We start from the raw sequence: 144,179 nt of genomic DNA on the forward strand, positions 1-144,179 counted from the left end.
AAAAACACCAGCATTTTCTGGCTGAATGTCTTTTTCAGAGCATTACATGGTGCCGATCTGACCGCTAGCTCGCCAAACTGCTGTGCTTGGTGTTTCTCTTGTGACGTCATGCACGCATTGCTTGAGATTTGGCCTTCATACTGGAAAGGATACTACCACTGTGGTTCCTGGAGGGTGCTGGCTGCCACTCTGTTGGTGCAGAACCTTCACAATCTCCTGGCAATTGTTTTGGTTTCTAGCAAATTGCCAGGGTTGTTTTCACGTTTGTTTGCAAATAGTTGCTAAGCTAGCTGAGTGGTGATAAAAGTGAAAAGTAGAATACAAGTCAAGTCAAGCCAACATGTTTCAAAAAGCACAACTTTTACTTTGAAGGTAAACAATCCCCATTTCCCATTTGTGTCACACTTCTCAGTTTCACTACACCTCTGCAGTGATCACTAGCCCTTCCCCTATGTGTTTTTCTTTGTCCTGTTTTATTTTGATAGCTGGTTGTCTTCTTTGGCTGTGTTTCATTTGACTTCCCCCTTGCTTGTTGTCTTGATTGTTGTCAACTGTTTCTTGCTACCCAGGTGGTCTCCATCACTCCTTAGTGTGTTTTGACTGTAAAAATAGCACTGTCTTTGTTTTGTCCTTGGTCACAGCAGGTTTCCTCAAGCCAAATGTGAGTGATGGACTTTTGAAGGCGAGTTTCAGTTTCACACAGCCCATATGATGGCAGTTGACTGGTCATGCTACAGGTGAACTACACCAGCAAAGACCTTTGTTGAAACTTCTTACACAGCAATTAAATTGAAGAAGACCCAAACAATTTTTTACATGTTGCTTTTACAGCATTGTAAAATTGTAATATTGTTTTATTAAATTCCTCAGTGGGTGTTATATTAAGCCTTGTGTATCATTATTTGGCTGTTTCTTGTAGAGCTGCAATCAAAATACACAATTTTTCTTAAAGGCTAATAAACTTTTGTTTGGTTTTTTTTATGAGTAGTAGTGGGCTTTATGTGGATTAAATTGAAACTGCTGTATGTGACACATTTGACGAAACAACATGGTATTAAACTACGTGAGTCTGAGTCTTGGTGTGATTCTCATTTCCCAGAGTGGCCCTTAGGCTGTGCGACACAGCAAAAATAAGTAGGAAAAAGACCAGCTAATACTCATCTTGACATCCTAGCAGCAACATTATACAGCTGACACCTTTCACTACAGTCAAAAATCCTGAAAAAAAAATACAGGTGTCAAAATGAAAAGCAAGAGTGTCTGCTGCCGTCACACCCAGGTAAGGTAAGCAGTGTGTCTTACAGAGCAGCAGGCACCAACTATTGTAAAGGCCATTTACAGGAAGGTGTTAAAGTGGACTGGAATGAACACGAATGGTGCTCCAGCACCTTTGGTTAATGAGTAATTAAATCTAATAGAGAGTTTAGTACAAAATACACTGAAGCGGGTTCATTTTATATGGCTCAAATGTCAATAAAATTGTGTTTGCAGTACTTCAGCATCAAGCTAGCACCACAGAAGAGAGCAGAGCACAAAATGAGTAACTTTTTTTTGAGACAATTTCAAATACCTCTGAGTGCAGGCTCTTAGGCTATGTCCACACGTACACAGATTTTTCTATGCGTTCCATCCACACGTAAACGACGTTTTCGGTCACTGAAAACGGAGATTTCTAAAAACGCCTGCCAGGGTGGATATTTTTGAAAACTCAGTTTTTGCATTTACGTGTGGACGAGGTAAACGGAGAAAATGCAGCGTCAAAGGTGTGCGCCTTTTTTGACGTTACACTGCGCCACGTTATTGTTTTGGTGAAATGAATTTCTACAATACTGTTACTGTTATTTTACTCTCTGCAGTGTTTAAATGCTTACATATACACACACAGTTACTCTCCCTCCACACATACAGTGTTGCCAACTCCTCAGTAAGGAAAATCGCTATTGGCTGTCCTAAAAGTCGCTAGAAGTTGCTAAATGACGTCATCACCTAATTTGCATAATTGGTCATGCTAATATAATTGTAACCTATGCTGTTGGAGAGAGAAATAAGTGAGCAAAAAACGTCCTAAATGCATTTAGAATTTATTTAGAACTACGAATTAAATTTATTTTAGCAATTATTGTTTTTTAATGTCACAATTCCAACCCTGCTCCTTTATCCGGGCTTCGACCGGCAAAAGTGACCCAAAATAGGCACTCTGGTGGAGTTACTTTGTGTGTGAGAATTTATAAGTAGTTTTAAACCTTGTGATCCACAAAACAGCATAACAGTAAAAGAAGAACTGACTGCGTTACAGTCAGTGCAGGAGCAGCGGCTTCGCCCATGCGCGATTCATTTGCAGTTTGGACCCATAGGTATGAACATCTCCTGCAGCTGGGGGAGGACTATCCTCCGCCCGTGAGTGCTTTAGCACGGGTGAGGTGCCCACGGCAGCACCGCTGCTTGTTGAGAGTAAGAGCAACACGCTCTTTCACGTCAAAAAGTCGTCATAAATAAGTCTCCAATAACACCAGAAAAAGTCGCCAGATTTGTCGCTAGTCACTTTTTAGAAAAAAAAGTCGCTAAGGGGCCTGAAAACTCGCTAAATATAGCGACAAAATCGCTAAGTTGGCAACACTGCACACATACGACTTGGTTATGCTTCTATGCCCCATCTTTGTTTACTATTTCCCACCGAGGTTTCTAGACTTCTGATTGGCCAACATTTCTACACGGTTAGGAATATATCGCCACCTGTTGCTTTGGCATGTTCCTAGCAGCGTTTTCCTTCATTTCTGCGTTTACGTGTGGACGGTGTTGTGTCTTCACTGCTTATGAAGAAATCGCCTCGGAGTATAGATTCTTTTATTCCGTAAAAATATATAACAACGCATCCACACCACTGTAAACCGCTAAGCTAGCACATGAACACCAGCCGGTGTACCTATCTACTTCCGGTGATTTCAAAATAAGAGTTCGAACATTACATCTCCCTTTAACAAACAAAAACGTTTCCCTGGTAGTGAGACTATAATAAGATGTAAACAATATACTTCTCAGCAGCATATGCTATGCTGCTGTATGTGTATTCTAAACATTTTTTATTTATTTTTCAAACATTTCAACACTTCTTAAGTTTCCAAACATTTCAACACTCTCTTTAGTTTCTGCTGCATAAGTGTCTCTTTTTTCTTTTTTTTGGGGGGGGGGGGTTACAAATCAAGAACCTGCCTTGGCTTGATGGCACGGCCGAATCTGGTCCGAGGGCAGGGTTCAGTCATTGTAGTTGGAGTGTGGTGGGGAGATCTGGTCTCTGGAACAATGTCTTGAGTGGTTTGCGTGTCATCACAAACGCCAGTTTGTGTGGGAGTGCGTGGCGAGGTGTCCTGGGTGCTGACGAGGTGTCGGCGATTGCGTCTCAGGAGTTGACCATCACCTGTTTTGATGTGATAGTTGCGTGGGGTCTCTGCTGGTTTGACAATAGTGGCTGGCTGCCATGTCCCATCTTCTTGTTGGTAGCGTATTAGTGCGTCAGCCCGCGGTGTCGGCAGGGGTCGGGCGGATGTGTCATAATGTCTTTTCTGACGAAGTTGACATTCCTCCCGTCTTTCTTGCACAAGGCTTTGTGGGGTGACCTGAGGGCGGACCTGTGTAGTTGTTGAGGGCAAAATGGAGTGCAATCTACGGCTCATGAGGATTTGGGCTGGGGATTTAAGGCCACCAACAGGCGTGTTCCTGTACTCCAGCAAGCTCAAGTAGGGATCCATCTTGTCCTGTTTTGCTTTTGTCAGAATACGTTTTGCAGTTTGGACAGTCTTTTCAGCTAAACCGTTGCTCTGGGGGTAACGTGGGCTTGATGTAATATGCTGGAATCCCCAGTACTCCGCAAAACGTCTGAACTCTTGTGAGCTGTAACATGGTCCGTTGTCGCTTATGACTTTCTTTGGAATGCCATGTCTGGAGAATGTGGCTTTCATCTTGTGAATCACAGCTGCTGTGGTGATGTTTGGCAGGCGCTCGAGTTCAAAGTATCTGCTTAAGTAGTCACAAATGACAATGTAGTTTTCAGAGTTCCATGAGAACAAATTGGTCCCCACAGTTTGCCATGGGTTCTCTGGGATTTCTTGAGACAGCATGGGCTCTTTTTGGTTCGAGCTGCGATGCGTTTGGCAGATGTCACATTTCATAACTGTCTGTTCAATCTGTTTGCTTATGCCTGGCCAGAACATTATGTCTCGTGCCCTGTGTTTGCTCTTTTCGACTCCAAAATGTCCAGTGTGTATTCGTTGCAGCATGTCTTTTCTCAATGAGTGCGGAATTATTATTCTTTCACCTTTCAGGAGAAGTCCATCTGCCTCAGTGATTTCATCACGATGGTTCCAGTTCTCACTGACAAGTTCTGGGCACTTTTTGCGTGTCTCTGGCCAGCCTGACCGGATGATGCGTTTGAGGGTAGAGAGTTGTTCGTTTTGGGCCGTGGCAGTTTTGATGCATTCCAGTTTCTCTGTGCTCACTGGTGCTGTCCGGATGATTGTGTGCACTTGTGTTTCCATTTCCTCACTTTCGCCACTGTCGTCTATTGACTTTCTTGATAGCGTGTCTGCTACTGGGATCTCTTTTCCAGGCCTGTGGACAAGTGTTATGCTGTACTTCTGAAGAGCAAGCAGCATACGTTGTAGTCGAGGCGGTGCCAAGGCTAGCGGTTTGCGTAGTATACTTTCCAGTGGCTTGTGATCCGACTCGACTGTAATATGACGTCCGTAGATGTAGTCATGAAATCTTTTACAGCCATAGAGGACGGCGTAGAGTTCTTTCTCTATTTGGGCGTAGTTTTGCTCTGTTTTGTTAAGCAGTTTTGAAGCGTATGTGACCGGCCTTCCTTCTTGCATGACTGTTGCACCTAGTCCATTTTTAGATGCTTCTACTTGTAGAGTTACTTCCTTTTGAGGGTTGAAATATGCAAGCACTGGCAGTAAGGGTGTCTTTGATTTGCTGAAAAGCACGCGCGTGTTCTTCTTCCCATTTGAACGGCATGTCTTGGGGCAGCAGCAGTCTGAGTGGTGCGCTCATTTCTGCCAGGTTTGGGGCGAATCTGGCGAGATAATTCACCATGCCAAGGATTGTTTCCAGCTCTGCAGCGTTTTCTGGAGGTTTCATGTTTTTGATAGCTTTTACCTTGAGTGGGTCTGGTTTCAGCCCGTTGGTTGTGAGCTTATGTCCGAAAAAACTCAACTCTGTAACACAGATGCAGCACTTTTCTGGATTGAGTTTTAAACCTCTCTCTCTTGTGCGGTTAAGCATGGCTTTGAGGTTCTTGTCGTGTTCCTCTTTTGTTTTTCCGAACACAATGATGTCGTCAACAATGCCTGCCACTCCTTCCAGGCCTTCATATGTCTCGTCAATCCTCCTCTGGAACTCATCTTGAGCAGACACAATGCCAAAGGGGAGTCTGAGGAAACGGTATCTGCCGAAGATTGTGTTGAAAGTAGTCAAAAAGGATGACTCCTCACTTAGCTTGATGGCCCAATAGCCAGAACGTGCATCGAGGATGCTGAAAAAGTTTGCACCTGTAAGCTTGTGTGTCACATCCTCAAGAATGGGGAGTGGATAGTGTGGTCTCATTATGGCATTATTTAGAGGTCTTGGGTCCAGGCACAGCCGGAGTTTTGGTCTTTTCGGGTTCTCACAGATTACCAGAGCATTGACCCATTTGGTGGGCTCTGTGACTTTTTGGATAATCTTGTCTCTTTCCATATTGTCCAGCTCTGATTTGACCCGATCTCTGAGGGCAAAAGGCACTCTTGGTGGGCACACGACTGTCGCACCAGTCGTGTGCCCACCAAGTTTTTCGAGTGGGTCCGCTGAGGAGTTACTCACTCTGACACCATGTTGTGTCTTCACTGCTTATGAAGAAATCGCCTCGGAGTCGTCATATAGATTCTTTTATTCCGTAAATATATAACAACGCATCCAAACCACTGTAAACTGCTAAGCTAGCACATGAACAAATTTTTTCGAAGGTTCCATATTTCCCTTTTACACTATGCAATATCTTCTCAGGTGTGCAGTAGGACGCTAGCTCATTAATCCAGTGTCTCAGTGTTGGAGAGTTTTCAGATTTCCAATGTAGCAGAATACATTTTTTCACTGCAGTACTCGCAAGTGAAATAAAATATTTCTTGTGATAATTCACATTTATAGAACCTGTGTCACCTAAAATCCATAGTTTTGGGTCCAGTTCGATTTGGATCCCCATTACCCTTGAGATTATTTCAATGGCCCGTCTCCAGAACTCTTCTATCACTGGGCAATTCCACAGCATGTGGAGGAGATCACCATCTGTCACCTTACATCTCAAACATTTGGGGGAGTAATTAGTATCAATTTTATGTAACCTATAAGGGGTATAATATATCCTATGAAATATATTAAATTGCATTTGCCTGTGATTTGTAGAAATTAACATGGTCTGTGCCTGTTCCAATAAATGGTGCCATTCTACCTCGTCATAGACATAGCCCAGGTCTGTCTCCCATTTTCTTTTTAAAGACGCTTTATTATAGTCAGGTAACTTTTCATTGATAATAGTGTATATAGAAGATGCTATTCCTTTTATTGACTTCCATGGTTTGGTGCAAAGATGCGTTTCAAGAGGAGTTTCTTTAGGTATCTCGGGGAATAATCCTTTGGATTTCTCTTTGACCCAATCTCTTATTTGTAGGAATTTGAAGAAATTTTGTCCTGGGAGTTTGAATTTTTCCTTTAGTTGTTGAAAGTCAATAAATGTATCATTATTGTATAAGTCAGCAACAGTTCGAATATTTCTGTCCTTCCATCCCAGCAATATTGGGTCAGCAATATGATAAGAGAGATCAGGGTTGCCCAATAAGGGTGTCCTTCTAAGAAAAGAGATATTTATTTTCAGAAGTGAGTGGTATTCCTGCCAGGCACAGAAGGTGTTTAATATTATCAAATTGTTTGTGAGCTTGGATAGACATTTTTTTGTACCTAAAAATGGAACATCTTTTAATGGTATGGGGTTCACCTCATGTTGTTCTATTGGAACCGATCGAACCTCACTCCTCTCTGCATGTAGCCAGATCCAAATTGATTGGTACTGGGAGGCAAGATAATAGTTCCTAAAGTTTGGTAAATTAAGTCCTCCCCTTGAATATGGGGCCTGTAGTGAGGAGAGTTTGACTCTTGGATTTTTCTTTTGTCATATGAAAGAAGTTATGAGTTTGTTAAGCTCTTTGAAGAAACTTTTAGGAACATTTGTAGGGAGACATTGAAATAAGTAGATAAACTTAGGCAAAATGTTCATTTTAATAACATTAATTCTCCCTATAAGAGATAATGGAAAATCCATCCATCTCTGAATATTAAGTTTGGTTTGCTCCAACAGTTTGATATGATTTAATTTGAATATTTGATCCTCAGATTTACCAATTTGTATACCCAAATACATAAATCCATTATTACACCAATGTAATGGGTCAGTAAGAGCTCTAATACGGCTATCTTGTATATTTAATGACATAATCTCAACTTCGCAACTTTGTACTTTTGTGTTACTCGCAGCAACAACTCCACCTCATTGTTCGTCTCATTTAAAAAACTCTGCTTTTCCTCGACAGTTTGCTGTGACGTTTCAACGAGCCATAAAGTAAATAAACGACAGACAGAAATGAGGCAGGCTGAATCTTCTTGCGCTTCACGCATGCGCAGTACTGAAACGTAAGCGTTTTTGACCGTTTCAATGTGGACGCACAACTCTGATAACGAGTGAAAACGCTAGTGGGGAGCGGGGCGTTTTCAGACTAATCTTTTTTTGTTTTTTCAAATCTATCCAGGCTAGTGTGGACGTAGTCTAAAATGGGTAGTTTGCAGTGTGATGATATGATTTACGATGGTGCAGGACAAACCATGATATCCTCAGTCACTGCTAGTATACTAGTATAGGGCAGGGATAGCTCAGTCGGTAAAGTGGTCGCCCCATGATCGGAAGGTCGGCGGTTCGAATCCACTTAACGGCTACCCTGAGGTACCCCTGAGCAAGGTACCGTCCCTACACACTGCTCCCCGGGCGCCTGCTTAGTGGGCTGCCCACTGCTTCACTGAGTGAATGGGTCAAATGCAGAGAAAAACAAGTAATTTCCCCATGGGGATCAATAAAGTATCCATTATTATTATTATTATACGTCCTGGGTCACATCAATCATGTTTTTCATTAAAGCAGACTCTAACGATCAGCAGTGTAAAAAGGTGTATTGAAAGACGGGCATTTCCAAACAACTGGTGAATGACTGGGGAGGCTGGATATTTCACAGGGTGTGACCCAAAAACTACCAGAGGAGAGAGAGAGTGTATTAGCAACTACGAGGGTGAGTAGAAGAGAATATTGATGCACTAGCTTACTTGCTCAATTCCTAAAAAGGGGTTCTGGAGGGCTACTCAACTGGCAGGTGGAGATCTGGTAACAGGTGAAAGACTGAAGCAGGAGGATATGGCTGGAGGTTCTTGGCAGGTTGTCTTACTAGCAGTTAACAAGGAAGAGCCATAATGTCACCATAATGACAAGGACAAACTGGTAGAGAATAGTTATACCATCCAGCCTTTAAACACTAGACTCTTTATTACTCAGGTTGAAAAAGGTGTGGAAAAGATAGCGCAAGCAGGAAGACTGCTCTCTTGCAGAGCCAGCCCAACAACTCCACCTGCAACTTAAGGGGAACAGGTTGGAGGGAGGATTCAAACCCTACCCTGCAAAGATTATAACAGAAGCAGAAATAGAGGAGAGACACATCACTCAATTCTCAATGGAGAATTTTGTAGCTGCAGTGATAGTGGCAGACGTATAACTTACAGGGGAAAAGCTTTTACAAGCTTATTTGTGCAGAAAATCTGCAATAATTTCACATCATTTTCTGTTCATACATTTTTAATGTCCAGATTACTTTTTAAAAGTTCATTTAAATAACGCTTCAAAGTAAAATACAGAAAATAAAATAAAGAATAATGAAACTTCAGTGTTCAGATGCTTTTAAGCATAGCTGCTGAGTAACAGGATTTGCTTTTATCAGTTTGAATTGAAGCTGACTGTGTTCGTCACTTGCCAAATCCCACCTTTATCATAGCTAGGGCCTGGAAAGGAGCCATGATGGTTTGTGTAATGAGGTTTTTACACTGTAGTTGGCTGGAACACAGCCAATCACCTGTTCACTAAGAGAGCTCACAATAGAAATTATGTGGCTTATTTCTACGTGAGTTATTTCCTCGTGCTGTCCTGCTACACAACTTGAGTTCTCTCACCTGCCAGATTTCACTTTAACCCCTGATTACAGGCATGTGTCCCAAAAGGAAAACCACTTTACTTGCCTTGTCAGAGATCACCAAGTTCGAATTTAAAGACACACACACACACACACACACACACACACACACACACACACACACACACACTATATATATATATATATTTATATTTATTTTTTATTCAGACCCTTTGAAATAAATAGCTGGCCAGTAGCAACATCTTCCTTTAACAGAAAAAAGAAGAAGCTGCAGAGTCAAGATAAGAGCAAGCTATCCCACACTGTTAGCTGTGTCACCATCTAATTTACCAGGCTCTGCTGGAGCATAAAGTAGTCCACAAAAAAACTAATGCAGCAATTAACAGACAATTATGAAACAGAGGTCAATAGTACTTATGTCTCCTGAGTAAACAGTTACGGTTCCAGTAGCAGTTATGCTGGCAAAGCTCTCTTAACAGCTATGCTCAAGCCAGCTGTCCCGATCCTGTTCTTGATGCATTCTTGGTTTTCAGTCCAACTAATCTAGGGGTTTTTCTTGGTTTATCCATGACGTTCTGTGCATATGTTTAAAAAAAGAAAAATATCCAGAATTTCCTTCATTTTTCTTTTTTTGAATGTGGGAGAGCGCCCACAGACTGGCCCCACCACCCCATGCTGAGGGGATAACTGTCACTCCAAGCTGAACCCAGAAGTTGGCAGCCCTAAATTTATCAACAAGCCCCAGAAGGAATAAAGACACGCATATTAATATTTTCCACTTTTTTAAAGAGCGAGACAAACTGTAGAATGAGACATTTTCAGGGACGATACTACACAAGTACTCAAGTACTGTTTTGCTTAAGAAATAATTTTTAAAGTGTATTTCTTGCCTGAACAACACAGATTTAAAACAAGCTGTAGAAACACAATTTGCTTTTGCATGTTCTTAAACCACAACCTTGCTGTAAAAATACTCCCCCTCCCCCGACTCCGTGTGTGTCCACCTCCTTTACGACACAGTGTTTTAAATGATTTGAGTGGACACACCTGCGATCAGCTGCCGTGATTGCGGTCCTGTCGCTGCAGGTGTGGCTTTTATAAAGAGCTGTGTGTTTCCTGCTCTGTAAGCCAGAGACTTCCTTGATTTCCCCGATAAATGCATATCACCTCATGTGACCACACACACACACACACACACACAGTGCATGTGTGCAGAGATTTTATTTAAACTTTACTTCTATGAAAAGTGACGTTTGAATTTGCTTCATGGTGTATTGTGGGCTACCGGATGTTGAGCACTACTGGGAGGAAACCTGCCATCCAACCATAAAAACACTGTAAATTGGAGGAAAGCCCTTTTAACCCCGAGTAACCCCCCCTCCTCGCTCCCATCATGTTGACTTTTTCCAACTTTTCCTCCTGCCCCTGAGGATCAGTTGAATTGTTTAACATCTGAGAGACGTTTTCTCTTTTTCTTAGAGGGACAATAAATGAACTTAAAAGTCAAACAAACGTTAGTACATTGAGGACGGAGTTGGAGATAGAACAAGCACAAGTGCTGGGGGGGGGAATGGAGCTGAGGTGATGTAATTGCTTGTTTAGCAGCAGCAACAGGATGGGACAGTTGAGCTTTTAAATACATGCTTACACCACTTGAGCTGATCAGCTGATTAGAGTTTGTGCCCTTTTATTAAATTGGCATTAAGCGTGACCCCTTAATTATCGAACCATTGATTCTCACAGATCAGACAGCAGCAGTGAAGCTAATTACACACTGTCAGACTAAAAGAACTTTGTGGTTAATACACAACTAGATTTTTTTTTCCCTTAATGTGGATGTTAACATGTTTAATTTGTTCTTAAAAATCAATGAAAACTGACTGCTAGACAGGACACTGTTTCAGCAGTTCAGTGCTTTGGTCCTTTTCTCCTTATCCCTGACATTTACAGACCCCTCGCCAGCAATCGCTAAATTTTTAAACAGCTTCCAGCAGTTTACATTAAGGCTGCATTTGTTAAAGGTTGATACTTCAAACCATCATCAACCCACTCTGGTCACTGTTCACATTAGCTGTAACATCTGCAGAATTTGAGGCTGGATGCTTTTGGAACAAGTGTGTTTGTGCATTCCCTTATAGGAATGTTCCTAAAGCATGGAAGGCACCTACAAAGAAAAAAAACCCCACATGCACAGATTTTTAGTCTTTGACAGAGTAAACACTCCAGACTACACAGTCCACATTTCCACATCTTGGTTTTCTGGAGCCAAAGCTTTGCCCCACATTTATGTTGTTGGGATCTGATAACCTTATCTTTACAAGCCCTAAATGTGCTCTTTAACATGAAGTTTTAAAGCTACCACAGAAGTGATGTTTCATGGCTGTAAATTTAGTTTTAAACAGCCAGAGATTAGATTGCATAGCCTCTACCTTTAACCACAACCCAGTCCACGTCGCACTGGACTCACAAGATGGCTTGTTTGTGTTAAGCCTGGCTAGGTTCTGTGGATTATTGCTGGGCCACCAGGTGCTCTTAAACAACCACCTTACCCAGCTCTGGCAGAGTGGGAGCTGGTCCTGGAATAGACGGAGGGCACACTGGAGATATGTCTCTCATCTGCTCAGTGGACTAGAGTACTCCTAGTGAGTACACAAAGTGACCATTTTTTTTCTTGGCTGATCAATGGCACACAGCAAGCCACATTATTTGTATTATTTCTGTTAAAAATGCACCAACAACACAAAAATGGGGGGAAATTAGTTTAGGTTGGCTTGGCAGGCCACATGATACCAATCAGCTACAGCAGCCATGCTGAGAAAAATGTTTATCCCTTGCAATATTTATGAAGGAGGAAATATCTCTTTGGATCGGCTTTCTATTGGAGCTGGCCTCAAGTGGCCACTAGAGGAACTGCAGATTTTACTTCTGCATTGACTTGGGATGCTTATGGAAAGCTGTGTAGGGCTTTAATTAGGACTCTCAATGTAATTGTGAGAAATAAGATCTTGGCTCAGAATCAGGATTAAAAGTCACAAGGTGTCATTTCCAGTCCTTTATTTAGCCACAAATGGATGTAGACACTCCATTAATTCAAAATTAGCATAAAACCACTGTTTGTGCCTCAAGTTATTCAGCAAGGCACTTAAGACAACATCAAAGTGGTGCAATTTGCCTCACTTGAGAAGTGGAGAAAAGGACTTTAGATTTGCTTCCCTCAGTTTTGGAATCATAAACTGAAAGAAAAGGAAAAAAGTGTCAATTAAGAAGTCCAAAGATTTTTTTTTTTTTTTAATAGCACCACAATTAGCTACCAGTAGTAAATTATATAGAGGCTGATAAAGTTCAAACACGATGAAATAAAATATTATGCAATTAAAAATATAATCAAAAGTCACCTAAAAGGTCTAAATGTTCCTTTTGGGGGGTACTTTTAAGTTGTGTGTTTACCAGAGTAAACATTCTGTTACCTGTTATAGTGTAGTCATTGCTGTCAGATTATACTCCATGGTATCCTGCTCCAGATGACTGGATTAAATACTTCTGCGTCAGTTTCATATTTGTTCTGTATTTTTGTGACCTTTTTAATTGTTATTTAGTCCTCAAGTTCATAAGTGTCAATATTAACACTTCACAAATCCAGTAAAGTGTATAAAGAAGGCTCCTGATTGATGATTTGATAAACTGCTCATGAGTACCGAACCACGAGCGAGCCAACCAAACCGTGTTTCTGCCAGTTCATCATTCTCATGTTTTAATTCAAATTCAGCGCATAACAAGAAATGTAATGCACATGAACTCGCAACCACCTGCTCCAGATTTACTCACACAGCTCCTGTGACTGTTCCAGTTACTCTGTACCACTTTTCACCAATTATACTTGGGCGGGGGGTCGTCTCTGCAGCGACTAGCTGTTTGTGTGCGTGTTGTACGTGTGCCCTGTCTGTGAGATGGCTCCTGGGATCCCATGTAGTGACATTGTTGGGAATTGCGTGTTTCTGCATACAGTAACCGTGTGTGTGTGTGTGTGTGTGTGTGTGTGTGTGTGTGTGTGTGTGTTCCTGAGAGCCAGGTGGCCTCCCGAGGCCCCGGGCTGGGAGAACACCTGCCTGTGGACTGCCTGCAGCCTCTGTTGTCCCATGTGTTTCAGCTTCATGTTGTTGTTGTGTAACAGTTACTGTAACATGCTGCTGAAGATTGCACAGAGGCTTCAGGTGTTTCAAAACACTTGCTGTATACTACATCAACACTGCTACTGTTAATGCTATTTCTTATCCAAACACCTACAGCTTTCATATAGAGTATAGAGTAGCCTACCATGCTTTATTGTTCTCTTTGACTCTAATATAGCTTATAATTTCAAAATATATATTTTTTAAATTTAATAATTTCAAAAAATCAACTTCATTTTTTTTATTCAGTAAGATTTGAAACTAACAACTGACACTTTAATCTCATCAGGACGCTGTTTACTGATGCTGTAGATCAAGGGAGAAGAGAGCTGTTTTTTTATAGATTTCTAACAACTGGATGTTTTTTTCTAGCCAAATGCCTCCTCCTGTCCATTGCAGTTTTGATGCACTTCAACATTTTCTTCAACCAGGGCCGGATCTACAGGGGTGCAAGGGTGGGGCCTCCTGTCCGTGCTTTGCATGCCCCCCCCCATTGCCCTGCGATGAAAAAAATTCTAGATCCACCATCCTAACCTTTGGCAAAGTGCTGTACTGCAGCGGTCCCCAACCCCCGGTCCTCGGACCGGTACCGGTCCGTGAGTTATTTGGTACCGGGCCGCGAGGGTTGAGACTCAGGTGTGAAATGTATGGTTTTCAGGGTTTTTATCGGTTTTCAGCGTTATTTTGTTATCGTTTTTATCGTTTACTCGGTTTTCCTTGGTTTTTTCACGTGTGTTATGAATAAATTTTATTTTTTTCGGTACCGGTACTAGTTTTATTTTGTTGTATTTATCCGCGACACCTTAAAGGCCGGTCCATGAAAATATTGTCGAGCATAAACCGGTCCGTGGCGCAAAAAAGGTTGGGGACCGCTGCTGTACTGTACATTTTTTGGGAGCGACCTGCAAAAACCACCACATCATTTTCTTCTCAAAAAAAAATATAAAAGCAGCCAATGCAGCAGAACATCCTGCTGGCCTTTGTGCAGAACCACATGGCTGTGGCGCACTGATTTAATGCAACGGCTATTTTTTCTAACACACAAAACACAACACAGAGATACATGGCAGACCAAATAGGATTTGGGGGCTTTAATGTAGAGAGGAATAACTAATGATCAATCGCAATTTTCCATACTGTGCTGCACCGCTACAAGAGGCAATTTTGCAATTATTGATTCCTTTTTTTTTCTTTTTCCTTTAATGCATGGGTTCTGCCCTGCAGTCATGTATGTGTCTGAATAATAGATTTAGCCAGTTTCAGTGGCCTTGAGTCAATCACTGTGTTATGCTCTGTGTTTTCATCACTCCCTCTTTCAGAGATCCCATTCATCTCTGAGCAGTCTACAGCGCAATGAATATGTTCTATTCCACTCAGTCTTTATTTTTAGGTTTGAGTAGACTTACAGATGGCCTACATAAAACTGAATAGGGCTTCAATTTAACAGCGGGGCAGAGAATTGGCCGGCGTGCCATTGTGTGGTCTCTATTATGGGAAGACGGGGGAGTTCAGTAATACAGCCTGTCCCCGGCTGTCCACGCACACGACCAACATGATTTTCCATGATGATTTCTGAAATGAGTTTGTCCTCGGGGTTTGCGGCTGTACTGCGGTTGAAGGCCACAGATTCTGAAGAGGGGTTGCGATTGTTTGGCTGCTGATATTAACGTCTCACTCCCCTAAAATGATTCATTTACCGTGGCCCGTCGCCCCATTCCATCTGCTCGAGCCTTCAGCTAAATTGGAGAGGACAGGAATAAAAGTTTTAAAAGGAAGAGTTGAGAATTAAAGTGGAGATATTATAGGGGGGAGCCCTCCCGTGAGATCAAATTAACACGAGTCTCACGAGACATTCTCAAGACCAAGACGAAAGGAAAATTAATCAGGGAAATGAAGGGTCGTGAATTAGAAGGTGTCAAACTCATAACCGTCTCGTCTCTTAAGTATGTTAGATTTTGAAATATTTCAGGCCAGCCTTGCATCACATTTTAACCTCAGTGCCAGTCAATGTGTATCCCTTAAGCCCTTATTTATTTTATTCTAGAGGACATAACCATATCCCAAATATACACATCCATCAGCTGTTTTTTTCCCCCCTCCCCTCCAATGTAATACCCGGATCAGACTATGTAAATGTTTTGCCATATGAGATGGATACTGTTAGATTAAATCATAAATTCTTACCATGAGTCTGTTGAGACACAAGGCAGATGTCACTGATCCACTTAACAGCACCAACAATCAATGTTTACATATGTGTAATCACAGTTTCGTGCCTGAAGTCGGACCTGGAACTCTTTAACGTTGCTTGGCAGGGAGGGGTTGTCCTGTCCTTTTACTTCCCAGTCAGCTGGATGATTGTGCGTGTGTGGAGGCTGATGTTGCACTCACAGATGTGTTGAATTTGGGATAAGGCTGCTGTTTAACTTTGAAAACCTGACAGGCATCAGGACATCCACAGGAAAGGTCCAATAGTCTCAAATAGTCTGCCAGTGTAGGTGGGTTTCCATCCAGATGCGGCCCAAATGTAACAGACCTTTAAGGAAAAGCTAATACATGGCTGTGATGGAATATTAGGAACATATTTTGATTTAAAAAAATATGGCTGATGGCACAAATTCTGAGTACAACACAATAGTTAAGGAGGATAGTAAAAGGATGTATTTTGACCCGAACAATCCTTTGCTTCCCAAGTTAAAAATGTTTCCAGCTGTGCGTCCTCTTAAGGAGCTGACACATTGAGCACTAGTGGTCGCTTCCCTTTACAACACAACTGTAAGTTGCAATAACAGATTCAGACGACCTGTCCAGATGTTTCCCTGCAAGCATTCAAAAATGTTTTGAATGCTGTTTCTAAGAGTAGCTCCAACAAAGTAAAGCTTGTAAATAAGTTCTGTAAGGAAGCTCTGTAATCACTCATTTGCTTTCCTGGGTGTTTGGTTGCTGGTCTACTCTTGACGTCCACTTTCCCATGCTATCTAACTCAATGCTGACATAACTGCTCTAGTTCAATCATTTTCTTGCCTGACACTCCTCTTCTGCCTTTCCCTGTTCACGTGCTTCGTCATCTTTACCTCCACAAGTGTTTAGACTCCACAGTGTCCTTTCTTAATTCCTGTCACCTGTGGGATTCAGTTATGCTATTGTCATGGTTGGCTGTGTGGCAGGAAAGCAGAAGTGGTAGACCCAAAATTGCAGGACTCTTGGAGACGGGAATAAACTGAAAACACAGCTTTATTGCTGGAGGAATGATTCACAAAATAAAACTTACAAAAGCAAAACTCTAAACCGAGGTGCTGGAGGACAGGACATACAAACACAGCAAGTTGAGGGTACGACGCGACACTGACACAGAGAAACACAGGGCTTAAATACACAGATGGCAGTAATCAAGGGATGAGAGACAGGAGGGGAACACACCTGGGAGAAATCACAGCTGACGAGACAGGGTAAACTAAACTGAGCACACTCACATACGACACAGACCTTTACAATAAAACAGGAACCAATTCCTGCAGGCAGCCTCGTGGACGAAAACTGTGGATGCGGCTGCTGCTGCAGGCGTGGATGCGGCTGCTGGTGGAGCAGCTGGTGGCTGGACGGGCTCCTCGGCCCCCCCAGCTGACGAAGCAGGAGGCTGGACCAGTGGGCACAGGGGCCCCTGGAACACACAGGACAAAACCAGCAGGTGTGGGGACCTCTGGCAGGGACAGAACGGAACCAGCAGGCACACCGGCCTCTGGTAGGGACGAAACAGGTTGCGCTGGCTTCTTTATGTCCAGGGGTCCAGAGTTAACTGAATGCTGATATTTAACCTCTGGGGAGGCCCCGAGAGAGTAAAAGTCTCAAATTTAGCCAGGTCTTGAGGAGCAACGAAAGTCTGTGTGGGGCCATCCTCCTCCTGAAAACGAGTGGGTGGAGATGGTGGCTGAATAGACGGTGGAGCTGGCGGCTGAGGTGCAGGCCGTGCTAAAGGCTGAGGCGCTGGCAATACAAGAGAGTGCACTGAGGTCGACTGAGCTGCGAGTGACTGGAGAACAGGAGGAGACTGAGCTGCAGAGGACTGAACTGGGGACCGCTGGGCAGCTAAGTGAGCTTCTGGCTGGGCAGCTAAGCGAACTGAGGGCGGCTGGACTGCTAAGTGATGACTGCTGGGCAGCTGACTGCACTACCTCAGTGGAGTTTTTAAAAGACTCGGGAAATGCTGGCTCTTCAGCCTCTAGTGGTCCAGAGTCTGCTGAGGGAGGACACTCAGACTCTGGGGAGGCCCTGGAGATTGTGTCAATATCTACAACATTACCACTTGAAGTCTTTAAATGAGTGTCAGTAGCCCAAGAAACGAAACATTTGGGCACACACTGAACAGTCTCTTGAGGTGGCAGTTCAGAGAATAAAACAGTCTTAATGTTCTCAGAGCTGAGGTTAATTGTCTCTGGGGTGGAAGCCGCAGCTTTAGCTGATACGGGGTTAACAGGGTCAGATGGAGCAGAAGAAACAGTCCTTTTTATTGTCATTCCCAGAAGGAGTGTGGGAAAAACTGTCGTGGTTACTCACAGCTGCTGATTGCTCTGGGAAGGGGCTGGAGTGCGGCTGTAGCGAGGAATGGTGATGGCGCCGGTGCCGTTTCCTCCTGGAAGTGGGAGTGGAAACTGCAGAGGAGAATAGCGATGGCGGAGAGGCCGACTCCTCATCCTGCGCCCACATGGCCGCAAGGAAAGAGGCTGGCGAGCGACAGTCGGAGCAGACCGGAGTCCGTAGTTCACTCGGTGGCAGCGGCAAGGGGTTGATATCCTGCCGCGGCGATCGCTGTGGTGTCGCAGAAAGCTCCATGTTCGGCTGCTGCTGTGTTGCAGGGAGCTTACGCTGCTTCGCTGCCCGCTCCGTCCGCTGCTGCTGTTGCTGCGGAGGCCTCGGAGTGGAGTACTGCGAACGAGCAAAGGCCGCTAGCTCCCGAGCCTGAAGAACCTCCTGGGCTTCGTGCATCTCGTCAATTAAGCTCATGAATCCCTTGAGTTGGCAGAGATGTGGATTTCCCTCGAGGATTGTTCCGATAGCGTTTAATCTGATCGGCATCGCCTTAGTATCCTTTGTGTGGGAAATCCGCTTCATTAGGGCCATGACGCGGGCGAGATCGCGCTCCCGAGATGAGTCCGCTGGGTCCATGTACTGGTCGCGTCGTTCTGTCATGGTTGGCTGTGTGGCAGGCAAGCAGAAGTGGTAGACCCAAAATTGCAGGACTCTTGGAGACGGGAATAAACTGAAAACGCAGCTTTATTGCTGGAGGAATGATTCACAAAATAAAACTTACAAAAGCAAAACTCTAAACCGAGGTGCTGGAGGACATTACATACAAACACAGCAAGTTGAGGGTACGACGCGACACTGACACAGAGAAACACAGGGCTTAAATACACAGACGGCAGTAATCAAGGGATGAGAGACAGGAGGGGAACACACCTGGGAGAAATCACAGCTGACGAGACAGGGGAAACTAAACTGAGCACACTCACATACGACACAGACCTTTACAATAAAACAGGAAACTCAGACACAGGGAACCAGACAAGACGCTGAACTAAACAGACAGATTCACAACCAGAAGGGGTGACACCATAGACAGACAGAGATACAGACGCAGACTCAGAGACAGACCGAAGATAACACGTAGAACTCAAACAATAATAATCATCATCATAATAAACTGGAAAATGATAATAATAAACTTAAATGCTGGGTCACCGACCCAGGACCATGACAGCTATGATGGAACATCAGGGCGTCTTAATGCCAAATAGCTTAATAGAATTCTCTATTTTCAATCAATTACGTTCAGTTATTCTATTCTTTAATGATCTCTCCTTATTGAACTCTCAGTCGCATCAATTCTGAGATGTGGGTCCTGGGTTTTAATCCACTGGCCAGCTCGGGCCCTTCCTTGTCTGGGCAAGTTCCCTCCCAAAGTCCAAAGATATGCAATCAGGTGTGAATGGGAGTGTAAATAGTTGTGTCTCTGTGTTCGCCCTGCAACAGGCTGGCGACCATTACAGGGTGCACCCCACCTGTGTTACAGCTGGGACAGGCTCCAGCCCCACCGCGACCCTGAACCAGCCAAGGAGACAAAAATGGATGTGGATGGCTTGATGAATATGAATGTGGAAGGAGGAGGAAGGAGAAAAGAGTCATTTTAATCAGCGTGATCCACTCAATCATTTACCTGACTTTCATTTTCATTATTAGATGAAGCTGGAATCCTACCAAATTTTACCTTTGATTTTTAAATCTAATTATTGAACTGTAACATGATGGGGACAAAATGCAGATGATGGAAAGAGGAGATGAAAATATACAGGAAAACAGCCTGAACACAAGTTTGCTGATTAATCTCACAGGTCCACAAGCAAACTTGTGTCCAGGCTGTTTTCATGCATATGTTTAGGTGATTTTTTCAGAGGAAACCATGTTGAGGTTTAGTTTTTAACTGTTCATAGATTACACCTTTCAATTTGGTGTTTGATGTATGTTTTAATGACTAAATGTGTTGACGTTTCAACAAGAAATCCAGTTACTATACAATCAGACTCTCTGCAGCCTTTAAAAACTCATTTTAAACAACATCTTGTCCTGTTTTAGAATCATTTCAGCCTAATTCCCACAGAAATATTCAAATTATCCCTAAGACAGCAGCTGAGATGACACATTCTTCCATCAGTATGACCACATCGTGTGACAGCCTAACAAATGATTGATCATTGATTGGTGTGTTATGCATCTAAAGCTTATAGATTTATTTTTTATTTTAACAGTGATTGCCACCACTACACTAAACGTTTCACTGCAGGGGAACTCGCTGACAGCCTGACAGCTGCTTTACTGTCCACAGAGTTAGTCAGAAAGTTAACACATGTGTAGATTTCACATTAGTGACAGACAGGCTCATGTCAAATATAACAACAAACCAGTATTTTTTTTAAAAAAAACATGAACTACTGCAAATTATTGCACTTTGGCATTTGCTTTGACAGCAACTACATGAATGAATCAATCAGCTGGTTCAGCATTTACATTGATAGCAAAGGGAGTTTCACTGCCTCAAAATCAAATCTACCAGTGAGCAGTGAGGCATCCTCACATCTGACACTGAGCTTAAGTTAGCTCTCTTTCTGGGAAAGAAAACCCAGAGTTTCTCTTATTCCAGGGCTAACAAATTGAAAGTTTTTACTTAATCTGCTTTCTGGAGGACAGTAAAATGTCCCACATTTCCACATAGGATCTCCTGCAACACCAAATGCACACAGCACAAGAGAGCCTGAGTAACAGAGAACAGCCAGAGTTTAATTGTTTTAAAAGGTATCAACAAGTATAAGGAAGGCAAGGCATTGAGCATTGTGGCGCTGGAACAGAAAAGGATAAAACACAAATTATGTAAAGCACTGTCTAAAACATTATGTGAACCACAAATATTAAGGAGCATTGTCCAAATAGTTTTGGACTATCCGGAAAACGAGAGCTCCCACTGCAGCCGCTATTTCAGTCTCCACTTTATCTCCAGTGCTCGAAGACTAAATAAAAACTAGCAGACTCCACTTCCTGAGGCTGATATTGTCTCAAGGTAGCGGGTATCATCACAGCTGAGTTAATGAAAGTGACATTCCTTCCACCTCCTGCTAAGGCATCTGATGTGTGAGGTGCGCTGCAGATAGAGAAGCTGACAGAAAACAGCTTCTAGGCCTTTACTGGTTTAAAGAAATGGGCTTCCCATTCAACCTTCCTCTTCCCATCCTCCCTGACTCTCTCAGGTGGCTTAATCCAGGATTACACACAGATGATCAACTGTGAGCTCATGCTCAGCACTGAAATCTCCCCCCCATTGTGACAGTTTAAAAACTGCTAAAATGCTAAAACAAGGCTGTTAATTACAAAAAAAATGGGGGGGGGGGTGCATTGGAAATACAGTGAGTTGTAAAGAAATCATCCCTCACAATAATTAGCAGCTTAAGTTGATCTATGGAACAGCTGGGCAGATAAAGTGAATCTGTCTGTAGGTAATCCCGTCACTGTGAACATGTTCTTGGATTTATCCTCTGTAATCATACAACAAGAGTTAGAATATAAGCAGAATCCTAGACTGGTTACTCCTGATGGCATGTTTATGTCCTGACACCATATTCATAACGGCTTACTTATAATCGCAGTTCATAAGCACACAGCAGACAGAACAGGAAGTGTGAGTGTCTCACAGATATATTTCACTCAGACCCAAAACAAAGATAACAAGAGTCTGGATATCAGTGGGAAGTCCAGTTCAAGACATTCCCACAATCTGGCGTTTGTCAGTAAGGAAATGCGAAGGCCACAGGAGACAGCCAAAATACTGCAAAGCGATCATGGCTAAAGCAATGCCAGTCTCAGCCTGTCTGTAAAGGTGTGGATCATCGTTTGAATAACAATGAGCAGCAAAAATCTGCAAATCTGAAGAGGTCTGCCAATCAGTGGTTTGATGAGTTGCCAAAACAACAGGAGGGAAGATCTCAAAAAGGTCAAACACGTAATGTCTGAAGTGCAGGTGCACCAGCCAAAAACATTCAAAAGATGTGAAATGTCAGAGTGAATATCTTTGTTAGTTTTTCTGCCATTTTAGACTCACTGGGAAGTGCTTATGACAATCTGTCTCATTAAATGTGCACATTAAAAATATATACCTGCTTGTGGTCATTTGCCTCTGCCCGGTGATGGTTGTGTGTGGCTTTTTATATTAGATGGTTAATTGCAAACTGTCACGCTGTCAAAGGTGAATGCACTATCTTAACAATTTTATATATATATATATATATATATATATATATATATATATATATATATATATATATATATATATATATATATATATATATATATATTTTTTTTTTATAGGCAACTTTCAGATAGTTTTTACCTTGACTAACTGCACACCGCTGCCTCTTCTGCATTTTAAATGTCTCTCAGAACTTCTTATCTTTAGAAATTTAGTCTTGCACTTCCTTAAACTGCTGCTTGTCCATGTGAAGCAGTGTTAAACATTAGGCCTGGGTGCCAGAATCAGCCTGGCAAAGACTCCAATCTGACCCACTGAAAGGCTTTGGTGTAGTATGAATTGCAGTGGAGGAGGTCTGTCAATTGGAAAAGCTGTAAAACCTAGGAAAATAGAGTCCTTCACCTTTTCCAAGGTAATGTAATGGATAGTAGTAGAACAATCTGAAGACAGAAAAATTCTTGTTTTTCACTGCATACTGTAGAAATACCTACTAAAACATTTGTCTAGCCACTGAGCTACCAGAATTTTTATCTGTAGTTTTACACATTTGTCATGTAGAAAAACTGAGACGTACTGTTGAAATTGCACTCGTATTAAGACCTCACAGATTAAATGTGTAGTGAAATGCATTTACACTGATAGCAAAGGGAGTTTCACTGGTATGGCCCACTTAAGGGTAAAGAAGGTTGTACAAGTTTCTGCTCTAAGATTCAATTCAATTATATTTATATAGCACCGAATCACAACAGCAGTTGCCTCAAGGTGCTTTATATCGTAAAGGTAAAACCCTAGAATAATGAAACCCCAACAATCAAACCAACCCCCTTTGAGCAAGCACTTGACAACAGTAGGAAGGAAAAAACCCCTTTTAACAGGAAGAAACCTCTGGCAGAACCAGGTTCAGGGAGGGGCGGCCGCAACCAGTTGGGGGTGAGAAGAGGAAGACAGAGACTAATAATAACTAATAATTAAGATCTGAGTCATCATTGGTGACAACCTCAACCCTAGGCCTAACTTTTACCCAAGTCTAGGAAATACTCAGTCTAGGGTGACTTCAACAAATGCTTTCATGATGAGTTTATTGGTTAAATCTCTAGCTTCAGGCCATACTGAATAAAACACAATGTTTTATAAATTCTGGTCATTATTAGAGTTTGAAGGATTGTCCAGGGTGTGCTCTTGGGCTAACAACCCAATCACAGTCCGAGCCGCCCCTCGCTCTTCACATCTGGTTTCAAAACACCAGGTGAAGGTGAAAACACTTCATAACAGGATTTACGAACAAGTGGCTGACATCACAGAAGCTACAGCCATCTTTTATATGCAATCTATGTTGGTAATCAAGATACTCTGTCCTTTAGGTATATTTACGCATTTCCCATGAAATAAATGTTAAGATTTATTTCAGACACCCTGCCTACATTGTCTCTCCAGGTTATTTAAATTTGGCAAAAACCTTGATCTAGATTATATGAAATGAGCCAGTTAAAGGTTGCAAACTCACCACAGGTACAAAAAGAGGGTAAGAAGGACAGAAATTGAGAAATTAAGTCAGACAGCAGGAGAGGCAGAGCGGAGTGAGGAGCAAAAGAGCGTGTGAGACAGAGTTTTCTTGGCAGAGCTCCCCAAAGCGCTGCACATTCCCTGCAAGATTAATTGAAGCTGTTTCTGTTTTGTGCTTTTTCAGACTGAATTACCTCCAGATTATGGAGAAACAGCTGTTCATCCACTTCCCCCGGACTCGGCCTGTGTGATTATGCACCGAGCGACAACCAAGACAAACATCCAGTGCTTGCTCGCGCTACCGCGACGAAGCTTTCACGCCTTTTTGATGTTCTTTCTGTTTCACAAGCTGTCACTCATTTCCATAATGATTAATAAAACAAATCAGACACGATAATTACAACGACAAAGAAATATTTATTAAATCTTTTTTGTTTTAGTTAGTCATAGCTGCTCCAACACGTGTATTTACAAAGAAATTGCCTTTTTTTGTAGTTTTGTAGAAAAATCTAGTGAAGGACTGAGCAGGAAACAGACATTAGAATAGTTTAGATGAGTACAGGAGAGGATGGGACTTGTATAGGCACAAGGTACAGTTACTACAATGTTTTAAAGAAATGTGCAGTTTGGTGGCACATCCACGTCTACTTGGGGGAGGGGAAAACACAGTTGTGGCTAACAAAAAGCTTCCCACTGCTAGATGGACCAACAGAAGAAAAAAAGCACACATCTGTATTTCAGATACAGAGGATGGGAAACAGATGCTGCAAACAGAAACAGTGGTGTTAGCTTGAAGCTACATTATAACAAAATCAGGTTAGAGCATGTTACCCGCCCTCCTCGCAGCACAGTTTGCTCAAAAACACACGAAACATCAGCATTTGAGTGGGACTGTCTTCTTCTGCCACTAACACATTGAGCTTTTACACTGATTATTGTTGTTACATGTCAGAAACAGCTGGAGGTGTAGATAAGCAAACGGAAATAAAGAACATCCTGGACCTTTAAAGACACTTTGGATGCAACAATTTAAAACAAAAAAACAAAAAAAAAAACAAGAGTGGTTTAAGAAAACAAAAGGAAACACAAATTTTTCGAGCTCTTGGACATCCATTTGTACTCTTGTCAGGCCATTTGAGTCATGATTGTAACCGTACTGCATGTTCAATATGTGCCACATTTGCACAAACATATTTTACAGATAGTGGGTGCAATGATGATTCTTGTTTGTTTTTCTTGCTTCATATAAAAGACATATAAAATGAAAGTTTGCATTTTTTTGTATCAAACATTTTTCTTCCCAAAGAACGTTAATATGTCAGGTAAATCGCCCTTTAAAAGAGGTGTGGGACGAGAAAAAGGGAGTATCTAACACTGTGTGTTATAACACGCTAACTGTTGGATACACAGTATCCACAAAACAAACAGATTGTTTCGAGGGGTTTCTCAACATGGTGTGGCAGGAGGCGATAATTTCAATGATAGTGGACTTTTAATGGTGGCCAGGCTTAAAAAACAGGACTGATGTTCATGGAGAGGCGAGTGGCCAAGCTGTGACCAAGGAGGAAAATGTTATTTAAATCTTACTAAGCTCTTGAAGAAAATGACAGAAAAGAAATCTGTTAACTAATTCAGACGCGCAGCGTACTTGTTGTGCCGCTATATTAATAACCTTTCACCTCAAACTATTAATTTCCTGAATCTCCTGAAAATAATGCTTTTATACTCTATTCTTGTCTGTCTCAAGTTCTTAGCTTAGTTTTTAATAAGACCTAATATGCTTTTTCTTCATTTCTGTCATGCATATAAACTATTACAATGTTGGGTGCTCACGTGAAGCATGGCTAAAGATTCAAATAATGACATAAGTATGTACAAGTAATCCACGTGAGGCCAAAGCTCAGGCTTCAGATTGCTCTAAACACTGTTTCAGATGAGTTTTTCCTCTTTTGGTTCTGTATGATATCATAGAGGGTGGATAACCCTAATATGGTTGTCTTAGCACAGAAGCCGTGCACAGAAGTAATTATAAATTAAATAAGTTATAATTTAAAGGGACACTCCACCAGTTTTAAACATCAGCTTCAGTTTACCAGCCATTCTGAAAGAGTGGTCCTTGTATCTGCCAGGAACAGAGGATCAAATTGAAAACTCAAAGCTATTAATTTTTTTTGGTCTTGTCTTCGGTATTTAAGGGAGCAACTTATAAACTATGCAACAAGTTACACACTGTTGTTTTTCTTCTATGCCACAGGTGTCCTGCACTATAATGGAGTGTTAGGGCCAGATTTAACTACTTACACTACTTATGCTTGTAGACTGAAATCATTACCCCAGTCGCCCAACTTTTTCAACATATTAGTGATACACATATTTATAACAGAACTAAAACAAAAGTCCCAAAAGTATATGTTTGAAAACCTCCAGAGGTATCTCTTTCTGGTTATTTAATAAAAACTTTATGCAAGAAGTATTTTCTTTCTACAAACACCACCTAGCAAGCAAGTGACGTCTTATTACGTGCTCGTGACATGGCATACCTGCCTCAGATGAATCTGATGTTAGCTAACTGCATGCATTCTTTAACTGGCTGTTGTAATTTGAAAAAAATAGTTGCTGCTCAAAAGAAGGTTTGCAAAGAATTTCTGCCAAGTTTTTTAGATGTATATTTTTGGCGCCTTTTGAGGATAACATAGTTGAGTTCCATTATATTCAAGATAAATCTGGGCAGTCTATCTCTAAGCCAGGGCAACTCAAGTGGGGGGGACCAGTGAAACTACATTATATGTGTACAATTATTGAAAAGGTTTTTGTTAATTAATAGAAAATGTCTTTTTTTTTTCTTTTACTGTGGACTGGACAAAAAATGAAAATTTTAAAGTAGTTTGTGGAAAACAGGAACTTTTCTGTCATTTATATTTTGTCTATTTTTGTATGTTATAGTGTGAGTGTGTGTGTGTATGTGGGAGAGGGGGGGGGGGGTCTTTATCAATAGAAAAAGCTGTAAAACATGTAAAAATACACTTAACCTTCCATTTAGTTTCCTTTGCCACGGGCCAGAATGGGCCAGGGGCCCACCCCTGATCTAGATGTATATTTAGCACAGGAGCCAGTCAAATAAAATATTTGCATCTCTTTTATTTGCATCTTTGAACCTAAAAAATATGCTATGTAATTACTATCTTTTCTTACCAAAGCTTCAGTTTCTTTCCCTAACTTGGTTTATTTTAACCCAAAGTGGCCCTAACACTCCCGTGCTTCCAGCAAGCAGGCAGTACAGGTGTTGTTCTTTAGCAGTGACATTAGCAAGGCTGTGTTATTTGGCGCTGAGTGAATGTGACAGTAGGATCTGTTTACCACATGTTCCTGCCACATGAGGAGAAAATAGAAGAGCATTATTGATCTCAGCAGGGGCACTACAGTTCTTCACATCTCGCCCTCTTCGTCTCTTTCCCCCCTTCTCTCAGGTCAGTTTCAGTTTGCCCCAAGAGAACAGGACACCACCTCGTGTTTATTCCATCTCCCCTGGTGGTCGATTTTTTCATTCCAGAAATAACTGGTACGAGGGTGCCCCCGGTGTATTTTCTGTACAGATGCCACTTTACACGACATCAAAGAGGGTAAATGAATCACAGTCCCGACCATCCTACGCACACTTCTTCCACCTGCTTTGCAATTCGCCCACCATCTCACTGAAACTTTTTTCGCCACATAAAATTTCTACTTTATTTTAGGGAAGAGAATTCTCCCTGATTTAGAAACAAAGAAAAAATGGACCTCATGTTAGGCATGGACACATCCCTGAACTTTGTAGGAACTTTGCCTTCTATTTACAATAGTTTGTGTTATGACAGTGATTCACAAAAACAATAGTGTAACAGTAAAACTACATTTGTGACATTCATTTAATGACATTTCAAACACAAATATTCTACGATTTCTACACCCTGATAGCACATCAGACTTTTTTTCCCCTCTTCTTCCCGGACTTTGTTAAAAACAATTAAAAACCATCATCAGCGAGCAGTCCAAACAGATACGTAAAACTGTGTGGTTGTTTTTTTTTTTGTTTAATGGTATCAAATTAACTGTGGGTAATATAAACTAACTTAACGGGTAAGGGTGTTTGTTTTTTATTGCCTTTCTACTGTACTTACAGACTGAACCAGAACAGAAAAAAGCACAAGGACTTCACAATAAATAGGAAAATACATTTCGCCAGGCAAAAGACCGTATCGTTGTCTACGCGCCATTCAAATATTTTACTGTACACCCGTGTTGGCTGCTACAATTGAGTTATGTGAATTATTAAAAAATAAAACAAACACATACATTAATCAACCATTAAAATTGCCTCCTATCCAAACACTAAAAGATGAGTGCTTCTTTAACTTTTTCCTTTTTTTAAATCTCTCATAAAGGGTCCTCCACAGTCTGAGACAATGCATCCCTTTTAACCTGAGAGAGAGGTTAATCCATCAAAGGCCCGCCCCGTACCTCCACGCCTGTACCAACAGTCTCCAACAAATAGCATCTTTCTTTGTTTTCCTTTTTGCCGATGTGCCGCTCCAGGATCTTCTTCCACGTTGAAGTGAGATTTAATCATGTTACATGTTGGAGGTTATGTAATGTAAAAAACAAAACAAAAAACAGAGTTCATCTGTAAACTTCAGAGGGGTCCTGCTGTGCTTCTTTGCCATTCGCGTTAAAAAGTGTACTGATTGTGTAGACATTGTGTCCTGTGTGTTTATATGTTTAAAAGCATGTTTCTGTGCTTGTTTTAAATGCAAAAAAAAAGGTGTAATATCTGCATACTTTAAATGGTAGAGAGACGAATAGGTAAAAGACGCTTTCACCTTGGGGCGCCACGACCATCGGCACTCGCCAGAAAGTCAAAAATCAAACTAGTTGGCATTTTACAAAGTCAAAAAACATCAAAGGCTTCAGCACCGAAGTCCCTTCCTCTCTCTTTGTAATGAGAGATTGTCAGTGATTTGTTTTAATTTTTTTTATTTATTTCATTTTTTCTTTTAAAAGTGCTCCTTGAGGGGAGAGGTTGCAGGGTAGAGCGGCCTGTGCTCCAGTTAGGACAGTCCATCCCTGATTTCTACATCTCGCTGCTATAAAGACAAGATGACAGCCAGGAGTATGAGGGTGGAGCTGAGCAGGAGAACTGAAGTCTGGCACCGTCCAGCGGAGTTCACATCCCTTCTTGCTGGCTCTGGTGACTCGTGACTGACACCATCTAAGAGCAAACAGATGAAAATGCACACTTAACAGGGAAAGCTGAAATTGTGTGATGATTTTGAGTAGAAGGCTCCCTCATGCAAAATTTTGATTGTGTATTTTAACCTCCTAAGACCTGCACTCTTCCACGGCATGCATTTTTCATTTCTCTTTGATATTTGGGCATATTGGGAACCAATGAATGTAAAAACAAAGAATTACCAGATTTTTTTTTTACCTGATTTTTGTTTCTAAGAAAAATGAGAGCCACATATGAGGATATTCGTTTAAAATTTCAATAAAATTTCGTAAGTGGATATCAGGTAGACCTTCCTTGTAGAGCAAAATTGAGTATTTTGGTCTAAATAACCCAAAATGGGATGTCCACATATGTGGACGCCAGGTCCTAGGAGGTTAATACAGTTTCATTTATATATGGCCCAGCCACCTCAAAGCACTTTATATTGTAAGGCAGAGACCCTACAATAGCACATAAAACATCAACAATCAAGCACCTTTAAGCAAGTGCTTGGTGACAGTGGGAAGGAAAAACTCCCTTTTAACAGGAAGAGCCCTCCAGTAGAACCAGACTCAGGGAGGGGGGCCTGCAGCGACTGGTTGGAAGGTGTATTTGACCCACTAATGAATCGTTAGCAGACCAGCCGTGTGTGGTTAAATTGCTGTCCTGCAGAAGTTACGTTTCTATTTATGAAGAATTTTCTGAATTTCTGTTTCATATCTATGAGGTTCTGGTTGGACTGAATATAGTTTTCTGGTTAATACAAATTGCGATTATTGCTAATTTTAATCTCCAACAGATTGCCTGTAACTTGACCCAATTCAACCACAAATTGGTAGCAGATTGAGTCTGTCTTTTACAGTCAATGAGATTGCGAGTTCATTGCTAATGGTGGCAATAATTTTGGCCATGGTCTCCAACCACTGTTTTCCCTTTTGTGACAGAAATATCTTAAAAGGCAACAAATGATTCAGAAAGAGCTTTACAAATGTTTTATATAGAGATGGAGCCCAAGAAAGTCCCACCAGCAACAGAGAAGGAAAGAGTCATGGTTTTCGACTGCCTTTTTTTTTAGCTTAGAGGCCTCCTTGTCATGTCTAACTGCTATCAAAAGTCAACTGATAAATGCCTAAAAGCTGCAGTTTGGTGGGATGCACTAGAAACACGTTGAAGAACAAAGAACTGAGCTTTTCTAAACTAATGAACAAAACAACGAGCCTTGCATGTGACAAAAGTGGATCCCAGGCATAAGACAAGCGGCACTAAAAGATTAAATTAAGCTTAAAGCAAATTTTGACAATATTTAACCTGTATGCAGTGAGTAATGTTGCTATATTTACAAATGCCTTAACTAACTAGCCTGCTAACACACAGCTAACTAAGCTTTTTATTGCCTTATTCGAAATGCTGGGTGCTAAAACAATGTCCTGTCATAGAAGATGGCTAAAAACATCAGATTTTGCTAGTTCCTTGTTATGGGTGCAATTTTTTAGAGTTACGCCTTGCACCTAATACCTTAACTCTATTCAAAGCTCCATCTAAAAAAATCTATCCATTTGCCCTATGTCCAAGTTTTTTTTCTTTCATGTCTATGTCACCTGATACTGCAGCCACCAAAGACTCCAGGAAGTCACGACACCTAGTCAAGACACGACACCTACATTTAACTGAATTAAAAGGAGCCGCCATTTTTTTCTGCTAATCATAGCTAACCTACTTCATCCTCCAGCTTTGTATTTAAGTGACACACTGGGAAATAGCGATGCAAATCCAAGTCTCGGTATATCATGATTACCTGAATGCCAGTCAATCAACTAAATTTTTGTCGATCATTTTATTGACTAACGTCATCCAAACCTCTGACTCGATGGTTAATCTGTCCATCACCACGTGTTCAGAATAATCTTTATCTATCCCACATGATTCCGTCACCATCACACACTGACAAACATCATGAACTGTACAGTATATTCCCACCAACCTCCAGGTTCTAGGGAGTTGTGACTATTATCATCAAAATTGACTCCTTCTTCCACGGTCCCAGAGTTTTTCACACAATTGTCTAAGAGAAACAAAGAGGAGAGAGGAGATGTGTAGATTAGACGAGTTGAACGTCACACGCGCGCAGTCCGATCACACGCTGGCACACATAAAGAATGGAAAACCAGGCAGAGCAGACACAACAATCTGGGACTCACTCTGAGGCCTGACGAAGACTTTGAGTCGAAGGCAGCTCCTTCTTCCTCTGTCGTCAGAGATGGAGGCTGTGGACACATCACATGGAGTTAAGAAACAAAGGCACTTCAAACATGCCAGCTTCAGTTTCAGATATCGAAATACCTTCTTTGATCTAATCTACTGCTGCGTGATCAGGGGAAATGTCATTCTGAATTAAAATGTCAGTTAAAATGTCACTATTATTACCACACTTGAACTTCTTAATTTGACAAAAGATACCTTTATACTTTGCAATAAAACAGCTTTGAGAGCACGAGTATCAGCGCTGCACCCTATCAGGCTTCATTCTAACACGCAACCCAAACACCAGCCACTCAGATGTGCCGGTGCTAAAGAGAGCTTTGCAGTTTACAGACATGTGTCTGGAAGTTGGGGGCAGAGTCAAAACTATTTGAAACAACTGGCAATGTGGGCTATACTTGTTCACGTTTGCGCTGTTGTTGAGTCTTTAACTCGCCACCTGCAGCATAGAAGATAAAAGTCAAAACACAAAGAGCTTTGTAGTGCTGTGAAACCAAGCATGAAAAATAAAAAATCTCCAGCCATTGTTTGTGCTTCTCATCCATGTCTTTGATGGTTTATCTTTGTGCATTCCCCTTTCTGTTTAGCAACCAATCTGCACATGACCTATGTGCAGTTTTGTCGCTGTCGTCTCCCTAGCCTCTATAATGGTTACAATCCCCATAATTATTGTTTCTGTATAACCAATGTGCTACACAGACAGACACCTATATCAGGCCACACATCCAAATTAAGTAATTGCATTTAACAGTAGACAACTCCAGCTTGATTATAGCATGCTTTAAAATGTTTTGGTGGTGTCTTTAGCTAAAGCCTTTGTGGAAACTGGCCAAGTATGACATGCATATTTTTAATAATGATTCTAAAAGGGATCCAACGATGGTAAATGGGCGCTTTTAGAAGCAATCATACCTCTTGTATCCCTCTTGCAAATCCAGCACCAGCATTGCAACGCAAAAACTGCTGGGTCCAAATTTAGACCTACTGACATTAGTGGCAACGGAAAGGACTACCAGGATTGGCAGATGCAGCACACAAAGACATACAACTTAAGCTTGTAATGCTGCACAATAATGGGTTCTCAAAGCTAGAAAGGTTCTGCACCAACAAAGCAACTGCACTGCAGGAAAAGAGTTCTTTGTTACCTGAATCTGTGGAACCAAATCTAACCATCCTATTGCAAAATTATAGGGACTGGAGTTCTTTAAACCACTGAGATGGGTAACGATGGATGTGTGATGTGATGGAAACTGTTTACTTTGCTCTTAGTATCGAACTGTATTTAGCTGACATCGAATGTCTGGTCATAACTGTGATCACCCTTTAAAAAAAACTGGATACTTCTTGTATTGCTGTTTGTGTTTGATATTCAAGGAGTTTGGCTTTAAAAAAAGGACGTTTTACCAGTTTTGAAGCTTTGATATTTTCAGCCTAGTCATATCAGCGAAATACTTTATTTGTAGTCGGACCTTCTGCATTTGCATTCTTCAATAACTCCGAATCACCCAAGTCCCAGATGAAGTTGCTCAAACTGCCTAATTATCTGATAATGAACCCTATTGTAGGGAAAATTATTAACAGGTAACCGTGGTGTTTGCAGTATTCCTGATGTATTACCTAAAAAAGCCAGACCATTTCTATGACATGCTCCACAGCCATGACCAGTGGAGGCACAGAGAGCTCTCTAGACAGCAGAAAGGTAAAAAAAAAATTGCATAGCTACATTACAAGATTGCTTTTCTGTTCCAAATCCACTCGACGTTATCTATTCGCATTCACTTTGCGGCCTCTTAGCTCTCTAAATCTACCTTCATTCATAAACATCAGCGGAGCAGTAGAAACGAACAATCTGACAAGGTCGATTGTTTCTCCATCAGAGGTATTCCACTCTTATCTCCCTTTAAATTCGGTCTGAAGAGCTTTATCTCGGTGTCTGAACTTCCCTCTCATCCTGATGTAAAAGCATTTCTGCTCTATATTTTATGTCAATGTCACCCTCGTATTTCCAAGTCTAATTTGGCCAGGGGCAGTCATTTCTGCAGATGTGTGGCACGCTGTTATGCTCACCTTCGAAATCTCATTTCCTTTGGTTCCTGATTGTGAAAGGCAAAGATTAGAATTTGTGTGTGTGCCTGCGTGTGTTTCTGGGGTTGGGCATGTTTGCTGTGATTGTTTTCCCGAGCTAACAAAACTAATTAGTTTTCAAGTAGTACCGGGGTCCGAGCAGCTAATAGAGCGCTGAGGGTGTCACCAGCTGTGACGAATGGTTTGCACTTTTCTCAATAATATATTTTGCTTTTCTTTTTCTTGCCTTCTTATCTTAGTCCCACAATATTTTTTCCTCTCTTTCTCTAGCTTCGCCTCACATGTCTTGATACAGCGACCTCTGCCATTTCCTGCTGCCTGTCAAGTGTCTGAAACTGCTCTTGATCTGACCGTTCAAACACACACACGCCCTAGATGACTTGATAAGCATGCATGTGCGCATGTATGTATGTTGTGGTTCCTGTATGTACATCTGTGCAAAGAGGTCTCCACAATTTGTCCACGGACACTTGGCTACCCCGTCACGCAGACCCTCCATGTGATAGATTCTAGCCCAGCGGTAAATTCCTGATAAAAGTAAACCATGTCGGTATTTCCAGTTGCAGATGACCTGGGGCGTCATATTTCAAAAAGGCATTTTATCAGATGCTGCGCGGCTGTGAGAGGAGATAAAAATCATCTTTAAACTTTACCATGAGAGAAATATTGGAAGTGAAGCAGCAGAGGGAGGAAATGAATGACAGAAACCTTGCCAATCACGCTGCTTCTGTCTGTGTCCGCGGGTATTGAGTAACTTACCTCACAGCCCAACGGTGGCTGGAACAGAACTTGAGTGAACTGAACTCGACTGGCCAGACTGACTCTTTATGTCGCTCATGCTCCTTATGTCTAGCTTTCCTTGGCTTTTGTTATCTCACTCTAACTTTGCTCAATGGCTATAAAAAGTTTATTTCTGCATACTTGCACGGAACGTCTGGAAGGACACAGACAAAAACAATTGTCCCAACTTTCCATCCGAGACATTCTTTTAATCTTATCGGATTCGAGCTGCAACTAAGATAAGAATCATTTTAGCCTTTAAAATAACTTCTTGATTATTTTTCCATTAAATTATTACTTCTTTTTTTTTACAAAACATTTGAAAAAAGTTGAAATGAAAACCTAAAAGTTATACGTATACTGTACTGCCAATGACTTATTAAAGTACTGAAACACAATTTAAACCCACTTGCAGGAATGTCTTAAAGACATAAAGACCTGGATGGCCGCTAACTTTCTGCTTCTTAATTCAGATAAAACTGAGGTTATTGTACTCGGCCCTGAAAATCTTAGAAATATGGTATCTAATCAGATTCTTACTCTGGATGGCATTACCTTGGCCTCCAGTAACGCTGTGAGGAACCTTGGAGTCATTTTTGACCAGGACATGTCCTTCAACGCACATATTAAACAAATATGTAAGACTGCTTTCTTCCATTTGCGCAACATCTCTAAAATTAGAAATATCCTGTCTCAGAGTGACGCTGAAAAACTAGTTCATGCATTTATTACTTCCAGGCTGGACTACTGTAATTCATTATTATCAAGATGTCCAAAAAACTCACTGAAAAGCCTTCAGCTAATCCAAAATGCTGCAGCAAGAGTCCTGACAGGGACTAGAAAGAGAGAGCATATTTCTCCTGTTTTGGCTTCCCTTCATTGGCTTCCTGTTAAATCCAGAATTGAATTCAAAATCCTGCTCCTCACATACAAGGTCTTAAATAATCAGGCCCCATCTTATCTTAATGACCTTGTAGTACCATATCACCCTATTAGAGCGCTCCGCTCTCGCTCTGCAGGCCTACTTGTTGTTCCTAGAGTATTTAAAAGTAGAATGGGAGGCAGAGCCTTCAGTTTTCAGGCCCCTCTTCTGTGGAACCAGCTTCCAGTTTGGATTCGGGAGACAGACACTATCTCTACTTTTAAGATTAGGCTTAAAACTTTCCTTTTTTCTAAAGCATATAGTTAGGGCTGGACCAGGTGACCCTGAATCCTCCCTTTGTTATGCTGCAATAGATGTAGGCTGCCAGGGGATTCCCATGATGCATTGAGTTTTTCCTTTCCAGTCACCTTTCTCACTCACTATGTATTAATAGACCTCTCTGCATTGAATCATATCTGTTATTAACCTCTGTCTCTCTTCCACAGCATGTCTTTATCCTGTCTTCCTTCTCTCACCCCAACCGGTCGCAGCAGATGGCCGCCCCTCCCTGAGCCTGGTTCTGCCGGAGGTTTCTTCCTGTTAAAAGGGAGTTTTTCCTTCCCACTGTCGCCAAAGTGCTTGCTCATAGGGGGTCATATGATTGTTGGGTTTTTCTCTGTATCTATGAAGCGCCTTGAGGCGACTTTTGTTGTGATTTGGCGCTATATAAATAAAATTGAATTGAATTGAATTGATCTGCAGACACTGCAGTCATCCTGTGACAAACAAGCAGTTTTTATAACTTTCATCAAAAACCTGTAAATTTCAGCCCATCCTCCCACCCATGCCCCTTTTTTTAAAAAGATTCTGTTATGTCAAAGGTAAGTATAAGGTGTTCTCTGGTGATTGTGATGCAACAGGCTTAGGCAATAGTTGGGCCTTAGTGACACAGACCTAGAGACTGCTCAGTGACCCACTCTCAACCTCCAGTCACTAGTGGAAAATATTGGCAAGTGATTACAGGAAGCTCCCACTTGTCGCTATGTAATCAGTTGCAAACAGTGTGTGGCAAAGTAAAAACTGTGCCTTCTTAAACAAACACATTTTAAGAGGCGTGCCTTTTACTGTGAAGCCAAACAGTCTCCGCTTCTGGTTTGTATCACATTTTTTACAGTTTGACTACCACTTACTGAATAGTTGGTTTGTTGGTTTGCGAGTTTTTGCAGCCGAGTTGGCGTCTTCAATGCAAACCACAGGCAACCGTCGCAATCTGCTATTAACCGAAGCAAATCCCAAGAAGATTTTCGGCACCTCTTTGAGACCAATTTGAGAAAGCAGCGGGAAGCAAGCTACAGAAATATCTAACCAACCAAGTGTGGAATACACAATGTTCATGAAACTTAAGCTAAACAACAGAACTGGTCCGTTAGTGAAGCCTTAGCCCAGATTATACTTCATGGACATGGACAGCTGAAGACCCGAGTAATCATTCCTGTTATATCTCCTTGACCTCCGATTGTGTGGTTGTGTGGATGAAAAAACAGTCAGGCATGGGTACTGTCAGATGACAAAATTTACATCACTGGAACCCGAGCAGAACCTAACGGACTCGCAGACGCGGAAAGTATAATTCCTGCTTCAGACAAGCCTACACAGACGCTCACTGAACCTAAAAAATGGGATTTAGTACCTAAACCTACCCGTGAACAAAAGCAAAAAAGGTGAAAAATGCAAAACACAAAGTTTACAAGTGGTTTCCTTACTGACACACTTGTGATTTACTCCACTGTCATCCTTCAACCTTGTGGACTTTGTAGCTTTTAGAGGAGGACTGTTATCTCTCAGCATCCAGTATTGCTGCAGGCTGTGCCTTAATGCACAGCCAAAGAAAACCCTCTGTGACAGCAGAGGTATGTGATAGAACTACAGTAACTGACACCCTGGGTTGAGACAGGCTTGGAAATAATTTCTCATCAATTTAAAATTTGTAAACCTCATTGCTACTCTTTGCTATTAAAACTATTCAGTTGAAAGTGAAAGTTTCCTACTTTCCATGTGAGCACCAGCCAGATCAGTCAGACAATCAGCAGTGGGCATACACAAAAAGGAAGTGGAAGGGAAAAAAAAGAATAGCCTCCGGAGGGATAAACAAAGCTGCTCTTATTTACCTTTGGCAGGTGACCATGGCGTACGCCTCAAAATGCACTCTGTGGTGTCATATATCAGTAGATCCTGTTATGCATTGGTTTTTTTTTGTGTCCTTTAGATAACTTGTTATTCCTTTGATCTCTTTTTTTTCTAATGTACAGTTGCAAAACTGTTTAAGAATCTTTTCTTTTCTTGTATTTCTTACTCCCTGGCATTAGGTCACAATGTTACTGTCTCATCGCATTCTCTCACCCTCCTCCTCTCCTGCCTTGCCACCATCGCTTCACAGATTCCACCACACACATGCAATTACCCGACCGTCTCTGCTCCTTTCTCTTGTGTCTACCACTGAGGTCACAGTCTGGGTTTTCTTTCCTCAAGCAACACAGCCGTGCTTCCCCATGACTGTAACTCCAGCTCTGCCTGCAACTCTAGACCCCAGCTATAGTCAGGTCATCTGACGACGAGACAACGGTAAACCTCCCGGTCACGCGCTTAGACACGCTTTGCACATTCAGTCATGTACTGTGTGGACTGAATCAATGCAATCGCATAGTCCAAACCTGCAGCACATATTCCATATCTCTAAACAGACTGGGATGGCGTGTAAGGCTGGGCTTCAGTGTGACTCTGAGGTAAATTAAACAAATCCTGAAATAAATACTCTGGGAAGAGATGTTGTTCTTGTGGTTTATCTTGGGGAACAAAGCCCTTTGTTTTTGCGTTAGCAGCGAGGAGCTAAAGGAGAACTGTTGGGGTCCTGTGCTGCCGAGGTTCACGTCATTATCAATGTAGATCTGCGCTGGCTGTACGGAGCGGGACTCGGGCGTTTGAAGCAGGAGGGCTTTACAGGGAGACAGTCATCTCTCTCACGCGGGGAGAGCCAGACTCTCAACTGTCTCCTCTGAAAATTGGATTTCTATCCCCTGAGATTAGGATCAGGCTTCCCTTGCTCCACTGTGGCTCTATTAGAAAAACATGCCGCCCTCTGAGGCCAGGAGAAGCTTGCAGCAAAAACCTCGTCATCATACTGGTGACCTTTGACCTTCTAGGACTAGCCATAGTACTGATCTCACACCAGGATGGCTTTCCCCTAAGAGTCTGTCTGTCTGTCTGCCTGAAGGGTTGGTCCACATGCAGCTGCAGGTGTCATCCATTTGACATGCACCCCCCCCCCCTTTGCCAAGCCTAAGGCGAGTGACAATCACTGCAGAGGAGGACAAAGGAGTATCTGTCTTCACTGAGACGAGCAAGCATGAACACTCCTCTCAATATGTCATTTACATGCCCACACAACAGCTTCTCAAACCACATGTATAACACCGGTATTAACTATCAACTATTGTTAGGCTTTGCCGGTGCAGGATAATGTCAACATGCAATATGACACTGATATCAGCAGCTGATAAAACAGTGTTTAATGTAACGCAGCCAGGATTTCGGAATCTGGAGAAGAAAACCCGGATCCATCTGGAAAAATATGGGTTTCTTGTATAAACAGAAATATTTTTTTTTGTCATTGGTATAAATTTCAGGATTTCACGGCTCATTTGAAACTTAACAAACACAAACGATCGCTTAAAAACGTCAAATGTACATGTCTGTAGACATACCAAAAAAAAGATATTTGTTTACCGTGCTTAAAGTTTTGTTGGTGTGCTGGTTAAAGTCAAGCTAATGTTAACCATTACACTGTATAGAAACTTAAATCTCCTTTCTGCTAATATTTTTCTTTTTTTTTTGTGGTAAATACAAACACAAAAATACTTTTGTCCATCAATAGTTGCACAAACATTTAGTTACAGAGAAAAGCACTTTATTAAACAGACTGCACCCTACTTCCCCAGCACTCAACAGGAAATATTACTGGTCTCTAAGCATTTAGATGCTAAAGGGAGAGGTAAGTAACCATGCTTGGTGGAGACCAAAATAAGAGCAACAATTCACATTTACCCACTTGCACACATTCATCCAGTGCTTCCTTTATGCTAAGGTGCCCTGTCTAACATTCACACGCACACTCTGGTTGATGCACTCAAGGCTCAGTATCTCGCCCAAGGATCCTGCAAAACATAGACTGGAAGTGTCAGGGATTAATCCACCGACCTTTCAACCTGTAGGTGACCCGCTCTACCACCTGAGCCACAACTGCTCCAAAAAAAGAGAATGATTATTAGAAAAACATAAAGAGTTAATGGAAAGAGTTAATTCAATTTTCAATTCAATTTTATTTATATAGCGCCAAATCACAACAAAAGTCGCCTCAAGGCGCTTCATAGATACAGAGAAAAACCCAACAATCATATGACCCCTTATGAGCAAGCACTTTGGCGACAGTGGGAAGGAAAAACTCCCTTTTAACAGGAAGAAACCTCCGGCAGAACCAGGCTCAGGGAGGGGCGGAAGGGAGGAAGACAGGATAAAAGACATGCTGTGGAAATAAAAGACATGCTGTGGAAGTTAAAAGCTCACTTTGGAGGCAATGGTATTTTGAAGCTTCCAGCACAGCCAAGGGTCTTCCAGGACAAGGCTTCCCTTTCAGTCACACTGGTTAATATATATGAATACATATAAGTTAAAATGATGAAAAGCTAAATCATTGTCAAGTGATGGCCTGTATTTTTTTCCTTAGCTCTATGCATCGCCAAGCTAAAGCCTGCTCAAATCTGATGGGAATCAAGGTGGACTATTAAACACAACCAGAGAACTTCCAGTACCAAAAATCTTGTCGCTTGCCTAATGCTTCTGTGTACTCACACGCAAATATCTCCTGACATTGATTCTTTCCACATCATCTGAGACTTGCCATTCATCATCACTAAACTTGACAGTCCATCCATCCACCCACCAGATTTCAAATAATGAAATATTTAAAGAGATGGACACAAAATAAACATACAGCTGCAATTCATTATACACGGTCTGAGATTTACATGTTTCCATGTTGCAGAAGTACCTCTGCAACCAGCATTTTCCCTGACTACAGACACATGAGATGTTCTGCCTGTAGGGCATTGGTATTCTCCTGGAGGTGTCTGTCATTTGTCATTTAATCCTGTGGTCAGACCCTGTGTTCTCAGAGGAAAAAGAAAAGAAACAAGTATCTGATTGATGAGTCATGAATCTGAGTCAGCAAGATAAAGTCCATATGGCTTTGTGCAGTTTCGGGCATATGGACTGTCTCTCTGCCTTTCTTCTCTCTCTTTCGATGATCAATCATCATCAATCTGCAGAAAACCTTGGCTTCTGTCAGTTCAGTGCCAACTCAACAAATGCAGCAGAATTAAGCAATCTATAACTTTTCTTATCCACATCTGAGGAACTGCAACAACATCAACAATTCTTTGGCAGCACTATAAATACAACGCAATCTCCCTAAACAATAAAGAGAATGGAGTCAAACAGACTAGCCAATTGACACAGAGATCCAACAGAAACATCCAGTGACGGGTAATATATCACAATACAAAATACTGCAATGAAAATACAGAATGAGATCCGGTAGAACTCGCAGGACGGCAGTCTTGATGATATTAAGATCCCAGATGCTAGCACGGGGAAACATCCATGGAAGGAAAGGAATGTTCAAAGTTAGTACCTTCGAAAATCTCTGGTGTCACCTTTGATCTGGCTGTGTCGTTAAAGTTTCCGAAATATTTTCTTACAATAAAAGTGGAAATTATTGTTTGACGGGTTAAATCAGTGACCTCAGTCTGGAGGCAAGGCTGCCAAGCTGCACTAGCACTGTGGGGGAAGTATGGGAAATAAGCTTTCTACATATTCTCTATTATCTTATTATCTTTGTTGTGATGCCAAAGCAGTCTTTCCACTTACTCTTCCACTCCTTATTAATGTCAGTACCAGTGAGGGTCTTTCCCGACCACAAGTGTCAGCTAAATACCTCAAATCTACCATCGAGCGCTCTGTGTCTCATTTAGTCCATGTCTTCTGGCCCTGCAGGGCACTGACTTCACTTATGAAAACATGACTTCCCAGCTGCTTGTTTTCCCCGAGTCTTCTCACGAGGAGGAGAAAACTGAGCTCAGCCAGTCAGCAACAAACGGCACCTCGAGCGAGACCTCAACAGTAGAGATACTTTGTTCCCTCTGGCTTGTGTTTTGGTTTGGCCCTGGTTCCAAGGACTTGCAAAACAATATTTGAACACTGATGTCTTTTTTGCAAAATTCCAAGATAACTTTCATACTGGTCTACAGATGTGTTTCATACTTGGAGCTTCTTATTGTGGTGACGTGTGCACATAGTATACCTGTACCACTGAGTTAGCAGCAATACCAAAATAATAACTTCTTGGTTTGTAGAAAATTACTGAAATTAAGAGCTTTGAATTTCTATAATGTGGACTAATTTGATGCATAAAAAATGAGAAAAAAAAAGAAATCGGATCAAGCATTTAATTCTAACTGCAATGCTAGCAATATCCAAAAGGCAGATACTCACAGATATAATAATACTCTCTGCCAGGGCGAAACTCAAAGCCTAAGGAGAAGGGCGTAAAGAGCTGGAATTTCTCTGAGAACTTGAGCGGTCCGTTTGGCGACAGAGGCCTGTTGCACTCCCAACGCTTGAAGCCCTTGGAGTTGTGGTCGCATGAGCTGTAGCCGTCGTAGTTCACCATGTAGAGGACGTAGCGCTCTGCTCGATCATCAGCAACTGGGCCGATGTAGTGCGGACAGTAGATGTCAAGGTAGTCATTGATGCAGACGTCGATGTGGTAGTCACCCCGGTAGAATCTGGAAGGAACAGAAGAAACATAACCGCCATGAGTGTTAAAAGACAGACATAGCTGCAGGGTCTGAAAAGCGAAGCCAGTACGGAAGGGCTTTGAAACCTGCATTCTTGTTAATGGGCACCTTGGGGCAATACAGCTGGTGGTGGTGGTGGGGGGAAATAAGGCTTCCTGTCCTATAGAAATCCATGGGAAAAAGACCCTCAGCCTCAACCTCTCAACACTTTCCTGATGAGTTAATGGGCTCAGTCACTCATTTTGGGTCATGAATAAAGTCCATTCTGTACATTTTGGTCATTCTAAGAGCAAGAAAGAAGGACTGTCCACGATATGCACACTGGCTATCGACTTGTGGTTGAAAAGTCATTACTCAGTAAGTATGCGGTTTCACAATCAGATCCAACACTCCCTTGACATGTTTCAAAACACCAAGATGACTATAGTGAAAACATCTCGTTTCTTCATAATAGGATGTTACTAATCAGTTGGTGACATTACTGTAACTGCTGTCTGTGGTTTAATGTGGGAGCCTTTATTCAGGCAGGTAAAGCGTCAGTTTTATTTTTTCACCTGCAACAATATTTATAAACCCCACTGGGATTTTTACCAGGCCCAAACCTTCAAGGTTAAGTCCCTGATTCCATAATAAAGAAAAAAAGCCAACTGTGCAAATGTTATCTGAGGAATATTTTAGTGTCAAATCCTGAACCACATTTGGCATACATGACTGAAAAAAAAGCAAGACTTTTTGGAATATTTGTCTTTATAATCAAGAGTGAGGGCAGGTTTTATGTTGCAGCAATAATGCCACCATACTTGGTTTATTATTGGCTGTAATGATTGTTCTGCACATTTACATGAAGAGATGATTCCCCTGGCAACATCATACAAAGTGTGACTACTGGTCTTGACCTTTCAAATCATGTATTTGCCTAATGAAGATACACTGAGCATGCATGCTCTCTGCAGCTGCCTGGTTTGTGCTGTTCTTCACATTTAACATTCAGATCCCCTGAAGCAGTGCTTTGCTAAAGGGTACACCAGGAGCAGCTGTTTAAGTGTGCAGGAAGTTATTTATTGATTTGTTTGGGGAGTCTCTACCCATCATGTTCACCAATGATGCGTTTCCCTAAAGAGTTGTGAATAAAGCAATACCTGATGACAAGTGGTGAAAAGTTGGGCAACTCAACAAGGCCACAGCTGAAGAAAAAGTGCTCAGGCTGGACCGTCAAAAAGATGCACGCAGGCTCTGGTTTTGTTTACATGATCTCATCATGTCAGCCTTAATCATCCCCAGCATCTTGTGAGATTCAACTGAGTTCGTCCGCAAGGCACCCGCCTGAGCAGAAAGCTCTCCTGACACATGCTAGTCACTCCTAAGCCATATATCAATGTTAGTACTCAGCAGCAATGACTTATGCTGGAGCTGAAATTAAAGTCCCCTAGCATTACAGGACTAATCCCCCTGGTTAGCATGTGCCTTTTGCAGCGCTAAGAGGATCCCTGCGTAGAATACGATTTTCATTAGCTCCAATATGACAGCATGATGTAGGAGCCCCTTGTGGAATCTGTGAGTCTGAGAAAACGAGGCCTGTTCTCAAGCCTCGCCTTGAAACAGCCCCTTGTGTTTACTGTACACCGAGTGGACACAAGAAGTGGGGAAAAAGTATAATAGCGACATATGCCAGGTATTCATTCCTGAGGAGAGCTATTGGAAACATATATTCCCATAGGCGCCGTATAAGGTTGCATTTCTGAGGCTTTTAGCGGAGACAGATTAGGCTTGGACAGCCGGCTGGATGTGTCTCTATAGCTGCTAATGGCCCGCGGTTCAGTATCACTGACATACTGCGGATGTCTTCAATACTCCACCTCTGTTCATTGACACAGCGAGGACCGTCAGGGGAGATGGGGCCAGAGACCGTGCTGGAGCATGCGGCAGGCTGATGATCCGATATGGGTGAACTCACCAGAGCACCGTAGGGGGTTTTCTATCCTGACTTTTCACAGGCCCTCACTGGCCACAGATCACATATTATGCCTGTCTCTGCTCCTCACCGAGGGAATGGGAAAACCAATCAGCTGATCTGCGGCCAGGTGAGACAGACAAGGAGGGTTTTAGATGCAGCTGTTGCTACTGACACGTACATGAGCAGCATAAAGGGACGTGTGTGCTCGCCGTGGCCTGCCGGGGGTATCAGGTTGTCGTTACAGATTGTAAATGTGCTGCAGGATTAGTGGCCAGCCCACTGGGCTTGCAAGGGCCACAAATGAGTGGATGTGTGTGTATGCATGATAGCGGGGTGTGTGGGTGTCTTGTGGCACCGTCGGCCATATTCTAATCTTTTTCTCTCTCTAATTATAGTCTGGTCAAATGTGAAACCAAAGCCTTGTTTTCTCTCCCAGTTTTTTCCCCCCTCGAGCACCAGCTGAGCGCTTTGGCAGTCTCAGCATGGCCTCCCCGCGCCTTAGTTTCAGACTCGCTTGCTGATATTATGACTACCAGGGGTCAGCCGGCTCCACAGTATCATGTCCTCAGCCAGAAGCACAGTGGGATAGACTGCTTTGTCCTGTGTCTTTACAAAGCTGTAAACTATAGCTGTGCCCCTGTAAGTGTCAGAGGCTGTCAATCAAACACGACCCCAGAGTAACAGCTAAGATTAGTCAGGATTAAAAAGAGTTTCTAACTAATTCCTTTGTGAAAGAAAAGAGGAGAAAGTTTGTGAAAGTGACAGTGACCCTACTCGGGCTTGAGTATTTGTTTCCAGATACATCCGGATCATGTCTGAAGAGGGGCCAGAGTTTACTTCAAGCATCAGCAAGCGTGGTAAAATTAGTCTCCAGTGACTGATTTGCTTTCACTTCACTTCTTCAGTGCTTAAGTGCAGGGGAATCAAAACAACAAGTTCACTCGGGATGTTAGATTCCACACTTTTTTAAAGCTTTTTAAACAGCATTTAGAATAAACTGGAGCTACTTTATCCAAGTGAAACTGTTCTTGGATATAAACTGTAAGACTTTATGCAAGAATAAGTTTCTCTTGAAATTTGAAAGTTTAAACACTGCATACATCATCTCCTCTTTATTGGAGTGGAAGCACAACTATTACTTCTGATGGCTGCATCCAGCAGGATAAGGTGCCACGTAACAAAGCTCATATCATCTCAAACCAGTTTGCTGAACACAACAATGAGTTCACTGTCCTCAAATGGCCTCCACAGTCACCAAATCCCCAATAGAGCACCTGTGGGATGTGGTGGAACAGGAGATTCTCATTATGGATGTGCAGCTGACAAATCTGCAGCCACCGTGTGACGCTGTCATGTGAGTTAGGAGCAGAACCTCTGAGGAATCTTTCCAGCACCTTGTTGAAGCTTTGCCATGAAAACTTAAGGCAAAAAGGGGTCCAAGACAGTACTAGCAAGGTGTAACTAATGAAGTGTCCCATGGGTGTATGTAGTCCAGAAAATGTCTTGATTTCTCTTCAATAATCAATCAAGAAATGTTCTTTTTCACTTCAATAATCCAGTTGAACATAAATCTGGCACACGGTGATAAATTTTTACATTTAGATGTTGTAAGAAGCTGCTCACACGGCTCTCTTGCTAAACTTTTTCCTGCAAGAAATTCAGTTGAAATTTCTGCAACAAACCACAGTGTTACAGTGACACAACACTTGGGCTGTAAATCACAGTCCGACAGCACTGTGTGACATTATGTGAGCCAAACAATGTGACAATAAGAAAATGTGCTTCAGTCATCAGGGCAGCTACAACGACAGAGAAGAGCCACCCTCGAGACAATGCTGCACTTTAAATGCTGGGTGTAAAACTATGCTGGAGTTCACATGCCGCTCGCTGGAACGGCTGTCTGAATTCTGCCCAAAGCTTCCAGCCATAAAAGATCAATACAGGCTATTTATTATAGGGTGCTTCTCAAATGATCTGGAAAGTTTGCAATAAATAAACTAGAAAGATATTGCATGGAATAGGGATTAGGGAGGGTGGGGTGTCAAAACATTCCTCAGACACCTGGGTCGGGGAGAGGATTTGTTGCGGCACCTTTATCTCTCTCAGTTTTGGCTTTTATTCACAGCCCATGATCGATCAACAGCTGTTGGTGAAACCATTCACGATTTAATCTTGACATATTTCTTTTTGGCAAAAAATGTACTCTAAGCAGAGAGAGGGTGCCCTCTGAAACAGCGTGCACCCCTGCCTGCCTGTAAATGTAGTTTGAATGACCGGTTTCTTACTCGTGTCTTGGATGCGCTTCTCTCTGCTGCTCGTTTACGGTCAGACTGTGAAACACAGGATTGGATTCTAGCTCCGAGCAGAGCCAAACATGTGCTGCGAAAAGCGGGCTGCATATGGACTGTAGGTGTTTACTGCGAAAGACGATAAAATGCGGGGTGAGAGAAGCGAGAGCGCCAGCAGATGAGCCAGATGTTTGCCAGATGGAGGCTGTACGGACGTTTTTGAGTGGCACAAGTGAAATATTGATAAGACGCAGAGCCATAAATGCACCGGCAGACCCGCGATGTAGTGGAATAAATGAAATTACAGCCCTTGCTGCCTTCGGGGTCTTCTTTTAACCAAAGTCTGTCTCCTGCTGATCTCTGCTCTGATCTCTACTTCATCTAACTTAAGACTAGAAGGACCCCCATTCTGGGCTGGACTGAAGCGTGTGAAAGAAACTTTTCTTTTTCTTTTACCCAGCTAAAAAGCCTCAACTGCTTTCTCAGTCACCAGCAATAGGGTTTCTTCATTTTCATCAAAAAAGATTTATTCATCCGTTTTTCTAAATGGCTTTGTTGTTATAGGCTATTTAGTGAGTCATTAAGCCTTCACAGGGCTGATCGAGGCAATTTCAACAGTTATGTTTTTCCTTTTGCTGTTGCTCTGAGCAGCGGGAGGTGTCGAAGGCTGAACAAGGCTTCGGGGTTTGATAGCAGGAGGCAGAAAGAACGATTAGACCTTAGCAGGAAAAAAAAAATTCTGGTTCAACAGTTCAGTATTAGTTATAAATGTGTCATAATGAGCCATTAACAAAACAAAAGCACCTTAGTCCATTTGTCTTAGGGATTAATGATCCCCGATTGGCTGAATTACTCATGCCCAGTTAGAGGGGTTTAATCAATGAATCAGTAACCGGAGCTCTTAACAAAGCACACATCTATGGATAATCCCTCTTTTCAGTCAGCTCTCCCACTTTGTTTGCTTTCTCTATCCCCATCTGGTGTGTTTGTGTCACTCCGTGGCCTGGCACAGGTAGGGAATGGTCGAGCCAGATTAGAGAGAAACCACAACACAGAGAGAGAGCGAGAGGTGGAGGAAGGGTGTGAAAACAGGAAAGAAAACAAGAAAAGGTGCCTTTGCACTATTCAGATTTTTTCATATCTATTGCATTAAAGGTTTGATTTCTTTCTCTGTGACAAACAACGGTGCTCACGAATCTCTAGAAGAACGTTGTTTGCTTTTGCTTTTCTCCCATATTACAAAGCTTTTTTTTTTTTTTGTTCCAGGAAGCATTGAAGGAAAGTCTTGAGAAACAGCAGGACCGTAAATAAAGCATTACTGTTTTATTTCCCAACATGAGGGTTTTAAATGACGTTTCAGGCCCTCTCTTTGCTGCCAGGAATTATGTTCTGGCAGAGAGTGAGACCTATATGTATTTACTTTTTATTTTATTGCCACGAATAAAAGGAAAGAAAAAAAAAACCCCCGTCTGCACTCAGGAAGCACCGATTGTGAAAATCTGGGTTGGTATTTGTGTTTAAAATAATTTAACCTATGACTGATGCACTTACTGATGTTTTATTTTTGTTTTTATTCTTTTTTATTCTTCTGTTTGTGCAGTGAAATAAAGAAATCTTCAGTTAAAAGTTTTTCAGTTTTTCATCACTCTGACTTCATCCTGGCTAAATGTCCACAATTATCAGCCACTTACATCAGAAAACATCATCCTATGTCTCAAAAGGCCAATATAAGTCAACTAATGGGCTGATATATCAGTGCATCCCTAGTCTGCACACGTCTCCTTTACCTTCCTCAGAACATATCTCTTTGACATAGTTTAATTCTTTTGGGTCTGAAAAGATGTTTTCTTTAAAACTGAAAAAATGACAGTAAAAACTTTGTAAAAGTAAACCTACAAGAACTAAAACCACCCATCAAAAAGTTCACAACCTCGTGAAGATTTCTTAATGTAGCCACAACCTTGACTGCACAGAAGTTACAGCACTGCCCTGTAGGAAATTCAGAGATAACAAAACAAACTGGAAAGTTCTTGGAGAAACAAAACGGGAAACAGGAGTGAGGACGAGGGAGTAGAGGGGGCAAAGACAGGGAGTGGAGGAAGTGAGGTTAAACAAAAGAAAGGAAGCGGGAGCAAAATGAAAGACGGGAAAATAAACCGAAGTAGTTATCAAAGAAAACAGGGTAAAACAGAAGAGTGGAGGAGGAGAAAATCAAATGGAAGACTGATAAACGGTAAGACCTGATCGGGAAAAAGAAAACAGTAGAAGACGAGTGGAAGGAGGAGAACAGGATAAAGCCGCCCTGTTGTTTTCCTAATGAACACGGTGGGTCACACGAGGGGCAGCTTCCCAGGGTTATTCCACAAAAAGAGAAAAGAAGCAATGCTTTGAGCCCACAGAAACACATGAAGCTCCTGTCACACAAACACTTGAAAGATGCAAATGCAACAACCGCAGAGTGCAGCCCTCACGCTGCTTCTTACTTTTCCACAGAGTCTGTAGTTCCCAGTCGCACCCTCAAGGGGGAGCCCTTAATGGGCCCGATAAGGTCCTGATCATATAATGTGATGTCACCAGATGGGGTCTGTCCACCCCGTTGCCCTCAGGGTTGGGAGGTCTTGATCGCCCTCCCTCCACCTGTCCAATCATTCACAGCTTTCCGCCTCTGGAAAGTTAAAGCCACCATTACTTAGGTGGCTAATTATATACACACACATCTGTCCATAGACTCACAAACACACTCACATAGGCACAGACTGCATTTAAACACATAATGTGTCTGCCAGAGGGCTCAGGCCGGCTGGGTGCTGACAGCAGAGAGATGGGAAAAATGGAGCCTGTAAAGTATAGACAGTTCCCCGTTTTCTGCTTCTCTTTTTTCTGCTGGGAACAAAACCAGTGGAGGTGAATAATTGGCCTCTGATTGAAAACACATTGCTGCTTGTGGGAAGGCACCTCAGATAGTTCAGAAAGGGAGAACAGAGGCTGGATGAGATGGGAGCAGCGAGAGCGGACAGTTCGTCGTTGGTTCCTGGCGGTCTTGACTGTGTCAACTGCTAACTCGTCCTTCAACGCAGCTGCAGGAGCTCCGACAGACAGACAAGGATCTACGTAAAGCTTCACGTACTCTAACCAAACTTACCACAAAGCTCCTGTCTCTGAGCACTTCATGTACCAGCGCAAACTTTGAGAACAAACTAATTACTAAAGGTGATGCTGAACTCTCAAAATAGTGTTTCCAAGATGTTTTGCAATGTTTAGTTTGCTAAACACGCACACTTTAAATAAAGCCTTATTTTTCACATCTTTAATTTCTTGGAAAGAACTTTATGTTCAATCTAACATTCCTTGGAAAATGGAAAAGCTGGAACCAAGCATGAGACAGGCTACATTTCACATAATGCGACTAATGCAGCATTTTTCCATTAGAGGCCTTGTTTTCCTGGTAAATGCCCACTTATTACAAACTCAACACTCAACAGCCTGAAATTTGCGTTACCCCGATGACCTCAGTGTGATATAATCAGGGTTATTTTCTCTGACTTTACAAAATTCCTCCAGAAGAACAGAACAGCAACATGAAGCGGGGCCTGAAACGCGCCTTTAATTTAAAGTTGTCTCTTCGCAACAATTTAAAAAGGCTCAAACGCGTCAAAGAGAACTCACTGTAGTCACTGTAGCCAACAATGCAATGTCCTCTTTATTAGATTAGGGAGAAAAAAAATTAAACTTCTGATGTTAAACATAAGACCTAATATTGTGTTTGCTTACTTGACCTAATGAAGCGGGAACCCCAGTGGCCCCTCAGCCCTCCTGCTTCCAGCATCCCTGCCTACATCTCAAGTGCAAATTACCAGAATGTCTCTTAATATCCAAGTAATAATTTATACTAAGATAATTACTCACTATATATATGCTGAATGCAATTCTAGCTCGTGGGCAGATTTCTAATGTGTGCAGCTAATTTGCTGCTCAATATAGAAGTTTAAAAACATAACTTTTTGAGTACTTTTACAGTCTGAGTCCTATATGGGTCTCCTGAAATGAAATATAAAACTCTGATTGATGTTCGTGTGGAGCGATCAGCTGATCGCGAATTATTCCACTTTTAAAACAAGTTGTTGCTGGTCAGACTGCTGCCGAGCGACTCTGAGTGACCCGACCCTTTCAGATGAGTATTTCTGACTGTGCACAAACTGAGTGAGACAAGCGATTCTCCTCCTGTCTTACATGAATGAGGCAGGTTAATTACTGACAGCGCTATTCTGGTGTCAAGGAGGTCAAAGCAGCAATGGAAGCATGGGGTGAGTGTGAGTCAGCACACAGACGCACACACAGCAGGGCTCCATCATTCAGTCAGTGTAAAACCCCAAGGGGCCGACAGAGCGACTCATAAACCCCCTCTGTGCTAAAGATGCTTGTTCAGGTTTCCATGACCGCAGTTTACAGCAACACAGCGCTCCAGCCATGGAATCGCCGCTTTTAACAAACATACCTGAGAGTGTGTGCAAGCAGGCAAACAAGCACTAAACATGAGCGCAGACACACAAGTACTTCTAATGTCACATGACTCCAGGAGGCCCACAGCAGGTTTGGTTAAAATAACCCGGCTAGCATATGTCCCATCAGCACCTGCCCAAGTGGATGGAGGAACAATCTGCGAGGCGCTGCAGATATGGGCACGCGTGTGCACGTGATTCTGGTGGCGAGCACACGGAGTGAGTGTGTGCGCTCGTGCAGGGTTCAGTGGCTGAACATCCCGGGACGCCTCCCGTCAGACGAGACGCTCAGCGTGCTCGGCTGATATCGATCTGACACCTTAGACTCTGAGCTGAGGTCAGGGGTTAGTGACAGCCCATTATTCAGCTTGAGAACCAGTGTTTGGTCAGTGTCTGAGCCCAGGTGACGGCCTGACCTCGCTGTCGTCCATCTTAGAAGCTGCTGAGGGATGGAAGGTGAAGTTTAAAAAGTCTCTTAAAAACGTCAATTCCCCATGAAATGCTTCATGCTTCATTTATTCTGTTTTTTGCTGCTATAGACAGGAGTCCCGCTCTCTCCCCGCCATCTTTGTGTTCTGCAGGCATTTCATTGTCTTCCACTTAATGGGCTGACTTTACTGAATCAATAAAGTTCATTTCTTTCTTTTTTGTCCTGCTTTAAATGATCAACAAATATCCACATTAAACCAGCCCTATTATTTATTTAAACTTTTGATTATATTGGTAATTTGTAATATGTGTTATGAAGTTAACAAAATGAAATTACATAGGAATTAGATTCAATTAAACAAAAAGCTTTTTAAAGTTAGAACTGAATAAAATAAAGCCAAAGTAGTTATTTTAAAGAGGCCACATTATGTTAGAATAGCATGTAGAGATGTTTGATGCCACTGCTGTGTCATTAAGTATTTTTATAATCCTTAAGAAAAAAAAATCCCTCAGTAATGTTTTTTCATGTTTTTTATTTTCTTGCCTCACCAACAGCTACCCTCAGGCCAACAACCAGCAACTGCTGACATACACTCTGAGCTCTGTATGCATAGCTGCGTAACAGGTTTGGCGCTATTACACAACTATGCTTTAATTTAATACTTTGCAAGTTTAATATGTTCAACAAGGAGCCAGACTGCTAAATGAACATTAGGAGGAGACACATCAGCCAAAACGTTTACTCAATTCAGCCTTAGCTGGCTCTTTAGCATTCCTACATATCGTTCTACTCTGAGGTCCACATCATAACCACAAAACAAAAAAAATACAACAAAATTTCAGAAAATGCAACATTATACTTTACAAAAAGACTCATTTTCTTTTTAAAATGAAAGAATTCACATCTATGGCCACCAGTTAAAGTCATTTCCCGTCTCTATAACACTCTTGGAAGAAAAGGCTGAAATCATGATTGTTGTATTTTCTGAAAAACCTTCGTGTTTTATTTTTCTTATTCCATTCTGGACCTTAAGGTTAGTGCAGAAAAAGTGCCAAACACAAATGGAAAACAAACTGCGTGGTCCATTCGTGCACTCGTTCACGAACGTCATGCCTCGTGCGGCTAGATTTTCAAAAACTTAAAGTAGAATTGGAGCATCAGTCAGCACATGAAGCCAGGAGAAAAAACCTTCCTTGCTCCATCTTTCCAGCAGAATGAGGCAAATATTTCTGTCTTTAACATATTTGTCTTAATAATTTCATGTAGCACAAATGTATGGTGAGTCCAAGCACCAGACGTAGTATGCAAAAATACTTAGTATGTATTTATTTAGGCTTGTTAGTTGGATATCAATGCTAATATCCCTGTTTCTACTCTCTTTAATATAAGTAGGACATTAAAAAAGAAAGTTTAGCCATAAAAAGTAACACAAAGGAGTAAAGCAGCGATACAAACAAGCAAAACTAGTGCACGTGCACACACAAACCAGACAGAAAGCCAGATGCGAGCTAGCCTAAGCAGCAGTGATTTCTACAGGAAGGCCCCACCTGAAGCATGTTTAACTAACATGGCCCTGATCCCCACTGCGAGGCCAAGACTCTGACCTCCGACCTCGCTCCCCAGGGGCGATCCTAACCCCCTGTGCAGCCCTATCACTTTACTGCACCCCAGGGAGCCATGGCCCTGCCCCTCCAGGCCGCCCTGGGCCCAAAACACTCTGAACCCACAACCAGGACTGGTTGGTGGTGGTGTCGGAGGGGAGGGACAACGGTGACGAGAGGAGCCCACAACGTCTGGACTCAATCACCCGCCCATGACAAGCCTGCAATGCATTCACACACATGCACACACACCCCACTACGACTGCATGCAAACACACACACCAACACCAGCACTTATCCACCAGTGAGGTCTCACACACATCAAAGTGCGGTGGAGCTGACTTGGCTGAGTAATAGGCGTTCTGTGGGGAGATGGTGAAATGCTAAAAACTCAGGCTTGGAAAAATTGTTGTGTTCAAGGTTCTGGAGGTGGAGGGGTGGAGATGGAGGGTTGTATGTGAGGCCTAAAGACAAGAGAGCGAGAGAGGATAAAATGGAAGCGGCAGAGTGAAGGATTAACTAGTGAAAGAAGAAGCCAAAATAATGTGAGAAAAACCAAAAGGACGCAAAGGAGGGGACTGGGAACGAGCACATCCCTGATTTAAAACTCCCACAGGTCTTTTATACAAACTAGGAGGTCTGTGTGTGAATGTGTGTCTTTCTGAGTTTGTTTGGCCCAATTTAACATTCACAGTCTCAATGGATTTTACAGGCTCGAAACACCACTGGTTCCCATTCCTCAAAATCCTTGTTGTCCATTCATGCTGAGAAGCTTTTCTTTGGAAAGGCACTGCTCACAGTTTTCTCTGTTCATTTGCCTCTATAATTTTTTGTGATTATCATGATTACTGTGACTCTCATGTCATGGTGGTCCCTCAAGATTTTTCTGGTGAAATCAGCTAAAAAACCTGGGAACAGTTTATTTCATGGCTCCTGTATTCCCCTTATGATTTCCAGGAATCTTTCCCAATTAATTTCACAAAAATTAGCCAGCAGTTTTCCCCCCGCATAGAGGTTGTTTTTTTCTTTTGGCAGAAGTCTGGAAACATCCTGCTGCTGCTGATGAAAATTACTAGGAGACTTCAAAAGTCCCATGCAATTTGATACTAATTACAAGGCAAATTGAGAATGTGTTACTACAGTTATTAAGTTGCCACTCATTGTGTTGAAGATTTTAAGAAAAAAGTAGGGAGTAATTGTTGTTCAGAGTTTCCTGGAAATACAGAAGAAAATAACTGAGTCACATCATTTCACCAGTCATCCATCTATCCATCCATCCATGATGTAGTCTTGTGATTGCTATTGCAAAACTGAAAACTGAAGAAACGTGGGAAAAGATTATCCCACTAAAACTGTTAAACATATTTGAAATCTAAAAACACAGGTACGAATGAAATTTACAAAGCATCACCCTAATATTAATCCAGAAAATGGTGAATATATATATTTTATTGAAACTAACTGAAATGATGCATACTGGGATGTCTGTAAATAATGTAATTAGTTGATCTGAAGTCCTCCAAAATGATCCGCAAACTTCATTTACATTGATTTTAGCTTTGAAAAATAAAAGCAGAAATTCTAAACTAGTTAAATCAGATTTAAATTAAATCTAATTAATGAAGTTTTTCTATATCTTCTTTTATAATGTAAGGTTCCAATTGGTGCAGGGCGATTACTAAAGTTCTAAAGACTCATAAAGTTTGATGTGTTCATTGTAAGGACGTCGGTGGGCTCACTCCACTTTACACCCAACAGCAGGTCGAGAAAAAACAGCACATGTAATATCATGTAAAGGCTAAACATAGAAGGATCCCCTGAGTGCTCTGCATGCCAACGCCAAACTGTACCACCTGGTCCGCTCAATCTGCCCCTGAAAGGCCCCCTCCGCCTCATCCCCATGACACAGAATGTCTGTCAGAGTCTCGTCCATCAGCTCTCAAACCGGAGACTATCTCAGATCTGCGCATACCGCCTTAAGAGAGCCTCGGCTCGGATTCACACGCGCCGCCTTTAGAAGTCCTGGGTTCAGTTTCGCACGCTCCTCCTTAAGAGTCTGTATTTCATATTCACACCCACCGCAGCATTCCAGTGTCAGCGCCGGTGGAGGCCATGTTCCTCTTTCACATATTCGGCGCAGTGAGAGTCGTACACTCGGTGAGGTAATGGCCCATCTTTTAGGACCTCCAGTGGGCAAATTTCAATGCATATAAAGCGGTTTCCTGCTGCTAAGGAGCATAAATGAAGGTGAGAGGTGCTCCAGAATTTCACGTGAATACATACCTGCTGATGCTGATGCACACAGAGGCAGCAGGAGACAAAAGTTTAGGAAGACGGATTTGTGACTAACAAGAATAACGTCAAGAAGAATTAAGGCCTTGATTTTTTTCCAAGTGTTTGTGGCCACAAAAGTGATGAACATTTAAGTTTTAAATAAATCAAAAAGCAGCGGCATGGGGAGTTTTGTGACAGAAAGTACAATCTAGTAATATATACTCAAGCAGCTCTGGATTATTGGGAAATGGTTCCTGGGAAGCCCAGTACTATTGAGAATAGTTGTACTACAAATATGGCATCAGTATCTAAAATTCTGGAAAAATGCAAGCAAAATGTTAACTAAAAACCACTGAAGGTAAGAGAAATGAAGTCTTTTTGTTAACTCAGTGTTGTTAATGTGGAAACGGTCCAAAGTAAAGCCAACAGTTATATATTGTACTGTTGAAAGTGGTAAATTCTCCCTGGATACAAAATTTAAGAGAAAAACGTGAAATCCGCCCACACATACGTGACTTTTGCAGACCCGGCTCATATTATTCTGAGCAGCAGAAATCTGGCTCAGGACGAAGCCGACCTGTCCAATACGGTGGACTGGCCAAAAAAAATATCACCAGCTGCTATCCAACAGCTGACCAGCATTAAACAAAGCCAAGCCCCCTCACATACACAGACACGCCCTTTCAAAGGTTTCAATAAACTCACATCCTCATCACATCCCAAGAAACATGTGGTCCACAAACACGTTCTCATCAAATGTTTCGCAACACCTGACATCCAGTCTTTCTCCGGCCTGCTCTCTGAACTTTACAACTGACCCCGGATCAGCGATCGGTGATGGCGGTGACAATGAGCGCCACCTCGGCTGAATCCGGGCCAGTGGTGAAATGGCTAGATAGGAACCACATGTCAGCAGCTGCACGTCAGATTGAGGAAGGATTTACTGCGGCTATGTGATGATGGAGAGAGGGCCGTAAAGGAGAGATAGAGCCGCCGTTGATAGATCACCTCACCGCGGGCCGGCTTCCATCTGAGAACACAAGCAGATGACTTTTTAACCTCCACACCTCGCCAAAGGGAAGGAGACGTAAGACAGATGTGTGTCTCCGTTTTTTTTGTCAGAAATGTCCTTTTTCTTTTCATTCATGGTGCCTTTCTCTCCACGTACAGTATGCGCCTGGGTTAAATTAGGCATTTGGCGGCAACTAAATCCTCCCATCCACCCGTCATTATCGCTGTATTTTAGGGAGCAGACTGCAGTGATTAGCCCTAGCCCCTGAACCGTGGGCCACCTCATTTAACACACCACTTGATGTAATTGTTATTGGAGAGAAGATACTAGCCTGCTGTTCAGACTCTCTTCTCTGTCTCACTCTGACAGTTGCTCGCGACACCGTCACTGCCTACGCTCGTTTGTGAGTCGGAAAATAAGAAGAAGAAAAAGAAGAGAAATATCAAGATTTGGCTCAGGCTGAACTGAAATGTGTGATTGGAGACCAAAAATGGAGAGGAAGAGATAATTTGTTGAGTCAAGAAAACTAAACAAAAACAAGGATAAGGAAACAATGGTTCAAGTGAGCTTTTTGAGTTGCAGGATGATTCCTTTATCATCGTGATGGTTCTTTTATGTCTGGGCTAAATGTAAATGTTGGCTGAACAGCATCTCAATAAAGCTTCTATAGCCTTGTTTAATAATTGATAGAGACTTGGTGCTGTGCTTGTAGACATACTGTAGTCTGAGAAACACTTGTCCGAGTAGGTTTGATTCTTGTCAGCTTAGCTAGGTTCCCCAGCCAAGTGCTACTAATAGCAAAGCATCAGTGACCAGTTAGGGCAACACAGAACAAACACCTCTCAGGCAGGGGACACATTTGGACCTGTTCTCGTCTAACTTATAGCTAAGTTATGATACTGGTAAATGGTCTGTGAGCTAAATGTGAACTAAAAATCACGCCAGATGTGGCTTAAAATGCCACAGCACACCTGATGTTTAGCTTCTATGAGGCAAAGTTGTGACTGAGCTGAGGCAGTCAGGCTCACTCTCAGTCAGGGCCAAATGTGACCTATAAAAAACTGCTGATCTGGGCCAAATATCCATTGCTAAACGGGTGCACTCGAATATACGTATTCACATGAAGACTGAGTCATTATCAGGTCAGCACTCATGCAAGGAATTCAAAGACAATGATCCGAGGGTGTAAATACTGATACGGAAGACAGATGCTCCCAGGAATGAAAGAGACCGAGGATAGCTGCTGCTAACTGTCTTCTTTAATCTTCTGTGTTCAAACATTTTGCCATTACAAATGATGCTTGATTGCACTTCAAAAAATCTCCCGCTAACTCCTGCATTTCCAGCACAGCTCAGTTTGCTGCCCCTAGTGGTCAATAAAGTTTTCTTTTAATGAAAATTGCTGTTTCACAGTTTCAGATAACTCTAAACATTTTTTGACATTTTGAATGTAAATTTTCTATACTTTTGCCCGCTTTCTCCAACTGCTTGCTCAAAGAATTGTTGGCTTTACCTGAAATTTAACAAGCCTTGCGATGACTGGTACTGTGAACTGGCACGTAATAAATAAAACGAAACGGTACTGAATATAGCTTACTGTACATTAATATATTTTGATATTGCACTATTGATTTAATTATAGCTGAACAATCATCAATTCTGTGCTTCGTGGCATAGGAGAGCAGCAGTTTCACAGACAAGGAGACAATGGGAGATGTATAAGCGGAAAAAAAGAGGAGAGGAAAAATGAAGAAAGAAAATTGAAAATGAAAGATTTAAAAGAGGAAAAGAGCTCAAACACATTCAATGGGAGTCTTGGGGTGGAGGGTTGGATAAATATACTCCTCTTCACTGAATGATAGGCATTCTCATCTCTCATATACCCCCTGGGGAGACGGAGAGAGCAGAGCAGGGCTAGACTTGCCATCTTAACCCTTCCTCTGTGCTCATTTTACGCTAGCATCCCTTTCTTCATCTTTCCGCCTGCTCTTCTTTCACTCCCTCTCAGGGCTGCCATCTCTGATCATTTTAATACAGCCCCGAACCTTCTGCCTCTTCCTCCCTCTCCCTGCCCTTTCACTGCCATTAGCAACCCGCTCTCTCCTGTCCTAAATGGCATGTGACCGCCATTATCGCCTTGTGGAAAGAGCGCCGTCATCATGTGTGCCATCATTTTCATCCATAACCATTAGGAACATTGTAAAAAGATACGACCACTCACACGTTGTCTTCAAATAATGGACTGTAGGCACACGATTGGACTGCAGCTGCTCGCCAGTACCAGCAGACACTGTCATTACTTTTTACGACTTTGAGTACTTCAGCCCTTAATGTACATCCTTCCTGTCCTTCAGGGTTTGAAGCCAGAGGAGTAGGGACGATTAGCGGTGGGAGAAACCATCCGGTTGTCAAAACAGCCACAGGTTTGATCTCTCCACCAATTACCAGAGCTCGGAGAAGAGTTTTACAGCTTAATCAATGCTGCTGTTATTTGACCAGGGAGGGGCAGAAACTCAATAAACTGGTATCCTGTTTCATTAAAATCACATCATGATCTAGTACTGCTGCTGACCTGTGGTAATGCATGATTCACTTATAGAGCGTATATAATTTCAAAAGAAACACTTTAAAGTGGAGCCTGATCAATACAGGATTTTTAAGACTGATACCAATACTGATATTTGATTATTTAAAAATCTGATATATTGATCAATATTTATGTTAGATTCCCCTAACATTTGTTTTGTATAGTTATTTGTTAGTTTTTAAATGAGATAATAACACGATGCATTTTAAAAATGTTATGCTTGTTATGCTCTGCCAACGATGCTCGGATAAGCTGGTTGTTGTGTTTGTAGCCCTCCAAACACATGTATGTGCTATACAACACCAACATAGCTAATATGTCAGATAAATTCAACAACGGCTCCATGTCAGCATGTTTGTCTTTATGAAACTCTGAAGAAGTTCTAGTTATAAAAAGCAGGGTGTCTAATTTCAGATACTTTCATCAAGCAGTAGACTGTATTTTGTACATAATTCCTTACACAGTGTGTAACCTAATCCTAAGCATGAAACTGTACAGCTACTGGAAAATTCTAGTGCATACAATATTTTAACAAGTAGAAATACCAATATATCATGCCACAATGGCTAATTAACATCAACATCTGATGGTAAAATCTGCTTCTGTTAGCTACTTAACTAGTAGGGGTGCAACGATACACAAAATTCGGCATCAACACGTTAACAAGCTAACTGTGCTCAGCTTTGACCAACTGAAAACAATCGCTAAATTGTAGCCAATTTCATCTCTGTCAGCTTTAGAAAAAATCCACACTTTTATCACCTCTCAGCTGTACATTACATATGGTTGCAAACACAACTGCTCAATTTGTAGCTGGTACAAAGAAAAAACAGCACATCACTCCTGTTTTAGCTCAGTTGTACTCTGTGTAATTTAACATGCAAACAGTGTTGCCAACTCCTCAGTAAGGAAAATCGCTATTGGCTGTCCTAAAAGTCGCTAGAAGTCGCCAAATGACGTCATCGTCTAATTTGCACAATTGGTCATGCTAATGTAATTGTAACCTACGCTGTTGGAGAGAGAAATAACATCGTGGAAGAGACATAAAGTGAGTAAAAAAGTCCTAAATGCAGTTAGAATGTATTTAGAACTGCAAATTAAATTTCTTTTAGCAATTATTGTTTTTTAATGTCACAGATCCAACCCTGCTCCTTTATCCGGGCCTGGACCAGCAAAAGTGACCCGAAATTGGCGTTCTGGTGGAGTTACTTTGTGTGTGAGAGTTTATAAGTAGTTTTAAACCTTGTGATCCACAAAACAGCATAACAGTAAAAGAACTGACTGCGTTACAGTCAGTGCAGGAGCAGCGGCTTCGCCCATGCGTGATTCATTTGCTGTTTGGATGCACAGGTGTGAACGTCTCCTGCCCTGATAGCGGCTGGGGGAGGACTATCCTCCGCCTGGGAGCGCTTTGGCACGGGTGAGGTGCCCAAGGCAGCACCGCTGCCTGTTGAGAGTAAGAGTGATGCGCGTTTTCACGTCATAGATAAGTCTCCAGTAATACCAGAAAAAGTCGCCAGATTTGTCACTAGTCGCTTTTTAGAAAAAAAAGTCGTTAAAGGGGGTCTGAAAACTCGCTAAATATAGCGACAAAGTCGCTAAGTTGGCAACACTGCATGCAAACACAGATAGCATGATGCTTTGTTAGCATGTTAGCATGCTAATTTCTGTTAACAGCTTATGGCTATGCATTGCAGACTACCTACAATACCATGGCTGTGGATATGTATAAAAATATTAAAGATTTTAACTTAGACGCTGATCTATCAGTTTAAAAATGGCATACATATTGTTGCGACTTTCATCCGTAAATAAAGCCGCGGCCGGCTGAGTTGGTTGTGTCCCTGTGACGCGCCTCCAATAATCCATAATGAGTCGTACTTGTACTTTGCGCATTTATTTTAAGAACAAAACAATTGATTGCGCTTTCAATCAATTTACAAATAGCGCATGGATTAACTGGTGTGCCAAAAAATGACGGTCAACAGAAAAGTTTGCCCACAAACCACTCACCCAACACACCTGCTGCGAACACCGACATCAGGTAAATAGACTGTAACCACACCCACATACCATCACCTGAGACGCAGGTAAAGCTATACACCTGTACCACCAAAACAAAAAGGAAAAACATAAACATTGACTTTGGCTCTTACACATATATTGCTATACATATACATGTGTTACTGTTTTTAAGAAGGGAACAACACAATGGTTGTATAATGAAACCAACATGGAACATCCATTTAAAGGCAGCATCAAACCTATATATAGAATATTGCCTAGATTACAACCTGGCGATTTCTGAGACAGAGGTGAAACATTCAAATGACAAGTAAAAAAATGTTAATTTAATTTTAACTATGCTAATCTTTAAATTTAAAACTAAAATACTCTAAAGACAGCAGAGCCTGACTGAAAGTCAGTGATAATCCTTAGAAATCTAGAATATCTTTTTGCTTTTCGAGGTTATTAAATAAATGTGGGCTTATCTCAGAGTCAGTGATGCTGGTGTGACACAAGATAAGTGTCACCAAAAATCAGCAAATCTCTGTGCGTGAATCAGACAGAGGGCCAGAGTTTAAAATGACTTGGAACCAGCATCAGCCAGCACACACAGAGTACTGTGCACACACTGCTCTCAGCACTCACCACGTTAACGCAGACACACACAAACGCACACCGAGAACACTTCACGGGCTCAACACTCCTCAGATAGTGTTTACCCTCCGAACAACAGCCAATTACATGGACAGGGAGCCTTTCAGCAGCTAACCCAGCGCCACTGTAATCACAGAGACACAAACATTTGGACATTTTTTATGTTATTCAACACAGTGCTGTTTGGATTCAATTAAATATTATCAAAGCGAAGAACATAACTCAGTGCAGAGATAAATATGCTGCTGAAGCCATTTTTCAACAAAGACTTAACTTTTAAACATCCTGAACGCCATCAGTGAAACAATTTCTCAAATCAATTATTTTCCTTTATTTTTACACTATTTATAGGGCATGCTGATGAAAACTACATGACAGGAAGTCAGGTTGTTTCAACTGTGTGAGGGCCCCAGGGTAAAATAGCTGTGAGTAGCTATTAACCCTGTTTATCCCACTCTCTGAAATATTTCTCTTATATGTCATGTATGTGACACATATTCCTAAACACACCGTCACTTCAATTATCCGTCCCTGCACTCCTGCATTCTCCTGTTACACTCATAATCAGGCATTTGGTGGACTTGTAGTTTTTGAGGTTACACTTTACAGTTACACTTTAAAAGACACCGTTGGCAGCAGATTCTTAGGCGCATAACATTATAAAGTCAAACACTGTTAGCTGACAAACTGAGCAAAAGCGGAGGTAAAGTTCAGAGACTTACTGGAACTTGCTAAATTGCATGTAGGGTAATTTTTCCAGGTTCTGCTGACCTGCTGTAGGATGACTCGTAGCAATGAACTAGTATTTATTATTTTCACATGCAGCACCTGAAAATTACCTCAGTTTTCCTGTAATTAGCACTAAATTAATCTTTTTTAGAAGAATTCATTACAATTTTTCTTAACAGGAAATTAGAAAAAAAAACTTAAAACGATTTCATTGTTTCTTAATCCAAAGATTAATCTCTCCCATATTTTTTCCAGTAACGACAGACTAATAGGTCTTTCCTCTTTTAAAAAAAAGACCTTTAAGATGACTAATTGTCTAAAGATTTTTTGGTTGACCAAAGAGCCTAAAGATTAATTAGCTGAGCAATCAACTGAGCAGGAGCGGCCCATTTATTTAGTTCAAATGAACTCCTTTTTTTTCTCTTGCACGGATATCAACTACTGTTTTTGTAAGACAAAGGAACAATTCAGTCTAGCCACCGCTGCATTCAGATTAACTTGAGTGTTGCTAATGCTGGCAAAGTTCGCTGGCTTTGTGGCTGCAGTGGAGATGTCATCTCGCACATTCAACCTGTCCCATCGCAGGGCCAGGTCATCGCAGCCGAGAAGAGGTCTCGGTTTAACACCTACAGGTCACAGAGTGCACCTTCCTTCTGTCATTAGGCGCTTGCTGAGCCTAACCCAGGGAGAAACTCGAGCCCTGCCCTACAGGCAGCTAATCCACCTCAACAAAGCCTTTATGCTGCTCTGACAGCCTGAGCGATAATCATTCAGGTAATGCAAACTACTCCAACCTGAGCACTGTTCATGCAGGTGGCTTCACTGAGTGCTCTGTGTGTTTAGGTGGGTGTGTTTTTGTGTGTGAGCCGAGGTCGAAGGAAGCACATTTGAGGAACCGCATGTTTATCAAATGCCTGTGTTTGTGGTTGTATGTATGCACATGTGACCTTTCCAGGTGTCAAACACTCAGAGGGAAGTGTAGTATAGCTGTGCAGCCGAGGCTGCAGCCGTCACACGCAGGTCAACTGCTCTCACATGCATCTAAAGACTCAAATCCCCATAATCCCTCAAAACGACTGAGCTCAAGTCAGGAGTGATGGCAGGCACATGCAAAAAAATCCATCTTATTGATGAAACACGACAGTCTAGCTGTGTGATAAGCAACAGATTCATTAGTCTTGCATGTTTCTCATTGTTTAGCAGATCCCTATTAAAATTATAGGTCTGCTGATCAACCACATTACCTCCTCCTTTGGAAATAACAATAGAAAGACTTTACTGCTTGATCCTGGCAGACTTTAGGATCTGGTTAAGTAAGTTAATCCAAAACCAGACATGGGTTATGTTTTGGATATGTTAAAAAATGTTAATTTTTATTTAAAAGATTTTAAAAAAATAAAAATAAAAAATAAGACTGACCATGTTTCCTATTTCATTTCATTCGCGTGCAAGGTACAATTTCAATAATGAATCTTTTGCATTAATTTACACATAAAATCACCCAATATAATTTATTTCGTTTCAATATTTGTTCTCCAAATTTATTATTTTTCTTAGTTCTGAGAAAAACTCTTCAGAATTTTGTCCTTTTCTTTAAAAATCAGACTTTTCTTTTTCTCTGACCTTTGAGGCAAAAAGCCAGAATTATGAGTTCCATTCTTGAGAAATAATAATTAAGATATTTAAGGACAAACAGGCAGCAAGGCAGCTGGTGTGACATGAAAACAAAGTGAAAGGCAAGCTGGTTGAGATTCTGGAAGTGACGCAGGTTAGCCAGAGGCAAACAAACTAAGGAAACAATAAGAATTGCCTTCAACGAGCAAGAGAGAGGGAGAGGGAGAGAGAAACACGCACACACCCACGGTGCCTGCTGCATTCCTGTGTGCCTCCTGGCTCTCGTCCCACCACACTTGTCACCGGACAGCGCAGGGCCCTGCAGTGTGTGCCCGGCCGGCCTGAAGAGGCTCTCACGGGCCTGTTAGCATGCAGATGGTGTCAAGTGACAAGAGCCGGAGCTGCAGGGACGCAGATGGAGGCTGGCGGCCGCTCCAGCCTCGAGATTCAGGAGCTTTGTTTCCAAGAAACAGCACAACTTCTCGGAGGGAAAACGACTTCTGTTCAGCTCAGAGCCGAGTGAAAAATCATGCCTTAGGATTGTTTGTTGTCAGCTAATCTGCTGTACTTATATCATCGTTGAGAATGTTAAAAACTGTACATTTAAATCACTGCAACTTGCTGGATCTTTGAGCAAGTAACAGATACAACTGACATTTAAAAATGTCTAATAATAAAGCTGTGTGTCTTAAAAGTGTATTGGCCTACACTGGTGACACTGGTATTACTACTGATAATTACTGTTAAGTACACTTTTAAACCCCCAAATTTAAAAAGACTATGCTTTATCATTTTAAAATGTCTTCACAATAACAATAGAGTTGTGATAGTTGTCATAAATCCCACATTCAGGGTTTGACTGGAGTGTAGTATGTCTTGTTCTTCACAGCAGTAATAAAAATGTACTCACGCTGTATTACAACACTACAGACAGACACACGGTGACATCTGGGTGGACAAAGCTCGAGTCAGACAGACGGACACAGCGGTGGTGGTGGTGATGTGTGTGTTAGGGGGTCTTAATTGGGAGGAACAGCGTTGCTCTTTTCATCTCAGCAGCAGATGTGAAGCAGGTTTCAGACAGACTGCACATGAGGAGAATGTAAACGGCCTTTCTGACCTTTTTCACCTATCAGACCTGGATCTCGGGCTCTTCTCTTTTTTTTCTTGATAAATTATTTTATTTAAAAAGGAGGGGCGATGTTTGGATATTTTTTTTGTCCTTCATTTTGTTTTGGCCCATCCAATCCTCATTTTTTCACTGTTTGAACAAAACAAACTGATTCAGCACGAGTTGTTATCACTTGGAGTGAGGCCATCACTAATGAGAGCTTCGTAGCTAAACAGCGTGTAAGAGAAAACAGCAACGGACTTCAGATAAGCCCTTAATTGGAAGTAGAACAAAAGAGATTTATTCTTTTTCACACATTTACAGCAGTTCACTTATATGAAAAGGAAATATCTTATCTACCCTGAACTGCTGGCAGTAGCAGGCATATTCAATCTTCTTCAGTCTCAAATAGGTTTGATGCCATGCTACTTGGCAGCTGCTTCCACTAGCAGATGAAACGGTACACCAGTCAGAGCGCTGAAGGCGAGAAAGGGGGGTATCATCTTTCTGCTATCGGGCTACCTAACAAAATCTTAGTACAAGTACAGTTCAGATCAATACAGCTGGACAGGCATGTTACAAGTCAGTTTACACTGAATAACCTGGGAACCATTAGGCTAATCTTCTTATGTAAGAAAATCAACAGTTCACACAGTGTGGGATCCACCTTTCTATTTATTGCTTGGTGACATTTTAAATCATGTGTTTCTGGTCACATTTATGTTGTTTTCAACTGGGTGGACTCAACCTTACATTAACCGTCCAATTTATATAGAAATATAGCCACAGTAACAGCTCACATACAGTGAACCCTAGTTTGTGGACTTTGGCCTTAGGGTCAACAGACAATTTATCAGGGTTCCAGTGTAGCCAGTAGATTAAAGTTAAGATTTCCTTACCTGTGTGACAGCTACTGTTTATAAAGACGAATCACATGATTTTTGAGATTGGTAAACACAGTCCCTGTTTTCCCGTTCTGCTGATGTAACAGGAAAACAGGGACTGCATCCACTGTATTGCACTTCAGGCAACCAAAGCGAGCTCAAATGTGCTTTGCAAACAGAACTTGGACTGCTAATGAAACTAAAAATAAACAAAATATATATATATGCATGGCATACTTAAAAGAAAGTAAAAAGGGAAAATTAAAAGATTTTTTTTACATCTAAAACCAAATACAGAGCACAGACCCATGGAAGTTATGACCTCTAATATGATTTGATTATTCGTGACACATTCTGGATGCAAGTTTTCACATTTTTTCACATTCCTGAGTACTAATTTCCAGCTCTTGTTGCCTCGTACCTGAGCAGAGTTTTGTTTCTTTTAGTCCCATCTCATCAAAATTCTGATTTTACACTTGTGTAACTAAAGCGTAACTCATGTAACTCATATCAGAGACCCCAGTTTGAGGTGTTACACATTTTTACATTTCATTAGAATAAGAATAATTCATTATTATTAAAAACAACTTGGTTTGAGTTAAAAATGACACAACTATACTTATTTGAATGACACTATTTTTAAAGTTGTCCTGGCTGACAGGAAAAAAAGTGACATGATTGCCAAATTAGCTCATTGGATCGAACAGGTGACCCAAGGATATTTTCTGAGTGCCTTTTCCCAGCTGTCAAGTTCTTTCTCAATAAAGGCTAACAAGCTTATAAAATCGTAAATAGTTTGCTTTTTGACCATTGACATTTCAGCACTGGATTTAAATGGAAAGTATGGAAAGCAGCTAAAGTTTCTTGGGTATTGGTATAACACTTAAAAGAAACCACTGGTATCATTGTGGTATCAAAGTCACATCACACACCTCAATATCAAACTTCCTCCTGAGACCAAAGTCAGAATTCTGGCACCTGTACTGGAGTGTTTCGCCTTCGTGCTAAAGTGCTATCCTCGCGCTCGTATGGTTTCCCCGGCTACAAGCAGACAAGAATCAGAGTAGAGTTTGGGGGATTCAAGGAGGAGCCAGAGACCCCACTGAAGGGTCACAAACCAGCTGTACTCACTTGGCTTCATATCAGTCAGAAGAAGGAACAGGAAGGGGAGGGCAGGAGGAAAAATTACACGAGATAATAAGCAAGGGAGTAGACATAATTGAGTTTTTGTGGTTAATGTGCACAACACCTGTCAATTCTTGTCTTTTAATAAGTAAAAAAAACACACAGTTAGAGAGAAGTGAATATTTATATGTAAATGTATACTCTGCACATTGAGTTTTTCTGTTCCCACATGAGATCCTATTTATGTTTTGCCATATGTTTTGGAATAAACTGTTGTCATAAGGTCCCCGTGGCGGCGTCATTAAAACAAATTCTTCTGCGTTTAATGTTTCTCTGTAATGAATTGATTCTTGGTGATCATAAAAATGCTCCCTTGTCAAGCCGTTTGCATGCATTTAATTGTCCTGAAATTTAATGCAAATAAGATAGAAAATCACAGCACAGATGATTAAAACAGAGGAAACTAGTACATCTTAATAACTGCTAATGAATTTTCGACAGCTCTTTAATTCTGAAATTCCTTTCCGGCGTTGTTTCATCCTCTGTTTGTCTTCATAAAGAGGAATTTCCCCCATTTGGAATAAATATTCACCTCTGCGTTTCCTCTCTTTGCACCACTGATCTGACACCGGAGATGAGAACTCATACTTATATGCACACAACACACACACGCGCGCACACAAACACAAATACCCACACCCCTCCAGGCGTATCTGCTTCTTATTAACACCGCAATGAAGTTCATAGATGTATGCCTACAAAGGTGCGCACACACATCCCCACACATTTGCATTTGCACGCACACAATGAAAGCTTGCAAGCTGCAAATGAAGCATCTATCAGCGGAATCATTCAACACACGCATGCCCAAATGTTTGACACAATTTCTTTTTTTTTCTTGTGCCTCTGACACACACATCACAGGGAGCTGCGTTCAATCACTCACTAACCAACACTCACAAACACTCATGGGCTCTGCCAGCTCTGCCTCTGGGCCCCCTTGTCATGACTGAAGCACTCAGAGCCTCGCCGTAAATGGATGAGAGCATCGGGGTGGCCTGGCGGTCAGCGGCACCGGTCCACAAATGACATGTCACAGATTCGGTGCCAGCGACGGACGATATGCGCATCTGTGGCTGCTTTAAGTGGATGGTGTTGACAGTAAACGCTGCACAATAGGATGATATTACAGTCGATGAGTTTTTAAATGGTCCCAAGTGGATCCCGAGCAAAGAGCGCCAGTGTTTGCTTCCACAGTCCTCTCTCTTCAGCACATGTACTGACCGCAGCGACCTTCAGACTAAGTAGGCACAAGTGGCACAACTTCATGCGCTTCCAAGGTGCATTTGTAAACCTAAAGAGTTTACAAATCTTGCAACATGTGTATATTATAGAATATTTTTCCTTGCTTTAACACAGCCCGACACGACTCAGCTGGGTCAGTCAGTGCTGCCGTCTTTTGAACTCGTGAGAGAAACCTTGGCGCAGATAAATCTTGTGTTGCTGAAATTGCACAGCAACACTTATAAATTCTGCAAATGGTGTCAGCCACTAGTATATGTTGTAGGATCTATGAAAATTGAACTCAGAAGTATAAATTAAACATATGGCAGCTTGCAAGGAACCTCTTGGCCTCTAATTTAAAACAATCTTGTTGTCGCCTTAGAAAATGGTGTAGTCGGGGGGAGAACCATCTGAACCATCTTTAGTTTAATCCGAGAAGTGCCAGCTTCACTTTCCATTCGGGTGAAATTTGCCAGAATGCCAGGAACAAGTTAAGTCCCACTCCACCTCTGAGAATAAGGACTAGTGGCTGGTTTAAGGCAGAAGAAGAGGGGGACTGGTATTGGGTTGAAGGGTGCCTGGGAAAATGAGAGTCATGGAGGAGGAGTTCTACTGGCCTCCAATGAGGCTCTAATCCGCCTCGGCTCAGGAGAAGGTGTCGGTGTAGAGAAGAGACCTGTCAACACCCAAAAACACCATGTTTTCCCCCCTTTATCTTTCCCCTCTCTTTATCCCTCTTTCCCTTTCCCTCTATCCCCAGCCTTACAACACTCCCACATTCTTCAGATAAAATGGCAGGTAGAGGAAGAGAAGGAATGGAGAAAGTTAAAGGGGCAGCTGTGGCTTGGGGCAGTGGTGGTGCATTGGGTAAAGCCCACCACTAAAGCACTGATAAGCGTATCTCCCTCCCTCATGTGTGCAAGACAAAACCCATTTGTTTCTCATCTGTTCCCCTGATTTAGGGCTGACAGGTCTGGGTGAGCTGTAGAGGACCAACGACAGACTGATAGAGCAGAGGACGAAGAAAAAACGAGAGTGGAGGAGGAAAGCATGCTATTGACTTCACACTTGTTATTTAGTGTCTAATTTCTTGCATAATTTCTTGATTTCTGGAAATAGTTATTAGACATATACTGTTGGTTGGTTGAAGCAAGTAGCAAGCATGCCACCAATCTTTTAAACTTGATGATATCAATAGAAGTGCGCATCAACCTGTTAGCAAATAGTTTAGAGCGTAGACCACGGCAATTCATTTTACCAAGATGAGAAACTGGGACCGTTGTGGAGGGCCACACTGATATCGTGCAGACTAGAGTTCAGCTTATTGGCACAGCCCTCCACAACAGGCCCCTTGGGAAAGTTAATTGCCCACCTCTGGTATAGACAGAGCAAGATTAGACTTAATTTGGAGTGTGTTTCTATTCTCTTAGCCTACTATGTACAGTCCAATTTTCACTCTCCTGTTAGCCTCATTTTTGGTCATCCCAAAACTTCCAGTAAAGTCTAAGTTGTTAACTAGTAGCTAGCTAATTAGTTTTTTGTAGTTTTTCTGGTGAGCACCAGACTAGATTTATAGAATAGATGTTGTAGCTCTGGATCGTCACGCTGCCTAACAGTCGCCAATATAAAACTGTTGTGTTTCTGTCATACAGTAAATTATCTTGGTAAGTTACTATTGTTAGTGAACTGATGAAGACTCCTGCTTGGAACATTTATATTTGCACTTTTTTTGTTGAAAACATAGCAGCAAAATATCCACCTTAGAGTCAAATTTAACACACACCAAACCACTTTGAACCAGTGAGCTGTGCTTTTAGACGTCTTATCAACACCAAATTGCTCTGTGGGTTACTTTCAGGAAAACCAAAACAATGAGCTGAAAGATGGTATTATTCTGTATAGACCTGGCCTGACTGATGATTCATTTTAGGTTCAGGACTATAAGCAACATCTGCCAGATTACATACTCATTTGTGTATCAATTATAACCATGTTCTATAACAATAACAATGCTATCCAAGCACATTTATGAAACATTGCAAACAATGAGCTTTGACCGCTTCCAGTAAAACTCTTGCAAAAACTGTATCTGCATGCGTTTTTCATCCAACAGCGTGCCCACCACAGTAGATGTGTTTCAGCTGTGACTGAAGCAGCTGTCGCAAATAGCAGGACATTATTCTAATAATTTACAGAAGCAAGGACTAACGAGGAGGAAAGACGTGCATGTGTGTGGTCCCGCATAGCTCAACTGGCAGAGCATGGCACCGCCGCCGCCAGGGTAGCGGAGGTGAGGAGGGGCTGGTGCTGCATTCCCAGTGGAGCCACCAGTGCTAAAAATGCATGCACGCATGGTACGGTGAGGCACTTCGGATGAAAGCGCTCGCTAAATGGCGTAGGAGAACAAAAGAGAAGAAGAGACAGGCGGAGAACTTGTCTGCTGTTAGTAAATGGACTCCTTCGCTCTCGCCGTGTTGTTCCCTTCATCCTGTTTTGTGTGAATGTAGGTCTCTCATCCCCCGTAATCCCTTCCCCAAACACCGATGAGTAAGTCCTGACACACAGCTACACTGCCAGGCTCGGTCCTGCCTGCCGGGGATTTACTACCTAAATAAATACGCCACATACACACAGAAGCGTGCACACACGCGTAAAAAAAAATAAATTGAAGCAATAAATTTACACTGTCATCTGTTACTAGGACTGGAATATGGAAGAATCTGGCCCAAACGGTTTTGCAATTCCTCATAAACAACTCCAACTCCCAAGTCCTTTTCCCCAACTTATCTAAGAGTACTGAAATGGCAGATGTGGCCTTGGTTCTTGGATTGTATCAGCTCTGAAGCTAATAAGTATCTCAATAAAACCTTTTATATAAGTCTTTAACATGAACTCATCAAGGTTAGCAGGGTAGCAAGCCTAACAGAGTGCTGACTTTTCACTTGAGGAACAACGTAGACCATTATGTCACATTAATTGCAGGATAATCTCTTGTTAAACTTTCATGCGTATCATATAAATATTTTAAGCCAGTAATTGGTTCTGCCTCTGGACTCCAAATACTTTGGAGCAAGCTTTGTGAAAAATAACACTAGTTAGCCTGGACCTGATTCAGTTTACAGATTACGGCCATTTATTAGGCTACCACAGAAAAATTGTAGTGTTTCTGCCTCCTTAACCAACAAAAGCTGATAACACACCAAGAAGTTCAAGTTATTTATAGCTTTAGTTTCTTCCAAAGGATAAAAACTAAACCTAATTAGATTTGATAAGAGGATTGGGATTCGACTAGCGGAAACTGATGCTGACATATAAACTGCAATAATACAAAGAATATATTAAAAAGGCCACAAATCTGACCAGTCATTTGAATCCAGCTCATTTTTCCTGACAGATTTGGATGATCTGTCCCACAGAATAAAATTTCCAATACCAAAAACACATTACTCTCACAGATGAAATGGCTGCTGGCAGAAAAGGGAGAAGAAAAAAAAGTGTATTTGCTCCAGCTTCCCTCAGCGTTTTGCAGGCTGCACCTGAGATGTCACACAATGTAATTAGCATTGGTCTCAGTGGGGATTTTTAGTAGTGCATCAGCTCAGTGCTGGTCCAGAGGCCGACATTAATTCTGGGGCGAGACCCAGTCTAAAACAAAGTTAAAATCTCATCTAAGACAATATAAAGTTTTATGTTCCTCCTAATGTGATACACAGAGGCAGAGAGAGGAATAGCTCCCAGGAGGTTCAGGCTTCCCTCGCAATCTCACTGGCTTCTTTCTGCACACCCTTTCCCCTCTAATGACCATGCCGCTTGCTGGCACATGGCCCATGCCGATCTATAACCACCCATCTGGCCAGTATGTGCTTTTTTTGTGCGGGTTTGTGATAAGACTATGATAAATGTCACTGTGCATGAATACGTGTTTAAAGTTTTTCCAACACACCTGCTCCGCATACAGCCGCAGAACAGCCTGTTAGCTCCACTCAACACTTTGTATTGTGCTGTTAGCCAGCGTGGCATTGCTAATCCGTAGTAGCTGGGGTTAGCTGGAGGCTACGGCGCGTTTCTGAGAATGGGAGAGGAATGTGGCACAGATGTGTCTCGTGCTAACCTGTGTCACTGTATAAAACAAAGAGGAATTTGTTGTTTCATAGTCCATTTGCTCTGTGTGTGTTTGCCTTTGCTTGACTGCAATGTTATTTAACTACTCCTCTGATTTCCTGGTTAGCTGTTTGTTTTGCTGTAAAACGCCATAACGTTGTTTATGCTGCTTCAAATGCACCATATGTAGAGTCAGCCTGCATGTTTTTCCAGTTTAAAATATCTTCATTTTAGATGTGTTGTCACTTGCATTTGCGTGAATTCAAAACACATTTTCCTGGTCAGTTACAGTACAGTACTGTTTATGGCACTGTGCTGTGCAGGATATAATGTAATAATTATAACACTCAGCTGTTGGCTGCCATTATTTTAATGTTCCTCGAGTTGAGCTTATTAATGTAAAAGTAGAAAGTAGACTGCAGTAGAAAGTTCCTGCCTAACAGAGGCTCAAACTGTATGATCTCAACAAAATATCAGCTTTTGTTGCAATTCATCAACTCTGCACCACAACGTCATATTTAATATTTTAACAACCACCCACAACAAGAAATCTGGCACCTATCACAGCTGTCATAGGACGAGAGTCAGGGCACGCCCTGGACTGTTCCAGTCTGCCACAAGGCTAACAAAGACAGACGACCGTTCTCGCTCATGCTCACACCTACGGTCAATTTACACCAAACAAACCTGCTTGTATCATAGTTGGGTATCATAGTTGCCTCACGAGAAGGCCCCAGGTTTGAATCCACTGTCTTTTAATTTATCTTAAGTTTGCTGTTCGCTGCTCAGTGAGACGGCACAACTCGAACGCATCATGAGTCACTCGGATGAGTTATGGGCGAGCTTGAACATCACAGTGAGATTAAACTCATCTGACTCCTCTGAAAAATAAATAATAGCGTATTGTTTGTCACCTTTGCCTGATGTGCAGATCACAACTGAAAGGAAACAGAAGCCCACCCTCAGAGGCTAGAAAGCTCTGTTTCCCCAGTTCCGGTCGCAAGCCTGGATAAATGTTAGCGTTGCAACAGGAAGGGCCCCCGGAATATGTGGATCCGACCACTGTGGTAACCACCTTGGGCACAAACGGAGCACCTGAAAGTGTCTGCCTACTTTATTACAACATGAATACGTAGAGTAGTTTGCTATTAATAAATTTTCCTCAAACAGCTATAATACTGAGCCCATACTGTCACTAAGAACGGTAAGTTACCATATTTTCACAGCCATTTATTAGAGTGTATTATTAATGTTCTAATTTGCAATGAAATTCGCGATTGAAACTTTACTTTCAGCTACTGTCCAATAATACATTTCAACAGATAAAACCGTAGCAACGGTTATTAGCTATGTACTGCAACTATGTTTAAATTGAGGTTAAAAATGATGATGAGCTGACACAGCGACCCACTCAGGCTCTCGAGAAGAACAACAAAACTCTGAATAATTTTGTTTCTGCATTTTGTTTCTCGTCACCTGCAAACGTAATCAGATGCGTTACGGGTATTTAGGATTTATTCCATGACTTAAGGGTAACACGCTGTGTTCAATGTGAGGACATGACTCACAACACCAGAGCGTCATGGTGTTCTCTGTAAGCCCACTCACCATTGGGCGTGACCGTGGGCTGACATGTGACAATGTCACCCTAACATAAGGCAATGATGTAGAAAAACAGCAGTTTTATCACGTTTGGCATATGCTTGACTATTTCTTCGGTCTGCACGGCACATTTGGTGTGCGCGCCAACGGCATTAAATGACACGATGCTGCGTGACACGGCTGGTGTGTGTCGCCCTTTAGGTATTGGCATTCTGTGTAAATCTTGCAGGAGCTGCAGTTGTTGAACGCTGACAAAATCATTGCGTTTCTTCTTTTGAATACTAACACAACTGTTGTTTCATTTTTATTTTTTCATGTTAAAAATGACAGGATGCTAAAGTGGGTTCAACCCACCCTCTTACAGTACCATGAGGTATGAATATGCTTCAGTTTTTCTTTCTTTTTTTGGACACATTGCTTTAAGAAATCACATTCACGATGCTACTGAACACGTGAAAACTTCGGGTGATAGTGGGACTATAATATGGGCCCAATGTTTTTAGCGTTCAGGACACTAATGTAGCTTTTGCAGCTCCAGCAACCCTCCTTACATAAGCGGCCAACCTTCGGCTCTCACAGCTTTCCAAGAAGAAAACGCACAAACAACTTTAGCAGGAAGACAATGAGGCCATAACTCTTCCCCCCTGAAAGGATGGTTATTATGACAGCAGGCCCATTAGCTAAATGGAGAAAGAGCCTGTACAGCATGTAGCTCAGGCTATATAAATCTAGATCTCTCACCCTGACCTCTAGCAGTCACTCCCTAAAGGAGTCAACCTGGGATAATTCCAGCCACCCCGTGCTGGCGTTTCCTGGGTCAGGTCACCGTAAATCTCACTCTGATCAGGACCAAGTGACACCCGGGAACGTCCCTTTTCTCCACTGTAACACGGTGTCAGTGGTTATGAAGTATGCGAAGGTCTTTGTCGTAACCGAAAAGTGCTTAGATGGGCAGCTGGTGGTCAGGAAGCGATCAGAGTCACGTGTCCTCACTTTTAAAATTTTCCACTCAGGATATTTATGTGTCTCTCGGAAGGCCTTCAGCAATGAAGGAGAAAGGAATTAACTGTGGCTAATAGCCATGTTAGCTAACGAGTCACACGTGCATGGAGGTTACAGAATGACTTCCCCTCCGTGCTTTAAAACAGATGAGGCCTGCGACCGCATAGTCGCACTGCAAAAAACAGGACATAAATTAAGGCCTTCTCCTCCGGTGGAGAAATGATGGGCGAAAATAACAGCCTTAAATCAAACAGTCGAGCAGACTTCACCGAGCCCTGGGAAACTAGACCTCAAAAATCGTCAAATAAATGGCATAGAGATTCATACCAAAGACGCAAGCCCGAAGGTCACGAACAACACATCCTAGCACAGTGATGACAAGAGAAGCCGATGTGATCGATTAAAAAAACGTGGAGTTCAGAGGAGAAAGCAGCACGAACAACATGTGCTCTGATGTATTTAATATAATCAGGCAGCAGTCTGCTTTTAAACTTTATTAACATAGAAGATGTTTGCTGTGCACTTGAGAACACGGATTTTTTATTTGCTCAAAAAGCAGACTTTTAACTAAACAGTGATTGATTTTAAAATTTCTCAAATATTATCCACACACTTAAATCACTATTTTAAATGTATAATGTAGACAGCGAGGCTACAGTCTTGGCTGTTCATGTCGCAATAACCCTTGTTGCCATTATGCTTTACACTTGGTCTCATTTCTTTACTAATAGAAGCAATAATGTGATATTTTAAAACTAACAGACAAAAGAGAAGGATTATGTAGCTGCAGGGACACTGGTGGTTTGTTAACGTAGCTTTGAGAGAAATATAGTTCGACTGAGCTTCGGTTTGACCAATTTAATAGCAGGTTTTGTGTTGCTGTAGACTGTGTGAAAATATAGACTGAGAATTAGAAATTGAGAAAAACATTTGGTAACAGATATATGTTAAGATAATTAGCTATGCGCTCAAGTTGCTCATGCTAATTAGCCATGCAGTGCTGAAGTTGTTAAAAGTTCAAGTGTGCTAATAGTGGTGAAAAGCTACTTTTTTTTCTTTTTTCATTTTCATTATCTAATGATGATTAAGTCATGTATATGGTAAAACAAATGATCTAAAGTATCATTATATTAGTCATGGGGGTGGAACAACTGAGGAAAAAAACACCTAAAAGGTGATGTGCCAGTAAATGTTACAATATTTCTCTCTCTCTATGTATGTGTGTGTGTATTTATTTATATCATAGATAGATAGATAGATAGATAGATAGATAGATAGATAGATAGATAGATAGATAGATAGATAGATAGATAATTTTTAGGGGTCCAAAATTTCAATAATAAATGTAAGAGTTTTAAATATTTAAAGATGCAATATGAGAGAAAAAAAGACAATAAAGTTGGTGTTCCAAGTCAAACGAATGTAAATTATCTAGACGACGAAGATTTTTAGAAACAAACATGTTAGAGTTGATTATTTTAAAATTGTCATTTGAGCAAAGTCACATGCTTTTATTGTTTCTATGTGTCCTAATATGGTTGTCATTGTGCAGACGATTAGAAGATTTATTTTCAGCTTTAGAAAATTTCCATTGCTTGTATGTGTGCTGATTAAAATGTTTCCATAATAGAATGCAGCTTTGAACAATGCATAAGATGTATTAAGCTGTTTAGTTGCTATAATTTTCCGTTGCACACAGGAAACCACAAGTTCCTGTTTTCTATAAGTTTAACATTATTGAGATTATTGACTCTAACATTGTGCAAGCAAGGTGAATGCAGGGTTTCCTAGAGATAAGACAGGAAATAAAGACATCCTTCACGTCACCTGTACAGGAGCAGCATGAGGCAGTTGTTAGCAGGGCAGCAGCTTCAGTGTTGCATGTTTCTGCACAGGGTGCGTTCAGGCGCAGTATTGAGCTGTAAATCACTTGCTTTCTGGCAGCGTTCAATCGCTGCATTTACACACACGCTCAGTAAACAGCAAAGCAAGCTAACTCTCACACCATTTGTAGCACAGCACAGGTAAGCATGGCTTAAAAATCCATTATCGCCACAGGCTCTCCTCTCTAAGTGACCACAGGTCAACGATGGGGCCTTCCCACTCGGTCCACAACATCGACATCCAGAGATTCATCGATATCAGCTGCCGGGATGCGTCACTACACACTGGCGGCCATCCTCTCCCATCAAAGAGTGTCACTGATGGATGTATTGAACTGTTTTAGAGCATTTCCTCTGATCTGCTTTGTTTGGGTGTGTGCGCGTGTCTGTATTGACGATCTCAAGAGCAGAAAGGGAGGATGGGATGTAGGAGGTTGAAGAGACGCAGCGATAAGGTCAGGCCCCCTCACATCTCTGTGTGCTGATAAAGCAGGACGTACTCACACACACTCAAAGTGCTATACTAGAACATCAAAGAATGATAACACACCTCAGTGTTATCTTCATGTTGCTTTGTCTTCCAGTACACCACCACACATACTCCTGTATTTTATTATTTCTTTTTTTCTAGTGGAGACAGGCGGCATAAAGCTTCAACACGGTGAATCCATCTTAAAGTGTTTACAGGAGATCAAATGCACGCTTTATCCTCCTGAAAAGTTTTGCTCGACAACGAGATTTTTATCAAGTCACAACTGCAGAATTATACTGATTACTGATATCAGCACAAAAACAAGATAGGGGTGTTAACTCCTCCTCCCATCTATCTAGCTCCTGCGGTGCCGTCTCATGCATCACCAGAATGGGCTGTTTGAAGGCTTTTTTTCTCCCTTTTCCTTTTGAGGATGCCATCTTTCAAAAATACCAAACTTGGAGACACATGGTTTATCACTAAAACAACACTTCATGTGGCAAAGTGACACGGTTGTAATTTGGAGCCCTTTTTATCAGGGGAATATCAAATGATCTTCATCCCAACAGGATATCTTATTTGCAAATAAACTTTGAGAAATGAAAAGAAATGCATGAAAGAAACTCCACTAAGTCAAGACAGTTTGTCTCCATGGTGTAAAACCTGGCAGCTCAAACACCGACAAGGTAAACTGAAAATCCTTGGGCATTGTGACAGTAGCTAAGTCCAGACAATAGTCTTATCCCTCATCCAGTACAAAGCCCATTCAGTCAGCTCTTTCATCTGCGCAAACAGGGCAGGGGGGAACAGAAAACATTAGATTAAGTCAAAGTTAATCTTCCAACAGTTTGAACTCGCCGAGCTTTGTTTTCGAGGGAAACTATCGAACAAAAATGTCTCTTCTGTTTTGTAACCTGGCATCCCTGGGTGATGGGAATGCGTTTTTATACAATTTCATATCAAAGGCTTGAATTCTCCTCTTTTCAGGTGTTGTTGTTTTTTTATTTTGCATTTCATACACTTGGGGAGTGTATTTAACACTGCAGTCAAAAAAGAAGGTGAAAATAAAAATGAATATTATTAGTATTGAACCCCTGACTTGAACAACGCAAAGATTTTGCACTTATTCTTGCTGAAGATAAAAGTTCAGCATCTGTTTGAGGCTGTACTAAAAGTCAGCAAAGTCCTCCTGAGAATTTCCAGCTAAAGTGATTTTTAATTCTCAGTGTCAAGTTTAAAACTTTAAAACTCATCAAACCTGTTTACTTATCGCCACTGACTTAGAGGATACTATCTTTTAACTAGCTTTGATGAAAAAACCTAAATGCAAGCGTTATCTGAGCAACTCATGCATGTTCTCAAATAAAAGTCAGGCGAGACCTTCGGGTACATTGGGGAAACCAGACCCTGGAGCTGCACGATAAAAAGAGACAGTGGCCTCAGACCCGTTGATAAGGGCATAAAGTTAGTTATTAAAGTGCATAAAGTAAACAGGCAGGCTGAACTTGACTCCTCGAGGCCCCGGCTGGCACACAGGGCAGCAGCGCCACCCGATCCTGGAGCCGCGGGGCCTCGCAGCTGTAAATCAAGCTGCATCCAAGACGCTGAGCTCGCCGGGTGAGGCAAAGACGAGACCGCAACCAGACAGACGGGAACGCTGATGTGTGTCTCTGATAACACACATACTACTATAGGGGACACACAGAGATCTACATTTCCCTCGGTGTTCCCACTCGGCTCACAATAGAGCCCCACACAACAGCCGAACAAGAGGAGATCACAGAACGACTGACATAGTTGTGTACACACTAATTAGGCACACTGGCGCAACCACAATGGGCTTTTTCATGGCCTCCATGCACAAATCATACACACCCTCTCTTTCACGCACACACACACAGGATGGATTTCAGGATTGGGATCTCTGCCATGTTTGCTGTGATACCCCCTTTGATCTGGGGTGAGAAGTTCTCTGCCCCCGATAATTAAAAAAAAAAGAGAGAAAGAGACGAGACAGGCGTGTTTTTCAGGAGGTGGCAGCGTTTGCTGGGAGTGTTTGACAGTCGCAGTGTGAACGGAGGATGCTGTGTTTTGTTCCGGCTCTGTATGAACAGGCGTTTTGTTTGCCAGATGACATTTAGACAATGGCTGAGGGACGGGTGGAGGCGGGGGGGAGGCCATCGTTTGAGTGACATCCGAAGTTTTTGTGGACTCATGAAGAACAGAGGTTCAGCGGGTCAAGACCGACTGACCTCTGCTGACATCGAGGCACAAAATAACACGAGCAAAGTGGAACCAATAATGCACTGATGTTGGTTTTCCTCTTAATGCCTTGTCATTTGATCTCAACATCATGCTATCATCAATCATTTCCTGCTGTCACTGCAGTTCTTACTAATGTAGCTCTTCAGATTTAAAGGTTATATATACATGAGATTGTGAACATTAGCAGCAAACAACTATTTGTTTAGTGAACACTTAATGGATTAATGGCCTCCTTAGCTGCGAATGAAGTCACACTCTCTGTGCACGTTGTAATCGGAGCTTCTCTGTTCTGTACTGGTAGTCAGTGGAGCTTCATGTGCATGCTAGTTCATGTAAATCCCTCCTTTTGAAATTTCTGGACCTATTTTTATTCATAATGAAACTAAGCAGTGGCCTCAGATGATCAGATGGTGACCCCTAAAATAGCTGATTTCTTCTTCTGTTTCGCCCCAACATGCTCATCCTGGTTTATAGAAGGTATCGCCACATAGGCTGGGATGAGTCCAATAATTTCTCCCTAGTCAAGCAAATTATCCCAGCTGGTGTGAAAAGGTAAAAGAGTTCTAAAACAAACAAAAAAACCGTGTGCCTCATTTACCTCATCCACATCCCGTTCTGACGCCTTGCTGCGAAGAACTTCTTTGGATTCAGGGGTAAGAGGAAACGTACATGCCAGCAAGCTTTTAACACAGCTGCACTACTGCAGGGACATGCCACAAAATTTACACTACACAACCACATGAAAAATCAGCACAAAATACAGTGTGAACAAAAGTGCCCGTAGATGTCTTCAATCCCCAATAGGAGCCAGATATCGTGAAGACAGTGCAGAAGAAAAGAATAAATTCTCTACAAACTGGGCGACACAAATCTCGACTAAAAGTAACAAAATTGTGCTCGTCGTTCTATCTGAACGTGTTTCACATTAACAGCAGCATCTGTGCAGATTGACTAATGGTCATACAAAGAAATATGACATCAACAGGGAGTTTTTCCTTCCCACTGTTGCCAAAGTGCTTGCTCATAGGGGGTCATATGATTGTTGGGTTTTTCTCTGTATCTATGAAGCGCCTTGAGGCGACTTATGTTGTGATTTGGCGCTATATAAATAAAATTGAATTGAATTGAATTGAAACAAAACCGCCCATGGTCCAAACACGATGCATTCACGCCGAGAATCTGACACTTGCGCTTGAACAGGAGTCTGTCTCCGGCTGGGTGTGCGGAGTGACTTCCTGTGGGCTGTTTGCCTTCTTATCTCTGAGCCAGAGGCTGATCACACACAAGATCATTAAACACACGTGTGCAAACATGCATGTACCTCTGATCAGATCGGGCTTGTTATGTCGCCATTACTCGCCGCAGGTGTTGACTCGGGCAGAAACGATATCAACATATCAACAAACGCACTTCAGAGTCGAGAGCCATCAAACACATGCGCATCGAGAGGCCGAGCAGCATGGGTGAAGAGGCGGCAGACGTGAGATTAGGTCGTGATTCGGTGCACATGGCGGGACCCTGGACTCTGCTGAGAGAGTCTCAGAAAAGCTAAAGATCTGAGTGGATTCAATCTGCTCTGCTCTCCTCAGGTGGTGCTTTACCTGTGTCCACCCCTCTGCCTTTGTCTCCCCTACCACCATCTTCTATTTTTCTTCCTCTATGCTTGTTTTCACAGTCACTGCTTCTGCACAAAAAACTTGTCAAGAGAAACAAATTAAAGGTCCAGTGAAATGGCATTATTAAGATGAAGCACATTTCATAAAGATGGATTTCAATGCATATCTATTTCTTGCACTTTTATATTAACAACAGAGAGCACTGCTATGAATGGCTACATACAGCCTGGCTGGAATTATACAACAACTTATGACTATTACTAATATTCACACGTGATGTGAATAATTTTCCAACAGGATGTTATATTGAGCATTAAAACACCTTAATTGGGACCTATTGTTTCTATACTTGAGTAGCTCCTAATATAATGGAGTAGCAGTAGAGTAGTATTTGATTTAAAGTTCAAAAATGTCCTTATATCTTACACTGGGCCTTCATGCAGCCCTTCAGTTCCCCTGTCTAAACAAGATGTTTTAGCTTTTCTCCCTTTAAGTCAACTTTCTTTGCACTGGCTGTCCACAGAGGCTGAGCTGTGTGCTTGAGATGACCATATTAGAGATATCCAGTCTCTTTGACATCACATAGATCCAAGAGTAGAAAAAACTTTCTTACATCAAGTGGTTAGAGCAGCCTGAAGAGCTTTTGGTTCCCACGGTCCTCATTATTTTAAACGTTTTTTAACAGGAGAATCCACCATTTTAACAGTTTATATATAGCCTGAGTCCTGGGCAGAGTACAACACTCCATATTGCTACCAATAGTTGCTTTGTTGCTATTGGTGTAAATGGGAAACACATTGCTATGGTCCTACAGGGACCTTTTGCCATTTAAACCAATGGATTATTAGACAGGTAATGTGATTTGGTCATCCTGATCGCCAATTTTGGAATAGTTAGGGATGACGACAATCTGCATTAGATGTAGACAACAGCCCAGATTTTTGCAAATGATGGGTTTCCATATTTAATCAGAGTTATAGCCATCAGTCAGATTTTTGAATGCTTTGTTCACATTACGAGGAAAAGAGCAATGGAGGGAGGTTCAATCTCAAAAAGTCTGCCAATGATTCAATTCCTGTCGTGATTTGTATATGATGGAAAGAACAGGAAGTCCTGGCCTAGATATCTGCTGGCTACACCAGAGGCTTGAGAATATTAATCACTCTTCCTGGAGGATAAATCACCAGATGATAGCCGATAAGTTCCCAGACATATGGTTTCCTATCCTAAAGTCAAATGTCTGTAGGATTAGGCCAGACCGAGCAGAAAATTTTGCTTATATGTGGAGTTTGTTGGGTTTTGGCCAGCCACATTAAGGGTGTCAACCTTGGATTGTGTTTCAGTATCAAAATAATTAATTGCATCAGATTCGTAGCAGTTGGTCCTTTGGTGTAGCCAGTTTTTGACTATTCCAAACTATTTACTTGACATAAAAAACATTAATGCAGTCCATCAGGGGTACAGGGAGGCTGTCATAGCGCCCTGGTATGGGTGTTATCCTGCCGTTTTAAACACCTCATCAAGTCAGCCTTACACCTCCACTAGAAATAGCCGCTTTCCATAGACAAGTAAATATAATAAATAGTCGCGCCTCTCTCTATCTCCACTGTCTGTCTTGAGAGAAAATGTCTGGACTATCAGCTGCTTAAGGGCAGAGCTTAAAGGGAATCACATGTTTGGCCTGACATGAGAACATTCTGTCAAATGATGAGAAAGAAAAAGACTGAGAAATAATTGTGAGAGGAGAGGAGTGACTGGTTTCACTGGGTGCCTTCCAGCCTGAGTCTGACTTCCAGCTCCTTAAGCTCTGACCAGCTATATGGGGTAAAGAGAAACAGATTTTTACGGGAGGTTTTACTGCATGTAAAATATTAGGTGTTGATAAGGCGCTCTGCGGTTGCAAACCCGAGAAAAGAGAAAGAGCCCCGATTCATTTTTTTGAAGTAGTTTTCCCATCAATTTCACTTGAGTCTGTAAAAGGTCCATTAAGGCGAGTCGAGTAAAACAGCGACAGAGGGCAACCTGACATCCATCACTTCTGCTGCAGCTTCAGAGCCCAGCAAACCCACACCCCTAAAAAACCCAGTGAAAGCAGGCTGGTGCAGTTGTGTGTGTTGGTGCATGCACAAGTGCAGCGCCTTCTTTTGTGTACAATCCTATCAATGTCACAAAGGTTACGCTCCCTCAAGATAACCCATGGAGATCGCTGTGGACTCCGGCTGATTTTTTTTCACTCCTCTCTTTTTGTGATTAGGTGTCAGCAGAATTTCCTTGGTGTGCAGACGACGGCTTTCATGTCGGGTGTTTCTCATGGTCTCATGGTCTATCAAGCCGCCCATTCAAATGCCTTGCAAAGAGGTTCCAAAGCAAGGTACACAATGTCTGTTTGTAGTCTGCTCGCACAAGCACAAATCCATATTTATATGAGCAGGACAAAAATTCACACTCTGCACTTTTTGATGTTGGCTGACAGCAGTCTAGTGCCAAAAATGCTAAAGGTGTGTTTACATAAATAATCACATAACTAAAATAAAAAGTTTAATTTAAAAGCCTGAGAAAAATTCTGTATTAAAAAATGTGGAAAAAAATGATCAAATAACAATCACATTGTCTTAAAGCCCAAAGCCCTCCGGGATCCTCTGATTGAAAACATATCTACATATTTCTAGGACGAGGAATGTAGCGAGAAAACTTTTGAGTAGGCACAGATGTGGCAGCACTGGCAGAAGGCTGCTTGGCACGAATAGTCTCTGGAAATTGGGATTTGTTCCCGAGCCACTACTTGGGTGGACTGCGGTTTAGCTGGTGCTTCTTTTTTTTCTTTTCTTTTTTTTTTGCATAAACTTATCATTTAGTCTAGTAAACATCCGGAAAAGTCCAAAAGCGCTGCCGGGGCTCCTGAAACCAGGTTCAGGATCCTTCATGCCTTCAGCTTCACTTGTTTAAAGAGCATTTCATTTAAACACTATAGCACCGGCTGTTTTTTAATGCTAACAAAAAAATCAATGTTGTTCCAAAATTGCAGATCATTAAAATTATTAAATAAAAAAAGTCTTAATTTGTGAAATTTTTTTGAAATAAACAATCTGAGTTTAGAAAACCACAAGGGCTAATACTATAAGTCAGCTTCATGGTGCATTCACAGTGTATTAAATGTGCTTTACAGTGGAACATAACTGGAATGAAATGACACCATGCCTATTTGGTCAGTGGTTTTCAAAGTGGGGTCCTGGGACACTCAGGGGTGTGTGGGTCAGGGCTCTATAGGCGTGAGGTCCTCAACATAACATGCTATAACTTTAAACAACTGATATCATATTAAAATGGTTACTTTTCACCAATAAGAATACTGTGCCCTTCACTCTGTCTGTCAACCAACAGAAATGCTTCAATTATTATTTTAAATAAATGATGCAGTTTAACTTCGTTTCAATACAGAAGATGAAACTGATGTGCTGAACAGATTTACAGCTATTGCCAATTTCCAACCCTTGTGCCTAGTTTGGCTTTGGACCGCCACAATATAGGAATAAATGTCATCTAAGAGAGCAAATGGAAGCATATGCCTTAATGGCGTTTGAAAGACATGTAGCCTGCTGTTTTTAAACCTCTTATCACTTGTGTTATTTACATGCTATATGTATATGTTTACCTTTAACCAGCTGATCCAGTCATAGCCAACTCTTTAGCATCCTAGCAACAAGGCATCAAAAATCTTTCCTGGCTTCATCCAATACGATCCCTGTGTGCTGCCAAAAAATACAGCAGCATCATCTGTAAAAAAAAAACATGACCCTGACATCTACAGCACTGATTCCTGAAATCAAATTTAGAGGTCCTGGCTTTGTTTTTGCATATTTATTTTTTTGTTGTTATTTGAATGTATTTTTCTGGATCTGGTGCAGGAGAATGCAGGACTCCTTTTGTTTCCGTAAGAAGTTGATTTACACCTAAGTTTTATGTCGGAGACCATCATATTGCACTCCTACATCTTGACCTTTAATTCACATACACTCTCGAACAAATAGAAGCCTGAGGAAATTTCTTCGCGTTGCAGGGTTGTAACATCATGCCTCGCCGCAATATAAACCGCTGTAAATTATACTCATGTGATACAAGCCTTTAAATTTACTTTCTTTTTAGTTTTAAATCTCACCAGCACCTGTGGCAAAGGAGTTTAGCCCATTATGGGTTTTTAATGCAGTGCCCATGTGAGTCTAAAACAGCCAGTCTCATGATGTCTGTTGTAATGCTGCCTGAGGCCTAAAATGTAAATGTGATTTACCATGGGAACTTCAAGCCATTCTTTTGTTTTGGAGGAGTGTGAAAAGAACCGGACTTGAGCCAGCTGAAAACAACAGTGAGGTCTAACAGCCAAGAATCGGCTGTAGAGAAGCTAAATTGAGGACGACATATAAATCTTGACTTTCTGGAGACATGCAATCACTCACATGTGAATACACACATGCACAGCAGCTCTGCGGTGGCTGTTTGCAACTGATATGCTAATGGGTCATCCCAGGCGAGTTTGGTACCAGGGCACCCAAAGCGGCCTTAAAAAAGCGCCGAGTCTAATGAAGAGGAGTTCACAAAAACTCATTTACACATCGAGAACAAGAGAGAAACACTGAAAGGTGTCCTGTAACTGCCAGGCAGTCAGTGTGTGCGTGAGCATGTGTGAAATACGTGCGTGCAGCATGTGCGAAACAGGGAGGAGAGGGAGATGGCGGCAGACAGTGAGAGAGAGAGAGAGAGCCAGAGAAGGGAGTATGAGTGTCAAATCCACACAGCCATCCCAGCGCTAACACGCACCTTGGGTAGAAATGTCAGAGGAAAATGGGGGAGGAAGGAGTACAGGGTGAAGAATGTGGGAGAGTGTTAAGAGCGGCGCACGAGTGAAAATGGACTGAGTGAGGTGAATAGACTTAACTAGCAGTGGCGGAGACAGCAGAGAGAGAGAGCAGCTCATCTCACGGCTGGAGGAGTGTGGAGCAGTGGGTGTCGAGGAAGTGAGAGAGAGCTGGCCCTTGATTTGAAGACGGAGGTAAACGAGGGGTGGGGCATGTTTCATGGTCAGTGATGTCAGCTGGTGGAGGGCTGGACTTAAAAACTGACCCATGACTGCCCAGAAATACTAATCCTAATTATGATTGCGGTGCTACTGAAGCAGAGACAAGTTCATAGTCCTATTATCAAGCAACTCCAGCTGGTTATCAAATAAGACTTTTTATCAAAGAAAGTGGCATCTCAGATCATCTCCAATAATAGTGGCTCTACAAGCAAATCCAAACATCTTGGTAACATCACTGGGCAGCTAACAAGCCACTATCTAAATAAAGGAGGAGATATCCATAGCTTTGATCGTCAGTGGACACCATTACTGCCTCTAATGTGACCACCAGGACAAAAAACCATTTTAAAAAAGGGTACCGTATATAAAATAAAAACGAGAAAAAACAAGGATGAGGACTTTTTTGGGCATTTGTGCCGGGCATTGTTGGACTCCCAAAAGAAAATAACCTGTTCGAAGCTATAAAGACTGCATAAACGTGATGGCTTTGCCTTGTTTTTGCTCACTGTTTGCTTAGGCACCAGAGCTACCTGGTTTAATTTAGGCACCAATGTCAAAGACTTTCCTGTGTGTATATGTAAGATGCCAGGGACAATAAAAAAAAAAAATCACAGTATTTGTCACCCTGGGAATTACGACAGGTTTATAATTCTCTAAAAATAATAAATATGAGCAATTAAGTCAGGGGGGAAACACATGAGCAATCTTGTAATTAAGTCTGATTTGAAATCTGGCTGCCAAATAAAAATAATAATAATAAAACGGTTCAAGACAACCCACACATGTAGAGTCATTTGAGGGACAAAAGTTGATGGCCAAGGCATTCATAAAATGCATATATATAGACAGAAGCAGTAGTCACGATATAAAATGTGATCTTAATGAGCCATGGATATTCATTGCCACAATGCTCTTGATTGTGTTTCAACCAAGAGCATCGTGACACTACACAGCTGCATAGACTAAGGGTACTATTTCTCCAGACCTTTATGCAACTGCTAATTAAAAGGAGCCTCTGCAGCTGTTTTTTTCTGAGTTTTTAACTCCTCGGCAAGCCGCAGCAAATATCTTACCAAATCTTGCATCCAAATGGTGTAACGACAGGCAACACGGAGTGAGGTTAACTATCTGAGAATTCTTGCATCTGAGGCTCGGCTCATTTAGTAATCGAGTTATTTGATTAGTTACACATTCCCATGCTCCCATGTCACAATAATCTTTCAAGAACTTATTTTCAAAATTTTAATACACATTCTGGCAACACTGTGAATTCAGTGCTGGTGGATAGCGAGGACCTAAAATCTCAAAACTTGGCATTGGTGCTAATGTGCCAATTTCAGCTGACTTTCTAATACCTAACAAGCAGCAGTATGTGAGCACATACTATCCTAATATTGTATACAAGACTTCCGCATTGCACCAGTGCAAACTGGGTTTTGGCATCTGTAATTGCAAAGAGAATGCAGAGACAGGATTGTGCATAAGAGATGGGAACTCTTTGTGTGTGTGTGTGTGTGTGTGTGTGTGTGTGTGTGTGTGTGTGTGTGTCATGTAAGTGCTATTTGGAGGATAGCGCGCTATTTTGGATGTTTTAGTAGAGCTGTCCCTTTGTACATGTCCGATGTCCAATTTTTATATACTATTTTATTGACATAAAAAAAAAAATATTAATTAGTTTATTAAGAGCAGCTGGTGCCCAAGGAGGCAGACACGACAATATGATTGCAAGGGCAAAAACACAAAAATTATTCTACCTTCTTTTGTAGTTATTTGTAAAAGGAAAATCACCTTATGGCTAATAGTACTGCTCAAACGGCTACTACTCAGATTCTGAATTTGAGCTTAGGCTGCTAAAATACAGGGCATCTCAAAAATAATCATACGATTTCAAAGTGTTTTAATTCCGCAGCTGTTCACCGGTAATGATCGAAACACGTAGTGTTAGAAAGAGGGGATTCATGAGTTTCACATGGTTACCAGTAGGTACCACAAAAACAGCAGTGGCTGCAGTGAATCCAGACATGCTCACAAAAAGGATGGGATGAGTTTGGACACATGCCGTGCATCTGGAGGGTCACACACTCTTTATATTCAGCCATGTATTTTAAAATTTACTGCACGCTTCTATGTCCACCACTTTAAAAAAAAATAGCCTTTTGAAATCGGATTGTTCTTCTTGATACACCCTGTAAAACACAAAGTGAGGGTTGCATGACTTTCAGTATCTGAGAAAATGAACTTGGAAACAAGCTTATCCACTTTTGGGGCTCATTAAAGTGTTTAACGGTTTTAAACACCCACCATTAACATATTTGTGTGTTTAGCTCATTGGATCAACAGAGGCTTGCGTTGGTTAATTCAAGGCTATGATAATGACCAAACATGAGCACGTCAGACTCTGCTGCCACTTATTTCCTTCTCTGGCTTTTTCCTCCATGCTCTGTCGCAGTCGGCACATGCTAAGTGTAGGCCAAGGCCAAACACCCACAGGGAGCGACCCTGTCCTCCACACCGTGCCTAACCCATGATGAGGGTTCTTTCTAACTCCCACTTAACCCTCACCGCATACTCAAATATGCTTCCCGCTGCCCAAAGACACGAAATAGACCAAATAAACATGCGAGACTGGTGAGGAAATGCGAATGAATGCTGAGATGAAGAGCAAAATTTGTAAGGACGCAGAAGCCAAGCTGGCTGAAGCAATGTTGGCAATGTACCAACACACACACACACACACACTTAGGTCTGCAGCAGAGCGAGGTGTCAGAGCCCGTTAGAGGCCTTTGGCTGGACGTAGCTCCAGAACACGCTGGACAAAAGCGTTGCCTGTCTCCCCTCATTAAGTGATTTAAGATCCCGTGTTCTCCCGACTCCTTTCATCGCCGCCCAAAGTGCACACATTTAAAAAAAGCCCAACAAGAATGCCAGGGCCTGCTGACATGAATGGGGTGAAGAGGGGCAGGAAAGCCAAGTTCATGGCGGAGGACCAGGGTCTAAAGCTGCACTACGCTAGCCATGCCTATTAGCCTGCGTGCACATGCAGGGGGGACATGTAGCTTGAATAAACCACGGTACGATCGCGGCTTGGCCCCCCGGGTGGGAAACAGCAGCGCCTTAATCCATTAACAGTTCTTCCTCCACTGAAGAAGCAACGTTTTTCCCATGAAGGTTTAGCTCTGTAGAAATGCGCCGTTTCCACATTCCTGGCTAAGAAGGCAGTGCTATATGGGGGAGGTGGGAGACGACGGAAAGATGGAGGTGCTGCATGGAACGTCGGAACTGCTTCCAAAATCAACCTTATGTGAGCGCTGGTTTGGTTGAGTCGTGTCATAATTATGAGTGATTAAAGCTGGCGATCGTATATCACACAGTTAGTGGGATTTTCTATGAAAACTCCATTACAGCCTCAGATCCGGGCAGGATCTGCCAAAGCTTTTAGCAGCTGCTGCAGAAACATTACCGTCTTTGGTGCATTATTACGCCTTAAAACTTTAAAACGTTTCGTAAAAACTAAACATTGAATGCGTTAAGAAGCTGCAGATTGCAGTGAAGGATTTTGCATTTAAGTATTTGGCATCAGCAGGAATTTTAAAGGGAAAAAAATCATGGAGTAACGAAAAAGATTTTAGCAGCTGTGGCAAAATCGTATCATTTAAGATAATTTTTTAATCTGTTATTGTTTTGCAAAAGTTGTCTAGGAAAATTGTATTGTAGTTCAGGAAATTTCCATAAAATAAGTGTTGTCAAAATCTTGAATAAGCCAACATTAGCGTCCAAAAAGCTCCCTCATATTTGTTTACAGTTTAATAATTTGGTTTATCAAACCGTAAAAACTGATTACATTGTTTTTTCAAGATATTCTAAAAATGAGACATTTCTTTCTGTTATTGATGTCTAATGGTCATTTTGAAATGTAATAATCTTTGGTTGCTCGTTGAGAATTTTACCGGTTTTGGGCTCATTAAAACTAAATTATTCCAATTTTACCCGTTAACTTTATCAAATTTATTCTGAAGTGTGTTTTTGGATAAAACTCATGGAAATTGTTGTTTTTCAAGAAATGATGGCAGATTGCCTAACCAGAAAAAAGAAATACAGTGGGATTCTCTTCAGGAAATACACTGTCTAGCCACTTTGTCCGACACACCTGTTAGGTATACTGCTTGTTAACCCAAATGTATTGGAAAATCACAATAACTCAGTGCATTCTGGCATCCAGACAGGGTCGATATGACCTGCTAAAGTTCAACCTGAGCATCAGAATCAGGAAGAAAAATTAATTCAGTGACTTTGACCAGGGCGTTGTTGTTGGTGCCAGACAGGCTGGTCTGGTTATTTCAGAAACTCTGGATCTCCTGGTAATTTCCCACACAATGAACTCTGGAATTTTCAGGGGATGGGGAACAGTAACTCAAATAAAAATTTGTAACAACCAAGGTATGCAGTAGAGCATCTCTGATTGCACAATATGTCAAACCTCAAAGCGGATGAGCTATAGCAGCAGAAGACCACACCGAGTCCAAATTCTGTCTGCTAGAAACAGGAAACCATAAACCAACCATGGAACAAGCGAGCATCGTTTAAATACCACGGCCTGAGTATTGTTGCTGACCACGTCCATCCCTTTGCAACTACAGTGTGATGACTTCAGCAGAGTAACATACTGTCCCAAAGCTCAAATCATCTCAAACTTTACTCTACCAAAATGGCCTCCACAGTCATCCACCTTTAGGATACAGTGAAATGAGAGTCACAGCTTGGTGTGATGCTGTTGTTATGAATATGGACCAAAATCTCTGAGGAATGTTTCCATCATTGCACTGAAACTGCACCACAGAGAGCGAAGGCAGCTCTGAAGGAAAAAACAGGGTCCAACCCACCACTAACAAAGTGTACTTAAAAAAGTGTAGTTTTTTTTTTTTCACTTTAACCAAACAAGCATTTCAAGGTGTTCCCCCAAAAAAGAAGTTTTTGCATTTGTGTATGCTTATGGCATTCAGATATACACACACACAGATATAAACATACCACACACAGCTTTAAGTAACACCTGAAAGGCAGCAGGCTCCTGTGGGTCATTATGTCATCTGGTAGCATTCAGATTGTAGCTTTGAGAACGCCTCTTCAGATCCACCACCGTACAGGATCTGCACTTAAGAAACTTTCTGCAGCCACTTTGATGAAGAGGGGACTGTGTTTGAAGCTGGTCGACTTTCTGAGAGATGTGACGAGGAGAGGAGAGCCCCTAACTGAGGAGACATCAAGAAACCTATAATTCCAACTTATCTGGTACTGCACAGCACTGCAGCACAGAGAAAGTGAAAAGGAAAAAAGATGTCTGTTAAAAGAGAGAGCCTAATTGGAGAGTGGCTGTGGTCTGAAGTGGTCAGTGTACGGAGAAGGCAGAAAATGAACACCCCCCCCCCCCCCCCATGTCCCCCCCCAAAAAAGATGCTGTGAGCAGCCAAAGTCCAATTAGTGTGGTATATGATGTGGGATCCAAACATTTGTTTACAAAAGGCAGGGTTTTTTTCCGTAGCTCTCACTCTCACAGACGAGGGACCCCGGTCGGATTCCATGGCGGCTCCACAACAGAGTGGGTGTGGCTACACCACACAAACCTCTGGGCCTTTTCACATTACACTGCGCAACCATGAGGTCAGAGGAAGGCTCTTTCTTCCTTGGCACAAAGGAGTGATTTTTCACTCGCCCCGTGAGAACAGCAGGGAATAATGAACTCTCGGGCCCCTGGTATCACGTTCGGTTTCACACGCGTCAACTCCATTCTGGAGCGGAACAAAAGGGCAGTAGGAGAAACATTTGTGGGGAGGGAACAGTGTGCCCGGGGCATGCCATGCAGGGTGAGTTTGATGCATTTTAATGGCAATATAACCCATGCGATTAGGGGGAAATTGTTTCTTAATACATATGTGCCAAGTGTTCCTTATGGCAGGATCTGATATTTTTGCAGCTGATCCTGCAGCGTGTGGCAGAAATGACAGGAAAATCAGAGCTGCACTAGCCTGAGCCGCTGTCCACCCTTTGTCCACATTATGCTTTGAGCAAATGTCTGGGTCTAACCGAGCTGTGACTTGACTCTACCAGATGGGAGGGGAGTCTGCAAATCTTTGGATTAAAGACTTCACAGTCTGGAATCAAAGCCTAGCTTCAAACTGAATCATCTTGGAAATTAGGATCAGTTTCACCCAAAAAAGAACTTTAAGAAATTAAATTTCTGCAGAAGTCCAGATGCTTTTAACTGTTATTTTAGTGTATACTTACCGCAAAATAGAATAACAGTTTTTTAGCACAACCCGCTGTGCTGCATAGCAGGCAAGCTTTACAGTATAATACTGCCAGCTGTTTGGTTACCATTATATTGCCATTTGAGTGTTTCTATAGTAATCCTATAGTAATGTCTGTGTGAAAGATAAGTGAATGTCCTTACCTCATACCACGAATTCAGTCTGATCTTTCATGGGCATGGAAAGATGAGCATTGTCACCGTTCCCCTACAGTTACAGGAATGCTGCTGTATTAACCATCGTAGCAAATACTGTGGCATTACATGATTGAGCAGTACAAGGGTCTTGGTAATACTCGCACATTTATTAGCTAAATCATAAGACTTTAGTCGGCCATATTACACATCCACAAAAATCATTACAACACCTCTAAACGAGCCTCTTTTAACGAACTTTCATCGAAACAAATGCCGTATTGTATCGTAAATGGTCATTTAAATTTCCTAAAAGAATCAGCATTTATATCGTATTCGACTATAATAGCGTAGAACCAGACATTAGTGTACAAACAGTCCACGCGTAACAAATATTTTATTACTTTAGTCCATTCATTACACGATTAAAAAATAAAGGAGCTAAATTATCTTCCAAATCGGCGAACTAAGCTGGAAAAAAATCGAGAGAGACAAATTATTAGCGCTATCAGCCACATGCTAGTCTATTTACTCCATGTTATTCCTGCGGAATGAAATGGAAGATGTGAAGTTTTTAAAGGTATAAATGTTTTAGAAACAATGAAGTGATGCTACTTGAACATGTAGTGTTTTCTGACCAGTTTCCCTGAAAGACTGGTACAAGAAATCTTATTTTTGTGGAGTAATTCTACTTTGACATCTTCTAACACATCCATCTCGTTGCACTTAGTTTTTTTTTATTCGGAGTAATTTTCCTTCAGTTTCTGCTTTCCAGAAAGAGAGGCTCCTCAGGTTCCTCACCTGCTTGACTGTATATAAATGAAAGTGTCTAAATGTGAAAGCAGACTCTCCCGAAATGGAAAGTATCCCCCAAAACACACATTTAATCAGTGAGGCAGAAGTCAATCCCTGCCACTCTAGCTATAAGAGACTCCGTACGTACGAGCACGAGCACCCTGCTCTGTGTCATCTGCTCGCTAAACTAGAAAGCATTTGGGCAAGGCCAGACGGATTAGGCTGCAGTTACTCTGACATGAAAAGCTGCTCTTAATTCGAAAGCTCTCATGGCTGATTAATCACAAATTATGATCAAACAGCTGACTTACAGGATAAACATATGACACCCTACACACAAGTCTGCATCCGTGTGTGTGTGTGTGTTTTCCTCTGTGTGCAGAGATGCATGGCCTTTGAGCATGTGTAAAAGTCTCCCCAAAGTCTGCACACTCATTTTCCACAGCAGATTAAATGTGTGTCTGCAGCCACAGAGCACACCGCCAAATTAAAGTCCCCAATGTGCTGACTTTCATCTGTGCAGCACCTGAACTTCTTCTTACAGGATCACAACCAAAGCAATTTGCTCCGAGGATCTGGTCACAAAACTGCTCCAGATTTGGACTAAGGCTTAAAACATTTGTGTTTTCAGCAAGTTGATACTGTACTGAAATAATGCAAAAAGCAAAGAGAAAAAAAGCTGAGGAAAATATTTTTAAATAACCTCAAGCTTTAACAAATGTCCACTGGGTGTGTGCTGCACACATGGAGGAAGGGACTTCAGCTCAATCCTGGCCGAGAGCTGAGGAGTTAGCAGAGCAGCCAGGGGTAAAAGTGGATTCTTTCTTTTTTTACACGGTAGAACAAAGCTGTCAAGTCTGAGAAGGTTTAATTGCCCTTCTCATTTCTGATAGCAGAGCAGCAACAGCTGGTCGACTAACATCTGGACAGCAGGGTTAGCCAATACGAAAGTCCTAAATGTACTAAAAATCTGAACTGTTGTCTTGTTTTTGTTTTTTTAGCGCGGCTTTGCTGTTAATCCTCATATATTTTTATGATGTACGCTTGCTTGGTTTACGACATGCTAGCTTAGAAGAGTTCCTACAAAAAATGAAAAAAAAATTGGGAATGAGGCCCAAATTTTATTGATATTGCTTTACAACAGCTTTCTGCTGCTTTACTGTGAGCTTGTATAAATGGCAAATTAAATTAAACATATTTTGGAGTGTAAATAAAAACTAAAGCTCTACAAAGCCTAGGATTTTTACAAATTCTAAAATGATGCTAAACACATTTTTTGGTCAAAATCACCAAAATTTGAATATGAAGAGAAAATAACATCAATCTACATGGTCAGTTTCTAAGTTTAGCAACATATTTACATAATTATATGAAAATGTGTTAGTTTCACGCATGCACAGATTCACGTGCATTTCAGTATTTTACTAAACAAGGTTTTCATATTATACATGCAAATTCTTCTTCAAATTATCATACATGCAAATACTACAGGGATACAGCACCTGTTTTGTAGGGACTTTTTCAATTATAATAAATACTTTTGGAAAACCAAAAAGACATTTTGCGATTATGACAAACACAATACAAGACTTAGAAAGCTGTTCCAGCTACTTTTGAGCAAAAGCTAGCTAACAGAGAGAAACATTTTCTATTATATATATATATATATATATATATATATATATATATATATATATATATATATATATATATACATATTTACTTTTTTTCTTAAGTGAATTTTCCATCGAAGTTCTGTGACTTCTGACATATTTTAACATTTGGACAGCAAAGCTGGGAGACAGCATACATTTTCAATATTAGAGTTTGTGTTTCTAAAACAGGGTCCGCACTGATTTAACCCTGACCTATACAAAGGCAGTTTCTCTAATAAAGTCATATTGCAGCTGCACGTTAGTATTTTGCAAATTCGGTTTTGTCGTCATTCGTTTTGGATTCTCATTAAAAAGCAAAGTGAGAAATAAAAATCAGAGTAAGTAAGGAGGTGTGGAAGCAAAAAAAGCAAACTCAGCTCCATGTAACCATCTAACATTTCTATCACGTCATGGGCACTGCAACAGTGTGTATGTGTGCCACAGTACATAGTAACCATACAGTTTACATCTCCCAGAAAGCAGCAGGCTTCTGCAGCATGGATTCAACATGCTGCATTAAGAGCTTTGCTTCCTTCAGGCTACAGTAATTCTGGGTTATTTCTACCCTGGTGTATCTGGCACAGTTCTGGTTATCAGTGCTCTGCGGGCCAATGAAAGCACAGCTGGTCCATGGCTCATTGGCTGCTGAGGGGTTATGATTTAATCCTGATTGGTGACTTTCTACAAGAACACACCCAGTTTTTTTTTTCCCTTATGGGTGCAGTGGTGGGGGTATCAGGGAAGGTGGTGGGGGGGTGCTTGGATCAAATTTGCATTTTACCCATTTTCACTGTAGTGTGCAGGGTTTTAACCAAATTTTGAACATTTTGAAGGTTTTTAACGACATGGACGAAATATCGGCAGATTGTTAAAAAAGACTTCTCAGCTGGGGCTTTGGCCTCGCAAGTTGATTTGATTTCACCCGAAATAACAATTAACATCATTATAACAAAGTTGACGCAAACTTTCGGCCCACACAGAATCAAAATTTTATTTGCAGTGATTTCAAATAATCGCTAAATAATAGCTACTAATTGGAAAAGTCAAGAAGTGTGTCAAAGAGTCGTGCTGCATCACAGCACCACATCTCCCACTACACTGCTGGGTTGCTGGGCAAAATTTAGAATGGGCCTGCCTCCATACAGGAGTGGATTGGTGGATGGTAAATGTGTGTGACGTCTTAGCCGGCGTGTTTCTCTAACCCCCCTGTGTATCGCGTGTCTAGACCTCACCAGCACTACTTCTGGAAAGACCATGTGACCCAAAGAAGCAGTCACAGGACTTCGACACCCAAGTCCAAGTCCATTTTCCCCCCATCCTCTTCTTCTTCAATCAATTCTTTCCTTTTATTCCAGCCAATAATCAGAGAGGTTCAAAATAAGTGAAATTGAGGTAAAGCGACAGAAGGGGAAACCAACGAGACATGGCGGCATTAAGGCGAGGTTCATTCCAAATCCAGTTCGCCTTTGAAAAATGATCAAAGAAATTTTTTCCCCCCCCATAATTTAGGCTAAGCAGTCATAAGATTTAAACATCTGAATGCTTTATTGAAAGATTAAAAAAAATCCACATTTGAATGAAAATTTAAAACATAAATGGAGGCTTACATTGACTACATTTTTGTTTTAACATTTTTTCATGATATAAAAAATCTTCCTAAATTATTAAAATCTTTGACTTTAACATTACATTTAATTTCTTTCGAATTTTATTATTTAAATCAAGTTTACAGCACCATACTGTCATATGTCACAGTAAAAGTCTAAGACAACTAGTAAACTACAAACTTACATATCAATGCTCAAGACTGTTTTGAAATGCTATTTATGTGTGCTAAAAATAATATATCTTTAAAACTTATTTTGACTCACCTTGTATAATAAATATATATGTATACATATGAACTATGAATTGAGTTGCAGAGAAAAATATGAACTTCAGTTATTTTTAATAAAAATACATGTATGTTGATATAAATTGTACTTTTTTACATATTTTAGTTACAAATGTATAACTGTTTTTTGTTTGACTATGTAAAAGACATATGAAGACATATGATCATATTTATTGTAGATGCAAGTACAGTTATTAATATAGTTTTGTACATTTACTTAAAGTTGCTGATTCAGCTCCTAAACTATACATTTAACGAAAAATATTTTTTTAACTTCTCTTCCCTGTAACAAATATATAACCCCTGACATAAAAAAAGAAAAAAAATGACACCTTTCTGTGATTTTTATTCCACAACATCGAGTTGTATTTTTTGGGGGTTTTTTAGTACGTTGATGCAAAGAAAAAATAATTAGTGAACTTTTGGTGACCAGGCTTTTGAAACTTACAGAAGTGCACTAAAACTTAATAGTCACCTCCGTCCAGAGACAGAAATATGAGTACTGAGCCATAAAGACTTCTGATGGAAACCTAAGCAAACGGCACATTCAGGAAACAAATAAAACATCTTTATGAGCGAGATTTTATGATCTTAATAGGCACACTCCCGGTCCAGTGGCCTCTAAGTGCTCCGCTGGACAGGTCTGTGTTTCAGAGCCGACTTCAGCCACCGGCTACTGTCTGCAGAGCCACACGCAAAAACTCTGCACAACTTACTGTTTTTATTACGCTGCCTGCTGGATAATTAAAAAAAACACTTTCTATGCCTGTGAAGCTGCAATAAATTCCCATTAGCTGTGAGCGATTTTGCACTTTAAAACACTGCATAAGAGACTAATTCAAACACAACAAACTCAGTATATGTAGGAATCATATGGTCTGAGTAAGAGAAACTAGTTCCATGAAAGGTTTTATAGAAAATCGGTGGTTTGGCTGTGCTTATTAAACTGCAATAATCAACATATTTTCCACTTAGTTCACTCTAATCCTATATTTTCTTTTTAAAGCAGTAATTTTTCAGCAAAAGCAGTGATTAATGTTTAAGTATTTTTAACGTTGGGGAATTTTCTTGACTTAATCTGTTCATTCCATCATTCCAATTCCCTGAAACTTTAAAAAACCCTCATCAAAAACAGCTACATTTTCATGTATGCAAGGGTAAATTAGAGTGATTTATGAGCTGGATTAAATCAAGTATTAACTCATGACTACCTTTGTAAATTGAATATTTGTAGCTTTTATTTAAGTCTGAACGTAACTTCTTTCTCCAAGAAATTAAAGAAAACTTTTTGTGAGTGTTTTTAATATTCAGTTTATTTATCCCTTTACTTTCCTGTTGGTCTAATAACTATTTGACGTTAAACCGCAGTGAAACTTTAGCCGTCTCCTCGCCTGTTCTTTAAGCCTTTCCTCAGAGTCTTTGATGTCGGATGTGGCAGGTTATCTGTGACCTTGTCCCTTTTGTTAAACAGACAATGCGGGCTTGTTGGGCCATTAGTTTTTCTTTGTAGGTGCTCGTCTAGGTGTGATATCCACCCTGCCCCTGCTGATCCCGCAGTCGACCTAAAGAAATGCACTACGGGGACAAAGAAAGCCTTCTGGGGCCAAAAATACCCCAAAGTTATTTACTGCATTCCAAACCAATCAGAGTAGAACTACCACTAAATTTATCTTAGCTAAACATCGTCAAGTTGAAGATTAAAACCAGTGCATAAGAGGGGTAATAACAGCTGATAACAGCTTCTTGTGTGATTCATGAGAACGTAGTACTCCGCTCTGGCGGAGAAGTCTCATTGGCAGGGAAGAGGAGAGCAGCGATTGGCTGAGACGGTGACATAGGCTGTGTCGACTCAGCGCTGGGACCTGTTACGCCAGATGCCCTCCTCTCGTCCCCTGCAATGTTTGCAGCCCCACGCACGCGATCCTTCGCTCCGCTTGGCTGCACCCTCTCATCGCATTACTTCTGCTATTCTAACTCCTCCATCAATTATGCACTAGAATAACTCAGAGCCTTGATGGAGCCAAGACATAAAAGGGGATCATCAGCGCGAGCGCTCGCAGCGTCTGCCCGCGTGTTCCCACCGTGCTGCTGCCATTGCTGCGACCAGTGATATGAGCCAAGGTACCAGCTCATGTAAGGGCAGCTGTGGCGGCGCACACCGAAGGGTTCGTGCAAAAATCAAACGCACCGTGTATGCTCAGCATTGTGTTAGTGGGTCAATCAGAAGCAGCATGAACAACAAGGTGAAAAAGCAGAATTTTAAGATGCTAAACTTTTCCTGCCCTCATTGTTGAACTAGCTTCTTTCTAACTGGACTTGAATTTTGATTCATTTGAGGCTGGAGTGCTCGAAAAAGCCTCAAGAAATCAAAACTACACTAGAAGTCACGTCATTTTCCAAGATTTGTTTAATCTGGTTTCATTTCAGTGCACATGTCGAGTCTTTTTGACTCTTTTTAAGGGCGGGAAAAGTTGCAGTTGTCTCGTTTAGTGTTTCATGCTAATTTTGATAGTTACTGTGCTGCTTTTAGCCTTTATCTATTTTCTTTTAAAGTTTAAGCTCCAGACGTACAATAAACATTTTTATCTCCAGTAATACAAAAATTCTATTTGTCAAATAATTTCCCTCCATAACAGAGTCCAAAAAACCTGAATTATCTTCAGAGAAGTGAAAATTAATTTTGGCAACGCAGAAAAAAATCTCATTTTCACCAGACGTCAAAACGAAACTTTTAAAATATTCTTGAAAAAAAGGAATCGTTTAAAAGATTCTCGGGGAAAAAAAACAAGGAATATTTTAAAAGATTCTTTGCGCTCGATTGAAGAAAACCTGACTTTAAGGACTCGGTAGGAGGCGTAAAATACGCCAGGATCAGTAGCATGGAATGAGAAAACATCAGAAACTGCTCGTGTGATAGCCCGGGATTCGTAACCTACTTTTTTTTCCCCTGAAACAAAATGGAGTCGAATTTGGAAAATGGCTGCCTGTGCTGCACCGCTCCGCCACACACCGCAGAGAAAAAGGCGAAGAGGAGGGGAAGTCAGTCAGCCACGTCTATGGAAAGTGTACAGATCTTGGCAGTCTGAGATTTCAATTAATGGCCCTGAAGTTCGAGCTGTACAGTGATAAAATACCAAAAACAATTTAATCACAGTCATTCATCACCAAAGCAACAGAGGCCAGGAAAGGATTTGTGAGAAATAATAATTTTTTTTAAAAAGGCCAACATCGTGTCGACCCTTGTGCTAAAGTCATGGCGGTCCTGACCTGGATTTCTCCTGGTTTGCGTGTGAAGGTTTGTCCAGGCTCTATCGTGAGATCACAAACAGCTTTTTTAATATTTCATGGGTCCCAAAGCACCAAGTCTGCTGAAATCCAACAGGAGGAAACACTTTTGAGTTTCAACAGGCCGGCGAGCCCCACGAAAGGTCCCGCAAAGCCACACCAAGTTCACTAAACAACACATGCAGATAAATAACAGTCAATATTTTTCACCGCAGGAGTCTGAAAATGGCCAAACAGCTAAAAAGCCTTCTCTGTTGTGGTATGAAAAAATCACAGCTCTTAACCAACATCAGATAAACCCCCATACCAAAACGATTACACGAGACATTTGAACCCGAGAAACAAAAGCAATTAGGCAGCAGCAGAGTCTCCCACAAAAGCTTTTGGTTCATCAGGGATATTTTGGTTTGTCTTTGTGGCTAAAACCAACAAAAAAAAATATGCCTATGGTACGTGAAGCTCTGAGAGCTTCATCGCTCTGTGAATCACACATGATTCAACAAACTGACTGGAACAGTAACACGCTCACACATCAGCTTTGTCTAATTTCTTCCAAGATACACAGAAAACCCAAAGTCAGCAGCCGTTTAAAATCAGGAAATATCGTCCCATTGAGGAGGTACGCATACTTTTCGTTTCAGGCCTCCCTCCAAAAGCCGCACTGACCCAAATTTAGTTCCAGAAACACTGACTTGGAGGTTTGGCCCCTGCTGTCAAAATGATCACATTTGCTTTTCATCAAGCATATATCTGAAGCCAGTTTAGGTTTCAGATGTAATTGTGTATGATTTGAATCCACCGAAGTGCCAATTTTCTCATTACATCCATTTGTCTTAAACCAGAGGAGACAGCAAAACCTTTTTCTTTGCTGCGTCAGAAAAAAATCAAACCTTTATCCTCATCAGTCTAAAACAAAAAAAGAAGCTCAAGGAGACTAATTCACTTTTAAATAATCCAAACATGTCAAAGAAAACTTTTCCACCTGATTCATTTACTTAGTAAAATACACCTGTAACTTCATTAAAGCAAAAATTTATCACTGTTGTCAAGTCATTTTATCGGTCGTAACTCCTGAAAAGTCCCAGTTAAGCAACTTCATTTGAACTTTTGTTTCCAGCACTTTTCTTCTTCTTACTTTCTGGTAAGAAACAACATAGAGTGAGGCCAAAAAACGCATTACAATCAAGAAAAATGGATTAAAGTTGACTGGCACTGGGTTTGCATGAGGTAATCTGGCTCAATAATTCACACAGTACCCACACATTTTCCTCCAAAACTGATGATTTTAGTGTGAACGGTGGCACACAATTTAAGAAACAATCGGCACGCACGTCTCGACAGTTTTTGGAGTCCGGAAAGGGACGCCAGGATGGCTGGGCAACCACCCTGCCATCTTTGATATTAAGTGATGCCCTGCAAACAGCGGCAGCCGTGCCCAGTCTGTTAGCAGCTTAGTGGCTCTTAGGACTTTTTTGGAGGCACTTTTTTGAAGCTTTACTGCAGTCATTAGGAGTTAAGACTGATTAATGTGAATGGTCAGGCAGGGCCTGGCTTTCTGAGGGAAGAACAGAGAGGGGTGAAGGGTCTCACAGGAAGTGTTTTGTGTCTCCACACAAAGGGGAGGCTGACCTCTTAAGCCCCTTAGAGCCTCTTTGCTAATACCCTCACCGGTGCCTACAAAGACACAGGGGATGCCATTTCACCACTCACATTTAAAGAGCACACACATACACACAAAAAAGGCCCGCTAAGATTAAAACGGCAGAAAAGTGAAGCTCTGTGCAGTGGAGTGAGACGGTGTGAGATCAGGCCTGAAGAGTCTCCCACTAACACAGTGACTGTCACGCATATCAAACGCAAGAAGCCAAACTCTCACAGTATCTGATCTGAACTCTTATGGATCTTATCGAGGATCTGCTAATTCACAGTTAAAGTTTTATTTCTTCAACACAAAGGGAAAAAATCTGAAGAAGAAAAAAATACATATATTACAACCGGTTCCCTGAAACAAATTGGTATTTTTCACATTTTACATTATTTCTGGTTCATCTTTAATCACAACTCTTAAAAATCAGCTACAAAAATCTAATTGTACCGATCTAGACATGATTTATTGATGCTTTCTAGAGTCTGGTCCTGTAATCTGCCTTTTCTTGGTCTAGATTCTGAGCAGATTTGCATGATTGACAGGACAATGTGTGAAAGGCTCTGGCTCATTCTTTACTTTCACTAGATCAAAAAACTTTTAATGGCATTTTGCCTCATTCGGGTTTCTTTTTCTAAAACTTGACACAAGTTTTGTTGCATAAGCATTTTTCTACTTTCCACTTTTCCTAAACCGAAAGATGATGTTTACCGTTTTCTGTCTTTTTTCAACTTGCACTCACTTTTACTGAATTCCTCACAAAACTGACGCATGTTGATGCAAAGTATACATTTTCAAATGTACAGTAAGCACATTTTTCTATATGTCAAGAGCCACTCTAGACTCTCGCACCCTTTTTTAGTCTATTTCAAGAAACCTAAAAGTGCAACAAACTGACTTTTTTCTTCATTCGTGCAAATTACCAAGCATAATATCGACATTCACATACATTTTACATGTGTGTGAATTTTCAGTTATGCTGCAAGGGCAGATTTTTTCGCTTTATAAAATTCAAGAACTGGGTAGTTTTTCTTTCCTCTATGATTTTAATTGAACTACTTTGATCTTTTTCAAGAAAGAATGATTTGAGAGAATTTGTAGTAAAAGTAACTCACACTGTACTATAAAACTATAAGGCCGTTTTTCTTTTAAACTTTTGTGAAAATACACTTTTAATGCTCTTGAGTTGCTTTTTTCTTCTTTCTTTCGAAACACTTGAAACGTTGATTTGTACTGAAAACAAGTTGAATTTATTGTATTCGGCAGATGTTTTTCATTTTGGTATTTTTTGCAAATACTAAGCGTTAGAAAATTCTTACCACACGTTCACAAGTATCTCGAATTAAATTAATACCTCATTGGCTGACTTTTTTTTCACTTCTTTAAATCCAAGAAGTGGCATTATTCTTTAAAAAGTCTTTTGATGATGTAAAGGAGATTTTTTATTATTATTTTACATGCAAAGACATTTTCAGATTTCCTGAGGTGCTCTATTGGAGATTTAATGATTGATTTTAATCATTGCTGAATTATGCATAGCTTATTATTCTTTCAGTATATCAATGTTTATCCCATAAATCCATCTAATCGTGTACCATGAAATTATACTTCTTAGGATTTTTTTTTTTTGCACTACTTTAGATTTTTCTGACTCTTGGAGTAATTTTACTTAAAATTTTCGGAGAACTGCAGTAATTTAACACACAGTCATCTAGACTACTATCAGCCTTTTCCCCTGCTTTGCCGAAATGAGGTTGTATTCAAATTTTGGTCAACAGATAATTTTTTCCACTAAGTGTGATTTTTCTCCAGCATTGATTCCTGAAAATTCTTAAAGTGAGCTGATATCTCTTGCAATCTGTTTGGTGTCGTGGTGCTGCACTGTCAGCTGTTTTTTTCTCTCTCACGAATACGAAACTAAAACTATTTAGAATAAAAAAAGATGGAAAATCTGGCAATGAAAAACAAAAATGGCGAAGGAAAATGAGATGCATCGATATGTTGCTGTATCTACAGTGCATTGACTGTGCTGGACCTCAAAAGAGATACTGCTGTAAACCAGTAAACCCGCTACACAAGCTTTAGTCACTGCTTCCTGTCAGTCACTCCCTGGCAGCCTGGGGCCGTGCCCTTATTAAGGCTGATTTATGGTCCCACGCTGATGACAGTGTGTAAGAATTGTGGGAGTTGAACCAACAACAGAAGCGATGGAGACACATTTGTGGTCGTTCCTACAAAAGGCCAACAGCTAGTCACCCATTAGCAGTGACCACGCTCAGGCTGAAAGATTGGCTTAAACCATAAACCTTTTTGCAGTTGTCTATATTTCTAGGCATTCCACATATTTATGAAACAGCCCCCAAGTGGCAGCAGACTACTATAACAGGTAGATGTATATATGCAAAACTCCGCATAGCACCAACGCAGTACCATGAGGGAGTCTTTAGTCAGAGCATAAAGGGAGGATTGAGGCAGCTTCACTCTCCAGGCAGTCACAGATGGCATGTAGATTGACGGGTCTCCGCAGGAAAGCTTTCCCCCTCTTTGCAGAAAACTGAGACTATAAAGCTCCCGGTTTAATTGACCCGAAGGTTCAGCCTTCCTGAAGTACATTCTGTAAGGTACTACTGATTAAAGTACACAGAGTGGTAGGAAACGGACATATGAGAAGTTGAATATGGGAGATTTCTTATCTGAGATTTGACGCTCTTTCATTTCATGCACTGAGAGACTGAAGTGCTGTGAGCGGGCTTAATGCTTCTGCACTCTGTAATAAAATGGAAGGTAAACCTCAGATAAGATGCCTCTCGTGCTCAGTTTATTGACAGTTTCTGAAGCCCCCGGTGCAGGAAATCACATTTGCTCTGCTCTCTTTGATGCCTTTTGAGACTGATACTTCCTCAGGGTGGAAACACTGATTCTGACCCCACCCTGGGATGCCGCGGCCTGGACACTGTTCCCCTGCTGTAGCCTCTGGCCTCTTATGTGTAAGTTTCTCCGTAGAAACCCCCTGCCCCACCTTAGATAGCACACACACACTCTTCACTTCCACCTCTCCCGTCTCCTCCTCTCTGTCTCTGCATAGCTAAAAAGCCGGCTATGGGCTGCTGAGTACGATTGGAACAATAGCGGCCTTTCAGGTGTTCTGTGCCAGCGCTGGGAGAGGACTACGGTCCTGAGACCCAGTCAATATTTGGACATGGTTGCCTTTTTGTGTCCGTTTTTAATCCAAGCGGAACCAAGCAGCAGGGAGCCGGGAAAAGGCTGAGAGGGGAAAGCGAGGGTAAACACTGGGAACAATGCAAATGGGGCAACTCACAATGCCACTGGGAAACTATCACAACATCAACTCGCCACCAAGTGAAAAATGGAGTATTGTTTCTTTAAGTGGAGATTAAAAAGAGAGCGGTGTAGGAAAAACAAATATCGGAGGTCATTCTGCCATGAGGAGAACTGTGCACGCGGAGGGTTTCACTGCAAACGGCCAATCATCAGAGAGGTCTTTTAAGTGAACACTTATACATGAAAATAGGCCACTGAAAAGATTCTTTGACTATCTTATGGAGAAATATGTTGCATCTGCTGTGGAAAGCTTTGGATGAGCATTATCAAGGATTAAAGGAAACCCCTGGGGTGACAGTGCTCCCCCTGAATGCTGGAATCCCTCTCTGCCCAGCTGTCAGGTCGTTAGTCCCACCCAATGAGGTTCTTTGATGACGAGGGGTATCAGTTTCCATGGCATCGGAGACACAAACAGCTTGGGAGATTAGGGTCGGAACTCAGCCCTGATTCTCAGTTGATCCCACCTATCAGCAACAAATAAACACCTTGGGCGAAGGCAACGCCTGCATGCAGGCCATATGGACCCGGGTGGGCTTTAATGAAGCAGCTAAATAGCTGGTGAGCGGGGAATTCGCTAATAGCTCCTTGTCAGAGCAGCACTAAATACCCAACTCGTTCACTTTATTCCATCATTTGGTTACTGACACAGCCGACTAAGCTGACAAGGAACATCTGTGGCTCATTTTTCTTACATGAGTGTTTCCACAAGGAAAAGCTGCAGTTTTTGTTTTCCAGGTTTCTTGCCTTGACTGGGCTGTTTTTACCCTGCTGTTACTTTTTTAATAAACGCTTCATATGTTACATTTATGAGGGTGGATCACACTAGGTGAACATTTAATAATATAATCTCATAAAATTTATTGAGGGCCTGTAAACCACAACTGGATTTATTGCTAGTTTTCACATCATACTTCATATAGTTATTACTAAAGGTGGTCTCCATACTGTTGTGAGCATTAAAACCTTCACAGGAAAACACTTTATAAGGTAGGATAGACGTTAAATTAATAGTAATAGATAAGTTATTAATGCTTTATTACTTTGACATTAACAAATATTTGTTGGCACTCCAAGATCTGCTCAACTAAACATTTAAAGTTATTTCTTAAACATTTGGTACAACTTTTTAAAGCAGATTGCAGCAGCAGTTAACTGTAATACCTGAAAATACACCAACAACATTTCAAAAACTTTTTTTATTTTTGATCATATGTTTCTCTCCTTCTAAATGAGAAGTTCTCGGTGTTTTTTGGGGCCAGAGACTTCTTACAGAGGAGAAAATCGTCCAAGGAACCCCAGAATAATCCCAACGCAGATTTAAGTGGCTGGGGCTCAGCATCACTTGACGATGTGGACTCACTCAAATGGATCTTCATGCTCGCAGCTGGCTAGCTGGCTAAAACGCCGCTCTACGGAGCAGCAGGAATGGTCCGTTACACCCTGAGAGAAGCGGATAGTCTCATGATATCATGTGTCAGGAGCATAGGAGAGTTTCAACTGGCCCAAAAGATAACGTAATGGACACAATATGCCTGTTTTACTGGCTTTAATGCACTAATATACTAATAGTAATGGATCACTTTGCAGAAACAAGGTCCTAAAACGCCCTGAGGTGTGTTATTATGAATATTAGTGCATCCGTAAATCTCACTAAATCTTCCATCAGGGTTGGGCTGTAAATGTGAATAGCAGAAAAATGTTTTGCAACCTGAGAACACAAAAGTTTGTCTGCAAAATTGCTTTCTGCACATCTGTCGATACACATAATTTGTTTAATAAACTCATATTTTATGAACAATTTATTAAGTACACAGTTCTTATTAACCTTCTCAAACGGCACGGCCACCACACAGACAATATCTGACCTAAGAGGAGACACACACTCTTTGCAGATTTATGTAAAACACCAGCATTTTTAAAGTTTATATCCAAATTAGCTGCTTTCCAAAGCAGCATAGCAGCCAAGTGCGTCACGGCTAACACCCCCTTAAACTAATGGGACAGATTGTTTCTGTCTCCTCCAGCCTTTACACCAGACAGATTTAGCTGACAATAATCTGAAGTCCTTTTAATTCTTTTTGAGGGATTTAACATTTAAAAAAATAACTATAAGTCATTATATCAATTATGTGTGAGCTGTTTCTTTTTAACAAGTCTCCCTGATACTGGAGTTCTCTTTAATTTCATTAAGTAGCTTATACAAGCACAGCGACTCGCTGTCACTGACTGTGAAAGCTTTTCAAACTCCAGGCAAGGCTGAGCCATCCTGAGGGCTGTAAATCCCTCCACCGCCGCTCCAAGTCCCGCTCATCTGAGCCTAATCAGCACCGAGCATCAGCGCAGGAAGATTGTTCCCCAAGATGAAAGCAAGGCAAACACGAACGCAACGTTTATCGAAATTACAAAAAAGGGCTCCTTCCAGCTCCTCTGAAACAATGGAAAAAACATGAAAATGTCAAAGCATTTCCATTTTTCACGACTCACTTCCCATTTCAATTCCAGAGCTCCTGTAGGGCATTTCATGAATGGCTGAGTATGGACTGCTGCTCCGGATGCCATTTTTCCTCACTTTGGTCAAATATGCAGCAGAAACAGGAGAAGAGGGGGGTAAGAAAGCTCATCTGGAAGTTGGGACTGTACCGCAGCAGGTTCCCAGGACTCCAACACTGAGTATGGTTACATTAAACAGCGGGGATTCAGCACCCGCCAGCTTGTATGGAATACTCTTAAGTTCTGCTGCGGGTCAGGGGCCCCTGGGCTTTTTAGCATGGCCCTCTTTTACATTATACAGCAAGGGTCAGGTTTAGATTAAAGTCATGAATGAGAAAAGGAGACAGTCATTTAGAGTTACTCATTTATTTAGTCCCTATTCTGTCGAGACAAAGTCCAGGCAGGGTGCCGTGCTGGGCCCGTCATCGGGCCCCATGGCCAGCGGTACTGCCCTGGTTTTGACCCTGACAACGGTCCCCTCTGTGCTGCTTAACCCGCAACTTGCCTGGTTACTACCAAGTGTGTGACCTCAGCATGTGTGGATCTCTCACAAGACTGAGCGCCACGCTGTGCCTTGGCCGCTGCTGAAATACCCCTGTGTACCCGCTTATTGTCTGCCCCAGCATGGGCCAGGAGGAGGGCGGACAAGGCGGAGGGGACACTTGGATAAGGGGGTGGGGGGGGGAAGCATGGCAACCAAGAAACTAGACTTGGGAACTGGGAACTGCTTCAATGCCAAAAATGGAGGGAGGAGAGGACCTGCAGCCAGCAAGTGTGACAGAAGGCTGTTATCAGACTCAGATATCTTTCTGTTAGCAGCAGAGCAAGAACTGCATCACCTCCTTTGATGTCACCGCTGCAGCATTTGCATTTCTATCATTAACATCCTGTCAGTTTAACTCCTCTGTAACACACACTTGCCCTCAGGGTGACCATTACAAAGACATACAAAGGCTCTTGATGTGTGTTTTGACTGTTGAAGCCCAGAAACCAGTTCCTGGCCTCTGAGCAAATGTTGATATAATATTTATTTATTGACTCATTCTGAAACTGCAGCCTGCTAATAAAGAAAGTATTCAAGCTGAAACAAAGTGACAAACACTCATCATATCACTATGTGCTCCGGTGCTGAAGGTGGAAAAGTGAAGCACTGAGTCACTGAGGGAGGGAGGCGCCCAGGCACAAGCAAGAGGAAGTTTCGGAGGAGAAATGTCACCTCAGGATCCAAGCAAAAGTTTCTGGGAGAAACCTCTCAAACAGGAAGCAAGAAACACATCAGATTACAATTTATCAGCGATAGTGCGATAGATCAATAACATTAACCCTAAGCTGACAGGGAATATCAGCAATCCCTCACAGGATGAGTCTCCATTTGGCACCAAAACGATCCTGTCATTTCTAATCGATGACAGCAGACTGCAAGCGGCTCAGCATTATTTTTAAAGCAGCACAGTAATGCATTCCCAGCAGCACTTGTAACACTTCTGCATTCAAATTTCCAGCCTGATAATGTGGAGCAAACAGTGAGCATTAATGGATAACAGCACGTAAATGACAGCCTGTGTAAAAACACCTTGTTGTTGAGGAGCTGTCACGGGGAGATTTATGCTGCTAAATGTGCACGGTTCATTACAAAGAAGACTCAGACATGAGGGGCAATTAATCTTCAATCAATGCAACAATCCATCAACAAGGACAACAATTATTAAGGTGAGTGAGGCAGCGAGCAATCTGCCAGGCTTGCGTTTGAAGATTTAAAAATGGTGGCACTTAAAAGGCAAACGTTACATCATGGACACAAACAGGTGTGATAACAGCTGAGCCATTAAATTATCAGTATTTAACGTTGGGTTTTTTGCTTTGCTTCCTAAAGTGCATTACCTTCAGTTGCGCGCACCTGTAATGCCACAAATGGAGCTGAGAGTGTAACCACCTCAACCAATCAATCAGCCTTTTGCACTGCTGCACACGGGGCAGCACACGGGGCAGCGCACAGGGCGCTCCGGCGGGGCACAAAGAGCCCCCTCTCCCCGCTCCGTGTCGCTGCGTCCCTGTGGGATAGCGGGATTACTTACTTGGGGTTGGTTCTGTTCCAGAAGACGGCATAGCGGTCGGACACCACCTTGGAAGCAGGGTCCTGGCCGTACACGCACATCCCAATGATGAGGATGAGGAAGAGGATCATGTCCACCTGCGGCATAATTGCTGTGGAACTCCGATGAACTGAAAATTGGCCGAAAGTCCTTCTTGAATCAGGTTTAAAAGCTCTGATGTGTGCTGGTTGTGCCTGTGTGAATGACAGTCCACTTTTATTTCCTTAAAGATGGAGCTCTATTCTTCTGTATCTGGAGCTTAAACGCCGTCTTCTTCATTTAAAGCAGCAACTTGGGGTTTTAGCAGTCAGATCATTTCCTCGATCGGATCTACTTTAAATCAAGAGACACCACAAAATCACCGTTTCATCCACGGCTCAACTCCGCACCGCGCAGCGAACAGTTTCTCCAACTCGCAGTGAAACAGTTCAAAACAGGAGGCAGCCCTGCGCAATCTACGCAGTACAGAAGAATTATATATATGTGTGTGTACGTGTCTTTTAGAATAAAAGAAGCAGCAGGAAAGTGTTCCTGGTAGCGCAGAGGTTTTAAAAAGAAAAAGCGCAGACACCCAGTCCCCGTGTCGCCGCTCTCGCCAGCTCGGGACCTCTCCTCTGGCTCCCCGTGGATCCAGCGACAACCACTCAAAGCAGCAGCTTGAGCTCCGGCTGAATCCGCAGCTGTCCGATCTCTCCTATCCAAGCGACCGAGAGCAACAGCACGAGATAACAAAGCTCTCGTGTAAACGCGCGCGGTCTTCAGGTTAAATGTCCCCCGACGAGCCGCTCTGCCACGTAACCGAGAGCGCGCCAGAAGCGGTGCGAAGCAAGTAAAAGCAGCGCCGTGTGGCTCCCGCTGCCAAGCTCTCCCGGACCAACCCCCCCTTCTCCTCCTCTACCCCCCCCCCCCCCCTCTCTCTCTCTCCCTCCCTCCCTCTCTCTCTTCTACCGGGCCAGCCGGGGAACACTGGAAAAAAATCTTGACAGTTGAGAGGCTAGAGCTCGGACTGTTCAGTCTTCTTGATTCTCTTTTCCCAGGAAAATAAGTCAAATAAAACCTGGATTCATCGGCTATTTTTGCTTTTTCCCACTTTTAAATAAACCATTTCCCCCCGAGGAGATCGTTTTTTTGAATGAAAAAATGATCCAACCTCACAAATTCACCATATTATTTGTCGTGCTCGTGCACGGGGGAGGTGGGGGTCATAATCAAGTTCTTCACGGTGGGGTTTTGGAGCCGAGCCGCTGCAGCGGTGTTTGTTGTTGCAGATATTTCTTGCAGTGTACAGTTTCACGGGTGCGCGCTCTCCCATCGGCTTTGGATTTTTGAACGACGTGCGTTTCGCTTTCAAAAACAACACATCTTCTCCTACTCGAGGGGGTGAGAGGGTTTGAGGGAGGGTGGCTGGTGTGTGCGGGCTTCCCACGGGCCCGCAGACAGACCTCAGATCGCTGCGCAACCAGCCACTTTCACTGGTTCAGCTTCATTTTCACTAAGCAGCCATTCTCCTAGTGTCCAAGTTTCATTTTCTACTTGAAAAGTTTTATTCAAATGTGACACCAGCGTGCAGATTGCGTTTCAAACAGTCGTTTAATGGATTTACTGACATAATTATGTCAATAAAGAGCTCTTCTGGTGGCCTGAAAACAAGCTTTTTAATTTCATTTTCTGTTTTTTTCCCCCGAAAGCACTGTTTTCACTTGGGAAGCTGCCATTCTCAAACCTGTAAAACGATCTCAAGCGCTCTGCTGGCAGAGTTTTCTCTTGTTTTCTTGGAGAGAAAAAACAACATTTCCATTTTCTCTAAATAGCCAAATATTTTATTGTCTGAACAAATGGAAACCGGGTTTATTTTTTATTCGCTTTCTTTTTTTTTCCATGGCCACACACAGGCATTATAAGACCTTTGTTTCATAGCTTCCAGTGCTGTGCATGTGCACCCTGCCATGTGTGCTGGTTTGAGTTTATGACTCAGTGCGCCACGTAGTGGTGGTCACAGGAAAAGCTCCACAGATCACGAGGATCCACGGAGGGTCAGTTTTTTTTTAAGGAAGATTGCAACACTGTGCTCATGAGAGACGAGATTAAATTAACTAATTAAAGTAAATTGTGTGTTTCGGGGTGTTTAGGCTACATAAATGTCATCAGGTGAGATTTTCTTGCCGCACCGAGGCAGACGCAGATAGAGCTCAGCCTGGTGGTTGAACTAATCCTCCTTATAACAACAGTACCACCGAGGAAGCTCGTCTGAGTGCCACTGGGCTCAGCAAGAGGATTGTAAACTGCACTAAGACACTAAACAGTCGCTCTTCACACTGTGGCTTCTGTTCACTAACAGCTTGATTTATTCCAGCTGAAAAAGGCCGGCTGAACTCCATCTCGCCTCCTTCAAAGTTTAGCTCAGTTTTTAAAAACTACTCAGAGCACAATGTGAAATTGCTTCAATAAAAGCAACAGTTAAATGAATGAGAAGAAAATACTTTTTTTCCCTCCACATGATGAGATACCCACCACCCCCACTCTTTTCTTATTTTACCAGGAGGCAAGCTTTGGGGTGAGAGCAGCTTGAAATGATGTGAAAGTGAAAGGGCATAGGGTAGATATCACATCAAATTATCACATCAAATGCCTTATACAGTAAATCAAATCAAATGTTTTTCTGAGTGGGACTCCGCAGCTGAGTGGTTAAGTGGTTCACACAGCTGCCTCAGAGAAAGATGTTTTCAATATGTTTTTATCCACTGAGTCTTTTATGTGCAGTGTTCTCCAAGAGTGCCTGTTGCATGTTCAGATGTTAGCTGGTATCTGTCTCTGTCATTTGATGCTGGGTAGGTGGGCGTTCATCAGTTTTCTGAGAAATGGCAAATAAACCATTTCATCCTCATCGCTAGCTTTGGGAACATCTTCACTTATAGAGCTCCTGTCATCAGTATCTTCCAGCATGAAAGAAAATGCTGCTCTGCACTGAACCTGACACCTGGGTGCTCCACAGTATGTTCTTACAAACAGTAAGTATAAACCACAGACTATAGAAAAGATTGATGTCAGTACCATTAGATCTTCTATTGTTTTGTGGGCTACTACAGTCATGTAAAAGAGAAAGTTTGACTCTAAGTAAGTACAGCCCATGACTCAAGAGCTTGTAGAAACACCGCTTAGGTTTTCTGAAGTTTCTCTGAACATTGCTGGGTGAATTTGGAAAAACCATATATGCATTGTGTTACCACATCCCCACAACACCCCAAAACTCCTGCTTTTAAAGAAGTTTTGTCAGGTTCCGGATGATCACTTAATCAGGTTCATTTGATTATCAGAACCTGGCTGCTATTTACCTTCTTAATTCCTATGGAAGCGGTAAGGCTGGACTTAGTTCTTCACAGGACTGCAGAGAGTCCGGTGAAAACTCTTTTTCAGTTGACTGTTTATCATTTTTGTGTTTCAGAGCTCTAAGATATGGTCTAGTTATAGCTAAGTTGGTAAGCAAGTTGAACCCATATGGCTGCATTACCTACAACTAACTTGAATTTCACTCACCAAAACAATGGAATCCAAACTTCTTGGATGATCCTAACCTGTATTATCTGTCAGATAAATATGTCTTGATGCGTACTCAATCATCCAGGTAAGTAAATCCCAAAAGGTTGATTCTGTTGATCTGGACGTAGCGTTTTCTGTGGGAGAAACGTTTCGTCACTCATCCAAGTGACTTCTTCAGTCTCAGCTGACTGCAGGTTTCCCCAACCTTATAAACAGTGTGTCAGATAAATAATTAAAAAGGCTTCAAATACCAGTGGAAGTGTCAAGCTAGTGACCTGAATTAGCCTATTAAGTAGTGTGCAGCAACCCAAGATCAAAACTGTTTGGGTAAAAGTCTGTAATGATGTTTATTTCTGCTGTAAAGTAATTTTAAATGGTAAATGGCCTGTATATGTATAGTGCTTTTTACTTGTCCCCCCTAGGGACCCCATAGCGCTTTACACACCCAGTCATCCACCCATTCACACACACATTCACACACTGGTGGAGGCAAGCTACAGTTGTAGCCACAGCTGCCCACATGGTAGTCTGTGGGAATTAACTCAGTTTTGAAGAGAGCCTCAAGTGGACATGGGAGGAAGTGCACTTCAGCAACAGGTTTATTTTCAACCACAAAGTTTTTGGTATAAAGAAGGTTCATGTTCACAGCACAGCAGTAAAGAAGAGCTTTCCAAGGAGTAATTCCAGTGTTGTGTCCTTGGGCAAGACACTTCACCTGTTGCCTACTGGTGGTGATCAGAGGCCCCGGTGGCGTCAGTGTCCGGCAGCCTTGCCTCTGTCAGTGCGCCCCAGGGTGGCTGTGGCTACAATGTAGCTTATCATCACAAGTGGGTGGATGACTGGTTGCGAAAGTGCTTTGGCGTCCTTAGGGACTAGAAAAGCGCTATACAAATACAGGCCATTTACCATGACTTGTTTTTCTAAGGAATATTCTTTAATTATATCTAAGGTCAAACTTTTTAAACCACCTCAATCAAACAAAACTTCCTGGATTACTGAATTAAGTCTGACTACACTTGTACTGCCATTATAAAACAGCTCTCTGTTCCTGTAACTGGCAAAGAACCACATGCAAATACATAAAGTCATGGGAAAAAAATCTTGTGAAACGACCGTGACACACGCCTGCTGTGCACCACACATCCTAAGAAGGCTGGGGAGCAAGCTGAACCCGAACTCGGCAACGCTGTGCTCATGTTCCCGTTGGCTTTGTTTACAGTAAATCCACCGTACGCTGTGTTTGGTTTGGCTTTCTTGTGAGGTCATTGTGTGTGCACAAGTGTGCATGCATGTGTGCGTCTTGCAAACTCATCAGTGTGCATACGCAAACCGGCTGGTCAAGTGATTTGTGTGTGTGCGTGTTTGAGCGTATTCTACTTTTGTGCATGTGCATGCATGTGTGTATGTGTGTGCGCACACCCCGGGGCTGATGATCCACCTCACCCAGGCAGACTAATCCATGAGCTATAATCACCTCATCTCCCCAGCTAAAGTGCCTGTCCTACTTCATTTATGCCTGATATACGTCTGTGTTCCCCAAGACAATGGAGTCATTATAAATTAGGGTCAGTGGGGCTGCCAGCACAACACACAGCATCCTAATGTTTCTCATGGCCTTATGATTCGACTGTCACACACAGAGAGGAATGAGATTTCATTTTGATGTATATATCACACACAGTTTTTCCACAGGAGTTCTGAATCACACACACACATAAGCAGAGCGAGGGTGCAGATTGTTCAGCTTTTTTTTCCCCCTGTTGTTTATGAATGCAATCTGCAATAAAGGAGCACCATCAAAGTGCCACTGAGTGTTTATGTAGTGACACAGGCATTACAGCCTCCCAGTCCTCTTCCATTAGCAGCTGGTAAACAGACTGTAATCACGTTGTGCTCTGTAAAGAAAAATCCATTTCAATATTTCTATCTTGCAAGCAAAGAACTGAACAAATTGCTTCTTTTTATTACTAAAAGTTAAATATCTGCTGTAACAGCTTGAGTCATTTATGTTTTGTTGATTAATTCGGGCTTTGTGTATGCACGGCTAAAAAAGATCTTAAGTGAAATCTTGATTTTATATTTCCAATTTATATTTATATGATGTGGAGAAAAAACATGAAACAAAAGAAAAAGCTATACATTAACAACAGTCTTTAGAAGCTCAATCCTATCTTCTGTCCTATAATTTTGTATTTGGCAGCCTGATTCGATTCTGTGACCCAGGAGAGCAGCAGCGACACCTCAGCACAGGACAGGGCCACAGACGGTATAAAAAAGGGGCATACTGTAGCTTCCGAAGCCAATGCAGAAGTGCCTTAAAGCTGGATTTAAGGGCGATACCTGAGGTTGCAAAAATACTTCCCTTTCTATAGGAGTCTATGGGGACAGCACAGCTGTAACCTTGATCTTTTGAAACTGTGGTCTCATAGTCAGCTCACCTTCTCTTTCATCATATCCAGTTGCAGAGGGCGATGGCTTGAATGCTCATCTCTACTTCAGAACAGATGAAGTAGAGATAAACCAATTGGTGACATCACAGCTTCACAGCTACTTCAGTCTTTTATACTATGTGTCAGACACAGCATGAAGAAGAGTTGGGTAGAGGTGGGTTGCAAAGTGGCTTGCAGATGTGAGATACCTATAGGCAGGCAAAAGCAGTCGTAACTGTTCCAGAAACATTTTACACAGTTCAGTTATTAAAAAATGATCAAAACTGTATAAAAGAAGAGGGAAAATGTGGCCTTTATGTAACGTTTGGTTCATGTAGATTGTAACTGGTCATATGACCGAAGTTTAGTCGAGAGCATGACATTGTGGTGAGAGCTAGAACAGATGCAGAGGAAACACATACAGTCCCAAAACAACCTTAATTTGCATGTGGTCCAGGTGCACAGGTGCAGCCTTTATTTGTTTACATTCTGTGTAAAAGCTGCTTTCAGCTGCTTCCTTATTTGGCAGATTTTTATGCTAGATGTCCTTCCTGACACAACCCCAAAGGGATTTGTGTCTCCTTAACTTGTTTATACTGCATGCGATGCTGCCTATATACCTTTATTTGGACAGTAACACCTATTTTGAGTGACGGCTTTAAGAGGTAGAGCAGGTTGTCTACCAAATGGAAAAGTAGTGGATCGATCTCCGGTCACTCCAGTCTGCATGTTGAAGTATCTTCAAGCTACTGAACCTTAAGTGACTAAATGCATCTGTACAAGTGTGTTTGGAAATACTAGACAAGATGGTTAAGTATAGAAAAAAAGCGCTAGTAGGGAATGAGGTCTGTAAAAAGTGCTTTGAAAAACAAAACGCTTGCTCAGTTGAAATAGAAAAGCATTATAGAGGCACCGGCCCCTTTCAGCATATTTGGGATTTTTTTGTTGTCGCATGCAAACATGAGAGATTTTGAAAAAGACAGAGGGAAGTGTGCTGTAAAGTTTTTGTTTTATTTTCTTATAGTTTTTACGGTGTGTACCAAAGAGAGTGATGAAAATGAATATTCAAAGTCATCAGTGATGCATGGTCAACTGAAGTGGCTACAATAGCTTATAAGAAAAACTAAAACCAAATAAAAGGGCACTGAGATCAAGTGATCTAATACATATGCAGCTGAGCTTGACTCCATTCATAAAGCAGATGCATCCCAATCGCATACAACAAAATTACATGAAAGTATCTGTGTTCATATCAACTTTTCTAAGACTTTTGTTAAAGTGATTAAATGTTTTATTAAATTGTTTTCCATATGAGTGGGAAAAGAAACACTTGGGGAGGAAATATATGCAAGTAATACTCAAAGCAAACCGCTTTAGACTCGTTTGTTTCATCCAACCAGGTCTAAAGGCAGACATGGTTATGATGAAAGACTTCAAACCTTGCCTGGTTTCCCACCTCTGCATAGATTTTCAGTTTTTGCAAGTAAAATATGAATCAAATGTATGAGCTTACTTTGTGGTTAAAAAATGCAGAGGACATTTCTTTTCATGCAGTCCAAATCTATCCCCACAGAAATACTGCAAGCCTTAGTCTCTGATGTTAGCTCCTTACAAGAGCATTCTCCAAGGACCATAGAGGCACATTCTGAGGTTTGTTCACTGGCATTTCTTTCTTATCTAATGAATGTTATCCATCACCTTTTATTGCCTGACATCACCACTTACTGTCCTTTTTTATATAGTTATTGCAATAACTGAGCTGCATGCAACCTCTTTCCTGTGAAGGTACATGTCCACAGGGGCCATCATTTCCACACTTAGAATTCACAGCCTGTGTGAGCAGTCATGCAATGCATTCTTGTGGTGTCGCGTTGCATTTTGAGCGAGGGGGGTGTCGAATAGCACGCTCCTCATTTACATAAAGTTGGCTACATTGTGCAACGTGGCGCATCTGGAAAGTCAAAGAAAAGTTTTGAATTAACCTTTGTCGACCTAAAATGAGGAAAGATTCATTCAGTTGGTTACAACCTTGTGTTTGCGCTGTTATGGGAGGACGTAGGCGTGGGACAGCGCCTGTATGCTGTTTTCCCCTCTCCATGTGCAATATCCCCATGAAAGCAGATGAGACTAAGGACTTTATTAGTGTGTATTTCTTAAATGTCAAATTGAATGCTGAAGTGCGGAGCTTAAAGAACAAAGACGAGTGTAACAGTCCAAATAATTACAGCCTGGCCTGCAAATCAGCCACTAATTATTGATCTATAAATACATTTAAATGTGGTGTTACCAACAGCTCGTTGGGACTGCAGACTATGTGGCTCTTTGCTCCATACAAAGTGACGTTAGGTGGATTTAAAAAAAATAAATAAATAAATAAAAAAGTTAGCCCAATAAAAAAATAACAGACGCAGCAAAGCATACTGCTTAGATTTTTGGGGGTAAGTCAGGGTTAAATGTTAAAACTACTCATTAAACACAGAATGCATTCTGGTCACTGCAGTTTAATACCTGATGGTGGTTACAGTCATATTTACATGATCTGCTCTGCTTGTTGTTAAAAGGATTTTAGAAAAGAAGTGTCCAGGTCAGCTGCTGTTGTTTGAATAAACTGCTTTAAGGGCCACTGATGAGTCACACACTTCCATTTCTATCTATCTTGCTTCCTTTTACTTTCACCTTTTTTCTTTCTCTGTGGCTCTTTTCCAACTGCTTGCAATGCTACGGCCATCCCCTTATGGAAAGGTAAATGTTTATATCTCCCTTGAGGGACTAGTTTATTCCTCGGCCTCTTCTCCTTCATCGCTCTGTCGAAAACTCCTGCCTGAGCCTTACCAGCTGGCCTCGCTACACTGCTCCACGTAGGTTTTAGATGTTACGGTTAGAAGAAGAATAGCCTCTAATAAAAGATTTGGCCGCGGTGAAGAATACACAAATTAAGGTGAAATAGGAGTTGAGAGAGGGGGTGGTGGGGTGTGAGGAAGATGCATGATGACAGGTTGACTCAGACGCAGAAAGACGTGGGAGGTCTGAGTTATTCCCGTTGAATCTGCACTTGTAGGTCTGTGTGTGGCACCTGATTGAACTCTTCTGTATACATGACCTCTGCAAACACAAACACACAAACTCACACTTGTGCACAAAAGCCAGAGGGTGCAAATTCACAAAAATATACATATGCACACACATACATCTCTCACATGTTTTTATGGAGGAAAAAAAAAACTTCTCTCCATCCATGTTTTCACAGAGATGTTTTCCTGCATGTAGGTAAGTGATGCCTGTGACCCATGGAGCCCGCCTTGCTTAAAGTCATTCAGACTGAGGGCTGCTGACACTGGAATGCTTGCTATGCTGATGGGGGAGGTTCTCACCAGATTTGTACATTTATACCAGTGGCAGAAGGTGATGAAAGCACCCTTTCTTTATAGCCTTCATGAACTGGCACTATTGTTGCCTTAATGTCACATCAAAGGAGTATTTGTGTGTGCCAAAAATGCCTTTAAGACCAGTTCGCTGTTTTGCACAAGTACCCTTGTCATTGGACAAAGTACAGCAGTGATAAACAAAAGTGCTCTGAAACTCAGTCGAGAATGACCGAAGTGCTTCATTTCTGGCGTAGACTGTATAGAAGAGAAGGTATCCGTGACATCTCCCTCTGGTTAGCAGAGTCTGGTTTTTGAAGAATTGAGCTGCGTCTTTATTGTCACCATCATTTTAGCTCTCTGAAATGCAGGGTGGCTCTGAAACTACATGATCATACAGTACAGTCTTAGTCATACTCTGTTAAGGGTATCTTTCTGGATGCTAAGGAGAACCATAATTTACAAAATGAACATCATGTTCAATTCATAGGCTTGAAACTAGCGTTTGAGGTCGTAAACTCATCAGGCAAGTGTTTACTGAGATCACAGATCTTGTAGTTTTTACAACTGGAGCAGTCACACCCTATTGACCACTAGAAAGAATGTACTTATGGGTCGGCTTTACGTTTCAGACCAGGGAGCTTTAGTCTGATGAAGAACCCTTCCAGCGAATCAAAATAAAATAACTGAAAGAAGTCCTTCACCCTTTCACAGGAGAAGAGTTTCTCCTTCTTTTTTTTTTTTCTGAGGCCCTCGGCCCTCAGAGATTCTCAGCACGGCACTGATCATTCAGTTCCTGTGTGGGAAAGCAGGGCTGAACTGGATGAACTGGGAAGAGTCGCAGCTGTGGGTTACTGTTCCAAAGACTACAACGAGTGTCTAAATGTCATGAAAATCGAAGATAAATCTGCCTCGGGGAATTCTATACTGTGGGGCTAAAAGTCCAGCGTGGATCTGCACATTGATCGTCCCTTATTGCCCTTTCAGTCAATCCAGTCACTCCCATTCTCATAACATAATTTTGTCAGCCTGAAATTAGCTTATTTCTAAAGCTGCAGGAGTCCGGATTAGATTTGGGTAGAGGAATAATAACAGAATGGAAAATAGCTAAAGATATTTACATACATTGGACTGTATTTTTTGTCCAAGTGGCCAGGTCTAAGACCCCTCTTAAAAAAACAGCAAAACATTTTGTACAATGAAATATGTGGAACATGTAAATAAGAAAAAGCTCTCTGAGCTAATTTATGCAATTTATGTGATTAATTATACGCGGTGCACTTACATCTTTCAGTTCATCCAATGAAAAATGATTCAAAATTAGTCCAGTTAGCTTTAATTCATTAGACTTTGGTTCAAGGTATCTGTGGCTGAAGTGGGCACTTGCTCATGAACAGGACATTGGGGAGCGGTGAATCAGACAAAATTGCTTCATGCACGCTAAAATTGATCTGAAGATAATGATCGAGGGAACTCATGAGCTCATATGTCTGCGGGATGAAAAAGGAGGGGGTGGGAGGGACATACGGTGGCGGGTCATTGTCCTAGAGGGGAGTGGGGGGGTAGGAGGGACTACATTGTCTGGCTCTGCTTCCGACAGCTATCTGATCCCCCTCTGGGAAGGTCTGTGTGAAAATGAAACAGACATTTTTCAATAAAGCTGGTGGCCTTTAATACAGATTTTGGAAATAAATGGTTTGTGCTGCAGTCAGGCTGACAAAGCGCCCCTCAAAATTTTAAATGGAAACATCAAATAATTGCAGGAGAGAGTTCCAGAATAGTTCAGCAAAAAAACACTTAATAGTAAAAAAATCAGCTGCTGAGTGGCAGCGTTGATGTGGGCTATGTTATAGTTCAAGTATAACCAGGCCAGCCACGGGGAAACTTACAGCTGAGCTACAGCTAATTATCGTTCACAGATTTATCAAAGTGATTATCTTCAAAGTTTATCATTTGGTTTTTAAACACATTGTATAGAGATCTCTTATTTTAATACTTTAAAACAATAATGAGCTTCTGATTGCAAAAGACAAGTAAGAAAGTCAGCAAGCCTTCCTGTTTTAGGAGCTGGACATTTTTTATTTAAAAATAACCCAAAGACTTTTTAATACATATCAAATGTACAGCCAATATATTTTCTGTTTTGACAGTAATGATGTTTCAGATAATTGTTTGGGTGTTATCGTAAAACTGGCTACTGATAATACATGGTTCATTTTTAAGTTTTTGCTTTTTGGTCTTTATTTTCTTCCTTTTTTGTGTGTGCATATTTCATTTAAATGCATATCTAGAAAATGTTTTACACATTAGTCCTGACCATCTGTTTAATGTCTTGAAAAAATCTCAACCACCAAATAAAATGAAACCGTGACCACATGCTTTTGTATACATTTAATGTGAGGCTGCTTTTATGATGTAAATTAGCTCAGTCTCACAAGAAAGCATGAAACAGTCATGGAAAGTGCAATCTATTTTTTCACACTATATGGTCTTTTGTGCCCGTGAGAACAGACGTAGACAGGTATTTTGGCTAACTGAGCCCTGTTCTATGTATTTTATCCTATGCGATCAGCATAAAGTCAACGCATAAAACACTGCCACCAGATGTAAACTGTCCTTTGGTCTCCATGAGTGATGCACCAACCATGGCAACAGTGAACAGCGAGAGATAACAGTTCATTTCTTTTAAAGACTGATTAATTTCACATTTGGCACTTTAAAATGCAGCAGAGCAATATGTCAGAAATGTGGCAGCAAAGAGACCCGTGGATCATATTATTTTGTGTGCTTCACTTTGTGTTTTCAGTTCAGTGCAATTTAATGTTATTTATATAGAGCCAAATCACAACAGCAGTCACCTCAAGGTGGTTTATATTGTAAGGTAGACTAGAGAAAACAATCATCTGACCCCCTTTGAGCAAGCACTTGGCAACAGTGGGAAGGAAAAACTCCCTTTTAACAGGAAGAAACCTCCGGCAGAACCAGGCTCTGGGAGCGGAAGCCATCTGCTGCAACAGTATTGCTTTCACTTTTAACATATGCCACTCCACAGGATTCATTGTAAACATGCTTTTAAATATGACACCGAGAGCTGCTTTACATGAATTACAGTGAAAGGCTCCCATCATTATTCACTAACTTTGGTGTATCAGCGCAAATGCCAAAGCACATCCAGGTAAGTTTAAGGTAAGTTTAAGACACTTGACACTTAGACAGTATGGCAGTATTGGAAATAGGAGGATGTAATGCTCATTTGTCTGCATACTTCTGGCCATATTTTATGCAATACAGCCCTCAACCAGGAGTGAGAACAGGCTGATACTGAGGATGATATGACTCAGTATCAGCTGATACAGCATTTTTAGCTGATACTGAAGCTAAAAATGCTGAAAATTTACATTAAAAAACAGCCAGCTCATCTCAAACACATTGCATTCTTTTAAAGCATACTAGTGGAGATGGTTCACAAGAAACATAGCCATATACCCCCTGAGTGCTAAATACCATTAAATAAAGAACAAGTACTTACAGCTTGTATCTCCCTCCCAGGATTCTATTAGATTACGACATTTAGACCTGACAAAGACCCTTATGTGGATTGCAACATGATTTAATTTAATCCACGGAGCACCAGATATGGCACATCAGCCCTACCCTTCCTCATTTGTGTATCTCTGGCTTTCAAAGTTTGGCGCAGCACCAAGAATCTGTGCATGGCATCCTGCGAGCAACCAAATCATCGTGAAGCTGTGAAACAGCCAACAGAAAGCAGCTGCCAGGTGCAGCACCGGTAGCATTTCAGCAATTGGTAGGACATGTGGTTTTACACCGCTATGTGGGCGATACACCCAATGTCACTTCAAAGATCAGCTGAAAGCAGTCATCAACATTTACTGGCATTTGTTTGCTGTGAACAATTAAATTGGTTTCTGACAAGTGGTGACACATAACTGTAATAAATACAGCCTGGGGAAAAAAATAGAAATACACAATGATAAATCATTCATCAGCATGATTTTTCTCATTTTAACTCATGCTGCATGGACTTTTTAAAAGCATGTGTCACTGAGCTCTTAACTTCCAGCTCGAGCTATTTACTGGAATACACTTTTCCATTTAATTTCAATTTTGTGCTGCTTCCAGTGGAAGTTATCTAATTTTGGAGGAAAACTTGATATAACGGCATATTTAAACATACCCTCAGCGAGCTAAAATATCACTGCTCCACGTTGGGAGCGTGCGCATAACTCGAACTGTAGATGTTATTTTATTACACCGCAGCTACTTCACAACTCTGTGCTTCCCCTAATTAGCAGACAGCCTGCAGAGATAGTGTGGGGATGAGGTGACTTCGCATTGGCTGTGCCTGGTAATGATGGATCACAGGCATCTGTGCCAGCCCAGCAGAGCGGCACAGTCGGACTCTGAGGAGAGAGAGCTGCAAAATATCTGCATGTTTGGAACTACTTCTATCATGTAGCGAGTCTACAAGGTAGTGTAGTGTAATACAATATAATTATTTTTGTGGTTTTTTTGTTGAATATGATTAAAAACATATTGAACATATGGGCTAATGAAGCAGGCGTGGCGTGATACGTCTTTTGTACATTTTGATGCCTTTGTCATTAATTTGTGTCTCCATCGAAGTGAAGCCATCATGGATCATCATCCAGTTCCATGGACCTCTACACCAGGTCTCTTATGAAAGCTAAAGCCTCACACAAAACAAACACAGCTAAAACAGCAAGCAAATAAAAGGGCATATAAAAGAAATCGACAAAATGACGTAAACACAAAGCACCTCCATTAACCCGACAGCACCAAAATTCACTGAACTGGCAGCAACAGAAGACCAACATTACGCTCCACGTTTGAAATACAGTTACATGAATTTTGAACACGAAAACGAGACACGTCTTGTTTGTCGTTGTTAAACTACATTAACTGAATAACTCCATCTCCCACAATGCCTCAGAGCAGTTTCCTCATAAAAATAAATAAATCACAATTTAGTACCCGGTTACAGAAATTTCATTGGGCAATGGTGAGTGTCATTCATGTTGGGAGTTAATGGGAGTTCGCATTAGTATTTGCCTCCAAATGCCTGGAGGAGAGGACCATTAATTGGATGCTTCTTTTATATGTGCCTTGCTTCACAGATCACAGGTACAAACTAAAATAAATCTCCGCTTGGCACAAGCTGTTGGAGTACAGTTAAAGAAGCATAGCTGCACAATGCCAACTGCCAGTTTTGACTAGCTTATGTAAAATTTGCAATTTTGTAGATCTGCTCTGTTTTTGGGCGTCCCCTAAAGGGGCGATACCCGGTTTAAGGCTGGAAGAGCTGCACCTTATCTGAAATATACTGACTAGAAAGGCCAACTTCAAGGATTGTGGGCTCAATAAGTTAATTAATTAATGAACAAAACTATCGTCTTTTTGAGAATTCTTACAGATAACAGATGGTAAACATTTTTGCACCAAGAACTACATCTGCAGCTAAAATTGCCTTTACTACTATAGACTGGCACTGCTGGTACACTAGTAATCATCAGGAGGTCCCCACATTAAGTCAAAATTATACCCCAAACTATTTCATACACTAAATTGTTCTGTTTAGACAAAATTACACAGTTCGGCTCTCTGTACACCTGTGAAGAAAGAATCCAAGTAGACCATTGAGGCAGCTGATGGCAGAGCTTCTTATAACAATTTCCACAACAAAAATGAAACACATTTATCTGAGTGAGACAGAGAGGAGATATAAGGAGGCAATCACAAAGCAAATAGATAAACTCTCAAAGGAAACGCTTGTCTTTTCAAAACCTAAGAAAAAAAAAACAACCAACCGTAAAGAGATGTGATACAAGTAAGTGTAATTCTGAAAACAAATAAGGATAAGAGGAGCGAACAATATCAGGTAAGAAAGCACAGGTGTGTGTTGTTTCCCTTGGCTCTCACTAGCAGCAGTGAGAGCCGAGGGCCAAAAACATGCTTATATCTTTCAGATTTATTTTAGCCCCTCTCAAAATGTGACAATTTTACATATTACTCTCAGGCTAGAATAAGAGCTGTTGTGTAGTCTCTCAGGACAAATTCTTCAGGTTTGCTGTCTGACCATGTTAAAATCAAATTGTGTTTGTAGCTATTTTTTATGCTTTCTTAGAAGGTGAAGAGTGGCCATCGTATCAGGTAAGGTAAGGGAAACAAGGATAACAGCCTGTATTTTTCAGACAGTCTCTCCAAGGACATATGGACTGGGTTGTGTTTCTCACACTGCATGAAGGATAGTGAGAGCATAGTGTGATTGTTTGTCACTTTTGCTAAATTAAAGAAAACAAATAACAGTTTTCTCATATTAGCAGACAGGCGTGACCCCAGGTATGGTCTTCTGCTGTTGCAAGTCTGCTTGTTTCAGGGCTTGATGTACTGTGCATTCAGAGATGCTCTTCTGCATACCTCGTTTGTAACAAGTGGTTACTGATGCATTCCTGTCAGCTCACAGCAGTCTGGCCATTCTCCTCTAAACTCCACAGCATCAAGAGATTTTCTGCCAGAGAACTCAATGGATATTTACTTTTTTGGACCATTCCCTGTGAAGCCTAGAAATATTTGAGGGGAAAATCCCAGTAGAGTAGCGTCTCTGGTACCAACAACCGTGCTATGGTCAAAGTCATACCTTGGTTGTAATGAGTGGTTATTTAGGATACTATTGCTCATCAGCTTGAAGCAGTCTGGCTGATTAGGTGTGTTGGTGAGCAGCTGAACCAGTGTTTCTAATAAAGTGTAAATTGAACAGGAATGTATTAATTGAGTCTTAAGTGAGAAGAGGGGTTGTTTATGCAGGAACTTGCTTTTGCCACTGCAGAATGCAGATTTTTGACACTTCCACAATGGCTTAGCTGAACATGAATTGGGACTGACAGAGTTTTCGTTTACATATATTTCTGTTTTATGGAGATTTGTACTTGAAGGACTGCTCTATGAATACTATTTTTTCCAACAAGGTACAATTGATGTGATATCCATCCTTGAGGTTTTCATGTCACTGCATGTTGCAGTGAGGGGAAAAAAGAGAAAACCCATAATAACATTCAGATCATCTTATAATCTCATTTATTAAATTGCAAAAATGATGAAACTGTATTAGTTATCCACCACTCTCAAAAGTCACAAGTCGTCAGTGCTTTAATGCACCCTATTGATCTCCAGGTGGAGACCTTGTGGCTCCTTTATTTAATTCCCTGTTTTTACACAAAGCAAAAGAAAGACCTTGTTACCTGTAGCCTATTACTCTCAAAAAGGTCATAGACACCAGAGGATCAGAGGCTTGTAAAAGCAAGTCACTGTTTTTCAGTTTTCTGTTCTTCAATTTTCGCATAAAGCTTTTGCTCAAGGACACTTCAACAGTGAGTGACGCTTGAATGCTGTAAAGATGAAATGTGTGATTTTCCAGGGCACAGGCTGTCCTCGGTAGCTATCTGATCATCCTGTCGTCACACACGCACACCATTCATTGTCTTTATTACCCTGCACAGAGGCCTTTTCCTCACCAGTCTCCTTGAAGAAAGATTTAGCCTCCAAAAGGTGCTGTATTTGTTTAGCTAATCTCCTTTACCATCCTGAAAGCTCTCGCTGGTAAATTGTCAGCAAGGATTATTGGGTAAATCTGTGTGGGACTGCTTAAAGTGGAAGCATGGGTCACATGTCTTTAAGAAGGTTGAGTCCCTTGACTACAATCTTGGTGAGCTTATTGAACTGGATGATCATTAAGAAATATTTCAGCATCTCTTGGGCTCAAAAAAATCAAGTGTCTTCTAATAATAAATGGTTTCGATCTGAAAATATATTTTCCAGCCCCAGAAGAACGAAACTTTGACATTCCTGACAGCAGAGGTGCACAGAGAGAGTAAATTCCTCACTATCTCTGGTTTGTGTCACACAATGGATGTAGCAGAAGTGATTCATAGGGAGGCTGAATGGGAGCTGGCAGCGATAGTTTAAGGTAATCAGCATTTGGCGGCACTGAGGTGCCTGGTTATTGTAACCTTGTCACGATGAAACAAAACATAATGGACTGAAGTGAGCTGGGTTAAAGAGAAAAGAACCCAATGTATCCCATCTACCATGACAATGACTTTTCCCTGACCACCACAAAACAGTTACAGTCAACTAAACTTAATAGCCTCCATTGTAAAAGTGGGATTTTCACACACCCTGTTTCTCTGCAGTCACATGGACCATTTGGAAGGACTTATATGAGGATCTGCTGCAACTTTTACAAAGAAATCCAATAAAGTGAGACAAGTAATCGTTTCGAATTGCATTAATGGAGACTATCAAAACTTAAGGACAAAAGCAGGGGTTCACATGATTTAATTTGTCAGAATAATTACGTCATTTTCTTTCTACGACTTCTGAACAACAGTTTATCCTCAAGAGTCTATTAGTGCACTGAAACAACAACTTTACTAGTGCAGCCATTATCTTTGTATTGCATCTGCCTCTTTTTGCCACTTTATGGAAATGGTTTGCATTTCATATGCCAGTTTGGTCAATGAATAAATTTTCAATAAGCAGTTTGTTGGTTTCTCTGCCTCCTGAAAAACTGTGATGGAACCCAACTGTTCTCCTCTTCATAAGGCTGCATGATAGTACGGGATCACATGATTCTTCTTCTCTGAAATATTATAGCTTCATCATAGAGTGTGCATGCATGTGGATATAAATAGTCATTGTTTTCTTATGATAATATGACCATTACATTGTCTCCTGGCTCCTCTGAGTGTTTACACAGCTATCTGTTATTGCAGCTCATGATAATGGTGATCTCAAGATGGAAACCATTTTTCACTTGTCCCAAAATAGAAACGATTTTTCGCTCGCCCCCATCCGCAGGCAGGTCAAAGCACTGTGTCAGCACCACCTCGGCATCTAGGTGGGCTTCAGAGTCATGCTAAACAGCATGTCAGCAGAATGGATTCTTGCAGACGCAGAACACGTAGTTTCACTCTTAAATACCCATTATCCAAAGGATTTTACAATGTGCTTTTGCATTCTGCCGCTCATAAACCAGTGCTGAGGCATCCATGTAAGGCCCTAGATTTACTGTTATAAACAAGTTAGGGATTAAGCGTGTTGCTCAAGGACACTTCAGGGAAGTGCTGGGGATCAAAACACCAAACCTGCGATCAATGGGTTTGACTTGCTGAGTCGTGGCTGCCACAGCAATAAAGCTGTAAACAGTAAATCTGTAGCAGCAGAGGTAACAAGTCTTGGGTCCACAGCAGCCAGAGGAGAAGTAGTAGGTTGATGTGTACTGTTTAAGCTGCAACCTTTGGGGCTTAAACAATAAGCCAGTAAAGAAATGCTATACTGCAGTTCCTCTAGCTGCCACTTGAGGCTGGTTCAAAACATGGTCACATCCACAGATTCCCATATTGAACTTTACAGAAGAAATAAAACATGTTTAGAGATGATTTCATTTCATTCACTGTAGGTGAATAATTTATATATAATAATTTTATATATGTTATCCATTTAAATTTGTGATGAGCAGGGTCTAAGGCAGGATCACTTTTTCATGTTACTCAAGCGTGATCTATTGTCAAGCAGAGGTGGCACATTCGATGTCCACTCCACTCCAATGCCTGCCTGTAGTAAACTCTGCTGTCAGACCGTTTCAAATAATTTCTCATCGCCTTCTCTTGTCCTGTTTTTCTTATATGTTTCTCTGTCTCTGAGTTTTGCACGTTAATGTATTTTTTCCCTTCCAGTGGAAATACAGCAACACGTAGCTTGCAGACAGATTTTGTGGAAACTGCGCAGGAAAAGTTTGTGTTTTTCCTGAAATTTATTTTATCATTAGAAAAGTTGTCTTTAAAATTAACTGCCATTTATAAAGAAACTCTGTTTAGGCTCACTGATCTTCTGTAGCTCGAGCTAAGTGTTAAAGAGCAGTGATCAAAACTTAACATCTGCACCATGAGTACATCGCAAGGATGAAAGCAAAAAGATTTCTTGTTAAGGGTGGGACTGTCCGTTTAATTCTGATTATGGAATAAACTGCCCCTCCATATTAGGCTGGCCCCAACACTTGAAATGTTTAAATCACTTTCACTTTGTGGGCGTGGCTGTAGCTCAGGTGGCAGAGCAGGTCAGCCACTAATCAGAAGGTCGGTGGTTCGATCCCAGGCTGCCTCCTGGCTGCATAGAGTGCTGATTTTCTAACACTGGAAAATAACTCAAAATGTTAGAAATATTCCAGTGTTAGAAAACCAGCACTGCTCAGTGTTAGCCATTGTTAATCTTCAAAACTGACTAAGTTACTTTTAAACATATAACACTGTCAAAAGTGTTAATTTAACCCTCAACAGTGTTGTATTTAACACTCAGAGGTGTGGACCCATATAGACACTCTCTAGTGTTAATTTAACACTGGAGATTTTGCTGTGGCAGAGTCAGCTTGTAGCCAGTTTTAGTCAGCTGTTTTTCTCTTAATCTTTTTATTTTGTTAATTTTATTCATTGTATATCTTATTGTCTATTTTACTCTTGTTTTAATATTTAATATATATACTGATTTATTTGTATCTTCTTTTTCATTTATGCATTCATTTTATTGTTATTTATATTTATTTCTTTGTCTGCTTAATGTATGGTTTTTAACTGCTATCTCTGTTTTATTATTGGAAAGCACTGGTCGACTTTGTTGTTTTTGAACTGCTATATAAATAAAGTTAGATTGGAAGTTGGATTGATTAGGTACTGAGCAAGTATCTCCATGCCGTCACTGAAAGCAACACTATAACTCATTCAAAATCAATATGAAACCTATTAGATTTAATTGCTCACTAACTGAAGGTACCAGACGCTGGTACTTTAACCCCTGACTATGAAGGCCGCCTAATGTAACAGGTGACATGTAACAGTGAGCCATGTATTTACAGCATGTTGATAAAGTATGATCCATTCATCCATTTGGCATTTATCCCATTCGGGCAGGTCTGGAACCGATCCCAGTAGTCACAGGGCAACAGACGGGGTACTCCGTGGTTCACAGGTCTACGATGCTTCCACTGGCTGAAAGCTGTTGGCTGGCCTGTCACTTTTATAACCATTAGACAGTAAGTATTTCAGAGCCTTAGTTCCAGTTTCTTTATCTGTTCATTGCTAATCACACTCTGCATTTCCTTTGAATAGAACAGTCTGATGGTAGTTCTTGCTCTTAATTAATTCTCTTTGCCTCTCTCCAGTGACAAATTATTTCTGATGTACTTTGTACTAAAAGTATTGTAACACTTTTGCTACCAATGGTGAGTGCTAAAACTCCAGTTATCTGTATGAGTTGACTGTGCTTACTTCTAGGTTTGGATGTAATAGCAATGGCACATTATGGTGGTGGTTGCATCTATGAGCCTGCCTGTTTTCGCAACCTGATAGCATGTCATTCTATTAGCACTGACTTTAATTTAAAAAAAGGGTGTAAAAAAATTAGAAGTCGCTGATTCACACATGAATCAACCCGTTTTTTAAAAACACCTATGTGACTCCAAATCATTCTGTCAAGCTTTTTGTATTGCCACCATGTCCTCCACCATCTTCCTGTTTACGGGCGACAGATAAGAGGGATCAGATGAAAGATGAGGCTGATTAAAATAATACGCCTCTTATCGTGGTGCAGAAAGCCTCTCTGTGCCCACTGAAGAGGCTGCTCCAGACGGTCGATATTGCCTCTGTGGTAAAAAATGAAAAGTATTGATCTCCTTTACCTCAAGCCGCTCAGCTGATTGAGCCTGAGAAAATCTGTATCAGCTGCCAACCCTCACAAGCGGGCATGAGAATGATAAACCAGACGAAACGTCTCAGAGTTCATCTGAAGGAGCCATATTTCCTGTCAATATGATTTCAGCGAGGAGAGTTGAGTTGCTTGTCCTGTCCATTCCTGTAAGTCACACTGATAACAGATTTATCTCCGAGGTCCCTCTGTCCCCCATCACACCTGGACATCTTCCAGGTTTCACACAGACCTGCATGCGTTTGGGAGGCCAGATGTGACCTCTTGTTTACACTTCCATGTCTAACTAGAGCTGGTGCGATGTCTAAATTGAAGCAAAGGCTGCTCACTCCCACAGCAATCAGTCTGGGAAATAGCTGCGGGCTATCAGAGTAAGCCCAGACACAGCTTGTCATTGAGCAAAAGGTAACATGGTGACAGACTGAGGTCTGTGTTCACCAGCACTACAGCCCCTTTCATAAATGGTTGCTCACTGAGCTCACAGCTGGATGATTAGATTAGTGTGACCTGTAATCGAATGACAGGGTCTGGTGACACACACACACACACACACACACACACACACACACACACACACACACACACAAGGTGATTTCTGCCCATCTCTGTATCAAAACATCACATGCAAATACCAACACAGTCAGACATGCTGTACGAATCCAGACTGCGATCGCACACACAGATCTCCCAAGCGAATGCTTCCCATCACTGCATCCATGTGTGTTTACTGGAATTTGAGATAATGAGAGAAGTGAAGAATGAGACAGACACGCAGAGATCACCTGCCCCATGCTGATGAGGAACACTGATCGGATAATGTTGTTTTAATTTGTCGCTGGGTGACTGGGTTCAAACAGAGCATCAGGTTTACAAAGTGTTTTTGTTTTCCTTTTTACCTGGTTTGGGTCTCATATAAGTCAGAAAATATAAAATAAACGAGCTCTTTCTACATGCTGGACCATTACATTACACGAACGTGTGATTCAGTTCAGGTTTACTTGTATGCAGTGTTGGGAAGGTTACTTTTAAAATGTATTCCACTGCAGATTACAGAATACATACTTTACTCAATGAGAGTAACGTATTCTGAATACTGAATACTTTATCATGCTTTTTTACAACTACATGAATGTACTATTGCTGTGTGATTTATTACTATTACTGAAGGTCTTTGAGGTAAAGACCATACAACAATGCACAGAAAACAGAGAAATGGCAACATCCTAGATAAAAGTAGATAAAGAACAGAGATTAAAGCAAAAAATGGTAAATAAATCTCCTCAAATGAAATATGTATGTTTGCTGAAAGTTTAATGCATGTCACGGACTTCTTCCCTTTCATAACACTCAGGGCTATGAGCAAGTGAACAATGAAAGAATAGAAGCAGTCACTTTCAATGATCATACTCAGATGACTGTAATTACCTTGGGTTGAAAAAAGTCTGTTTTCATTTGTGTGCCGTACTAGTATTTTTTCAAACAAGCAAGGTTATATAGTGTATAGTCAGACCACATCTACAAGCAGGCCAATAATTTTTCCCACACCATGATCATTTCTTTTGGCTTCTTCTTATTTTTTGGCTTTTAACAGCTCACAGCAGCTCCATACTTGAAGCCTGGTTAATGATATAGGAGCAGACACTTTACTTTGTGCTCCGTTTCTTTCCAGACATGTGCAACACGTGTCTAAATATCTCGGCATCAGGTGTTATTTACAACAGGGGCACCGCATGCAAATGCAAATGAACCGCAGCTGGACTCATTAACATTTTAGTCTAATAAATACCCTGCTGAACTGAAAATACACGGGATAATCACCGCTAATTTTGAGGTGGGCTTGGTAGATATGCCGCTTTCTTGTGTGTCCTCAGTCTCCCCTGAAATAGGCATTTGTATGACCCTTAAATGATATCTGCGTGAACATTAATTCGTGTCGTCTGATTAAGTCGGAGAAAGTGGGGGAGGAAGGAGAGAAGCACTTGTGACGGCTGACAGAGGATACAAGAAGATGGGTGAAGAAGCGGCAAGAGATGACAAGGGGGAAAAGAGTAGGAGGCAAATAGCCACAAGACACAGGGGGGAAGAATAAACTGTAAGAGGAGAAGAAGAAGGAGATCGACAAGAAAACTTTTGTGATATTTGAGACAGAAAGAGGATGAGAAATAAACAGAAGAGGACAAAAATGTGTGGGCAGAAAAGAGGGACAAGAGGAATGAAAAAGATGAGATGGATGGCAAAAGGAAAGCAAATGCGAGGCAAAGAAGGGAAGAAAAGAAAGACGTGGAGGAGGAGATGAGTGACATGGAGTAGGAGGAGACTTGGATTGACACTGAGGCTCCAGGCTGCATCAGCAGCCCCGCCTGCAGGTCACGGAGGCCACAGCTGAATCTACAGATGCTCCTCACTCAGGAAGATCCTGATGGTGACCTCCTCCCTGAAAGAGCAGGCGATTTATCACAGAGGCAATAAATCAACATGCCTGACCTCCACTGCACACAGCTCACGCCCTGGACTGTTTACTCTACCGCCCCGGCTATCCATTATGTGGCAACTGTCGGATGCTACAGCAGCAGATACACTGATGATACACAGGTCAGCATCGCCCAGGGAGTGGAGATGGACCGCTTTATGTGGCAAACACTCCAAAAAGACATAAACGCTGTGACACTCACAGCTGTGGGAAAGCTGTGATGTTCCTACAGATTTTCAAGATTGTCTCATAAAGTGGCTCAAAGTCAAAAAGGACACTATAGGAGGAAAATGACACAGAAACAGACACAACAAAGAAATGCTCAATTTCTAAACATAAAAACTGACCAAAAACAATGACGTGAACTTACAAAGTTACAGAAACAGCTCTTTAGTTTCAGTTTCTCAACTGGTCAAGTTTTAGGAGACTTTGGTCCATATATTGATATCAGAATGAAACAGAATTCCTTTTAGTTGTAATTGTACAGATGTACAAAAAATGTGCTTCCTGAGTGGTCATACAGTTAAGACACACACACACACACTTGCTTTATAAACTAAAAAAAGATACACATACAAGAATATAATTATTTAAATGAGAGAAAAAAAGAACAAGTTAAAGTACAAACACACGGTACACACCCAGGAATTACAAAACACAGGCACAGCCATTGTAAAGTATATCGTGAATCAAGTGTTGTAAGCTGTTATGAACTTCTTAAATCTGGACCCAATAGCTTACCAAGAAACACAGAAAAAGCTCAATTGAAAGTAAATGAAACCTAACATAAAACTGAACTGAAAACAAGCCAACATTAATCTAACAAACTGCAATAAGCAGCATTTGCATATTTGATATAGACTCATATAGAAAGTATCTAAGTATCTAAATCACCCAGAACAGGAGAAGTACTTCATGAAGAAACACAAACCTACCTCTATTTACAAAGGAGGTAACTGCATAGATATTTTCAGAGATGCAGGCAGGGCAGGGAACATCTTTGGATTCCCAAAGGCTGACAAACTTTAAACTACAGCAGTAGTGATATGCAGAGTTTGCAGTGACAGTAGGAGAGACCCAGTCTCTCTAAGAGGGCCCCGTCTGATTTAAGGAAACCTAATTACAAGAAGGAAAGCCACTTAAAAAGTGAGGCATAGTACTGGGAGTGAAGATGAGAAAAAAGCAAGACAGTGGTGAATGGAGTAGATAATAGTGATTAAATATAGTGCTAACTACACTATATGGACAGTATTGGGTCGTGCCTCTTAATTTTCGAAATTTGGTGTTTTCAGTCCCAAAGCACGAACAAGCCCTTCACACGATGGAAATGCGGATGCTGCGATGGTGCCTAGGCCTGACACGATGGGACCACGTCATGAACACCGACGTTAGAAAGAGGATGGGAATCGCGCCAATCACAGATAAGATGCAAGAAGCGAGGCTGCGGTGGTACGGACATGTGGTACGGAGCGATGAGAACTCAGTGGTGAGAACAGCACTGCGGCTCAGCCCCCAAGGACGTCGACCTAGAGGCAGACCAAAGCGGAGATGGATGGACCGAATCAAGGACGACGTGAAGAAGATCGAAGCCGATTTGACCGACGCCCTTGACCGACCCAAGTGGAGACGACTTTGCAGAAAAGCGGACCCTGCAACCGAGCGGGACCCCTCATCTGGGGCTCTCCTCAGCTCTTCCTAGGAGGGTGGCACGGATGTGGCCTCCTCCTTGGGCTCTCGCAATCTGGGGCCTCTGGATTTCTGGGGCCTGGATCTCCTCCATGCCTGCTTCATGCCCTGGGGGACAGGGCTATGGCTCTCTACATCCTCTAGCAGACCATTACATGGGGAAACCTTTTGAATACAAGCACGCTGATCCACACAGGTGTGCACACGGGTGTTCACTGTTCATAGACATAAACTACACCTTTATTGGCTGCTATTTCCAAGCACATTGTGCGCTGCGTGTCCTGCTTGCTACACAACAACATTCAATATTTAGTATTTACTGCTGTTTACACTTAGCTAGATTAATGTGATGGTGTTGTGTTTAGTATGTTGCTCTGTTTTTTTTTGCTTGTTTTCTCTTCTTTTTCTCTCAACAGGTGACTCAGGAGATTTTTTTTCTCTCTTTAAGTGCCCTTTCTCACTGTCCGTCTTCCCTTCTGTTTTTCTTTTCCTTCATCTTTCTTTCCCCCTTTCCTATCCCTCATCATGTCTGTCCCGTCTGTAACAACTGAAAATAAAATAAAATAAATAATAACAACAAAGGTTGATCAAATGGACCAATACGGCAAGGCCGTGATGATCCATCTGACAAAGTAAATCCATTGGGTATCCTTGTTGGTCTTCAGACAACAATTCTGACGGCTAAAGAAACAAATGGGACAGGCAAAAAAAAGAAAAAGAATTGTCAGTCATGGGAGGCATATAAAAATCATGCCATCATAGCGAAAATCTGGTAGGCCTACATCCCACACTCTTTGGAGGGAAAAAACAGGCAACTATTTTAATAGCATTACTTGTTAAATCATCTGTGTTTAATTAGGCCTGGAGAACTTGTCACCTTTCCGGCTCATTGCAGCTGCTGACATATCAAAGCTCAACTGAGCTCGCCAAGAGTTCATTGTTGATGTTTTCATATTTAAACGCCCTTTCTCAGAAATCACAGCGCCATTATTGTTTTCTGACTTCCTGTCAATGGTGGTTCTGGTTTCAGTAACTAGGCAACTAACTCTCATAGCAGTTCATTAAATACAGAGATTAGGCTATGGATGAACATACATTTTTAATTTACTTTAATTTGCATGAACACAAAGTGAAGTTATTACAGGTATAAAAAGTGTACCACTTAGATTGGTCCACATTTGAAGGTTGGAAGGGCTTGGCAGTGGAAATACAGGAAAGTTTGACTGCTGATTGAATTTACTGTAAATTTTCATTCTACCGTTCAGGCTTCCTGTCATGTGTTCCTTCTCCTCCTCCATCGTCGCCTCCTCAGCGCCAACTGCATCTCAGCCAAAATATCCTATCAGTCATGTGCTTATCCTGCTCCATCACCACCAATGTCTACACTTTGAAGGTGTCATGGTATGTGGTTTTGTTGTTTACTTTGTCATTTGAGATTTTAGTTTTTGTTATTATTAAGTTCTGATAAATCTACTATATCGGAGTTCTAGTTAGATGCAATGGAGTTGTCTAATTGAGCTTAGTCCTTTAAGGTTTTCTTTGCATCTTGGGTTACTTTTGTAGCCTCCCTCCTATCGCTTTATATCATGTTCTGTGTGAGTTTTTCATCTCTGTGTGTAGTTTTGCTCTTATGTTATTACCTCTTTTTGTTGTTGTTGTTGTTTTTTGGGACAGTCGGTTGTCTTATATGCCTGGGTTTTTGGGATTTTTGATTCCTCCCCCGTGGTTGTCCTAATTAATAGCAGCTGTTGCTTGTTCCCAACCCGTTTCCTGTTCCCCGATTAGACCTCAGTGTGTATAAATAGTCGTTCATGTTTGTTCTTACTCATAGCATCTGGGTATCTGTCATGTGCTTCCTAGTTTGCATGTTTAGATTTGAATACCTGTTAGTTTCTTTTTGGGCATTCAACCTAAATGAAGGTTTGGATACACCAGTGGCTAGCCAATGAGTATACTAAGGAAATCTTCCTGACTCTAATAATAATCATAATTTGACCTTTGTATTACTAAATATGACAGGGAAAAAAAAGGAAGAGGACCCATATCCAGGTATGTGGGCAAACAGGTAAATGGAAAAACTAACCTTTAATTAGGTTGAGTGTAGAAGGCCAAAGAGAACAAAGTCCAAACTTAGGAACTGGAGCATAAGGCACACAAAGGACCAAACAGACACTGTGACAAAGACCGAGGCAAAGACTGGATTATATGTACACGTGAGGGCAATTTGGTTTGGAACACAGGAGGGTGACAAAATGCAGCTGAAGACAATCAAGACCACTGAGACAAGAGGTGGGAAGTTAACCTAAATCCAAGAGACAAGGGACAAATAGAAAAAACAGGAAAACACCTAACACAGAAACAAAGTCTTGACATCAAAACTTTAAGGAAATATACAAGAATACAAGTGAACATGAACACAATTATAACAGAATTTTAAATCCAAGAATAATCACTCAAACTAGTAAAACTCAACCTAAAATAGAAAACTAAATCTCAAAATTATCAATGAAAAGCTAAAACTAAAGTTCACAAAAGCTACAGACCATGACAGCAACTGGTGAATGATCCCATAAAGTCATAAGGAAAATGTTTCCTGAGGTCACAGAACCACACTTTGAAGGAAAAGTTCAATAAAGAAGATCTGTAATCACTCATCTGCTGGCATTTCTTGGTGTTAGGATAGTCTGCTAGTCTATTCTGATCATCAGTTCCTTTTTCCCACACTGTCAGCCTCACTGCTGACATCATTACTCTAGTCCAATCATTCTGTCGCCTGCCTTCTGTGTGCTTCTTCTGTCATTCTGCCTTTAGGACTTGTATTAATCCAACCAAGTTCTAACATCTCTGCCTCACCCTGGTCACTCAGAGCCCCATGCAAGCCTCCATCTTAAACTTTATCACCACCACTGTCTACAATCCACAGTTTCTATATTCCCCTTATATTATACTGTATTATAACACATAGTTGTTCTTGTAAAAGGATCAACATACAACACAGTCTGCGCTCACTTTGCTTTCCCACCCGTAATCATCTTATTCTGGTGTGTTCTCTATCAAATCAAACCAGTAAGTGAAGGAGAGACATCATCATTGCCTTACTTTAGACCTCACAGGAAGTGATGGACCCCTGTATGACCGGCAGCACCTCCTGGTGCTTGAAAATCTGCAGCTCAGGGCGGTGTGAGTTCACAGGGTAATGAACTGTAATCAAATAATCACAATGAGATACTCCGAATCCAATTAGTCCGTATCAGCACAGACAGTAGATACATTTACATGGAGAAAATTAAATCACAGACACACCAGGTCTGGGAACAGCACATATGGGAGCATTTAGCCACGGATGCACAATAATGATTCAGAGAAAAGGAAACGTAATAATGATATCTCACAAGTTAAATAGGCAAAACTGTTTTAAGTTAGGGTATATCTTTAACTCCCTTGTGCCAATCACTGAAGAAGTTGATGAAGAATCAGAATCAGAATCAGAATCAGAATACTTTATTGATCCCTGGGGGAAATTATTTTTTGTTACAGTGCTCCATTTTAAACCAACATTAAGACAAGACAGACAATACACTAACTAAGAATAGTACAATATATACATATATATACATACATACATACATAAGTCACTCATAGATAAATAGTTGGAAAAGAAACATGTGTAGTTGTAGCAGCAAACAGTGTGTTAAGTGGATGCGTTGTACAGGGAGATGGCCACAGGCAGGAATGATTTCCTGTGTCGTTCAGTGGTGCTTTTCGGTAATCTCAGTCTCTCACTGAACGTGCTCCTGTGACTGACCAGCATGTCATGGAGTGGGTGGGAGGTGTTATCCAACATTGTCTTTATCTTGGACAGCATCCGCCTCTCCGACACCACCTTGAGGGAGTCCAGCTCCATCCCCACAACATTGCTGGCCTTACGGATTAGTTTATTAAGTCTGTTGGCATACGCTCTCAGAGTGTGCATGTTTGTGTGTGCTAAAAATATATCCTAAATGAGAAATATTCTACAATAATGTCTATGTATTTTTAGTCTAAAAGTCTTTTCGAAGTATACTGACCAGAGACTGTTGAAAAAACAGAGCAGCGCGCACTGTAAATTGTGCCGAAAGCAAGTCTGGAAATACAATAAATCGCTTTCTGACTGAAAGCGCTAATTCGTCATTCGGCTTTTGTCAGACTAAAGTAACTGTTAAAACTGTTAGAAAAGCTAAGCTATACAACAAGGAGAGATTGAGAATTTCCTTTTAGTTCTCAGTTTATTTGATATTGACAAAAGTTAGTCAGTTTTGTCTGTTCTTCTGTAAAACAAACTGAGATTTATTTTTAGAATTAATATTTTGTTTCTAAGTGGAATTGACAATTTAGTCTGTTTCGTTTGTTCTATTTTGAAACTTAAACGCTTTAGCGGCTGCCTTTTGTGTAGTTTGCAATATTTGCCTTTATTTATCTGAAAAAGTCTCATGTTCCTTAAGTACATCTACCCTGTTGAACTTATTATGGGAAATAAATATTTAAATCAAAACAACCTGCTGATTATTTCACATTTTACTTGTGAGCAATGGCACATTTAAATCTTACAAATATAGTTATTTGGCTTATATCGCGATATATATCGTTATCGCCTCAAATGAAAAAAACATATCGTGATATGAAAAAATCTTATATCGCCCAGCTCTACCTGGAGCATAAATGATATGAAGTGGGTGGACCACAAGTGAACCTTTCCCAACTTTGACAAAAGATTTAAGGTCGATGCTCATTTTCTTTTCTGTTCTTGTACCTGCTCATTTTCAATGGACTTTCTTGTTAAACCACTTAACACTGACCTATGAATCATTCAAGTGCAAAAACACACCTAATTCAAAGAATGACGCAGCATTGTGTCTCCACATAACAGATAACTGTACAAAGAACTAGTCTTAAACTGTATCTTTATGCAGTTTCTTTCTAGCAACCTGTCAGTGGACAAGTAGAGGACAAAAAGAAGTGGCAAGCCTATAAACTATCTACAGTAAAAGAACAGTATGTGAAAGTTATGCCTTTAAGAAATAGGGGAGGAAAATCCAGCAAAGACCTGATACAGACCTGAGAGAACCATCTGGCCCTTCAGTTGAATTATCTACTGTTCACTGAAGCCTCATCAGAAATAGTCTCAGTGGGAGGGTGGCTGTCAAAAAGTCATTCTTAAGGATGGGAAGCTTGGCTGAGGTATGTCAAATTACACAAAAACTGGACTGAAAATCAGTGCTGACAGATCTTATAGAGTGATGAATCCAAAAGTGAAATGTTTGGTTCAAATCATTGTCAATACACAAGTAGGAGGTCAGGATAGAGGTACAGCAGTGGAGCCAAAACACAGTTCAGGCTCTGTCATGGTTTGAGTTTGCGTTTCAGCAGGTGGTAGAAGGATCCACCATGAAATAACAACTGGAAAGTATCTGGCAATTGCTTGATTCTTGATTTGTTTTGTTTTTTTGTTTTAATAGCATAACAGTGATCCCAAATATACTGCCATTAAAGTAAAAGCATACATGGATCGAAAAAGCACAGAATGAAGCCCTATCAGTAATGGAATGACGTCCCCAGAGGCCGAACCTCAATATTATTGAAGCAGTGTGGGATCATCTTGACAGAGAACAGAAGAAAATGCAGCCAACATCCAAAGAAGAGCTTTGGATGTCCTTGAAAAAGCCTGGAGAACTATTCCTGAAGACTAAAGAAAAAATAATTACAAAAAAGCCTCAGAGAGTTCAGGATGTGTTGAAAAATAAAGATGGTCATATCAAATATTGACTTTCACGCTTGTTAAAATTGCACAAAGTCTGCTTTATATACTGTATTTCCATGTATGTTTGCATGTTTCAATAAATCGCTGCACCTATTTCCCATTTTTCTAGCAAAGTATTTATGAGAAATGAGAAATCGCTTGTTCGAGTCTTTCGAACAGTACTGTATTAGCTGAACATGCAATATGACACGTATGAAACATTGTCAAAGAAAAAGGAACCCAAAAGGAAACGTCAGTGTGGGCTTGAAATAGGCCAAACAACACCCACACTGGCTGGAACATGATGCTCCACCAAGAGTAGGGGTGTAATGGTTCTGAGACCGAGACACGTACACGGGCTGTCTGAGCTGCTGCCACATTTGGTAAGCTCTTATTACATTAGTCATCAAGGCGTTGATCATAGCTACATGTTGTTAAAGTTAATTGCAGCCACCCTGCACAAAACTGTGAGACTATGTAACAAAAACACATCAGGGGAATTACGTGACAACCATGACTGAGAAAAGGAGGGATTCCATTATTACTGTAGCCAGCTGTAGGGAGCTAACAGTAACCAAGCTGTGAGGAAATACTTTGTTCAAAAGAGACTCTGTTAAACCATTTTTTATATTCGGGAGTGCAATTTGAGAAAGTATACAGCAAGTATCTCATATATAGTATAAATAACAGTGGTTGGTAATGTGTATTATGTAATGATATGCTAATTAGCCATGTGATAATTTTGTTTTGCTACTTAGGCCTTGGAGCACTGTTCATACCTGGCATGAAAGCTGTTTAATAATCATTCATAAAAAGGGAAATGTTTTTGTTTATTTAGAGGGGTTTGAGAAGAGTTACGATAAGTTATGAACCAACCTAATCAACAGCAGCAGGACCTCATTTCTTTCACTTGTGATGGACCTTGTGCTTAGTGCAGATTGTTCACTTGGATCTACTAAAGCATTGGATATTGCAGTAGTATTACTGTAGACTCATAGACTACAGTAATATCTGACCAAAAAAGTAGTGACCAAGTGTACACAGTCTCGTGTACACAGAGATAAGTGTACCACAAAGACTTAAAATTCATGGTCCACTGTTGGTGCTATAAAAAAAAAACACCGGAGAAAATATTTAAAAAAAACAAGAACAACTAATGAACCACTGGAGGCTGAATATCAACACAAATGTTTTCTGAAATCAAGGGAACAGTTCATCAGATCACAGATCAGAGTGACTTCTGTCGTCCTGCGGCAAACAGAAGCTATGCTTCATCTTTGAAGGGAAAAAGATGTTTGTTGTCTTTCTTTCCTCATCATTACAGCATTACTATCATGCAACTAGTGCTGTTTGTAATGAGCAAAACCTGCATTCGCTGCAAGTCCCACAGAGCACAATTAAATTCCTAAAATGCAGTGTGATGTGTATTGCAACACCACCTCATCACGCCTCGCAGGAGTTTGTTATGATAACTTTTTCCTGAGCGCACGAGGAGTCCACATTCCACAGGCTGAGCGCTCCTCGGACATCCAGACAGGGGTCCTCATTAGCAATGACCTGTCTGTTAATAGCTCTTAATTTCACATGAGCGTAGTGACCTTTACCACATTAAGGGCCACAGGTCACAACCTAGTGCTCGTTAGCTCCGTGAGAGGACACTGGTTACATTTTATATCCTGGTGACTGAACCCATAGTTGTGGCTCATACTGATTTGAAGAGTCTTTCCTCCCTTTGAGTTTATCCAACCCTAACACTCAGCTCTTTTTAGAGCCGAAGAGCCTCCAGGGGGAGGGATATGACCCCACGCCTAAGCCAAGGACTTTAAACAAGATGACACACTGCTTTTTCTTCTTTTTAACTAATTTATTCCCTTCATTAACCCTTTAACCCTCCCACCCCCACCTTTGAGCCTGCACGTTCTCGCTCAACAACACTGTTCGTACTCCATAGAGTGGTCCATCACTTTAGTTAGGTCTTAATTATCTTGACAACAACTTGGATCAGTTGCAGACAAAAATGTGACACGAGCTAAATTTCCATGCAAATTCCACCGAAATATTAATTACCAGAAAATATAACCCATAAACCTTCATCCACTTTTCCTACCTTACTCGGCAATCTGTGAACTGACAGTACTACATGCCCCAGAGGCAAATTTGTAATATTAAGCTATATAAATAAAACTCACTTGAGTTGACAGATAGTCCCCAAGGGATAAATACTAATGAGTTCTCCTTTAGTGCTACGATTATTTTTAATTCACACTTGAATGCCTCGATGTCTTTGGCGTGTACAGGTTGAGCCACTGTAGAGCATCAGAATAAAAGCTCTAAGCACAACATTAGCAGACTGCATTATTATCTTTTAACTCGCTAAGTGTTTTAGACTTTTTAAATACTCTGCACATAAAGCTAATTTGAACATTTTAGAAATATGTTTCTGCATGCCTGGCAAATCTAAGGCCAAAATTAATACTTTAGTTCCTGTCTCTTATCCTCCTCACTTATACCTTGTCTGGCATCAGGGTATTTTTTTTCACTTCTTGCCAGGTTGTTTTCCCAGTAACTTTAATTGTTCCAGCATCAACCACTTCAGCTGTAGCACACGGGGCAGGGATAGCTCAGTAGGTAGAATGGTGGCCGCATGATCGGAAGGTTGGGGGTTTGAATTGTTGGGATGAAATAATCTGCAGTGCCTCAATAATGCTATGCTTTTTTAATAATAAGTGTTATAAAGGTATATAGTGTAATATTAAGTGGACACAGCCCTGAAAAATAAAGGACTTAGACCATGTGTCCTTGGGGAGTTGAAAGCTGCAGACTCTCGCTCACGCTTGCCTGGGAAAATGTAGATAAGAGGGGACCATCTCTAGTGGAAAGTTACTGAGACACTGTTGTTTAGACTAGAATGAGAAAGCTTCTGTAATAAAACTGTTAGGGGCACACTGCCATTTTGAGATCCGCGGCAGCGTGTCTCCCTTCTTGAAGTAATAAAGTGTTAAATAGTCTACTGAGCAGTGTTTTGTCTTCCATCAGATGCCTCTGAGGAATCAAAAGAACTCAGTGAAGTGTTGATATTTACAGAATCCACTGAACGGCTACCCTGAGGGACCCCTGAGCAAGGTACCGCCCCTACACACTGCTCACCGGGTGCCCAATGGCTGCCCACTGCTTCACTGAGTGAATGGGTTAAATGCAGAGAGGAATTTCCCCACGGGGATCAATAAAGTATACTTTATTATTATTACTATTACATGGAGAAAAGCACCAACAGTTAGAGTGCTGTACTCTTTCTGTTTCTGTGCAATCAAGCCTTCACTTTTCCATCTGAATTCATACTTGGCGGCAGAAAGGATGGCTCAGTGAAAGTGAGGTTAATAGAAAATCAATTAAAAACATCAACAGCCTTATTTATTTTAGTATTATCATGTTCTGTGTTCTTGTGTTGTATTTCTGTTTTCTTAACTGCTTATTCAGTTCAGGGAAGCGGAGGGCCCAGAGTCTGTCCCAGCTGTCACTGGACAAAAGGCAGGGACAAGATGC

The 144,179-nt window shown here is 41.5% G+C and overlaps 1 protein-coding gene across 2 annotated transcripts; it reads right to left on the bottom strand.

The window, feature by feature from the left end:
- Window positions 1-24,132: 24,132 nt before the first annotated feature.
- On the bottom strand, window positions 24,133-110,443 carry LOC146570516 (ephrin-A5b-like). 2 transcript variants are annotated; one of them, XM_085278995.1, is made up of 5 exons: window positions 109,563-110,443; window positions 41,573-41,865; window positions 31,179-31,244; window positions 30,962-31,042; window positions 24,133-28,980 (listed from the first exon to the last, which is right to left on the bottom strand). In XM_085278995.1, the coding sequence occupies exons 1-5, from the start codon at window positions 109,685-109,687 to the stop codon at window positions 28,856-28,858; spliced, it is 690 nt and encodes a 229-aa protein (XP_085135121.1). In that variant the 5' UTR covers window positions 109,688-110,443; the 3' UTR covers window positions 24,133-28,855. The 2 variants fall into 2 exon arrangements, with proteins under 2 accessions (XP_085135121.1, XP_085135122.1); XM_085278996.1 differs by lacking the exon at window positions 30,962-31,042.
- Window positions 110,444-144,179: the final 33,736 nt, after the last annotated feature.

Source organism: Mchenga conophoros, linkage group LG7 (genome assembly GCF_057382185.1).
Source record: "Mchenga conophoros isolate Kocher_MC1m ecotype Shallow Benthic linkage group LG7, M_conophoros_male_GT1.1, whole genome shotgun sequence".
NCBI lineage: Eukaryota > Metazoa > Chordata > Actinopteri > Cichliformes > Cichlidae > Mchenga > Mchenga conophoros.

Coding starts and splice junctions, on each gene's coding strand:
- LOC146570516 (XM_085278995.1), bottom strand. CDS start 109,687: ATGCCGCAGGTGGACATGATCCTCTTCCTCATCCTCATCATTGGGATG. Junction 41,866..109,562: donor TGGAACAGAACCAACCCCAA/GTAAGTAATCCC, acceptor TGTTCCTTCCAG/ATTCTACCGGGGTGACTACC. Junction 28,981..30,961: donor CAACTCCCTAGAACCTGGAG/GTTGGTGGGAAT, acceptor GTTTGCTCTTAG/ATGGTGTCAGTCACGAGTCA.